Here is a 134,898-nt window from a genome sequence, read left to right as displayed (position 1 = left end):
TCAGGTCACCTGCCCCCATATCAGACTTGCTCTTCTACTGTTCCCTCAGTGTACTTCTATTTTTTCTACATATCACTTAGGAGCTTCATTCTCTCTATACAAGTGTGGTATAGGAGACATAGATGTATGTGTATATGTGTACCTTGCACTGTAATGCTTATTCTTGAAAGTAAGGACTATGTTGTAGCCATCTGGATATTCCCAGAGCCCAGCACAGTGCCTGGCACATAGTAGATACTCAATAAACATATGTTAAGCTAAACTAAATGGTGTTTGAACTTTTGAAGCAGCCAACAGAAATAGATTTTGGTGATTGGTACATGCCTATTGAGAGTAGATATCTTGCCTTTGTTATTTTTTAGAGCGGATGGTAGCTAAATTAAGGTAATCTGCATATAGGCTTATGAACTCTTTGTTCCTGGACTAGGCCAAAGGCAGTGAAAATGATCTAGATTTGGAGGAGGTTCATATTTGTTGGTTTTGGAGCTAAAGGCTTTTCTGAGTTTAAAGCAAGATTACCCAACTGGCTTGATCTTCTGCGATTATATAGAAGTATCATATTATTTCAAAAACAATCTTGACCAAACTATTTAGACACAGCTAAATAGTTTGATCAAAAATCCAATTAGATGTATCAGTGCTTGTTTGAAAAAAAATGTGATTCTGCAGAAATGGGATAAGGTTACAAGAAATCTCACTTTTTCTTTTTAAGTATGAAAAGTGAGTTGACTCCCCTTCAAAAATGTCCATTTCATAAAAGGTAATGAAAAGCTGATGAACTATTCAAGATTAAAAAGGAGACCAAAAGGAAATGACAATAAAGGCAATAAATGATGGTCTTGGATGGAATGCTAAGTGGGAGGAAAATGTTACTATAAAGGACTCTCCTGGGAAAACTGGTAAAATTTGAATGTGGATTGTATATTAGATAAAAGATTGCATCAAGCTGAAACTTCTTGAGATTCATTTTGTTTATATAAGAGAAGATTACACATTCCAAATATTTTAGAGGTGAAGGGTTATGCTCTCTGCAAATTATACCAAATGATTTAGAAACGTGAATAAATGAGTGTATGAATATATGGTGTGTGTGTGTGTGTGTGTGTGTGTGTGTGTGAAGAGAAAGAGAATGATAAAGCAAATATGGCACAATGTTGGGAAGAAATACATATAAATATAACACATAGAAGTTTGCTATTCAATGGATAAGTGTTGTATATTCAGAAAACTAAATAGAATGAACAAACTATAATTAAGTACAAAAATATGTGTAAATATCATAAATAAAATATTGAGTAAAAGAAACTAGACATAAAAAATATGATATATGGGATGCGTGGATGGCACAGTCAGTTGAGCTTCTGACTCTTGGTTTTGGCTCAGGTTGTTTTGTTTTGTTTTGTTTTGTTTTGTTTTGTTTTGTTTTTTTTGGCTCAGGTCTTCATGCGATCGAGCCCCACATCAAGCTCCATGCTCAGCAGAGTCTACTTGAGATGCTCTTTCCCTTCCCTCTGCCCTCCCACCTGTGCTTTCTTTCTCTCCAATAAAAAAATAAATCTTAAGTATATATATATATATATATATATATGTATATATATATATACACACACACACATATATATATAATGTATGATTCCATTTATATAAATACATTTATATTGTTAGAAGTCAAGATAGTGGCTACCCTTTGGGGTAGAGGAGCAGCAATTGGAGAGGTCTTCTTGAGAGTGGTAATGTCTTATTTCCTGATCAAAGTTCTGGTTATATGGGAGTGTTGAATTTGTGAAAATTCAATCATGTACATGTCTGTATGTATGTTATACATCAATTAAAAATGTCAATACCAAGTGTATTGATGATCTATTTCTGCCCAACAAATTACTCCAAAACTTGGCAGTCTAAAACATTATCTCACACTACTTCTGAGGATCAGGATCTGGACGTATCTTAGCTCAGTGGTTCTTGTTCAAAGTCTTCCACAAGGTTGCAATGAAGATGTCAGCTAGGGCTGGGTAGCTGCAGTCATCTGAAGGCTTGACCGGGGCCAGGAGATCTGCTTGCACAATGGCTCCTTTACACGGCGTTGGCTAAAAGCTTCAATTATTCACTTGTTGTTGGCAAGAGGCCTTAATTCCTTATCATATTAACCTCTTCCGATGGCTGCTTGAGTATCATCACAAGATAGCTACCTTCCCTAGGGCAAGTGATCCAAGAGAGAGCAAGAAGGAAGCCATAATGCGTTTTCATTCTGACATAGTGTCAAAAGTCACACTCTATGGGATGCCTGGGTGGTTCAGTCAGTTAAGCATCTGCTTTTGGCTCAGGTCATGATCTCGGGATCCTGGGATCCTGGGATCCAGCCCCGCATTGGGCTCCCGCCTCAGCAGGGGAGTCTGCTTCTCCCTCTGCCCCTCCTCCTGCTCATGCTCACTCTCTAGCTCTCTCTCTCTTAAATAAATAAAATCTTTTTTAAAAAGTCACACTCCACTGTCTTCAATTTGTTAGAAGCAAATCACTGAGTCCAGCTCACACCTGTGAAGGGAGACGTAGCAAAACATTTGTAGATGCATTTTAAAACCACCACGCCAAGCTTATCTGGAAATTATATTAAAAGATTTGGACTGATAATCTACATATTTAAAAAAAGACCAGTGTATTAATGCATGGGAAGTGGGTAATTTAGTAATAACTAATTATATGCATTTGCTAAGTTATATATATATTACATATATATATATACACACACACACATATACACACACACATGTCAGTCATAGATCTAAGTGCTTTACCCATATCCTTTTATGTGATCCTCACCACTGCATTTTGATGTAGGATTCCCCTGCCCCTGCCCGTTTTACAGAAGATGAAATTAAGGCTGAGTGAGGTATTGGGCTTGCCCAAGGTTACACAGCTAGTTGTGGTTATGGCACTATTTTTCAGTATTCTGGTTTTCCCATATAGCCTCATATTTTAAATTACCAACATAGAATTTTAGTTGAGGTAAAATCATTCTTTCAACATTAGAAAAAGAAATCTGAATTCTGAATCATTTATAAATGATGAAAAACTTGAACACAACGTTTTATTTGTTTAGAAAGTGTTGTTGCACCTCACGGACTTCAGGAGGAGAGACAATGTCAATGAACAAAACAAGCTTCTCTTTAACAAGAATAGTGGTACTAGTTCAGAAATATTTTAAACTAGTACAATTAGGAACAGGATAATATATATTTTTTAATATTTTATGTATTTATTCATGAGAGACACACAGAGAGAGGCAGAGACTCAGGCAGAGGAAGAAGCAGGCTCCCTGTGGGGAGCCTGATGCAGGACTGGATCCTGGGATCCCAGGATCACCACCTGATCTGAAGGCAGACACTCAACCACTGAGCCACCCAGGCATCCCAGAAACAGGACAATATTAAAATTAATTTCAATTCTCTGCATCAGAATCTCAATCTATGAGATTGAAGAGATTGATACAAATCAGAAACTTTGTATTTGAAACAAAAACTAGAGCTGCCAGAAATCAAAGGAAAAACATCACATTTAACCCAAGAAACAAAAATATTGGCTAAAAAATATCTCCTGGTTACACTTGTGCTGAGCCCAGCACAATGTATAGACTTGTCAAATCACTATGCAGTACACTGGAAACTCATGTAACATTGTGTGTCAACTATTCCTTTAAAAAGTTAAAATCACACTTGACATAACACTGGGTGTTTGTTATGCTATATGTTGGCAAATTGAACTCCAATAAAAAAAATTTTCTAAGTTAAAATCGGGAGGCCTGGGTGGCTTAGCGGTTTAGAGCCGCTTTCAGCTTGGGGCCTGACCCTGGGGTCGCGGGATCAAGTCCCACTTGGACTCCCTGCAGGGAGCCTGCTTCTCCCTCTGCCTGTGTCTCTGCCTCTCTGTTTCTTGAATAAATAAATAAAATCTTTGAAAAAAAAAAGTTAAAATCAAGAGATGAATTTATTTGAATAAGGAAGAGTCAGATAACTATATTTGAAGTTAGATTTATAACTTCATATCCTCACATTCTCTTAGAAGTATCATACCAGAAAGGGCTTTTTCAGCAGCTAGGAAAATTTGCACAAAAAATACACTTAAGACTTAACAGTGACACCTTTATATATTTTCGTAAAGAGATTACTATTCTTAAAAAGAGCAAATAATTTTATTTTCAATGATTTATGATCACATTTTAATTTGTACTAGTGTTTAGTGTGTACTTTAAAATAATTTTATTAATTTTATATCCTAGTGGGATCCCTGGGTGGCGCAGCGGTTTGGCGCCTGCCTTTGGCCCAGGGCGCGATCCTGGAGACCCAGGATCGAATCCCACGTCGGGCTCCCGGTGCATGGAGCCTGCTTCTCCCTCTGCCTGTGTCTCTGCCTCTCTCTCTCTCTCTGTGTGACTATCATAAATAAATAAAAAAAAATTTAAAAAACAAATTTTATATCCTAGTAATTTGTATTAAAATAATGTATATTTAATAGTCATGTTTCTTAAACTTACATTTTTACATTTAGTTATGTGCATATGTATTTTTTTTTCTTAAAGATTTTACTCATTTATTCATGAGAGACACAGAGAGAGACACACAGGCAGAGGGAGAAGCAGGCCCCATGCAGGGAGCCTGACTCGGGACTTGATTCGGGGTCTCCAGGATCGCGCCCCGGGCTGAAGGCGGTGCTAAACCACTGAGCCACCCGGGCTGCCCTGTATATGTCTTTCAATGGTATTCAGAAACTACTTTTTATTTATTTATTTTTTTAAATTTTTATTTATTTATGGTAGTCACACAGAGAGAGAGAGAGAGAGAGAGAGAGAGAGAGAGGCAGAGACATAGGCAGAGGGAGAAGCAGGTTCCATGCAGGGAGCCCGACTTGGGATTCAGATCCTGGGTCTCCAGGATCACGCCCTAGGCCAAAGGCAGGCGCTAAACTGCTGCGCCACCCAGGGATCCCCAGAAACTACTTTTTAAAATGATGAGCAGGGATCCTGGGTGGCCTAGTGGTTGAAGGTCTGCCTTCAGCTCAGGACGTGATCCTGGGGCCCTGTGATCAAGTCCTGCATCTAGTTCCCTGTACAGAGCCTGCTTCTCTCTCTGCCTATGTCCCTGCCTCTCTCTCTCTGTCTCTCATGGATAAATAAATAAAATCTTTTTAAAAAGAATTTTAAAAATGTTAAGCATTTTGCTGTAAAATAAATGGTTGTTTTATGTAAAATAAATACTGAAATACCAGTGAAGTCATTTTGCTCTGATCTGTTAACTCCTAACAGTGAGTAATTATTGACACTGATTTGAGCTCACTCAGAATAGCTTCAATTTTACATTTCATCTAAACCAGGGTTTCTCAACTACTGACTAAATGTACTATTGACCTTCTTTGCCAGATAATTCTTTGTCGGTGGTGATAGGGACTTTCTTCTTTATCGTAGAATGGATAACAGGATCCTTGGCCTCTGTCCCTTAGTTGCCAGTAGTAGCACCCTCCTTGATTCCCCTCCACCTACACAGATGTTCCCTCATGGCAAAATTGCCCCCTGTTGAGAACTATTGATCTAAATTATACCGCCCCTGGCTGTATAGAAAAAATACTACACTTGGAATCAAGATGAGTTTGAATGCTATTTTACCAGTTGTGTATAAATGTTTATAAGCACACATTTCAAAATAATACAGAAGTTACCTGGCTATTTGGCCTCTGTCTCTGTCCATTTCCCCTCCTCTGATCTGATATTCCAACCACAGCACAAGTATCTCTAATCCCTCATTGTCATTAGTCACTCCTCTGCATTTGTGTCTCTCAATCGGGAACATGGTTCCCTATGTTTTCCTCCTGGCCAACTCTGACTCCTTCTTTAAAACAGAGATGTTCTTATCTTTCTTTTCCATTTTTACATTTCTTTTTTGCTTTACTTTCTAAAAGATCTTCTCAATTTTAGATGGCAACCATTCTCCTGAATTTTTTTTTCTGTGATTATATTTTGTATTTCTAAGCACTTCGTTTTCCAAATATCCTTTGTTATAGTTTCTTCCTCTTGTGTGTTAGATGAAAAATCTGCTCTGTAAAGATATGGTATTAATCATTACTAATGTGTCCTATAACCATACATTACATATAATTATACATAATAAAAATATTATTATATACCAGTATCTGTGGATCTTTTCTCTTAGGCTGGTCACGACCTGAGCCAAAGGCAGACGCTCAACCGCTGAGCCAACCAGGCGTCCCCTGAAGCCAGTTCCAAAGAGCTTCTCCATCCTGGTTATCTCACTTGGTTATTTAAAGACCTTGCTGTGATAGAGTGTTTGATTACTGATAACCCATAAAGAGCTTTGGGATTTCCCACAAACAAAGCACCACCTAAGGCTCCTCTTTTCAGTTGTTAAGAAGGCTATAGAGTAGATTTCAAGGAGGCAATGTTGTGTAATGAAATAATATGGGACTTAAGCAATACAAAAATCTGGCTTCAGATCCCATTTTCATAAGCAAAGAACTTATCTCAAACTCAGTTTTCTTACCTGCAAAATGGGAACACATAATATCTACTTCAAATGGGATTAAATTAACACCTGAGGAAGAGCAGGACAGGATGGTGTACGACAGTCTTCCTTTCCCTTTCCTTATGCCCTCTTTCTCTAAGAGTTGATTGAGGAGGACAAAAACCACCGAACAGATACCATTAAGCTAATATTTGAGTAGAATTGGGCCCGAGACATCCTTGCTGACATCCTCACTTTGACCTTGTTTGCTTTAAACCTGCTGATGAGATAAGAGGTGTCCGGCCATGACCCCACCTGCCAAGCTGTAGAGGAGCTGATTTCTGCTACTCCAGAAAGGAGGCTGCTGCTCAGTTATTCGCAGCTGAAGCACAAAGCTGCTTATCAGGTCTGTGTAGGCTTTGTTGGGCTACAATAAAAGAGACTTTACTCAGTGCTCAATTGTTAACTGATCCCTTCTGATACAGCTTGGTCAAGGTGGAAATGTTATTGGATTTCTCTCCTTTATTCCTTTATTCAGAAAGTGAAGAACCTACAACCAAACTCTGCACTAAGGAGTGGTGACTTTGATCTGTTCATCGCCCTTTTGAAGCCTTGGAAAGTTCCTGGGCTGTTGATCCCCACGAATAGCTTAGACTCTAACCCTTCGTTAGGAGAAGTCTTGCCTCAAAAAGAGAGAGCTTCACTCTCTCTTATGGTCTCTGTGTGTCTGAAGAAAGTCTTGTGATGGTTAAAACATTTTGGCTCATGCCCAAGAGAGAGCTCTGAAGACTTTATTTTCAGGGTTCTCTAAGCCTTGGGTTATCTGAGCAACCTTGGAGCAGGAGTGGGGAGAGACACAGTGTTTATCATTGTTTAGTCTGCTCCAAACAAGGTTCCAAAAACTGAAAGCCTACAATTCTAAAGCCACTGATGAATGCGGAGAGAAAAAAAAAAAAAAAACTTGAAACCAAAGGATTATAGTTTAATATGAAGATGATTTAAAATCTGACAACTGAAAAAAAAATAAAAAATAAAATAAAAACTGACAACTGTATATTAAAATAAAAGCACTTGGGGATCCCTGGGTGGCTCAGCGGTTTGGTGCCTGCCTTTGGCCCAGAGCGCAATCCTGGGGTCCCGGGATCAAGTCCCGCATCGGGCATGGAGCCTGCTTTCTCCCTCTGCCTGTGTCTCTGCCTCTCTCTCTCTGTGTGTCTATCAAAAATAAATAAATAAATAAATAAATAAATAAATAAATAAATAAATAAATCTTTAAAAAATAAATAAAATAAAAGTGCTTATAGAGCCCTGGAAATTATTTAAAATTAAAAAGAAGTAAATAGAATATTAATGCACAAAGTGTAATGTTAGTATATCAAGAGTCTTACCAGAGCTGTGAGGGTAGGGTCTATAAGTTTGGTTTAGGGAGCTCAGAAATCATTCTACTGTTAACCATCACAGCCAACACCGTATGTAGACAATACACCAGCAAAAAGTTCCAAATGAATGAATCAAATATTCATTTCTATTGATATGAGCTTCCATAACAGGCACACCACAAAGGAAGCTTTGGGTTACAAAATGCAGAAGATTTTGCTAATAAGGACACTTACTCTCTTATAACAAAAGATCAGATGTGGTCAGTGTAGTTAATTTATCAATGGTCCTGGGTCTTTTCCATCTCTCTTCTCTGCCATCTTCAGCATGTTGATGTTATAGATGTCATCCTCTCTGCTTGGCTCCACTCATGGTCACTATGTGCAGCATGTCACAGGTATGTTTAGAACAGAAATAAATTCTCACCTAAATAGACAGTATGTGCATATAAAGCCTTTATTTAAATCATGAGCGAGGGAACTGGTAAAGAATACAAAAAGCTGGTGTTTTCAAGGAAGAAATCTGCATATCAATAAATGAACAAAATACTAGGTTGGTTACAAACTGATTAACGTTCCACAGGGCAAAAAAATAATGCCTTTCGGGTTAGTTTCTTCAAGGCTATACGTGAGGAACAACTTATCAGTTTCCACATGTCAATGCTACAAAACTGTAAACTGTGCTTTTACCATTAGTGGATTGTTAGCCAAATATGACAACAGTTATGCTTCCAAGAGCACCAGATGAAGGTCATGTAGGATTATTAGAAAAACTCCAGCATTATCTTTTTTAGTATTCTATTTTTTAAAGAGAATGATCATAATTTTGTTTTTTTTTAAGTTAAGGATATAAAAAAAATTAAAAAATAAAGTTAAGGATAAATTGGGACGCCTGGGTGGCTCAGTGGTTGAGCGTCTGCCTTTGGCCCAGGGCATGATCCTGGAGTCCCGGGATCGAGTCCCACATCAGGCTCCCTGCTTGGAGCCTGCTTCTCCCTCTGCCTCCGTCTCTGCCTCTCCCTGTGTGTGTCTCTCATGAATAAATAAATAAATAAAATCTTTTAAAAAATAGTTAAGGATAAATTTATCTTTTAGATACAAATTATGCTATATGTTTTTTTTTAATTTTTTATTTATTTATGATAGTCACAGAGAGAGAGGGAGAGGCAGAGACACAGGCGGAGGGAGAAGCAGGCTCCCTGCACCGGGAGCCTGATGTGGGATTCGATCCCGGGTCTCCAGGATCGCGCCCTGGGCCAAAGGCAGGTGCCAAACCACTGCGCCACCCAGGGATCCCTATGCTATATGTTTTAACCAAGGGAAATGATGGCAGCTTAATTGGCTTAGACCAGCTGGGCTGTTCTCCCCGCCCCCAAAACCAAGGTTGAAACCATTAATGGGATGGCGAGATGGAAATCAATATAGTGAATGGGCAACCAGATTTTTAAAAAATGAAATAGGGATCCTGGGTGGCTCAGTGGTTTAGCGCCTGCCTTCAGCCCAGGGTGTGATCCTGGAGTCCCAGGATCGAGTCCCACATCGGGCTCCCTGCATGGGGCCTGCTTCTCCCTCTGCCTGTGTCTCTGCCTCTCTCTCTCTCTCTCTCTCTCTCTCTCTCTCTCTCTGTATTTAATGAATAAATAAATAAAATCTTTAAAAAATAAATAAAAAATGAAATAGAATGTAACATCAGAATGTATCAAACATAATAAGGTCACATCAGTTTTGGCCTAAGTGTGTGTCAGGCTATAAAATATAGTTAGAAAATGGGTATAAAATGTGGGTAGTGGTTAAAAAGTTTGAAAAACACTGACTTAGGCCATTTGAGACTCATTCAGGGGCTGAAAAGGGATCCCTATAAAACACAACTGTTTCGAGAAGAGTGCTTAAAATCACGTTTTGTCCTCAAGGAGGGAGCTGGGGAAAAAATTATTGGGTAGACAACCAACAGGAGACTGGTCAAGTGGTGCTCAATCCTGTCCTTCTCATCCTCAGATCACACGAGCTAAGAAGCCTTCTACAGTCTTGGCTGCTATGTGATGTTAAGTGACCCACCCCCTTGCTTCATCACCTCAAGCTTAAGATGGCCCACATATCATAAAATGTATCCTTTATTTCCTCTTGTGACACAAGTTTTCTCCCAAATATCTATGTTCCTTTACTGACATAATAATTGAAATCTGATCTGGGCACATGGCCATCCAGCTAAGAACTCCATTTCCCCAGCTAGGGAATGAACATGATAGAGCTAGGTATGATCATGTGACTAAGTGTTGGTCCATCCAAAGCACATAGAAGTGATGCTTGCAAATTCAGGGTCATACCCTTAAATCACTGGGGGTGACCTCCTTTTCTTTCCCTCATTCTGCTGCCTGGTCTCCTACCCATTTGGGACTGTAGGTACAAAGGCAACAGTTTAGGTTGATGAAGCCACAAAATAGCAAGTGTCCAGGTCCTTGACACGTGCTTTCCTACCAGCCCTGGATTATTACACAAACAAGAAAGTAAACTTCTTTCTTCTTTATTCCACTGGTTTTGAGTCCCTGTTATGGCGGCATAGCTTGTATCCTATCTAATATCCTTTTCTTATATATGATTAGTAGAAAATGGAAGTTTGAAGGGCAGAGGTACATAGAGATGTGGCACATCTGTTTTTAAGGTGTGTGGACTTAAACCATACTCTCAGACAGTAACTGTTTGCCTTCATGTCTGGGCTCAAAAACCCAGCAGGCTGAGGATTAGATAGAAGGTCAGAGAAAAATAGTTCTTGCCCATGATGATTGCAGCTTAGATTAAATCGTATAATTTTTTTCAATATTTCATTTTTTAAAAGTAATCTCTACACCCAACATGGGGCTTGAATTCATGACCCCAAAATCAAGAGTCTCATGCTCTATCAACTGAGTCAGCCAGACACCCCATTTGAAAAAATTTTAAGTAAAAAAAAAAAAAGGTCAAATATTAGCCATTTCAGGGATCCCCGGGTGGCTCAGCGGTTTAGTGCCGCCTTCAACCCAGGGCATGATCCTGGAGACCCAGTATCGAGTCCCACATCGGGCTCCCTGCATGGAGCCTGCTTCTCCCTCTGCCTGTGTCTCTGCCTCTCTCTCTCTCTCTCTGTGTGACTATCATAAATAAATAAAAATTAAAAAAAAAACAAATATTAGCCATTTCGTAAGTTTAAGTCTAACAGAATTAGTGCTAGATTTTACAGGTATGGAGTTCTGGAATTCACAAATGGCAACAACTCTTCTTTCTAAAAAGCCTAGGTCAAAAGCTAAACCCCCATGGCAGAGGGCCCTAATGTATACACTGTATCAGGAGCCTCCACAATGTCATCAACCTGCCTTTGGGTTGTGATCAGAGATTCTGACAAAACCTTGAGAAATACCCTGAATCTAGTGGGATGACTTATAACTATCTTAAAACAGACGAAGTGGGACGCCTGGGTGGCTCAGTGGTTGAGCGTCTGCTTTCGGCTCAGGACGTGATCCCAGGGTGCTGGGATTGAGTCCTACATCGGGCTCCTCGTGGGGAGCCTGCATCTCCCTCTGCCTGTGTCTCTGCCTCTCTCTCTCTCTATGCCTCTCACGAATAAAAATAAAAAAACAGACAAAGTGAAGTCAGTGAGTAATGGCAGTTAGCTATAGTTCTGTTGAGGTGTAGACTTCGAGAGGAGGCAAAATAATTAGCTGATGATATGACTTAAGCCCATATATGTGAGCTACAAGATCAACCTCTTTTTATGACGCTGTGTCCCACTGCAGAAAATAGAGTATTGCAGACAATAATCTCTTTTCCTTTCCCCCAGTCAGTATGACAGTATGGAAGTATGGCAGATGGCCATCCCGTAGGTTACATGTTACAGGCCCCATGGTTTTATGAACACTGGTTCTCCTGGCCTCGATTCCAAATTCTTGGAAGAGAAACTAATTGGCCTAGTATAGCCAAGTATAGCAGATGCTCCTGGGGCTCTGCCATGCTGTGGACAGTTCCTATAAGCCCTAATGGCTCCCACCTCAAAGCCCAGCCTAGCCATTTCTGCCTCAAGACAAAACCTCCATCACTCTCAGTCAGCTTGCACACATGCGCAGACTGGCTGTGCAAAGTGGGTGTGGGAGAGTTATCTCCCCCAGCAGCAACGCCAACTTATGGCAGGAGTCAGCCCAGCCTTCTGACTTTTAGAAGATAATTCTGTGGGGCATTCTATATGGTTTTTCCTACGGTTCCCAATGGAATTGAGCTCTTATTACCACAGTGGTAATCAGCCCCATAACATTACTGGTTTTCCTTCCTTCCTTGCCTCTCTCTGTCTCTCTTACTTTGGCTAGGATTACCTCCCACATGAACTACCTGCACCCAAATCCTTGCCTCTCAGGCTATGCTTTTGGGGGAACACAAACCTAGCTAGCTACTCAGTATGTGTCAGATGATCACTCCCAGACCAATCATCTTTGGGAGGGCAGAAACAGGGCTGTCCCGAGCCACCCCAGGGTGTGAGGGTGGGGCGAGGGAAGAAACTGTCAGAATTTCCCCCAAGGAATGGCCAAAGGTGCTCCATACACTAACCCACTGTTTGGCTGAACTTTTGCATAGAGGTGAGTCAAAGTGTTTCCCACAGGTACGGTTAGAATTTTCGTTTAATTAATTTTTTTTTTCTGAGTACTTCATAATTGCTCTGGGAATAGAATAACACTCCCTCCACCCATTTTATTCTTTCAGTGATATCTTGGAAAGTTACTGATTTTAAAATATCTGTCTCATACCTAAACTCTCTACTGAACTCTCACTAATTCTAAACATTGCCCCTACTCTGGTTCAGGCCACCATTATTTCTTGCCTGGATTATAGCAACAGCCTCCCACCTGGTCTCCCTTCTTCCAATTTCATGCTTCCCTGATCTGTTCTCCACTCTGAAGCCAGAGTGACCTTCCCAGCATGCAAACCTGATCATCTCACTCCCCTGCGTAAAGCTATCTCTCCTCTCTTGTTATATTTATGTTGAAATTCTCAATACTGCTGTGCCCTCCACCATCTGAGCTAATTTGGCCCCTGCTAGCTCTCCAGCTTCACTTCCTGCAGACTGCTTTTTATACCCCAAGATCCAGATGCCCAGAGCTTTTTAAAAGCTCATCTCAAGGACCTCGGTCCCTCTCCTATCTATCTATCTCTATCCTCTCCTATCTATCGCCTTTGTCCTGCTGATTCTTCTACCTGGAATACCATCTCCCTCCCCTCTGTCCTGTCTCCCTTGGCCTTCACCTAGCCAACAGCCATTCACCCTTCCAGGTTTTGACCGAAGAATACGTGTCCGCCCAGACTCGGGGCACCTGAGCCACATATACAGATCTACTGCCCTGCAAGTCACGGCTGCATGCATCATCCAGCTGCTTCCTATGTTTATTAACAAGCCCCAGGGGCCCCTCAGCAGCTGCGCTCCTGAGTTCTCACCTGTGAGAACAGATGATGACATCCCGACACAACTTACTTCATTCCTAGGTCAAAGTAACTTTACGACTGAAACCTTTTGAAGTCGTATCGAACCCACACACACAAAACCACACAGTTGTAGGCGCTGCACCGGGTGCTGGGGACCCAGCACAAGGCGGAGGTGGTCCCCGGGTTCCCAGCACATTTATCTGCGCGCGTGTGAACAGCGGATCGCCCGAGGGTGAGCCGGCGGCTGGAGGGGCCGGGGAGGCGGGGGGCTGGAGGGGCTGGAGGGGGCCGGGGAGGCGGGGGGGGGGGGGAGCTGGAGTGGCCGGGGGGGGGGGCCTGGAGGGGTTGGAGGGGGCCGGGGAGGCGGGGGGGGGCTGGAGGGGCCGGAGAGGCTGGAGGGGCCGGGGAGGCGGGGGGGGAGCTGGGGTGGCCGGGGGGGGGGCCTGGAGGGGTTGGAGGGGGCCGGGGAGGCGGGGGGGGGCTGGAGGGGGCCGGGGAGGCGGGGGGGGGCTGGAGGGGCTGGAGGGGGCCGGGGAGGCGGGGGGCTGGGGGGGCCGGGGAGGCGGGGGGGAGCTGGAGTGGCCGGGGGGGGGCTGGAGGGGCTGGAGGGGCTGGAGGGGGCCGGGGAGGCGAGGGGGGGCTGGAGGGGCCGGGGAGGCGGGGGGGGGCTGGAGGGGCCGGGGAGGCGGGGGGCTGGAGGGGCTGGAGGGGCCGGGGAGGCGGGGGGGGGTGCTGGAGGGGCCGGGGAGGCGGGGGGGGGGAGCTGGAGTGGCGGGGGGGGGGGGGCTGGAGGGGCCGCGGGCGCCACAGCACGTGCCTCTACCTCGGGGCGGGGAGGCCCAGGGAGGTTTTACAGAAAGGGCCGCGGAGCTAAACCCGGAGAAGGACCGGCAGGAAATACGGGCGCGGTCAGCTCGCGGACCCCGCAGCCCCGCGCCGCCGCGCGCCCGCCCCGCCCCGCAGGGAGGCCCCGCCCCTCGCCCCGCCCGCCCTGCGCGATGACGTCAGCACGCCCGCGCGCGCGCCGGCGGGGGGAGCAGTGGGAGTCGCTGGCCGGGAAGGGCTGAGGCTCCCGTAACCCCGGCTGGGCGGGGGAGGGGGGCGGGGCCGGAGCCCCCTGCGAGCGCGGGGTCGTGGTCCCGGCCCGGAGCGGGAGCCCCGGACGCGCTCGGCACCGCTGCTTCCGCCAGCAGGTCCCGCCCGGCCCGGCCCTGCCATGGAGTTTCCGGACCTCGGGGCGCACTGTTCCGAGCCGAGCTGTCAGCGCCTGGGTGAGGGGCGGAGCGCGCGGGGCCGGGGCGGGGCCGGGGGCGGCGGGGCGGCGGGGCGGCGGGGGCTCGGGGGCCGGGAGCGCGGGGAGAGGCGGGGGGAGGCGCTGGGGGCGGTGGCCGCGGGGGCGTGGCTAAGGCGCGCGGGGCCTCGGACCCGGTGCAGTTTGTTGCAAACCCGGCGGCGTTTTCCCTTCCTCTGAGGGGGCACGACGTCGAGGTCCCGCTGGACCTGCAACCCGACCCGCTCCCTGCAGATTTTCTGCCGCTCAAGTGCGACGCCTGCTCCGGCATCTTCTGCGCAGACCATGTGGCCTACGCCCAGCATCACTGTGGATCCGCGTACCAAAAGGTGAGGGGGCGGGTGGAGGTGCTTGCGGCCACTCTGGAGTCCCTCGGCCTCCCATTTCCTCTCCTTTGTGTTTCTGAGGCTCGGTGCTGGGAGCACTGTTTCCTAGTGCGTTTGTAGGGGGCACATCCGGGTTCTCTCAGGGAGGAGCCTGGAAGGATTTCAGGGCTGGGAGCGGGCCACAGCCTCAGCCCTGCTCCTTAACCCTAGGACATCCAGGTACCTGTATGCCCGCTCTGTAATGTGCCTGTGCCTGTGGCCAGAGGGGAGCCCCCCGACCGCGCTGTCGGGGAGCACATTGACCGAGACTGCCGCTCAGATCCAGCCCAGCAAAAACGTAAGGTAAGCACTGGAGGGGTTAGCCATGACCCAGCCTGGGCCACGGATGCTTGCAAGCCCCAACAGCTGTTATGATGGCGCTGGAGATGCGGGCCCAGGTCTCAGCAGAGAGAAACCTTCCCTCTCCGCCTCAGATCTTCACCAATAAGTGTGAACGCGCTGGCTGCCGGCAGCGAGAAATGATGAAACTGACCTGTGAGCGCTGCGGCCGGAACTTCTGCATCAAGCACCGGCACCCACTGGACCATGATTGTTCTGGGCAGAGTCACCCAACCAGCCGGGCAGGGTAATTGCAACCAAGTCCAGTACTTGCCTTTCGGATCACCCCATCCTTTTGGAACTGACTCAGCATCTATCTATCATTACCAGTTGGGGAGCTTCAAACCTGTTGCCTTTGGCCAGAGGAGTCTTTTAGCTTCCTATTCAAGTGCCTATTTTTCCAGACTGTTTGGAGGAACTTCCCTCCTGACTTCCTGGGTAAGGCCTGGGAGGAGCATGCAAGCTGGCTGTTCTTGGAGGCATGCCAAGAGTGTCTCTTCCCTACAGACTTGCTGCCATCTCCAGAGCACAAGGTCTAGCTTCTTCTACGAGCACCGTCCCCAGCCCAAGTCGGACCTTGCCTTCGTCTACCTCTCCCAGCAGGTAGGCCTGCCTGTTTCTTCTCTCCCTCTTTTCCCTTTGCGTCTCTGACCTGAGTCTCTTGAATGTCTGCCGTAGAGCAACCACCCAGTCTCCATCCCGGACAGCCCCTCCAGCGATTGCCCTGCAGAATGGCTTGGTGAGTTGGGCGGAGGCTGGGCAGACAGAAGCAAACCCACGTGGAGAATAAAGTGCAAGGCGACTGGTCTTCTTTTTCTTTCTCGCAGAGTGAGGACGAGGCTCTGCAACGAGCCCTGGAACTGTCACTGGCAGAGACCAAACCCCAGGTCCCAAGGTACCTACCCGAGTGAAAGATGGTGGGATGTGGGCAGTGGTTCAGTTTGGAAGGAGGGCCGTGGGACCACTCCAACCCCGTGTAGGATAATAATTAGGAACCCGGGCTCAAAAGTAAACTGATTAACTCTATGACCTTTGACAAGTTCTTTAACCCTTGAGGGTTTTCTGTAAAATGGGACTGTGCTACTACCTACCCCATAGGGCTGTGTGAAGACTCAGAGAATACTCACATGCTCAGCACCAGGAGGATGCCTAACAGATCAGAGGCTCATGTTTTAGATATTGTTGTCCTCCAACTTGCACCTCCCTCTCAGTTCTCAGGAGGAAGAGGACTTAGCATTAGCACAGGCGCTGTCAGCCAGTGAGGCAGAGTACCGGCAGCAGCAGGTATGAGGGCTGGGGGAGCTGAAGTCCTGCCCTGGGAGGAGGAAGCCCGGGGGCTTTCTTCACGTGGTAGAGTGTTTTGGAATGGTGGTCATCTTCCCGTTTTTGTCGTGACTCCAGCCCACGCGGAGCTCTGAAGTGAGGACCGGCTCTCATTTCCTTGACATCGTGCCCTGTCTTCCCTTCCTTCCCCTTTCCTTGCTCCAGGCCCAAAGCCGCAGCTTGAAGCCGTCCAACTGCAGCCTGTGCTAGGGCCCTGGGCTTGGGGAGGGAGGCTCAACTGAGGAGGACTGTGGCCCCCACACCTCTAGGGTACACAGAGAGAGGAGGCTGGGAGCAGCCAGGAGTGAAGACGAGCAAGCCACCTCCAGGGAGCAGCAGGAGCAGCAGCTTGTGGAGCGGAGCCTACAGACGGCCCTGCTGGCCTCTCCAGCTGCATGGGAGAGAGCAGTTACAACCGTCGGTGGTTGGGCCCCGGGAGAGTGCTGGCCAGGCCCCATGCAGGGCAGCCCCCTGCATCGTGTCATCCCCCTTTACGCTGGGGCTGCCCCCATCTCTAGGGGCAAGGGGGTCCTGGAAGGAATAAAGGATCTTGGCAGTCAACAAGACCTCCGAGTGTGTTTCTTTCTCCTGTCAGACTGAAAGCAGAGGAGCTCCCCTGACCTAAGGGTAGGGGCCCCCCGCAATACCCCACACCAGTCACAAGGATCCGAGCACAATCCACACTTTTTTATTTCCCCCAAAAAGTGCTTCTCTGGAAGGTTCTTTTCCCTCCTATAGCTAGCACCATACCCCAACACTGGCTTGAAATATACCAGGAAAAGGGCTACATCTTCTTCCCCACTGAATTATCCCTTGGGAGGGACGTGGCCACAGCCTTGGTCACCATGTCTCAGTCCAGGGGTTTGGTGTCTTCAGAGACTTCTTCCTGTCCCCGCTGCTGCAGCTGCCACATGTCAGCATACATGCCACCTCGGGACAACAGAGCCTCGTGCCTGGGGCAAGGAGGAAAGTGTGAGTCCCGACTCCCCAGTTCACCCCAAGAGTGCTCACCGCCAGCCCACAGAGGTGAGAGGGATCCTCAAGGGAAAGCCCTTTCAGAAACCCCTGGGATTTCCTTTCTCTCAGGCCCCCAATTTGGAGACCCTGCCGTGTTCATCCAGCTGTGTTCCTTACCGTCCTCTCTCCACGATCCAGCCGTCCTTAAAGACAAGGATCTGGTCAGCATCAACCACGGTTGAGAGCCTGAGAGATCAGAGCTGAGTTACGCACCACACAACACAAGCGGGCCCCCCGCTGCCCTCAGCCCAGTCCTGTACCTGTGGGCTACTACGATGGTGGTGCGGTTGGCACAGACTTTGGCCAGAGAAGCCTGGATGGCCCTCTCGTTTGACGTATCCAGTGCTGATGTTGCCTACAGAGAGGATCTGGGTAAACCTGCCCCCACCACCCAAAATCCAAGTAGAAGGAGGATACAAGCTGCTAGCTGAGACCTCAGGAATCAAAAGAACCTTCTCTGTGTTTGAGAACCCTAAGGTGTTTTTATGAAGCAGGGACTCACAGTATCTCTCCACAATGGAAAGCCATCCAGAAGGAATGGCCCGGGAGTGGGCAAGGGAGGAAGAGGGGAGCAGGCTGCCCAGGGCCCTCACCTCATCCAACAGAATGATGTCTGGAGCCTTGAGAATGGTGCGAGCAATGGCGACACGCTGCTTCTCCCCACCACTCAACTTCAGTCCCCGCTCGCCCACCTGCGTCTCATAACCTGTGAATATTGCCCACCTCTCTCAAGTCACACGCAATACATGGGGTTTCCGTGACCACATGAGCAGGAATGGATGGAACAGAGCTCGGAGGGAACAATGGGATTAAACCAGGCAGGGGAGGGACTCTCTCTCCCGGGAGGCTCACCTTCAGGGAAATTCATAATGGCCTCATGGATGCCTGCAGCCTGAGCAGCAGCCATCACCTCCTCGTCCCCGGCTGTAATGCAGCCGTAGCGGATATTGTTGGCGATGGTGTCATTGAAGAGGACGGTGTCTTGGGGCACGACTCCAATGTGAGACCGGAGGGAGATCTGGGTCACCTGGGGCCAGAAGACCATATGCTCAGGCTGTGAGACTGCCCCACCCTCACCCCCAAGCCTGGGAGGTAGGACGAGCTGGAGGGGGAAGCACAAGGGATGAGTACAGGAACCCTGTCACCACCATCCCAAATCCTAGCTGTTGAGGGCAAATCACTCGACCTCCCTAAGTCTTTTTCCCCACCTATAAAGAGAAAAGATGCTTTTTATGCTCATGACTACTTTACTTGGGTACGTTACATGGTGCCAGGAAGGCTGAGGTCTCCTGCTGCAGCTTTTTGCAGGGGTGACATCTCCTCTCCCTGGAGAGTAGCCAGCACTTCACAAACTGCCATTCTTTCACACACAGGCCCCTAAATTACAATCTTCTCCCAAGCAACCGCACCTGAGAGATGTCCTGCCCATCTATCCGGATGCAGCCAGAGCTGATGTCATAGAAGCGAAACAGCAGGCGCAATACTGTGCTCTTCCCCGCTCCAGATGGGCCCACCTGTTGCATTGGAAACAAAGGGAGAACACTTTCAGGCCTGCTGGCTTTTAAGGCTTGCTCTCCAAAAAGCCACCAACGTCCAAGGAGGCTGCTACATTCAATCCTGTGGCCTGTCGTGACGGGATTCTGACTCCACAGCCTCAGTCACAAACTTCCATGAATACTGGGCTAGGGAAACTCAAGGAGTCGGGGCCGAGTGCCTGGGTCTTCTCTCACCAGGGCCACTGTCTGTCCAGGCATGACGGTGAAGGACACATCCTGCAGGGTTTCCCGCCTGGAAGGAAGGGTGAGCACGGTCAGCAGGCTTGCTGCGCTCCCAGTGACTCCTTCTATCGGGAGAGCTGCTACTGGGCCCTGCTCCTCCCCTGCTCAAGCTCTCTTCCTAGGCAGTGGTGGGTGGAAAGGCAGGGATGGGGTGTGGGGATACTTGTGGGGATACATACTTATCCACGTATATGTGGATGATGCAAAAGGGCGCTGTGAGGTGTCAAAAGCGGGGCCTTACCCATTCGCATAGCTGAAGTGCACGTTCTCAAACTCAATCTGGCCCCTCTGGAAGCGCAGGGGCCCTGCTCCAGGGAGGTCCTTCACCTAGGAGAGTACCACCCATGGTTGCTGCCATCATAGGTCTGGGGTTCTCCAGACACCAGGAGCAACCTCGCAGACTGCCGCTTCCCACCCTGCCCCCAACTCCCCTCACTTCACTTACTTCTGGCTTCTCTTTCAGCAGATCAAACATGTTCTCCATGTCAATGAAGTTTGTCTGGATCATCCTGCAAGAACAGTGCTGGCTGGGGCTCCTCTGAGGAGCTGGGGAAATAACCGTGCATCCCGGACAGGTGAGGGGCAGAGATCAGGTTACCTGTAGTAGGTGCCAAACCAGTTGAGGGGCATGTACAGCTGGATGATGTAGGTGCCAAACAGCACGAAGTCCCCGACCTGTGGAAATCCAACGAGGAGTACGGAGTCACCAGCCACCAACAGGCTGTCCCCCTGCCCACTTCCCACCCAGACACCTGGGGGCCTGGATGTAGGCCTTGGGCCCCTCTTCCGTCCCCAGCACCATTTCTTCACCTGTAGCTTCTGCTCGCTGACAAAGTATGCACAAAGCAGGGAGCCAGCAAGGAGCCCAAGTCCAATCACCAGGTTCTGGGTCTGATTTAGTAAAACCAGTGAAGCACTTGACTTCCACTCCAAATCCTGGGGCAATAATAATAAGGGGGTGTAAGTGGAATGTCATGTATACAGGCTCACCAAATCCAAACCTGGACCCAGGTATCTTCAACCTTGATTTTTCAGCCCAAACCATACTCCTCTTGGCCCTGGCAATTCCACAAGGCTAGGCCACTGCTCTCAACAGGCATCAAACCAGCATCCTCACCTGATATTTGGTGATGGCCTCTCGATAGCGGTTCACTTCGTAACCTTCCGCATTGTAATACTTCACCTGGCCAAGTCAAATCACCGGTGTTAAGACACGGTTGCAGCATGAATGCCTGCATCATTTCCTCCAGCCTTCCCAATGCCTCCTTCCTCATCGTATTTTTATCTATTTTTTTTAAGTCTTATTTTTATTTAAGTCGTCTCTACACCCAACCTGGGGCTCCAGCTCACAATCCTGAGATCAGGAGTTGCACACTCTTCCAACTGAGCCAGCCAGGTGCCCTGCCTTCCTCATTTTAAACAGCACCCCCACCCCCAGCTTCCTGGTGGCCCCACTGCTCCACATCCCTGTGTCTCACACTACTGCCACCAAGGCCTTCACTACCGTCTCGAAGTTTAGCAAAGAGTCCACAGCTCGTGCCCGGGTAGCATTCTCCTGTGTGTTCATAGCACGTCGAAACTTCGTTCTCCATTCAGTGACCACAATGGTCATGACTACAGAGTAATAGGTTGGGGAAGAAGGAGAAGAAGAGATCAAGACATCACTCCCAACACCAGAGACCACAGGGGGAGGTCTGCTACCTAACACATACACATGAACCCTGAGCTACAGACCAGGGACCTAGATCCCAAAGGGAAAGAGCCCTAAGCTCCCTGAGGGAAGGGGCTGTGCCCAAGATATCTTTGCAGCCTGCACCAAGCCCTGTGTGTGAAAATGCTGTTGGCGACCAAACGAAGGCGAGCTGCATCTGGTTACAGAAAATGAGGTTTCTCTTTGATGTGCACCCCACAGCAGGCCCCCAATGTGACCAAGATGCCCTTCCCTGGCCCTCTATCCAGGTTCAGCTAAGGCTTCCCTGGCAGAGGAGGAGGCCAAGCCATCATGTTGGGGAGCAGCAGGAGCTTATTCAAGTCCACCAATGGACAGCCTCTCCTAGCTGGGCCACTGAGTAGGGGCAGGGCTCATACCCAAGGCAGTCCCTACCACAATTCAGGGAGACACTCCCACCAAGCAGCACTCACTGAGGTAAAGACTCATGCACAGGAACACAATGAGGCCAAACCAGGCATTGAAGAACATGCTGAAGTAGATGATGCCAATGGTGATGTCAGCAAGTGTGGGGATGATGTTGAACACCAGGTAGCTAGGAATGCAAGTCAAGCAACAAAGGACAGTTTAGGGGCTTGGGGCCAGAAACTCTGCCCCCAAGAGTCTCATGTGGTATTTTGTTTTTCAGTGACGGGAGACCAGAATCAAGCTAAATGCCCCCTCAAGAGGTGGATGGCCAAATAAATTGTAGCATGCCCCAAGTACAGAATGCTCTGGGCCAATTATAATGAACGAGGAGGATCTTCACGGAGGATAAAGAATAGATCTCCATAATATTTTGTTAATAAGGCACTTCCAGAACAATACCTATGTCATGATCTCATGTGTTTTAGGAAAACCCTGCCCAATAACATATTAGTGCTGTGAGTCTGCACGCATAACGTATGTAAAAATGCCAAGAGCAGAACTCAACATCCTAGATGGAGTGGGAACCTCTGGAGAAAGGAGTCGAATTTATGAAGTACTTCTTCCATTTTATTCGTCTTATTATGAAAGCACGTATGTTACTCTCAAAAAAAAAAAAAAGGATTAAAAAAATAAAAGGATTAGAAAAAAGAATAGAGACGTAGCTGAAGTAGGGTGCTGTTTCCTGCCAGCCCCTTCATTCTTGTTTCTCCAGCTCCACCCTCCCACACTCCATTTCCACTGGCCTGGCACCTGAGCAGCCCTGTGACACTGGATGTGCCCCGGTCCACGATCCGCAGCACCTCCCCTGTGCGGCGCCCCAGGTGCCAGCGCAGAGAGAGCTCGTGCAGGTGGGAGAAGAGGCGCAGCTCCACCTGCCGTGATGTGAACTGCTGTACCCGGATCCACAGGAACGTGCGCAGGTTGCTCACAAAGCCTAGGGGAAGCCAGGGTGGACCTCAGTAGAACTTAGGGGCCAGATGATATCAGCCCAGTACCAAGACATGAAAGGTCTGAGATCACCAAGGGGCCAGGGGAGGGATGCTTGGGGAGAAGTGGAGGAGAGCCCAACGCCAACCAGGGTGACAGCAGAGTCCTATCATACCTGTACTGCCAGTGCCACCCCCCTGGAGGAACTTGAGGGCAACATAGGTGGTAACAATCCAGGCCAGAGAGTTCCAAGGTGCCTTCTCGGTCAGTGAGTTCACTACAGAGAAAATAAGTCAGAGCCCACTTTTGGCCCCAGGGATTCTTCAGGAGAAACTACTCCAGGCACCAGCCACAGCCTCTTTCTGATCATCCAGTTCCTAATGCTGTCCCACCTCCCTTAAGTTAGGGTCCCTACTCCTCATCCAGCCAATGAAGGACCACAGAGCTGAGCTGGCACCCCTTCTCCCTCACCTATGTTCCTATAGAATATGGGGACCAACACATTCAGTCCCCGTTCCAACCCCATGAGCCCCAGGCAGATGAGCACGACAAGCTGCAGAACTGGACTCCCTCGAGGCCACAGGTAGCCACTCAGCAGGCGGAGCTTCCTGCCAAGGTCTCGCCAGGTAGATCTTGGGGGTGCCTCTGTTGTCTGAACCTAGGATGGTGCAACACAGAGGAGGGGAGCTCAGAAATTGAACAGAAGTGCCCTAGTCGAACTCCTCTAGGGAAAACGTATGGGATTACAGCTCCCAGTGATCTCAGACTCACAAATGATCCCCTGATGAGGTCAGAAAGGCTTACATGGCACAAACTGAGATTTGGGAAAGAAGTACTACGGTGAGAAAATGTGAATGAAGACAGGCAATGAAATTCAGACAGACCCTGTGGTTCAGAAGTTCATGTATATACCTCGCTCCTCTCTACATCTTGATCGTCTTCATTAACCTTCAGGGCATAGGACTGGGGACGAAGTCCAGGGGCCCAGAGTCCCAGGATAAAAAGCCCTCCAGAAATCACATATCGCAGCACCCAGAGGCTAAACTGAACCTAGGATAAAACGTGTAGGGAGAGCATCAAAGAAGGCCAAAATGCCATTGCTACCGCTTACAACAGGGCTGGGATCTGGGGTAGGGCACACACCCAGGTCAGGGCCCCAGCATCAAGAAGGCTTTGAAAAAGTTTAGAGTGACTCAGCACAGACACACCCCACCAGCTGGCTATCAGCAACCAGGCCAGGCAGGCCTCCCCCTTCACCTCCTTAAAGGCATCCCAAAGTATGGAGCCAGTGTGGCCAGACACACCATCCTTCTAACCAGCCCTTGCCCCTCATGACTCTCCTGTCCCCAGGAGGTCCCTTACCTGCTGGCCCAAGTCTGCCCTTGCCCACCACCACTGTGGGCTGTTCCAAGACACGAGGGCCAAGTTCTCAGCTGTAAACGCCACAGTCCAGAGGAGCAGGAGACCCGCGCTGTGCCTGAACTCGATCCAGATGCCCATTGCTAGTTTCTGCCAGGCCTGGTTATGCTCCACCACGAGCAGCCCCAGGCCACAGGCGCTGGCCAGAGTCCCCAGGATGGAAGCCAGCAGTAGGTAGCCTGGCAGCGGGGCGCCCCCGGCAGTGCCCACCCGGCCGACCAGGCTGGCCAGGGGCAGCGCCACCTGAAGCGTGGCCAGAAGCAACTGCAGCACGTAGGGAGCGACAAGAGGGCCGGCGGTCCAAGAGCGCTCGTGGGCGCCAGTGGGCCGCTCGCGACGCTTGCAGGGAAGGGCCAGCACCAAGGCCAGAGCCCCCAGGCCCATGAGTACGGAGGGCACGAGCGTGAAGAAGAAGCAGGGGCTCAGGCCACCCTTCACCCAGGCCGGCCCCGCGGGCCCCTCGGCCTCGCAGTAGTTGCCCACAGTCACCATGGCGATGCGTGGCCGCCGGCCGGGGCGGCGGGCACCGCGGGGGCTGCGGGGGCGGGAACCCGGACCCGGGGCTCGGGGCGGGGCGCGGAGGCCGCGGGGTCTCGGGTCATGGACCCGAGGGGCGCCGAGCCGCGGGGGCCTGGCGCAGGGGCACGCGTGGGCCCGCCCACGCTCCCCGCTCCCCGCTCCGCGCACGCGCCGCCGCCGCCGCCGCCGCCGCCGCCGCCGCGCACTCACGCAGGGCACGCACGGCCTCCTCGCGCGTCCGTCCGCCCCCCGCTCGCCGCCCGGGACCCTCCGGCCGCGTCCGGGCCCAAGGAATGTGGAGCGTGCGGCCGGCGCGGCGCCGGCGCGGCAGCCCCGCCCACAGGGCGGCCCCAGCCCCTACCGGGGGCCCCCATTGGCCAGCCTCGCCGAGGGGGCGGGGCGCGGGGAGAGCGTGCACGCGGAAAAGGCAAAATACAGGGGCGGGGCCGGCCGGGTCACGTGCTCAGAGCGCGAAATCTGACCGCACGTCCGACCCGAGACCTTGACCTCCGCGGCGCCGGCGCTGGGAGGTGGTCCCGGCCGCTGGCCCCGCTCGCTGGCCCCGCTCGCTGGCCCGCCCGGCTTATCCGAGTGCCGGCGTAGGCCCACCTTCCCACCGCCCGGCCGGGCCCCCACCCCACTCCGCTCCTTCCCGGGATGCCAGCCGCGCGACACAACAAGCCCGGTCAAAGTCCCTTTTTTATTAAGGGTTATCAAGCTGTACACAGTTCCTACGCCTTCCGCTGTGAGCCCGGGCAGCGCCGCGTTCCACACCGCAGCGGACCGGGCGGGCGAGGGGTGGGGCGGAGTAGGAGCTGGGTCCCAGCATGCAGTGCGGCAGCTCAGCCGCGGGCGCAGGCCTCCGGCCGCCCCTCCAGCCCCGGGGGAACAGCGGGAGGCAGCCCAGAGCTCTCTTGCTGGGAGGTAGACAGCCGAGGGCACAACCAGCCCAGTCCGTCCTTTGTGCAGGCGGTTAAGGGGTACAATAAGCAGCAATGGAGGCCAGGACGGCCTCAGTCTCTCAGGGGCCCTGCTTCAAACTTGGAGAGGGCAGCAAAGAACTTCCATCCTGCTCCTGCCTTTTAGAAACCTTCCTTCGTAGTGTCAAAAGGTAGCATGAGAGGAGCTGGGAGCTAGGGTCTCCACACCAGTGCGAAGCAAAAGCTGAACAGAACGGGAGCAAGCGAACAGAACAGGAGTAAGCGGCATACATGCCTGTCATGTGCAGGAAGCAGGAGAGGTGAGCAGGCTGTAGCACTGGGAGAGAACTGGGGGTGAGGTAAGGGCCACAGCCTGAGCTACTCATCTGTTCGGGGTGGGGGAGGGAGGCTGCAGAGGTTGAGGGTCCGGGCCCAACCTCCCCACTCCACAGTTGGCACAGGTTCTCCCTGCTTGGCAGCTTCTGTGGTGGGCAGTCCTCTGGAGACTTGCAGGGGTGGGTGCAAAGGTGGCAGTACTGGGGCTGGACCGGGGACCAGTTTCTAGCACCACACTCTGAGCCAAGGGGGGTCCTGGGGATGAGGCTAGAGTCCTGTGTGCCTTGGTTCCTGGGCCCCCAATTTCTCTCCTGGGGCTGCGGCAAGCCCAGCGTTGGCACCTCCCTTGGCCAGGCACAGACACACAAACACCACACACGTGGAGCCAGGCAACAGTCAGAGGAGCCCTCCATGGCGGGCAGATGGGATGGCAGGGCAACCGTGGCCTCCATCCTGGGACATAGGGACCCTCCTCAGCCTTGTCTATACCTGTAGAGAGAAAAGGGTCAATAGTGGAGAACATCTTCAGCTATCTGCTTACCACCTTCCTGCAAAAAAACAAAACAAAACACACACACACACACACACACACACACACACACAAACCTTGGAGATAAATGAAGGGGAAAGCTTGATTCCAGGGGAGGAAAGTGAAGGGGAAAATTAAGCCCTGGATTCCAGAGTAGGGGAGGCAAAAAAGGGGAGTGTATTTTGGAGGGGAAGGGACAGTACCTCCATACGAGAGGCCTGCCTTCTTTCACAGGAGACTTTGATCTCAGCCTGGAAGTTACTACCTCTGGCAGCTGTTCTCCGGTCCTGGGGCCCTTACCTTGTGCACCTGAGGGGGAAGCTCATCCTCTGAGCCCTCCTCGGGCACCGGCTCTGGGTGCCTTGATGCTGACTGCCCATCTTCAGCCCACCCTCCAAGGGGCAGCCGGGAGAAGTGAGAGGGAGCCCGGGGTACCGTGCCAGGATCTAGAGACACAAGTGAACATGGTCTTAGAACGAACACAAACAGAAATGTGGAGCAAGGTTTTGGGGCTGTTCGGGGTGGGGGTAAGGGTTAGTTTCTTTGGGCTTGATCCCTCTGACTTCTTTCCTCCCCAAGAGGCCCCCCCAAAGAGCCACTGTACCCTGCTGTACCCCCCGTTGGATACCTGTGATACCCCCATAGCGCCTCTGGAAGCCCCCCTGCAGGGCGGTGGTCTCGGGTGCTCCAGGCCGGGGTGCAGCACAGGGATAGCTGGCAGAGCGGGGGATAGGTTGGGAGGCCCGGGAGCCCTCTCCCCCCTCTTCAGGGGCGCTCTCCCCACTCTCATCGCTCTCCCGGCGATGCCACACATGCCGCTCAGGCTCGGCCTGGGCTTGCTGTTTATGGAGCTGAGAAGTGTGGGGAGTGGAGGGTGACACTCATTAGTTAAGGCTAGGATATCTGAAACAGCTGCCCCCACTACGCTGTTCCAAATGTTCCCATTTCTGGCACCGCGCCCAGAATCACTGACCCAGAGTAACTATCATGTTAACAGTGTGTAAGACACATACGACATCTTATAGGTTAAACTCTCAGCAGATCCCTGGAACGAACCTGTTGCATAAGTTGTGATGGCACTCATTTTGCCTAGTCATTTGAGTCAAGAACAAGTTGGTGGTACATCTAAGTGCCAGGCACTCTTTCAAGGTGCCAGGAAGATAGCACTGAACAACAGAAAAAAAATCTCAGCCCTTGTATGGCTTGTATGCTGGAGGCGGAGGTGGTGGTGGGGGGATCAGAGACAATAAAATAAAAGAGGGAAAATGCAATAGATTAGTTAAATGCTACAGAGAAAAATAAAAGCAGGGAGAGTCGGGGGTGGCCAAGGGAGACTCTTTTGGTCAGGGTGGCCAGAGACCGTCTCATGGAACAGTTAAGAACAGACAGGTGATTAAAGGAGGGAGCCATAAGCATATCTCAGGGAAGTGGATTCTTGGCAAGGGAAATAGCAAATGTGTCAAGGCCCCGGATGACAATAAGCTTGCCTAAAAATGGATGGCAAAAGGGTATCTGCAGGAATGGAGCTTAGAGTAGGTGAATAACAGACAAGGGTTCCAGACCCATGTCTTGCTTTTCCTCGCCTAGAACCCTCTATTCTATTTGTCAGTGGCCAGCTTGACTCTGTGGCTCTGCCCCTTGCTGCCCACTCACCTGGTGCATATAGAGGGCGTGCAGGCTCATCTCGGTGGATGCGTACTCCGACAGCACCAGGCTCTGCAGCTGTCCTTCCCACACGCTGCTCCCGGAGCTGGCTGTCCTGGCATCCACCCTGTCACTCCCAGCACAGACAGACCGCAGCCGTCAACATTTCTAAGAGCCCCAAAGTTACTGGGGCGGGGAGGGGGGGGGTGGAACTGCCACGCCCTTCCACCGAGGCCCATCTCTACTCACCCAGAGCCTGTCATGGTGCTAGGAGCTCGGCCTGCGGGAACCTGACCGGGGTGCAGAGGGGAGAAGGAGCGCAGGGCAGAGGCGACTTCGGCCCTGTGCCTAGAACCCTGCAGGTCTCTGGGCAGTGGGGGGCCACGGCACGAGGAGCCAGCTACCACGTTTGCAATCAGGCTCAGTGGCTGTGAAAAAGGGGTGAGCTGAATTCCCAGGGCAGCAGGGAGGCCACAAGGCCCTGGGTGTCAGCACCCAAGGACACAGACTGAACTGACAGAAGGAAACCAACCAGGTAGCAAGGCCCTTCCACCCCAGGCCTGGCCCTCAGCTCACACTCTGCCCGTCACCTCCTAGTCCCCAAGGACACACCTCAGACTCAGACTGTAAGGACTGGATGGACGTAAAGAGGGCATTTTCAGGGAGCAGCCCCCCTTGGGCGAGGCCAGCGGCTGCTCCGTCCCGCTGAACCTGCTCCTTGAGGAAGCCGAGGAAGGCTGTGCTCTCACGGGGTGGCTGCCAGCCGGGGTTGGTGATGGCAAAGTGCATGAGTGACAGCTCTGTCTTCCCGTCCTCAGCTTGCTGGTACACTGAGGCTTCCGTCTGCCCGCCAGACAGCCACTGCACAAGGGAGGCTCCAGTGAGCAGGACCGTCCTCTGACAGAAACGCTTGTTGTACCTTTCCTGCCAGCAGGGAGGCCCTGCCCCTGGAGGACCGAGACAGCAATGCGCTGCTGTCTGTCTCTCGTCCGCAGCCCCAAGGCCCACCCCAGGCGGCGCAGTCGGCTCGCTGGGCTAGTTGCTTGGTTTGTGCCTTTCTCAAGGGCACTTGGCCAAAGGTGCAAGTTTAAGGCTAAAATCCAGCCGAAGCTCCTATTCACCAAGCAGTGTGTACCCTCGTGCATGGCTGCCCAGAGGCAGGGCTGCCTTTCTGCAAATTGTTGGCTCAGAGGGGTGTCTTTTTGCCAGCATCAGCTCTGGCCACCTGCCCCCGTACCCTCCTGGTACCTGGGGATGGCCGTGCTGGCGAACATCCATCTGAGCAAAGGAGCAGGTGTCTCCAACCCCTACAACCTCCACGGTGAAATTGCGGAAGAAGTCTATGATCTCCAGGGCCCGTGGGCGCAGGCAAAAGATGAGGATGAGGGGTGTGACAATGGGGCTCAGCAACTCCTCCAAGATAAACACCTATAAGGGAGGGGATCGAGGTCAGAGGGGAGCAGGAGGGCTCCCAGCCCTCACCACCGAGCCATCGGCCAGTCTCTAACAGGCCCTAACTCCAACTCCACTCACTGCCTTGTACTGGAAGAGCTGGGCAAACTCGTCCCGGGTCTGCGAGCGGTGGGCATTACCCTGCCAGTGGTCAGGCATGTAGTGGATGTGAGCGAGGATCACGCGGAGCAGCTGCTCGGGGCAGAACACCATGTGCTGGTCCGGGATAAAGGACCTGGGGGATCGGGGCCACGGTGAGAGACAAGCCTTTCCCAGGGACGCTGGTCCAGCTTGCTCCCGCCTGCTGCCCCAGCCCACCTGCACACGGTCACGGTGACCCCCAGGAGTGTGACGGTGGTGAGGACGTGTTCCACAGCCAACACGTCTTCGTCGTAGATGGTGAGGGCGATAAGCACAGCCAGGATGGAGCCGGCGAAGAAGGCGCCATTCTTGGCCAACAGCGTCAGCAGAGGTGATAAGAAGCAATTCATGTACTTGGAGGCGGGCTTGTAGCCCCGGTTGAGGCGGGACTGCAGCTCGTGCTCCAGTTCGTTGAAGTGGCGGAGGTAGCAGCGGCCGTAGAGTGACCAGCAACGTGCTCCCAGGGCCCCGGGCTCCCGCTTCAGCACCTCAGCGTAGCTGAAGAAGGCATAGAGGATCTGCCAGATGAGGATGAGGGGGCACAGCAGGAAGTTGGCAATGCCAATCCACAGGATGCGGTTGCTGAGGCGCTGGGCCAGCTCCAGCCGTTGCCCCCCACGTTTGTACTCGGCCTTGAGGCTCCATTCGTTGAGAAACAGGGAGCCAGGTCCCCAGAAGAGGATCAGCTCGAAGTTGTACTTGAGGCCACGGGTGAAGAAGACGGCCTCCCCAAGGCCCGGCAGGCGGAAGCGCAGAGGCAGGAGGGATTTGTTAACCAGGGCGACCATGTAGTTCTGGAAGCGGAGGATGCGGTGGTAGATGTCCAGCTCTGTCAGCTCACGCTTGTGGATGCAGATCTGGTGCTCCTTCTGGGTCTGCACGATCCGTGCTTGCACTTCCTGCCACGTGCAGTATGGAAGAGCGGACTGCAGGGCAGAGGAGGGACACGCTAGGCAAGGCTGGCTTGCAGCCTGGACTCCTCGCCCCGCATTAGCCCGCTGGAGCCTGTACGCAGATGCTCCTTGACCTGCCAGTGAGGCCCCACCCTTCCCCAGGCTGTGGTGCCAGCTGCCCAACTTCCCAGCCTCACCATGGGGATACGCAGAGCATGCAGGTAGAAGGAGTGGATCTCCCAGTAGCAGCAAATGTTATAGATGAACTTGATAAGCCGATGGATCCAGAATACCCCAGCGATGACCAGAATGGTGATAAGGGAGCCGTTTTCCTGAATCCTGGTGGGGGAAATAGCAGGGGAGGAGGGGTGGCCCTTGAGGAATCTTGGCAGACAGGACACTCCTGAAGGCTATGGCGGGGCTGAGCCTCGGTCTGTGTTCTAGGGGATGCGCTACTGCCTCACACCCCACTCCATTCCCTACCTGCTGGTGGAACTCTGGCGGGTGTCCTTTGACCTGCGGCCCTTACCTGGCACTACAGACCTGGGCAGGCAAAAAGGCGTCTGGCAGAGTGACCTTGACAGGCTCCGTGGGGTGAAGACTATGGTTCACCATCTTGTTGGCAAATAGGATGTCATAGTCCACACAGCTGACCAAGAAGGTGGTGAAGGCAACCACAAAAAGGAACTGCCTGAGGAATTGGGAAGAGGGGCCACAGCCCAAGAGTCAGAGGGGCACCAGTGAAATAGTGTGGGGCAGAGAGAAGAGTCTGAGGAAGCAGCAGAATGAGGTGAGAGAGCAACCCCCGGGGGACGTGCTGAGGCTGGAAAACTCCCCATGGGCTCTCTCCACTGCTCAGCCCCAGGGACCTTCTTAGGCCCAAACCAGCTCCTGCTTTTTCCTCCTAGCCTTGGGCATCACACAATTAGCCTGCGTTCCTCACCTCACCGCATGGTAATCTCTACCACCATTTACTAGAGTCGCTCCAAGATCTTGTGATTGTGGTCTGGCTTCCCAATCCCTGATTTCCTTTTGAGATAGTATTTAGAAGCCCGAAAGGGATTTACAGTCTTTAGTTATTGAGGGAGGGTTTCTCAATCCCTTCCCTTTTGGCAAGGTCTTGTGGCTTCTTCCTTTGAGAAAGCGCTCTGCCTTCCTAGGTATAACCAAAGCCGAACACACACTTTTCTTAAGTGGCGGGCATCTCTGAGACCTCCTGACTGAACCCTGTCCATCCCACGGGCGCTCTGATGAAATGGTCAAGTCTGAGCTCTCTTCAGAGAAGAGTGAGGATTTAGGAAGAATTCCTTAAAAGCGAGATAACAAATAAACAGGATTGTGAATTTGGATGCCACACCCAGTCCCTGAACTCTTAGGTGTGCAGGGTTTTGAGCAGAGGACTGAGCCGCACTGGCAGGAATGGCCAGGGCTGGCTGAGCTCAGGAAGAGGAAAAGGCTGACACACAGTGCTTCCCCACATCACCGTCCCCTCTTAGACTTACATGAGCTCAAAGACCTCCCCGATGAGCATGCAAGTGAAGCCATTCTTCTGGTGTAGATTATACACGTAGAATTGTCAAGAAAAATGTGGTTGATTAGAGAGACAGCAATTCGGGGCACAGACTTTGGGGAGTCACATACCTGAACTTAACTCCTGGCTCTAGGACTTTTCTAGCTGTGTGACTTTGGCCAATGTTACTCCCTCAACTTTCGTCTGCAGTGGTACTTTGGAGGTAATAGCGCCTGTCTCATGGTATTATTAGGTATGAGATAATGAGCGTGAAGTATTTTAACACAAAGCTGGCACAGAGTAAATCAAAAGATACTAATTATTATAGTTATTAGTGTCCCGTCAAAAAGAAAGATCCTCTTTAGAGAGGTTCCTTATAAAAACTGACACCACAAAGTGAAAGGCACGTAGCTCTTGGGAAACGTGAAGTATCATTATCTATAACGATCACCATTGCCCCAGCCTCTTTCAGCCTTCAGAAGAGTTCCCATCTCCCTTCCAGAGATTAGAATCAAAGCCACCCCAACTTCCCATCTGGGGCCCAGCTTAGAGAGGGGCTAACGGTCCCACAGCTCCAACACAGAGACACAAAGGATATTCGAGAGAAGAAGAGGTCAAGATTTTCGATGTGGTGCCAAGGTGCTGTGGGCGCAGGAGCAGAGAGGTCAGAGCCCTGAAGGAACACGAGCCCCCCTGCTCCCTCGGAGTTCCTCCACCGACCCTCTCCTCTCCATGCCCCGGCTCTGCTGTCATGTCCAAGAACTCACATTTACTCCCCTCAGGGACGTGCACCAATAGGTCCTCCTCCCCAGGGGGTGAATCACTATAGGAGGCCTCGAGGCGCTGGTACTCCGTGTCGAACTGCGCCATCACCACCGCCCCCTGTCCACGTTGTCCACCTAACGGTAAGGACAAAGAGATCCAATTCAGACTCTTGTGCTGCTTGTCTCCTGCCCTGCCTCGTAGACCAGAAAGAGTGAGAAAGGATCTCTGGGCTTGGTGTCTACTTCCAGTCTTTTCCACTCAGAGGCAGAGGAGTAGTTACCAAAGGAGAGCCGAGAGCTTGGGGCCTGGGAAGCCAGTCAATCCCAGAGCCTTTACTGAGTGCCTACTGAGGTCTTGCTGGTCTGAAGCCAGCCTCTGCCCCTTTGGTGCTGGTGGTGGGGGGGTGCTGTTTCACCTTCTATTTAGTGGAGATAAGGGGACTTCCCTCTGCCCTCCTGGAGAAACCCGGGTCTCCCAAGAGACTAGCAGTTTGGAAGCAGTCTGTAAACAAAGGTTTGAGATAAGCACATGGCCCTACCAGCTCCATGGACAGCGTCTGCTCCACACTCCAGCCCTTGATGCCCTGGCTCTGCAGCTGCTGGAGGAGAAGGTGTCAGGCCCCAGAGAGTGGGGAGTGGGGATAAAAGAAAGCCAGCCCTCCTGCCCACCCACCCTCCACTAAGAGGAGGCCAAGCACGGGGCAGGGAGGCTGCAGTGGGGGAGAGGCATGGGGGCTCGTGTACTTCCTCTGGTCTGTACTATACTGGGCCACTCATCCAACTCTAGGATCCCAAGAAGTGGCTTGTTGAACCTGTAAAGACTGAGTCAGTACAGGCCTGAGGTCAGACAGCTACCCTGGACTGTTTTCCCATCGCCCCACCTCATTCTCAGAAATTAGGCCTCACAGGGTCCTCAAAGCCCCCCGAAAGCCAACACCCAAGAAGAGTCTTTTCTGAGAAGACTTTTCTGTTCATCCTCTTCCCCTGGCTCCCTAGCACCAAAGGCCCAACAGGCAGGCGTAATTCCTGGACGGGAAACACTGACTGGGCCGGTGTGGACCCAGATCCTGGGCCAACTGTGGGGTCTGTAGGTCCCTGCAGCCAGGCGCGTCTAGGCGGCGCTCGGGGAACTCACCCGCCGGTGCAGACCCCGGGGGCCGTGGAACGCGGCCCGGCCTGGCCCCAGTGGGATTCCCTGGGTTAGTGGGAGCCCGGGGTCGGAAGGGCTGACGGCGCTCCGCTCGGGGCACTCACCACTCACGGGGGCAGTGTGGCCCCAGGGTCAAGGAGCCCCGCGGGCCGGGCGGGCTCGGGGGGCCTGCGGATGCTGGAAGACTCGAGCCAGCCCGACAGCCGACGGCCCGGGTGGGCTGGGTTGCCTCCCCACACCCAGCCAAGACCCAGCCCGGCGCGCCCCTGGGTCGCCCGGCGCCAGGCCGAGGGCTCGGCTCCCAACAGCGGACAACCTCGCGCGCGGCCCCGACGCCCGCGCGCCCCCGCCCGCGCGCCCCCGCCATCAAAACATTCCGGCCGCGCGCCTCCGCCCCTCCCGCGGCGCCCCCTGCCCCCCGTTACCCGCCGTGCGCTCGCTTAGGGCCCCGCGGGCGCCCTCCGTCAGGCCCGGCCCGGGCCCGGAGATTCCAGGAGTCGATCTCGCGTTTCACCTCAGGAACCGTGACCCGAGTGATTCCAGGGGCTCGGTCGGCTCCACTGGGTTCGTCCGGACCCGAAGCTCTAGGCCCGGCGCCTGCCACTCACTGTCACCCGCAGCCGGTCTGACCAATGAGCGGGAGGGGGCGGAGACACGGCGGCCCATTCCCGGCTTCGGGGGCGGGACTAAGGGTTCGCAGTGGGCTTCGCGCAGCCAGAGGACCAATAGTGCGCGGCCTTTGGGGCGGGGCCAAGGTGCGGGCGACGCCGCGTGTCCCCTCCGCGGCCCCGTAGTGACGAGATTGTTGTGGTGTTGCAGAAATCCGGGCTTGGAATCGTGGACGTCTGTGGCGCTCGGCTGCCCGGGACCTTTGGTGCAGCTTCTGGGGGCGGCGGCGAGTCCACGCGGTTTAGCCCTTGCTGGAGCTCGTCGCACGGGTAACGAGGAGCGGTCGAGGAGCTGGGGGAGCCTCAGCTCTCTCGGACTCGATGTGGGAGCCGGATGCTTCCCCCTTGAGAAACCGGGCTGGGGTCACGTATTAACCCCGAGAGCGGACTGGCTGCCCCGCGGCGTGGAGGAGGCCGAGGCAGGCCGCCGGGCGGTAGGATCGCGCCCTGGGGGGCTCCGTTCTTACCCCCCCACACACTCCCTTCTGCTCCAGGAGCTGCTCCCACATAATTTCTGCCCAGCCATGTCGCCGGTTTCAGCCGCAGCCCGGGTTCCTGCCTTGGTCTCCCTGTTTGACCTCAACGCGGATGCTCCGGTGTGTCAGGGCCTGAGCTTGGTGAGCCTCCCATCGGAGGCGGCTCCGGCCCAGGCTCTGCGGACTTCGTGTCCAGGTACCTGGGAAGGTTTGGGGAGGACCCACGAGGAACGGGACAGGCTCTTTAGAGCTTAGCGCTTGTCCAGGGAACACATTCTAATTGATAAATTCCCCGGTTTAAGAGCCCTTGTTGACATCTTCCTACTGATAAAATTTATCTAACATTCATTCCGTCTCTGGGTGAGACTGCCTGAAAAAAAATCCTTCAAAATTCCTATTGTCCAAATGTAACTGGATTCCGATCAAATCATTCGTTCTTGCTGAATGTAAAACTTTTTTTTTTTTTTTACAACCTTAATTTGTCTCTGGCTGTTTTTCCTAGACTTTTTTTTTTTTAAACAAACCACAGGGTAATTGGAAATGTGAGCTATGGGCAGCCCCGGTGGCTCAGCGGTTTAGCGCCGCCCTCAGCCCAGGGCCTGATCCCTGAGACCCGGGTCCCACGTCAGGCTCCTGCATGGAGCCTGCTTCTCCCTCTGCCTGTGTCTCTGCCCCCCCCCCCCCCACTCTCTGTGTCTCTCATGAATAAATAAAATCTTAAAAAAAAAAAAAAAAAGTAAATGTAAGCTAAAAACTGGGCATTTGGGAAGTGTTTTTTGCAGTTAAAAATTTTAACGTTTCTACAGGATTCCCTTAGCCCATCCCGTCAGACTGTTTGATAGATGTTGGTCTCACATCTTTTCAGAAGCATACTTCCCGTATAAAGTGATCACTGTGCCATTTATCTCATGATTCCTAGATTATAAATTCTTTTAAGGAAAGGATGTGCCACCTTTTTCATTTGTGTATCAGACACTGCATGTAATTTCTAGGTACTGCAGATTTGGACTCCCTTTCCACCTCTAATTACCCTCCCCTTATTTAGGTTCGGCAAGCCCAGAAAGAAAACTACCCCAGGGTCTCCTGGATATTTCAGAGAAGTTATTTTGTTCCACTTGTGACCAGACCTTCCAGAACCACCAGGAACAGGTAAAAGGCCAGGTGCTGAGCTAAATGGTAGAAGCAAAAAGTATAATGGTGGGTGAGGAGAGGCAGACATGTGATTTGTCTTTAATTAATAAAGGTCCATGTTTTGACTAAGGCAGTTGGCATTACCTGGTCATACTTCCTGGAGTTCTCTGGTCTTGAATACTTACTATTAAGGGCCAGGCTGGGGCATATTTCCACATCAGCCTCCTTCTTTGCCTCCTACCAGAGGGAACATTATAAACTTGACTGGCATCGGTTTAACCTAAAGCAGCGTCTCAAGGACAAGCCTCTCCTGTCTGCCCTGGATTTTGAAAAGCAGAGCTCCACAGGTGACGGCTGGTAGGAGACCTGTGTTGAGTAGGACATGGGGGTGGAGGAAGGCCCTAGTTTAGGAGCTGGAGGAAAGGTCAAAGATGGAACACCAAACCTGTGCACCTCATGTCGTTTTCAGGAGATCTTTCCAGCATCTCAGGATCAGAAGACTCAGACTCAGCCAGTGAGGAGGACTTGCAGATACCAGATGAGGAGAGGGCTGAATTTGAGAAGCCCAGCAGACCCCAAGGCTTCCACCCACACCGGGTTCTTTTCCAAAATGCCCAGGGCCAGTTTCTTTATGCCTATCGCTGTGTGCTAGGCCCTCGCCAGGCAAGTGGCAGCATAAGTTGTGTGGTCAACTGTGGCCTTTGAGCACTCAGCCTAGATCTCCCCTAAGCCCAGGCCATTTATTTCTCTTCTTCCTGTTGAATGTGGGTACCACAATGGACAGCAGTGTTGGACTGAATTGGCCTGAATCTGAGGTCAAGTGTAATGGAATTAAGTTCGGAAACAGACCAATATAGGTTTGAGTGGTTGTGCTACCACTTGATCGCGACTACAAGCCTCAAATGTCCTCATTTGTAAAGTGGAGACAAGCCTCAGGATGGTTGTATGAAATGAGATCATGCACGTGAGACACTTGGCACTGATTTCTTCCTCTCCGTGAATACAGTGGGCATGTTTGTGCTGTCGTCCAGGTACCACCAGAAGAACCAGAACTGCTGCTACAGAACCTGCAGAACGGAGGTCCCAGATCCTATGTGGTGCTCATGGCTGCAGCTGGGCACTTTGCTGGCGCCATTTTCCAAGGGTGAGAGGGTGCTGCATGGGGTAGAAGGATGGACTGGACCCCGTTAGCCTGGGAGTACGGGCTAATTTCCAGTACTGAGTCTGTGTTGTCTACAGAAGAGACGTGGTGACACACAAAACCTTTCACCGCTACACAGTGCGGGCCAAGCGGGGCACAGCCCAGGGAATTCGCGATGCCCGGGGTGGGGCTTCTCGGTCTGCCGGAGCCAACCTGAGGCGCTATAATGAAGCCACATTATACAAGGTAAGTTAGGCGTCTCAGATCTGGTGATCTGCTAATCTACTTTTTTCCCCCTCTCATCAAATGTTAGCATGGGGAGCTTGACCCCATTATTTCTGGGAAGGCAACAGTAGACTAGGAATGGATCCCCAAGAGTCTTCATCCTCTCATTCTTCCCTCGTATTATTTTCTATTTCACATTCCTTATACATCATCTTGTGGCCCATTTTTTTGGGTTTGGAGATTTAAAAATAGCAAGTGAAGATACACAGGGCTGAGTTACTCTCTTCCCTAGGATGTTCGTGACCTGCTGGCAGGGCCAGGCTGGGCTAAAGCACTGGAGGAGGCTGGGACAATACTGCTGCGTGCCCCCCGCTCTGGCCGGTCCCTGTTCTTCAGAGGCCATGGTGCACCCCTGCAACGAGGGGACCCCCGACTTTGGGATATCCCCCTCGCTACCCGCAGACCTACCTTCAGAGAGCTACAGCGTGTGTTCCATAAGCTGACCACCTTGCATGTCCATGGTGAGCCTTTGATCCAGACCCCCCAGACTCCCTAGATCTTCCTGTACCTTCCAGCCCAAGCCTTGGGTTCTCATTTGTACACCCAGACAGCATCTTCATTGAGACCTGAGCTGGCTTCTCCTCAGCTAAACTTGAGAAACATCTTTTGTTTTATGGCAGGAGAAGACCCCCGGGAGACAGCCAGGTTGGACTCACCTCAAGCACATAGGAAGACAATGAGAGTGGGGAAGAAGGCTCTCGAGGCAGAAAGAAAGGTCTCCAGTGATGAAAATGAGACACTTGGGCAGAATGAGGAATCTCCCAAACAGGGTTTGAGCACCATCTGGCAACTGTCAACTCTATCTGGGTGTCTATCCTGGAAATGCAGTGTCAAATCTCCTACTGTCACTTGCCTCTTTATAATGAGCCCTTACATAACACACATACCATTACACACATGCATAGAGCTGTTACGATAAGGGGCACCTGGTAGCAATTACTAAGATGGGTTTAATCACCTTTCCCAACTTCCTGTTCTCTTTTATTCACTGATGTATCCCCAGCACTTAGGAAATATGACATAAGTATGTGAAACAGAGGCTTGTGTGGCGCGAATCTCACATAATTGCCCTCTTACTGGATGCTGCAGTTTGGAGCTGAGCTGAGGCCTGCTTGGTTCTTAGCCTGCACGGCTGTCACAGCTCCCATGCTCTCCCCTGTTGTGTACCATCCTAAGGCTGCTCAAGGGGAGAGCCTAAGGACGTTTGTCCCTGCGTGGGTCCTTCTGGGCCTGTCTCCATCTGAGCTGAGAGCCTCATTTCTACATGGGATACTAATGGATTCAGCTCTTAATGTGCTACTTGATCTTTGGTGACAAAATACAAATACTTAATTTCATTTCAAGACAATCTGGATTCTCTTTTTATGTATTATTATACATCTGGGGCAGCCCACATCCTTCCACCCTCTGTGTATTTCTTTAGATGGACCTAACATTGTATTTTTCCCTAGGTTCAGGGTCGGAGGGAGAGGACAGCTTCCAGGTGGAGCTGGAGCTAGTAGAATTGACAGTAGGGACCCTGGATCTTCGTGAGTTTGAGGTATTGCCAAAGCGGAGAAGGAGAAAAAGGAATAAGAAGGAGAGAAGCCAGGACCTGGAAGCCGGGGTGCATGTGACTCTTCCCCAGCAACCTCAAGGAGATGAGGCCTTCTCACAGTCCGCCCAGGCACATGCAGCCCCTTTGGGGCCTTCCCTGGATGAGGCCAAGACCCCTGATCAGTCAGAGCTCTGGGACATGCTTCTGGCTGCTTGCAGAGCTGGAGATGTTGGGATATTGAAACTCCAGCTAGCTGCTGGCCCCACAGACCCTGGAGTTCTGTCTCTGCTCAGTGCCCCCTTGGGCTCCAATGGCTTCACCCTCCTGCATGCAGCAGCTGCAGCTGGGAGAGGCTCAGTGGTTCGCCTGCTGCTGGAGGCAGGTGCTGACCCCACTGTACAGTAAGTAGTGGTCCCCAAACCGAGCCCTTTGGGGTATAGAGAGGATCATCTGGAGGCTAACGTTGGTACTGGCTACTTGACAGTATTCCCCTTGATCTGTTTGGGTGAGGTTGGGAGATGGAAGAGGCGAGTTGAACCCACTTTGGGGGGTTTTCGCACCTAGGGACTCCCGGGCCCGGCCACCATATACGGTTGCAGCTGACAAGTCAACGCGTAATGAGTTCCGAAGGTTCATGGAGAAGAATCCAGATGCTTACGATTACAGCAAGGCTCAGGTCAGCTGGAAAAGGAAGCAGCAGTAGAGTAGGAAGGCAGCATTGATCCTGGCTAAGATCTTTTCCACTTTCTTATAGTTTTCCCAAGGACAGTTTGTATGGGTCTTACCTTACACCTCCCTGGAAATCCTCCAGGTGCCAGGGCCACTGACGCCAGAAATGGAGGCACGGCAGGCTATGCGGAAAAGGGAGCAGAAGGCTGCCCGGCGGCAAAGGGAGGAACAGCAGCGGAAGCAGCGGGAGCAGGAGGAGAGGGAGCAAGAAGAGCAGCGGCGCTTTGCCGCCCTCAGCGATCGTGAGAAGGTGAGGCTGGAGGTTCTCTCTTCCACAGCCCTGATTTTCTCAGAGGTCTGACCCCTTCCCAGCGTGCAGCTGTCACTTCTTAGGCACCCTGTCCACCTCTGAGGCCTTGTCCTTAATAAGACTTCTCTTCCCCTCAGAGAGCTCTGGCCGCAGAGCGCAGGCTGGCTGCCCAGCTGGGAGTGTCCACCCCGCAGACACCCGGTCCTGCAACCCTTTGTGCTCAGTAAGTACAGGGCCAGGTGTGGGCAAGTGGAATGAATGCTGCAGAGTCCTCCAAAAGGCTGTTGGGGAAAGGGGGGACTTGAGATGTTCTGAGAAAACCTCTGGAACAAAACCAGATATGGCCGGAGGAGCGGGGAAGAGCTTGGATTGGAAGTTTCTGGGGTACCTGTTCAGCCATCTATCTTCCTCTTGTCCAGGCGCTGCTGGAGTTGTGGGACATCCCTCCAAGGACTCATTCCCTTTCACTATCTTGACTTCTCTTTCTGCTCCACACGCTGCCTCCGGGATCACCGCTGCCAGGCCACCAAGCCCTCTTCCTGACCTCTTTACAGCTGCACCTGGGCCAACTCTGGGCCCTGAGAGGGTGCATTCACAGTAGCCCTAGGTTTCTTCTTTCCCGTGAAACCGGAGTATTTGGAAGATTAAGAAGGACACTCAGGAACCAGGGCAAAGATAGGGCCACAGAGGGGTGTGGAGCTGGTACTGTCTCTGGAACTTTAATTGTAATAAAGTTTGGCAAGGAAACTGCACTTGTATTGCATTCAGGCTGTGGCCTTTGGTTCCTGGCGGTCACCGTGGCCAGCACCAAGGGATCCTGCCCACTCCATGTCCCAGGTCCAAGGTTACCTTTCTTTCAGTGCCCACTTAACTCCATTGGTTCAGGGGCGCTTGACGTTTCAACTGAGAGGGAATAGACAAATGTCTTATGTGAAGTGCTATTAAGTATAGGCCTATCCACAAACTGGATTTGGGGCTGGAGAGGCACACTTTCTAGCTCCAGCAATGTAATTTTGTTGAGGCCTCCTCTAGAAAACAGCAGAGGTCGTGGCACATAGAGGGTCTGTTGTGGCCCTCGCTTTGTCCAGTACCGGCCCAAATTAAACCCATTGATCCAGACTTGGCCCTGAAGAAGAGAATAGAGAGTGGAAGAAAATGGTCAGCTCTCAAGGGGGTAAAATCACCCCCTTTTGGGTTTCTTTGTTTTTTTTTTTAAAGATTTATTTTAGAGAAAGAGAAAGCACGGGAGTGGGGGTAGGGGGCAGAGGGAGAGGGAAAGAGAGAATCCCAAACAGACTCCCCGTGCTGAGCATGGAGCCTGATGCGGGGCTCAATTGCACAACCCTGAGATCACAGCCCAAGCCGAAATCGAGAGTCAGATACTCAACTGACTGAGCCATCCAGGTGTCCCTCCTTTTGGGTTTCTAATCAGGAATAATTTCCGCTCCCCCTTCTAACGTTATTTTCTTCTCATCACCCTGACCCCAATGTCAGCAGTACCTTGGTCCATCCAGGTAGAAAGAGAAAAGTGTCCCCGCCTTCTCCAAAAATTGGAAACGTTGTGGAGTAGAAGGTGGGGCCAGAAGGAGCTTGAGGACGTGTACTTTTCATCAAGTGGAGGGGAAACCACCACTTTACGAGTTTATCAACATTCAGAGGGAACATCAGCCACTGGGTAAGGACCATTTGCCCCAGAACTGGTGGCTCTAGTAGGCCCTGTGAAGAAGGCAAATAAAAATTCATCATTTCTTAAGCTCTTATGGTGTAACTGTCCCTAATCAAGCCCTGGGATGCAACTAGTGGCCATGTCTAGATCCCCACAAGCGACTACTTTGCTGCCTAACTCCTAAGCACAGGGCTCTTGTTTGTCTTCCATTAGGCCCCTATTTTTCCAAGGGAGTTTGATGGACACGAATATGCGGGAGAAGGGACAGGCAAGGCTAGCTCACCTTGAAGTCACTGCTGTTAGATCCGAAACTGAGCCTCCCCATGTTCTCCAGTAAGATGTCCAATTTGGCCCCGCCTTTCCCCGTCAAAAATAGTTGGTGTTTCATGTTTCGTTCCAAGACACCGTGAAACACCTGTGGATAAGATGCACTCTGAGAGGAAGGGCTCTAGCTTGTGGCCATGACACAGGAAGCTACGTTAGCACACGTGTTTGGAGAGCAAAGAGAATGTAGCCCATCCTTCGTTACCCATGTATTCTGGAACCTTTGCCTCAAAATCTTCCTCATCCCAGCTTATCTGTGGCCCCTCCTGCAAACATGGGCAGATACGGGGTGCTGGGAGGAGAGGGGATGGGCTCACAGGGTAGCCCGGAATGAGGTCCTTACCCCATCTACCATTACATAGGCACGGTCGTGGACTCCATTGTTAGGCACCCAGAACTGCGTTGGCTCAGGAATGGGATGGGGCAGAAAAGTCCGGTACAACATAAAGCCGTGGTCCTGGGTGTAGAAGAGTTAAGTACTTAAGATGAAATGAGAGGAAGAGAGGATACTATGGGGAAGATGGGCAGCAGAGGGAACCTCTGGCTATGGCTGTTGGGGAAGGCTCCCGTGCCTCCAGGACATGGGATTGTCCCTTACCTGTTTGACAGCCTCAAAGGACAAGGGCAAGATTGAATGGATGGGCCCTTGGGGGCACAGGAAGTCTAAGAAAGCCAGCAAATCCCCATCCTGTTAGGATAAGGGGAAGGTGTTAGAATAAAAGGGAAGTCAGAATAGAGGGCCAGAAAGTCTGGGCCATTTAGAGAACAAAGGGGTAGGATCAGAGAAAAGATGATCCAGAGCTTACCAGATGCAGGGTCAAAGGTCCAAGCATCATCTTGGGGCTGGGGGGAGGTAAAGGTCCCAAGGGAATTTCCTGGAACTGAGCCCAAATTCTCTCAGGAGCCATAGGAAAACCACACAAACAACCCCTACTCCCAGACCCTACTAAGCACAGGGCTCTCAACCTGGGCTCCGGGGAAAGGCTTTAAGGGGTCATAAAGATCCTGTAATTTTGCAGATGCTTGTATGCGTCTTCCCAAATAGTCCCGTCTGGGTGGCTGGGAAGTGGTTCTGTAGGCTCCGCGGCCCAGACAACAACCAATGATTTATGGGATCCCATTACTAACAATTTAGGTACTCCCTTTCCCCAAATTGATAAAAGCCTTTGGCGCTTAATGAAGTAGTAGGGCACCTCACTGATGACGTTTCGAAGAGCAAAAAGCTTAGGTGTGAGGTCCCCTGCTTCAGATATTGGTGCATCGTAGTCATAGCTGGTAGTAATTGGAAGAAAGCGCCCCTTTTCATCAGCACCTGGGGTCAAACCAATTTCATTCATTCAGTGTCTTTCAAATGACAGGCACTAAGCAAAGAAATTCACAAAAAGAATTTTGCCATCAGAAGGGGCAGTGGTGGCCACATCCAGCTTTGAGACCTCCTAATCTACCCAGCCCTCGGATTCTAATTCCTTGATGCCTCCCTGCTTCCACCCCAGGGACCACCTGGACTCACCATTCCAGTATCCAAAGTTGGTACCTCCATGGAACATGTACCTGAAGGGGGGTAAGGTGGGGGGAAAGGGAAAAGCTGACCCACTGAATCACTTTCCTCCCCAACATCCCGTTTTGCCTTCATGTTGGCCCCCGTGTCTCCAGTTACATGTTCACACTGGCTCCCAGCTTCAGCATGTTCTCTAGGCCTCTGGTTACAGCCAAAACAGACCGTGTGGAGTGATTCTGGCCCCAGTAATCCAGCCAGCCTGTGTAATACTCAGAGTTCACCTAGAAAGCAGCCACAAGTGAGATGGGGACTGAGCTCGACCCATTCCCAACCCCAACTCCTGCTTTGATTGCCCTCCCCTCCAGCTCCTCACCAGTGGCCCATGGGGTTCATAGTTCCGAAGCAGGGCAAAGATTTTGGTCATGTTGTCAGCTGCAGAGAGGAGACAAAAGTGAAAGATAAACATAGAAGAGGTGCCCCTTCCCCAGACTCTACTCCACCCTCGTTCAGAAGACCTGGGCCAAAATCCACAGTGGTGTAGAGGCCCTGGAGGGAGCCACATCTGAGTCCTTCAGGCCCGTCTGTGGTGAAGAGCAAGATCCTGTCTCCTAGCAGCGCACGGAAAAGCCCAGCCAGGTGCTTCATGTAGTTGACGTCACAGGCTCTGTAGCTACCATATTCATTTTCCACCTGCCAGGAAAATGGAAAATGGAGCTCAGCCATGCAGTGGAGGTTAGGACCCCTGGCACCTCCTTCCTCTCACCCAGTCCCTTGTACCTGAATGCTAATGATGTTGCCCCCGTTGTGGTAGAGCCATGGATATAACTTGGGCAGTAAGACCGTGAACCAGGAGTCCACTGCAGCAAGAAAGTCTAAAGGAAGGAGCAGTGCTCTGCTCATTAGGACACCACTGCCTTTGCAGCCCCCACCCATAGCATCAAGGCCAGCAACTTCAGTGCTGCCTGAACCCTGGGCTACTGTTTGCAGCCCACTCGCCCACAAATGAACCTGAGCAGTGGTGACTGAGCCCTGAGCACTTGTGAATTTGCATGGCAAGGACATCTAAGCACAGGAAACCTTAAAGTTGTAAATTAAAAAATTTTTTAACGTAAGAAAAATGTTAAAAGCATCATAGGGAACTAATTAAGTAATCGATGTATACTTGAGAGAGCTGTGAAGTAGCATGGGAGTTCACAAAAATGCAGAATGATGACTTGCACCCTGATGGAACTGACAGTTCTGGTGATTTAAGTCATCCGTCAGAAGACCACTATATTCAGTATCGTGCCTTAAAATCTCAGCCCCTATTTGTGATTTTTGTTGATTCATCCTCAGGGTCTTCACACCTGTTATGACCTCCGCTTGACACTTTCTCTCCACCATCCTTCATCTGGCCATTCTCAGTACAGTTTTCAGATCTTAACTTCTATTTCACTTCCTCAAGAAAACCTCTGATAATCCTGATGAGGGTAGGTATCCCTGTTACATACTCTCATGTCACTTCTTACTTTTTTTCAAGCACATAACAAATTATCAGTATTTCTCTAAATGTCCCCCCACCCTTTAAAGGCTTTATTCATTTGACAGAGAGAGAGCACAAGCAGGGGGAGCAGCAAACGGAGAGGGAGAAGCTGACTCCTCACTAAGCATGGAACCTGATGCAGGACTCGTCCCAGGACCCCGGATCCTGACCTGAGCCAAAGGCAGACGTTTAACAGACTGAGCCATCCAGGTGCCCCTCTCTAAGTGTCTCCTGTCAGTCTCCCTCACCCAGTGAACAGGAACCTATTTGTCAGGTCCATCTGCCTCATCCCTATCCTTGAGGACAATGCCTAACATGTAGCAGACTCTCAAAAATGGATTCAATGGAAGATGTACTGGAGGGTATTTTTGCATTCTTAAAACGTTCAATTCCTTTCCATTTTGCATTCTGTACAAAGGGTGCCAGGTCTGACTGCCTCCTTCTATCCAAGCATATATTAAAGCTTATCCAACAAATATTTATGAGTGTTTAGCATGTACCCAGCAACATTCTAGGTGTTAGGGATACAGAATGGAACAAAATAGATAAAAACCTCTGCCCTTGTGGAATTTCCTTCCCAGTGAGGAAAGCAGGCAATAAATAAATAGCTAAAATACACAGTATGTTAATACCCAGGAGAAAAAATAAAGCAGGGAAGGATATAAAATGGCAGGAGAGCTTAAGTTTTAGAGGGCAGCCGAGGGAAGGCCTCTCTGAAAAGGTGATTCTGCAGGAAGATAGAGGGAGCACCAAGTGCAACGGCCTCAAAGTAGGAATGTGCCTGATAGGTTTGAAAAACAGCAATGAGGCCAGTGTGAACAATGAAGAAAAGAGTAGAGGTCAGGGAGGTGACTGGGTCCATTAGGTAGGGCCTGAGAGGCCATTTTAAGGAATCCATGGTTCATATTCTGAAGGAGAGGAGAACCTATTGCAGAGGTTTCCTATTTCAGAGTCGTTAGCTACTAGATAGGATTGAAAGCCATGGGAGGGACGCCTGGGTGGCTCAGAGGTTGAGCATCTGCCTTTGGCTCAGGGCGTGATCCCTGGTCCTGGGAAAGAGTGAGTCCTGAATTGGGCTCCCTGGGGGGAGCCTGCTTCTCTGCCCGCCTCTCTGCCTCTCTCTGTGTCTCTCATGAATAAATATATAAAATCTTAAAAAAAAAAAAAAAAGCAAGCGATGGGAATGGATGAGATTGTCTAAGGAGTGAACACATAGAAAAGAGAAGTGTCGGAGAACTGAGGCCTTCAGCACCCCACCCAGCATTTAGCAGAAAGAGAAAGGGCAGAGAACCAGCAAGAAACTAAGAAGGAGTGGTCAGCAAGGCTGGGATCCAGGGAAAGGAGCACAGACCACATAAAGGTGGTATCTGGAGAGCCAAGAGAAAAGTGTATGTGAAAGGATGGGGTGGACAGCCGGGCTGGATGCTCCTGACTGGCCAAGGAGGTGAGAGGCCTGGAAAGGAATTGTGGACTTGCAGTGAAGAGGTCGCTGCTTTCTTGGGAAAAGTGGACACTGCATGCCGGTGTGCCAGCACTACTTTGCCATTTCAAATGTATTTCAGAGCCAGCTGAGTTGGGGAATTGTTCTGAGGAGCATAGAGCTCTTCAGCGCCCTAAGAAGCCGGTTGGTCCCCAACAGATACAAAGCATTTTTACTAGAGTGATCTTTTTAAAAGATAAATCAGATAAGATCACTCCCTTGTTCTGATGACTTCCTATCTACACTTGAAGTAAAATCCAAACTCCTTAAAATATAGGGCATTTTAGAGCTTAATCTTGAGTTCTCATCTTTTCTCTCCTGATGCTCTTTCCCTCAGGCAATGTCTCAACAGCCATGGATCTAAATGCCATCTCTAGACTGATAAATCCCAAATTTATCTCTAGCTCAGAGCTCCCCGTGAGCGTCACATTCACACAGCCTGTGGCTTAACACCCTAACTTGTGTGTGATGACACAAATTTTACACAACCAGAACTGTCTTACCCCCAAAAAAGGTGGTCCTTTGCCACCCCTAGTCTCCTCCTACTTCCCTGTGTCAGTAAATGGCACCACCATGTTCATTGGAAACATGACTCCTTTCTTTCCAGACCCGATTCATGCTGGCCCCACCCTTCTCCTTCCCATCAGAATCTAACAAGGCCTGGTGATTTTTGATCTTCAACCTACATCTCAAAAGTGCTCTCTTCTTCCCATCTCCACCACCGTCACCTTAGTCCACGAGCCATCACCTCCTTCCTCAATCACAGACTGAGTCTCCCAATTAGTTTCTCTACCTCCATCCTTGCTTGGCCCCCTCCCTCCATTCTCCACATCCGGGCTAACGTAATCTGAAAACAAATCAAACCTGTCTGGTTAAGCTCTTTCAACGGCTTTCTACTGTGTTTAGGATAAAATGCCAACCCCTTACGGTGGCCTACAAGGTCCTGCATTAACAGTCCCTATCTATCTCCAATTTCACGTCACATTCCTCTCTCCCTTACCCACTATGGTCTGGCCGAGTTGGCCTCAACCATACCACTTCTTTCCCACCTCTGGGCTTTAGAATATGCTGTTCCCTCTACTTGGGTTGTTCTCACCTCATTCTTCATATGACCAAAGCTTTTCCTTCCCTAGAGTCAAGTGAAATGTCATCATCTCAGAAAAGCCTTTTCTGACCTCCTTACCCAAAACAGGCCTTCTCTGTTACTCATGGCCTCATGAGTATTGTTTTTTTCTTGTGTGGTATTTTTACAACTTGCAATAATCTTACAGGTTTTTTTTAAAAAACAAAACAAAACAAAACTGTTTCTTTCCCCATAAGCCCCACTACACAGGGACTGGGTCTGCCTGGTGTCAGTTTGTAGCATCTTGCTTGGCATGAAGGAAACACTCAAATATCTGCATGGATGATCTCCAGTTTGGGGAGAGTCTCTTCAGTTTTGAGCACCCAAATGACTCATTGTGTTCCTATCAGTTGCTTTTATTTTCTGTGTTGAAACCTTTGTCTCAGCTCACCTGGATCTGAGGTTCTCAGATTTATTTCAGGTTTTTGAAGCAACCAGGCTGGGAGACCCCCCTGCGACAAACATAAAGACAGCAGGTTTTGTTGTTTGGGAGTGGGGTGGAAGAGGTATGAAGGTAGAATATTGAGTATAGCACTGGAAGTGGCCCTACAGTGTGGGCAGATGGGGGGAGTGAAGGAACTGCACAGGAGTGGCTCTGGTTCTATCCCTTCTAACTCACCATCTCCCACTCTGCACAGATGTAAGGTCCTGGTCTCAGTATGACCAACAGGTTCGCTAGAGATGCCTCTTTCAGAAATGCAAAGAGGTCCCGGCTGCCATTAAAATTATAGACCCCAGGCTCTGGCTCATGGTAGTTCCAGGGCACGTAACTGAGAAAGAAAGAGGTTAACAGGGCCCAAGGCGGGAGGTGCTGGAGAGGCCTAAGGGCTCAGGCCTTGCAGGGAATCTCCAGGAAGCTGTTGGGAGGAGGTCCTGGCCCACCCTTTCCCACCCTTGGCCTGGAAGCCCTGGAGCTCTCATACCCAGCTAGTTGTCCTGTCCCAATCCCCTTCTGAGGGGGGTGGTAGGAAGAGTAAATCCCACCCTCCATGGCTCATCCTGAGCACTTCTTACAACTGTACAGTGTTGAGGCCACTCATTCGCATCTTGAAAAGCCGGTCTGCCCAAAGCACCCGTGGTACCCGAAAGTAGTGTAGGCTGCCAGACACGTAGCGGAACGGGGCCCCATCTAGAAGGAATCTGTCATTTATCCGATCCACTATGAACGACCGATTGTCTGCCTGCAAAGAGAGAGCCCGGGGTCAGCAGAGGCCTGGAACAGAGGGAGGGGTCAGAGTCTGCAGAGGAGATGGAACTAGCCCAGCCTGCTGTTCTGTTATTTTCACTTTCTCTCCCGGGCTGGATCTCATCCCGCCTCACCACGCCCAGCCTGCCAATTCAATCCTGTCATTTTACCTGGGGCAGCAGCAGGGACAGAAGTGGCAACAGCAGGACGGGAAGGCAGAGCCGCTTCCTGGGAGCCATGGCGCTAACAGGGCTCCTCTAGTCAGAGAGGGCGGTCCGGCTGTCACGTGGTGGATTCCTGGGAGGGAACCTCAGCGAGCAAGGGGGCGGAGACCACCTCAAGTCACCAGGCGATTAGCCTGGACTTGTCCACCCGCGCTACTCTACTAGTTTGTAAGGTCCTCTACATCTTGAATCCGCTTCATCAGCATCACCTGGGAGCTTGTTAGAAATGCAGAGTCTCAGGTCCTACCTCAGACCTATAGAATCAGAATTTGGATTTTAACAAGATTCCCAGGCGATCCTAAAGGCATTCAAGATTGAGAAGCACTGTGGTACTAAACTGAGCTCCCTGAGGGTGAAGAGTACCTTGTCCATCTTGCATCCTCAGCTTCTAGCACGGGGGTCGGTACATAGCAGGTTAAATCTAGATGAATGAATGTCAGACCAGGGGGCTAAAACAGGTGCAGAATCAATCTTCCCAGTGGTGTGAAAGTAGGGACCGAGTTATAAATGGGATTTTTTTTTTTCTCCTAGTGGCCCTGCTACAGCAAAAGAGACCACCTCAGCCATTCTGTCTTCTTTGGATGTCCCCCGCTCTTCAATTTATCCCTGCCTGCCTCCGCGAGAGCTGTCAGGAGCAACTACCTGGGGCCAAGGCTTGGGAATTTATGAATTTCCATGACTCCTGCCTTCACAGTCCCAAGCCTGGGATGTAAGGACCAGGATAAGAAAAATCGAATCATACTAAAAATAACAGCAACTTCTATTTATTGACACCGAGGGCTGTGTCAGATAGTGTGCTAAGCACTTTACATCTCACTTCATCTTCAACAAGCTCCGTGCAGTTGGTAATTATCACTCCCATTTTACCCATGAGGGAATTGAGAGGCAGAAATTTTAAATAGTCTGCTCAAGGTCACGCAGCTAGTTTAGCAGAGCTGGGAGCTGCAGCCTGGCCTCACCGTCCGGGCTCCTAACCTTAGGTACTGTTAGAGCGTGTTTACAACTGGGGAACCCGAGGCTCTGCGAGGTTAAGTCGTCCAAGGTCACGCAGCTAGTAAGCTCTTAACCACTGAAACTAGGGTAGTGGGATGCAGGCCGGAGCCCCGAAGGGTGTACCGATCGGCGCTGTGGGGGTCCAGGCCGCCGGCACCCGCCCGGCACCCGCCCCTCGGGGCTGGACTGCAGCTTCCTACCTCCGGCATTGGGAGACGGGGGCCTGGGGGCCTCGGGCCGAGCCCGGCTTTGCTCCCCTTGGGCGCGGGTGCCTGCGTCCTGCCCACTACTGAAGGCCTGTGTGGAACCCTCACCCGGGTCCCGGGACCCGCGCTCCCCCCGCCTTAGCCCGCCCCCGGCCTCTCAGCTCCGCGCCCCCACATCCTCCGGGTGCCCTGCGGTTGCTAGGATACCGCAGGCCGTTACGCCGGCGCGGCCTGATGACGTAGCCGCTCCTTCCGGTCCGCGGCGCTCGTCTCCGGCCGGAGCCAGGTCAGTGGGGAGTCGGGGCCGGCCCTCCCGGGGCTCTGCGCGCCGAGGCCGGGGCGGGCCCCGCCGGGTGGGCCCGGGCCTCGCCCCCACGCCCCGCGGCTGCTGAGGCGGCCCGACGGCCGATCTCGGGCGGGCTGGCGGCGAGGACGCGGCCTGGCCCGAGGCTCCAGGGCAGCCGAGCCGGCGTCGCCAAGGCTCGTTTCCTCTGCGTTCCGAGGCCCGGGCGCCAGCTCTGCACGTAGGCACTTCGGGGGTCGTGCCTGGGCCTGGCCCACGACCCTGCCGTCCTTTGCCTTCCAGCATGATCCGCGGGGCCCCCAGCGCGTCGCCTGGAAGAGCCCCCCCAGCCCGCACGCGGCCGTCGGCAGCCCGGACCGCCCCTGAGGAGGATGACTGAGACGCTATGGGCCACGCGCTGTGTGTCTGCTCCCGGGGAACCGTCCTCATTGACAACAAGCGCTACCTCTTCATCCAGAAACTGGGGGAGGGGTGAGTGTTTGGAAATCGCCTAGCTAGCCCCCGGGTTCTGGAGAGTGAAGGACAGCGGTCTGCACGTGATAGGGCCTCAGAAGGTTCATCCTTTTAAATTTTTTTTTTTTTTAATTTTTATTAATTTATGATAGTCACAGAGAGAGAGGCAGAGACACAGGCAGAGGCAGAAGCAGGCTCCATGCACCGGGAGCCTGATGTGGGATTCGATCCCGGGTCTCCAGGATCGCGCCCTGGGCCAAAGGCAGGCGCCAAACCACTGCGCCACCCAAGGATGAACCCAGGTTCATCCTTTTAAAGTAGCCTTTAGCTCCCCTGACAGAGCCCAGCAACCCGAATGCCAAGAAAGTGGATTCTGGAGCCAGGCCTCCTGGCTCCACCTTGTGTGACCTTAAGCCGTGGTTCTGTCATCTGCTTAATGGAGATAATCATCTTTTTTTTTTTTTTAAGATTTTATTTATTAGACACACACACACACACACACATGCACAGGCAGAGGGAGAAGCAGGCCCCATGCATGGAGCCCGATGCGGGACTCCATCCCTGCGGGACTCGATCCTGGGTCTCCAGGATCAGGCTCTGGGCTGAAGGCTGCGCTAAACCGCTGAGCCATCCGGGCTGCCCTGGAGATAATTATCTTTTGTCGCTGATGGAGTTGTGAGGATTAAATGAGATAGTGCATAGAAATCATCTCACCAGAAAAAAAAAAGAAAAGAAAAGAAATCATCTCACCCAGGGCCCGGTTCACAGCACTTGACAGATGTTGACTGTTACTTACTCATGTAACATTTCCGGAGCATTTGTCATGTGCAGAGCTGTGCATAATGACCAAGGTACCTCAAAGATTGCTGTGTTCCTACCCTTGAGCTCAAAGTGTAAAATCTTCAGACTTCTCCTGAAGCCACGTCTTGGGAGGGTTTCTGCTGACTGGGAAAGACACCCCCTCCCCTCCCCACCCAGGGAGTTCCTCTGGGTCCAAGCAGTGTGGGAGATGACCGTGGTCCTTCACTGACCCCTTTGGCCCACAGTGGGTTCAGCTATGTGGACCTAGTGGAGGGGTTACATGATGGACACTTCTACGCCCTGAAGCGGATCCTGTGTCACGAGCAGCAGGATCGGGAGGAAGCCCAACGAGAAGCAGACATGCATCGCCTCTTCCATCACCCCAACATCCTCCGCCTTGTGGCTTATTGTCTGAGGGAGCGGGGCACTAAACATGAGGCCTGGCTGCTGCTACCCTTCTTCAAGGTCAGAAAGTCTCCTGGCAATGGAGGGGCTTGCAACAGAGTCATCTACCGAGGGCTGTGTGAGTAGCCAAGCACGTTAGGAAGCAGAGACCATGTCCTGTGTTAGACCGCTTCAGATTTGGGGTTTAGGGGAACCCAAGTGGGACTGTGAGGTGTGTAGTGTGTGTGGTGAAAGAGCTGCTAGGCTGTGACACAGGGAAGGGATCAGGCTGAGGGAGCAGAGACCCAGAAAACCTGTCCAACCGTGGGGAAACTTGTGTTGCAGAGGGGTACGCTGTGGAACGAGATAGAAAGGCTGAAGGACAAAGGCAACTTCTTGACTGAAGATCAAATCCTTCAGCTGCTGCTGGGTATCTGCAGAGGCCTTGAGGCCATTCATGCCAGAGGTTATGCCCACAGGTCAGTGGGAGGGCCCAGTGTGCTTATGGGGCAGAAAGAAAGAGCCTCACCAAAAGGATTGAGTGGTCTCTGCTCTCCTCCCAAGGAACAGTCCCCATGATTCTTTTGCCCCCAGGGATTCTAGTCTCCCTGTCCAGGGATGTTCATGGGCCATTTATTTCCACTTTCCTGCAGGGACCTGAAGCCCACCAATATCTTGCTTGGAGATGAGGGGCAGCCAGTTTTAATGGACTTGGGTTCCATGAATCAAGCTTGCATCCATGTGGAAGGCTCCCGCCAGGCTCTGGCCCTGCAGGTAAAAGAGTGTCCAGGTTCCTTTGCCCTCCTGTTCCCCATCCTCAACCTTTCCTGTTGCATGCCCCAGTTTGGTCACATGACTATGACCTATGCCTCTCTTTTGAGCTATGGGGCCACTCTTCCAGGACTGGGCAGCCCAGCGATGCACCATCTCCTACCGCGCCCCAGAGCTCTTCTCCGTGCAGAGCCACTGTGTCATTGATGAGCGGACTGATGTCTGGGTGAGGAGCATGTGGGGGGGCACATGGATGGGGAGGAGTACCGCTCTGTACCTGCTGTGCAACAGAGGGGCAGGTCTTTGGTTTCGAGTGCATGGGGCCCCAGGAACCGCGTATGTCCCCATCCCCCTCGACTTCCTTCCTGGGAACCGTCACTGACACTGTACTCAATTGCTCAGGAAGTGGTATCATTCCTCCCTTTGAACAGAATGAGTACAGCTAAGTGTCAGGACTGAAGGCAGTGGCAAGCAGGGGGTGCAGAAGTCTCCAGCTAGCTGGTGGTTTCTCTGGACCCTGGTGGTGTCATGGGGCTGAGGTCAGCCTATTCTTATTAGCTTATGTAGTCACCTTTCACTACAGAGTCCAGAGGAAAGAGATCATTTCTCTTGGTCCCTTGTCAAGTAATAACCAAGTTATGTTCAGTCCCTAGGCTGCGTGCTGTACGCCATGATGTTTGGGGAAGGCCCATATGACATGGTGTTCCAGAAGGGTGACAGTGTGGCCCTCGCTGTGCAGAACCAACTCAGCATCCCGCAGAGCTCCAGGTGAGCAATAAAAGGGGTACGAAACACTTCAGACTCCTCCCTGGCATTAGTGGAGTTAGAACCATAGCATGGGGAATGAAGACCCTCCAGTCACCCTGCCCGCCTCCTTCCACAGGCATTCTTCAGCCTTGCGGCAGCTGCTGGCCTCAATGATGACTATAGACCCCCAGGAGCGCCCTCCCATCTCTCTCCTCCTCAGTCAGTTGGAGGCACTGCAACCCCCAGCTTCAGACCAACACACCACCCAAATCTAAACAGACCAGTGGCTACGTTGAGAGGTGGCCCTGTGCCTTGGAAGGAGGCTCTCATCCCTCATTAGAATCTCCACCCGGTGTCTCCAGGACTGCTCTCTTGGCATCGGGGGCAAGTGGATGGGAACCGACAGCTCAGTCTTATTTCTTTGTTTCTGCAACAACTGGACAGGGGACTGACTGGGTGTGGACGAGGGTAGGAGATGGGGAAGGGGAAATGGATGAATCTAGACAGGCTCTGAGCAGGACTGCTGAGCTTACATCATGGTCTGCCTTCACATCTGGGAGCAGGAGAATGTATAAATAGAAGAATAAAGTGAAAGCAGCTTGGTGTGGATCTTAAGTCTCATTGTTCCTGGAATGAGAGAGAAGAGGTGCCCGGGGCCCAGGGTCTGGTTGCCATTTCCAAGGGAACCGCTTGGGAAGAGGGACTGGCCTAATGAGGAATGGCATGACTTCGCCATTCTGCCTAAGGAGGCAGGTGTCCCTACCTTAGATCTGACTAGCTGGGAGGAGTCAGTTGTCCTAGCTTGTCTTAGTCAAAAACTTAAAGCTCTTCTGGATGGAGCTGGCTTCTCTGCTAAGAACTAGGACCAGGGCCCCCTAGAAGCACGTTGAATTTGTTCTTCCCTTCATTCCCAGGAGTGGGTAGCTGAGTCAAAGCAGCCCAGCCGGTTTGCCAGGCTAGGGCTTCTGGGTGGAGACACCTGAGGAAGCTTCCTGACAGCAACTTAACAGGTCTCTCCCAGCCTCGGCCTGGGGGCAAGGGGAGTGGAGGTGGCAGCCATTTGGCCCAGTCTCTCCCAGAGGGTTCTAGCTCACACACTGTTAATGATTAATGAGGCCAGTGTGGTGCAGCAGTATCCAGCTGCCACTTCCTGCCCTACTCTGCTGAGTAAACAGGGGCCCTGCCTTTGCCGGGCTTGAAACCTGTTCCCTAGGGAAGGGCACTGCGTCCCTGAATCACCAGGGAGGGGAACGCAGGGGCAGGGCTGGCATCACCTGCTCCTGAGATTGAAGCTTCCGCCCCGACTGCCCCCACCCCAGCAGTGTGCACCCCCACGTGCTGACGTCGATATGGGTCCTGGGGTGCCTATTAGCAATGCTGAAATCTTCCCCAGGGCCCGGCGGGAGGCTCCCCAGGCTAGCATGGAGGCTGAGGCCAGAAATAAAGAACAAACAGAGGGGAGACGACCTGACTTTTAATGGCACAGCCCTAGGCCCCAGCAATGCAGCGAGAGACAGCTGTGCGAAGCTGCTTGGAGGTGCGGCGACACAAACAACTTGAGGAGATTGCCCTCGTCCCCTCCCATCCCCCAAGCTCATGACTAGGCTCCATGCCCAGGAATTGTGGGCCTGCCCAGCCCCGCTCCCAAGCCCTCATCACGCACAGAGGTGCCCGGGCCAAGCTTCCAGAGTTGGTGAATGCAGAAGCAGCAGGAAGAAACGGGCTAGCAATCTAACTCAAATACAGAAACTGTGCTGGACTTAGACTCCCACTTGGAAAGGAAGTGAAAACTTGCATCTTTCAACAGCTTGTGGCTGGCCAGCCCAGGTCCGGGAGTCAGTCCTCATTTCCTCTCTCTACCATCCTGGGCGCCCCTGGGGTCTTACATCAAGGTCCCTGGGGCCACGTTTCCGGGCCTGGCAAGGACCCCTTGGCAGGTCTCACCTTCAGCCGTGGAAGGGAAAAGGGTCATGGGCAGCAACGAATGAGGGCAGCAGCAGAAGCAGCGGGCGGCAGCAGCACAAGCTCAAGCACTCACAGAGGGGACAAGAAACCGTGCAAGGAGACTGTTTATTTCGAAAGGATTTTGCAATAAACATAGTGCGTGGGCTCCAGGCAGCTGTTCTATTCTTCTCCCTCATCCTCGTCCTCATAGGAGTCGATGCCCACCTCCTCGTAATCCTTCTCCAGGGCAGCCATATCCTCCCGGGCCTCAGAGAACTCCCCCTCCTCCATGCCCTCGCCCACGTACCAGTGCACAAAGGCCCTCTTGGCGTACATCAGGTCGAACTTGTGGTCCAGGCGGGCCCAGGCCTCGGCGATGGCGGTCGTGTTGCTCAGCATGCACACGGCGCGCTGCACCTTGGCCAGGTCGCCCCCGGGCACCACGGTGGGTGGCTGGTAGTTGATCCCCACCTTGAAGCCCGTGGGGCACCAGTCCACAAACTGAATACTGCGCTTGGTCTTGATGGCGGCGATGGCGGCGTTGACGTCCTTGGGCACCACGTCGCCCCGGTACAGCAGGCAGCAGGCCATGTACTTGCCGTGGCGGGGATCGCACTTCACCATCTGGTTGGCGGGCTCGAAGCAGGCGTTGGTGATCTCCGCCACCGACAGCTGCTCGTGGTAGGCCTTCTCGGCGGAGATGACCGGCGCGTACGTGGCCAGCGGGAAGTGGATGCGAGGGTAGGGCACCAGGTTGGTCTGGAACTCCGTCAGGTCCACGTTGAGGGCCCCGTCGAAGCGCAGGGAAGCCGTGATGGAGGAGACGATTTGGCTGATGAGCCGGTTGAGGTTGGTGTAGGTGGGGCGCTCGATGTCCAGGTTGCGGCGGCAGATGTCGTAGATGGCCTCGTTGTCCACCATGAAGGCACAGTCCGAGTGCTCCAGGGTGGTGTGGGTGGTCAGGATGGAGTTGTAGGGCTCCACCACGGCTGTGGACACCTGGGGGGCGGGGTAGATGGAGAACTCCAGCTTGGACTTCTTGCCGTAGTCAACCGAGAGCCGCTCCATCAGGAGTGAGGTGAAGCCCGAGCCGGTGCCCCCTCCGAAGCTGTGGAACACCAGGAAGCCCTGAAGTCCCGTGCACTGGTCAGACTGAAAGGCAGAAAAGACAAAGAACAGTGTAGGCGAGGGGCCTGAGAAACCCTACCTTCTGGCTCCCCAAAAGCCTAAAATCTTTCAGGAGTCAGGGCAGGGACTAGAAAGCATCTCATAGCAGCAGCATGCTCTACAATACACAAAATTAGAGATGACCCCCTAAAGTGGATCCTGGGGGAAAAAAACAATGTTCCTGACCACGAACATCATCTCAGAAACTCCCTCCCTTCCATCCCAAGTTCTCACCAGCTTGCGGATCCGGTCCAGTACCGGGTCAATGATCTCCTTGCCAATGGTATAGTGACCACGGGCGTAGTTGTTAGCAGCATCCTCCTTCCCAGTGATGAGCTGCTCTGGGTGGAAGAGCTGCCGGTAGGGGCCATTTCGGATCTCATCTGGAAGGGCACAAACACGTCATGAGGGCACAAACCACGAGGCCGTGCACAGCAGGGATCTCCCTCCCCCAGTGGGGCAGCTGCGGTCAGACGTGGGGAAGAGCTCATCGCCTGCCAGCCTGTGATAGCAGCGTGTGAGAAACCCAGAGCAGCCTGCGGGTGAGCCTCCCTTCTTCGGCTTCAAACAGGGCAAAGCGTTTGCAGGGCCAGCAGAGCCCGGCCTGGCTGCCATCTCTCCAGAGAGAAGCTTAGAGTCGTTCTCTGCTCCCCTCAATTCCGCCCCATCTTCATCTCACCAATCACAGTGGGCTCCAGATCCACAAACACTGCCCGGGGCACATGCTTTCCAGCGCCGGTTTCACAGAAGAAGGTGGTAAAGGAGTCGTCCCCTCCACCGATGGTCTTGTCACTGGGCATCTGCCCATCAGGCTGGATCCCATGTTCCAGACAGTAGAGCTCCCAGCAGGCATTGCCCATCTGGACACCTGCCTGCCCCACGTGGACTGAGATGCATTCGCGCTGAAGGATAAAGAGAAGGGGACACGGCGTAAGCCCCACCTCTGCAGTCCTCCTCTCACGAGCCTCTCTTCCACCCTCTCCCCTAACCAGCTAGGATGATTCGGTTAGCAAAAGTGGAGGCCTGGGGCTGGGCAGAGGTCGAGAGAGGCTGGCAGCCTGCCCAGGCTCCCCTCCCCCCACCCTCCCGTAGGACTTAACCACTCCAGGCACCCAGTAGAGCAAAACAATCCCTTAGCCCATTTCTCTGTGGGGACCTTGTCAAGTAAGAGCTGTGGCTCCACATGACCCTGCCACACTCACGAGACACTCAGGGAGGACAGAGAGGGCAAGTGCATATGAAAGACAGGCAGACACTGCAGTAACAGACAAGGACAAGCGACTTCTCAGCTGTTTGCAGCTCTCTGCTCCCGAAGCCACCTTCCCCAGCCTGAGAAGGTTCAGGTTTCCCAGAGGCATGAGTTTATAGCTGAAAGCCCCCCAACTTAATTCTTTGAGGGTAAACAACTAGAATTTCGAAAAACCCTCTCCCCCTTTCTTTCCTGTGAGCTGCAGAGACGTCTCAGCCTTCCAGTCTGGCATCAGCGGACCACACTGGCCACCAGGATGCCCTCTCCCCCACCTCTAAATGCCATCTGGCTCTGGGGATCGATCCCAGCTGGCTCCTCTCCCCACCTCCACCCACGCACTCTGGGGTGTCTTCACCACCTTCTTCCATCGTGCAGCCCTCACGGAAATAGCAGAGAGTGCAGATGGCAGGCGGGCAATAGGGTTGTGGTGGGCACTGGGGCACTGGCTGCCTCGGGCTCATCCCTGCCAGTCGGAAATTAACCCCTAAAGAGCCAAAGTAGTGCGGCGCAGGGCCCGCGCAGCCTCCCTACCGAAATGGCGGGGTGACGGTTTCCAAACACCCAGAAAAGGAAGCGGAACCTGCGGTGGGGCCCCAGAGGTAACCCGCCTGGCCCCTGCGCAGGGGCCACCCTGCCCCCGGGCCCTGCATTCGCCCCCTTCTAGATTCTTTCCAGTTACGTCCCAGCGGAAAGCGAAGACTGGCTTTCGGCCCCCGTTCCCGGGCTATAAATACCAGCCCCCACACACCTCGTACCCCTCCCCCCAACCTGGCCGGCCCGCGCGCTCGCTCCGCGCCAGCTGTCTCTGCCCGTCCGTTCACTCGGCCGGGCTGGAGAGGGGCCGGCTCGCCTCCCGAGGCCGAACCCCATTCCCGCCACCCCTCCCGGCTCAGAAGCGGGGTGCTGAGTCACCGGTGGGGGGGTGGGTAGGAGGGATGCACGCACAGTCGGAGGAAAGGGGATGCTGGACCAAGTAGCGCGACCCCCTACCACCTTCCAGCGCTAAGCACGTGCTCGGTCAGGTCCTGGGAGCGCGGGTGGTGGTCGGGGTCGGGGAGGCCAGGGGCGGAGGGCCGCTCGGCGGGTCTCCCCCGCCCGCAGGCAGGACGGGGCGCGGGACCGCGCTCCCCTCAGGAGGCTCAGGGCACAAATGCTTGGAGGAGCGGGAGGCGACTGCCAGCAGGACTCCCCTCTGCGGGCGAGGAGTCCCCCTCCGCCCCACCTCCCTCCCCGGCCTCCAGAAGTGGACCGCGCGGCTCGGCCCAAGTCACCAGGAGGGAGTGGGGGCGGGGAACGCACCACCCCTCGCACCTCCTGGAGACCCGCAAGGTCGGGCGGGGGCGCGCGGCGTCCCAGGGGCGAGGCCCCGGGGCGCGGGGCGGCCAGGCGGGGGGCGCGATCCCGCGGGGCCGCACTCACCATGGTGCGTCCGGGCGGTGGGTCTCACGTGGAGTCCGGGCGACGGGTCTCGGTGAGAACTGCGCTAGCTGCAGTGCCGCACCGCTCTTATAGGCGGGGGGCGGGCCCGCGCGGCCCGGAGGCCCCGCCCCGGGTGGGCGGCCCCGAGGGTGGGGCCGGGCTGGGCCCCTCCCCCTGCCGGGTCCCGGTCTCTCACCTGTCTGACTGGGGCTGCGCGCAGCGACCCGGGCCTTAGCCCTTCGCTCCAGGTCTCGAGCCGGTGCGCTGGGCTCCGGATCTCCACCGCGGGGACGCAGGGCGCCGTGCCGGGGCGCCTCTCGCCCTCACCTGAGTCATGGGGGCGCCCGCGGCCCAGGTGTTCCGACTTAGGCCGGGTGCTGCAGAGGCTGTCCTTGCGAGGTGGCTGCAGCGGGCCTTCGCCCGTGCCCCCCTCCCCGCCTTGCCTGCCTGGAGGCTCCGGCCAGGCCCCGGAGAGCCCCTCGCCGCGGCCCGCGGCCTGCTGGTCCTCGGCGGGGACGGCTGGCCTTCGCCAATGCCTGTGGGCGGCCGCGGACCGGGAGCTGCACAGCCCGAGCCCCAGGGTGCCGAGCCCTGAGTGCCCGAGGGCGCCGAGCCCCGCAGCGCGTCCGCGAGGGCCGACCCCAGGCATCTGGCGCGGCTCGCCGCCGGCCCGCGGGTCACCGGCCCCGTCATCAGCGCCGTCACTATTAGCGAGCCCTCGCCCTCGCCCCCGCCCCCGCCACCGGCCCGCCGCCCCGCTGCCCCGCTGCCCCGCTGCCCCGCTGCCCCGCTGCCAGAGCCGCCGGAGCTCTGGACGGAGCCCTCGGGACCGGGATTCGCATCCCGACTGCCCTGCGACCTTGGACGGGTGACCTGACCTCCTTGAGTCCTTGGCATATTCATCGGTGAAAAGGAGATAATGATTCCACACTGAAAGCGTTGCCGGGAGGTATCCAAACGCGTGCTGACTCTGAAGAGGAAAAAAGAAAGTGGAGATTCCGATATCATAGCTGGTTTTGACTTTCCCATCTTCTCCGGCTCCCCCAGCCAGGGCGGGGATCTACCCCCCGCGCCTTGACGCTCTTAGGGCTCAGGTGGAGGCCTCTATGGCAGTTATTCCTTCCATGTTTCATGTCCACTTCCTGCAAGGACGGGCTTTTCCATCTTCTGCTTTCCCTTGCATGTCTTACATTTTCTGCCTCCCTTCGCTGGGGAAATCATCAGGAAGTGCCCCCTGTGCCCATCCACGTGCCCTGAAGAAACCTGTCTCCCAGGCTAGTCACTTGGAAAAGATTCACCTGCCTCTCCTACCACAGTGTTTCCTAGGGCCAGAGACTTCTGGCATGACAACCCAGGAGGCTGTAATAACTAGCGATGGCAACTTCCTATCAACAGAGTAGCTAATTGACACCTTACTTAGGCAAGGCATGGGAAGGAATACAGTGCAGTATGCCAAGGTCTCTCTTCTCGGTAGACTTGCCACATGGTTGGGAGAACAAGACTCATTTATAAAAATGGAAATTGTCAAGGGCATATTTTACTGTGAGGCTGCTTTGGGAAATGGGGTCATGATCTCTACAGAGAAGGACCCTTGGTAATTCCAGCACATACAGTCTCTTGCAGACCTTCCCAGGACCTCCTTTACCCTCATGGGGTAAGACACTCTTACCCCAGCAAAATGAGTCTGGCAAGAGACCTGAGCTCTCAGGTAAAACCCCAGACTCCTTTGACCTTCAGATTTAGGTCCTTCCTTTGTGAAACAGGGATAACTTCACATTGCGAGGACCAGATGAATTTAGGGATGTGCACAGACACGGCAAAAGTGCTGTGTAAGTGGCTCTCTGGATTCTCAGAGCATCTTATTCTTTTACTTCAGTGCGCTAGCGCACCACACTGCAGTTTTTGTGTGCACGTCCGTCTTATAAATTGCAAACTCATCCCAGGTAAGGATTGTGTCTTATTCATCTTTGTGTCCCTAGATCCTAGCATAGTGCTTAGCACATGGTAAGCATTTGGCAAATGTGTGTCAGAAGAATTGTTTCAGTTCAGAGATGAGAGTAAAATTAGGGTAGAACTCTAAGAAGCCAGAAATTGCAAATTGGCAGCCTGGAGGCCAGGTTCCCTCTCAGAATTGTTTTGTTTGACCCTCACAGTGTTAATCCCTATAGCCTGTAGAAAGAAAAATCAGGGACTACCTTTGTGTTAGAGCATCCCCAACCTGACCCCCATGTCAGGAGATTTACTAGAAGGACTCAGCATAAAGTTGTACCCCCAGCTAGGGTTTATTACAGAGGTAGGAAGGCTACACAGCTGGATCATAAGGGGGAAAGGCACAAGCAGAATCTGAAGGAATCTATGCTCTCTCCCTCCCGGGGGGATTCACAGCACACTCTGCCTCCAAAATGAAAATGCGGCAACATTTCCCTGCAAGTGTTTCTGCCCAAGAAAGCCCGTTAGAGACTCAGCACCCGAGGTTTATAGTGAAGGCTGGTCACATAGACACCTCTGCCTTGCACATACCCAAATTCCAGAGTCTAGGAGAAAAGCAGCTGTTCAGCATAAACCATATTCTTTTTTTTTAAAGATTTATTTATTTATTTATTTATTTATTTATTTATTTGAGAGAGATAACATGTGCGGAGGGACAGAGGGAAAGAATACCATGCAGGCTCTGTGCTGAGCACCACAGAGCCTGGCTTGGGGCTCAGTCTCACAACCCTGAGATCATGACCTGAGCCGAAATCAAGAGTTGGACACTTAATGACTGAGCCACCCAGGTGCCCCACAGCATAAACCATATTCTTTATACACACAGTCTAGGCACAACAAACCAGCCTGGTCTATTAACCATTGACTGGGAACACTTTAAGGGCCAAGACAAGGGCTTGTCTTACAAGTAGACCTTTCTAAGGAGTAGTCTCAACCTGTTGCGTTAACTCTTTCTGCATTGATATATAACAATCCAGATTTCTAGCTTGCCTTGAAGCGAATTGGAAGATCTGGCTATATGAGACCTGCATTCCCATTTAGCAACTGTGATAGGCAGAGTTATAGTCTGCATTTTAATACCTGGAATCTGTGACTGTTATCTTACATGCCAGGAGACTGCAGATATGATTAAGGTAGAGACCTTGAGGTCTACATTTTCTGGTGGGCCCAATATAATCACGAAGGTCCTTATAAGAGGAAGAGGGAGACAGGAACGTCAGAGTCAGGGAAGGAGAGGTCAGAAACAGAGGTCAAAGTGATGCGATTATTGGCTTTCAAGATAGAAGGAAGCCATGAGTCAAGGAATATGGGCAGCCTCTGGAAGATGGAAAAGGCAAGGGATAGATTCTCCTAGAATCTCTAGATTATTTGTACCTAAATAGGTTCTGGTATTAATTCCAGTGGGCGGTGGGGTAGGGATGGCTTCCCCATACACCACGGAACATTGTTCAGGCACCAGCAGGGTCTCTTAAGAATTCAACTCAATTCTGCCTCTACCTACCCAGAGATAGCATCAGATTCCATAGGTTGAGGGTATAGTCCTATAGGACTGCCTCTCCAGCACCCTTGCTGTTACCTGGTCCCCTGACAACTGGCTATAAATTAGAGGTTCCCATGATCTCCTCCTGGGTTTAATTAATTTTCTAGAGTGGCTGACAGAACTTGGAGAGACATTTCACTTACTGTATCATTGGTTTACTATAAAAAGATATAGGGACGCCCGAGTGGCTCAGCAGTTATGCGTCTGCCTTCGGCTTAGGGCATGATCCTAGAGTCCCAGGATCGGGTTCCACATCGGGCTCCCTGCATGGAGATTGCTTCTCCCTCTGCCTGTGTCTCTGTCTCTGTCTCTGTCTCTCTCTGTCTCTCAGGAATTTAAAAAAAAAAAAAGGATATAAATCAGGAATGGCCAGATGGAAGAGATGCAGAGAGCAAGGTATGGAGAAGGGACAAGGAGTTTGTAGGCCCTTTCTGGGCATCCCACTCTCCCAGTATTTGCACATGTTCACCAAACTGGAAATTCCGCAAACTCTATCTTTTTGGGTTTCTATGAGGGCTTCATTACATAGGCATGGTTGACCATTGACCATGTTTGCGCTCCATATCCTGCCCCTCTCCCCTCTCTGGAGTTAGAGGGGACTGAAGATTCCAACCCTCTAACACTTGGTTGGCTCCACTGACAACCAGCCCCCAATCTTAGGGTGATTTCCAAAAGTTACCTCATTAACATAACAAAACATATCTTCATCATTCTCAACCCTTATGGAATTCCAAGGGTTTTAGCAGCTGTGAGCCAGGAATCCTAGACAAAGACCAAATATATACCAGGAATATATTTTAGTCATCTGAATAACCAAATAAATATTTTTCTTATGAATCACAGTATTGCATTCCCCATAAGGCCTATTTTGGACTTTTGATCTCCAGAACTGTAAGATAATAACCCTGTGTGGTTTTAGGGCTACTAAGTTTGTAGCAATTTGTTACAACAGCAGTAGGAAACCAGTTTGGCAACAGATAGAGCTGGGTGATGGCTCCCTTCTTAGGATGGACAGCAAGCTGCTCCACATCACTCCATCTACCATTTACCATCATATACTCAATTGTAACATATTTACATTACTCTGGCCCCCTGTAGCAAGGAGTTTATAACCACCCCACCCCACTTGGAGTAGGACTTCGGGCAAGCAAGATGGAGAAGACAGGGGTGCAGGGAGAAATGTCCAAGGCATGTTAGTGGGAGACAGATTCTGACTCTGACTATGTGGGTGTGGGTGTGCACTCATGTACATGTGCACACGATTGTGAGTATGAATGCATCTCTTGAATTAGGGTCACAATGTCTGGGTGGGTGTACACTAACAATCCATATTACCAGATTGAAAACTTAGACATTCATATACATGGACATCATCTAGAAGATGATGCCAGGCACTTCCTCATTTTTCCAATTGAATCACCACTTAGTGTGTCTACCCTACAGGAGTGTCCAGTAGACCACTCTCTCTTTGGATCTCTCTCCCTCTTCCCCTTGCCCTTTGTTATCTCCCTCTTTTCTAACCCCTTCCCAGAGTCTCACCTTGTCTTGGAGCGCTGCAGCAAGGTCCTCAAAGTTTAAAATGTCTCCACTGATTCCATCTGGGCAAGGTGGAGTGGGGCCTTAGTACATATCCTTCCATTTCTTTAGACTGGATGGAGCATCTACCACCTGTCCTCCTCCTTACAGCACAATCGTTCCAAAGGGATATCTTCATGTCTTCTCTTCTCTTCACTGTTCATGCAGGCTTGGTTCATATGCTCTACTGAGATGTTCTTGCCAAAATCTCTAGTGACTTCCAACTGGCCAAAGCCAAAGGTCACGTTTCTACATCTTTCTCAGCTTCTCACCAATGTTAGAGATAGCTGATTCTTCCTGCCTCCTTGAAACACTTTCTTCTTGGCTTCAGTGACACATCCCTCTCTTGGTCCTGGCCATTCCTTCTTGGTGGTTTTTGATGGCTTACCCCTAATGAGTGTTTCCCAGGGCCTCTCTTTTTTTCATTTGTTTTTCTCCCTGAAGGAACAATTGAAGGTAAGTGATAAGTATATGGGGTTTTGTTACATTATCTCTACTTTTGGGTGTATTTTTATTTTTTGAAAGATTTTATTTATTTATTCACGAGAGACACAGAGAGAGACAGAGACACAGGCAGAAGGAGAAGCAGGCTCCCTCTGGGGAGCCCAATGTAGAACTCGATCCCAGGACACTGGGATCATGACCTGAGCCAAAGGCAGACACTCAACCACTGAGCCACGCAGGTGTCCCTGGGTATATTTTAAATGTCCTTAATAAAAAGTTACTGTAACATTTTAGGGTTATTCAAAAAGAGATAGAACTAGAGTGTATACATTCTCAAACCATAGAAAAAGAACAGGAAGAAATATCACCTATATGCTAATAATTTATATATTTGCTCAAATTTATATGTCCTTTTGGACTTCTTTGAATTTCAGACTCACATGCTTATTTTACTTTCTGACATTACCACTTGAAAGTCTGTTAGGCATCTCAAACATAACACATTCAAAGTATAACTCCCAATGTCCTACCCTCGTCCTGCTCCCTGCCCAAAATGCTTCTGTCCTAAGGCTTTCAAGTCTTCTACCCATGTGCTTAAGTTAAAAACCTAGAATCAAAAAAAAAAATAAAAATAAAAATAAAAAAATTAAAAAAATTAAAAAAAAAAAAACCTAGAATCATCCTACATTCCTCTTTCCCTTTCTCCTCCCTCTCTTTTTTAGTTAGAAATTTCTTGGTTGCAAATAATGGAAAGCCTAACAGAGGCTTAAACAATGAGGATATTTATTATCCTACAAGAAATCTGAGTGTAGGGAAGTTTCCAGGGTTGATTCAGTGATGTTACCAACAACTCCAGCATTTCCAGCTATCTGCTCTGACATCCTCAGTGGGCTGGTGATGTCTTTCCTTATGATCACCAGATGGCTTCAGCAGCTCCAAGTGTCATGTCCTCATTTACTAAGGCTGGGAAGGGGGATCTCCTCCCATAATCTCTTTTTACCAGGGAGAAAAACCTTGCCTTCAAGCACCCTTGCAGACTTCTCATGTGTGTCACTAATGCCTTGCTTCAACCAGTCATTGGAAGGAGCGAATGGAATTACCATGAGTGGTTTAGACTAATTTACACTCACACCTAGGTCTGGGGAAAGACCATCTTCCTTGAGCAAGTGGGAGGGTAAATAATTATACGAACCCAGGACCCTGAGTTTCAGCCAGCAAAAATGAAATAGAGTCAGGGGGCAGGTAAGGCTGTTGGGTAGATTTGCACACCCCACGTTAGCATGTCCTATAACTTTACTTTGAACCCAGCTACTTCCCACAATCCTTACCCCAGTCCAAGCCACCATCCCTCATTTCTGGATGCCTGAAGTAGCCTCCTAACTGGTTTCCTGCTTCTATTCTTGAACCCCTGGACCTGCTTAACCTTATAATGCATCCTCTACACAACAGCTGCAATAATTTGTCTAAAACACAAAGTAGGTAATGATGCTTGCTTAAACCTCCCATTGCCCCAGTGATGGAAGCCATTCTTCCCAGACTCTGTGTTCTCATCTTGTAGAGCTCTCCCCCACCCTCCTTGAACACACCATTGGCTTCATTTGTCCTCACTATTCTCCATTGTCCCCACTATTCTCTTGTCTGGAGCACTACGATCCACATCTTGTTATAGTTGACTCCTTGGCATTTGGTTTCAGTTAAAACATCAGCTAGCTTGTTTGCTTCCTTCCTTCCTTCCTTCCTTCCTTCCTTCCTTCCTTCCTTCCTTCCTTCCTTCCTTTCTTCAGACATCAGCTTCTTAGAGAGCTGTTCCCTCTCAATAGTAGCCCTCCTTATCTCTTTCTGCACCATTATGCTGGTTTATTTTCTTCATGTGTTTATTTCTAACTGAAATTGCCTAGTTTGTTTATTCATTATCCGTCTTCCCCATGAAAATGCATGCTCCTTATAAGCACAAGTCCACCACTGTATTCTCGGCACCTGGAACAGTACGTGGCATATAGGACACACCCGATAAATATTTGTTGAAGAAATTAAGGATTTCCTCTCATTTTATAACTGAGATATATTAATATGCTTTAAAAATCTCAGTCTCTTTACTTGATTGTACATAAGATCCTCCCCCGGCCTACCTTAAAGATAGTTTTCCTTTCCAGAATTGGTGATGTTTATGTTGTCTCTTCAGATACCGAACTTTGAAGGCCAGTAAGGAAGTTGAAGTGCTAGACAAGAGGTTTTGGGGGGACACTGGGCTCTCTGGGTCCCAAATCCTTCCATCTGTTAAACAATTCCTGAAGTCTATGGCTTTGTGGATCAACCAAGTGTAGGCTGGGCTTACGTACCTTTGAAGTGTTGGTTTGCTGTTTCTTCTCTCTGGGGATCTTGGCCTCTTAATTCCAGCTGGGAGAACAATGACTGTAGTCCACAGCCAAAACCAGAGTTAACCATCTTGATATTCTAGGTCACTCCCTGGCATCCTGTGTTGAGAAGGGCTCTGAAAAAGTCCCCACCTCAAAATAGCTTCCCCACCATTTGCCACAATGACTGAAATTCCATATTAGCAACTGCTTCATGGATAGGGTTGCTAAATAAAATTCCTTTATTTGCTAAATCTGGCTTTCCTATTCCTGGTCATGGTTGTTAATTGGAGAATGACTGGAGAGACGTAGTGTGGTTTCCAGGCAGCGTTAACGTCCATTTGAGGTTAGCGGTCATATATTTGAAGTCAGATCAGCCAGCCTGGTTCTGGGTTTTTCTGTAGCTACTGTTTAGCTGGGTCAGTACAGACAGAGTTGGTGACGATGAACCAGGGTTGTGGTTTAGTCGATGAGGATGCTAAAGCTGGAGGGAAGCAAGAGAATGATCATGACCCACCAAGGAATTTAAGATGGAAAGGAAGGAGATAAAGACACGGGAAGGGGGTGAGGGACAGTGAGAGCTCTGCCTTGTGGAAAGAGAAGCATGGAGCCTGAGTCCCAGATGAATTTTAATTCCACCACTAATGAACCCCCATGTGACCTTGGGCAAGACGCAAGAGGCTCCATTTCCTTTTCTTCCTCTGGGAGAATGGAGGCCCCACCTTGCCTACCTCACAAAGCTGTTGAGGGACTCAAAGGAGGTAAGGGGTGTAGTCACCTTAAGAGCCACAAAGTGGGGTACAAACGTGAGAGATTAACACTTGTATTTCACAAGTTTGCGTAAGGCCTTAGGGAGACTCCTGTGGGGAAATAAGGCCAAGCAAGGCTGGCAGCCACTTGCTTGGCATAGGGAGAGACCCTGAGGAGTAGCCCTGAACCCCTGCTCCTCATCTTGCTTTCCCTGTGGAGAACAACAGCAATTCTAGACTAAGCACTTACAGAAGTTTATCTTGTTTCATCCTCACCATATTTCCTCTCCCCATTCCACAGATGAGAAAACTGAGGTGGGAAAAGAAGTTAAATACCAGAGCTGGCACTGAGCCTGAGCTCTAGTTCCCTATGACCTATAATGTTCTGAGCTTCCACCCAGAAGACCCTGGGGCTTGATCTCTTGCCCTAGGACTCGTTATTTCTGGTTCAGTGCACTCTTCCTGGCACCACCCCCATTCCACTTCCAGTCCTCACCAACCCTAGGGCTGGCCTTGCAGCTAGAGCACAGGGGGTTTGACTTCTGAATCCTCTCCCACCTGCAAGAGACTGCTGAACCACCAGGAAATGGACTGAGGAGCAGACACTGTGTACCCAGGGGCCTGGGTACCTGTGTGGGGTGAGCAGCGGAGCCCCTCTTCTACCCACCCCACTTTGCTGCCCTGTTTGAGCCCAGGCCCAGCACTTGGTAACCAAGTCAACAAGCCTGCCCTCCTGGGGCCGTTTCTAACAACATTTTCCCAGCTGATAGTCGGCTGCAGAGTATAAGGAGGCAGGTGGGTCTCTCACAGACCCATATCTGCCTCTCATCAAACAGCAGACAGATAGACAGACAATCCTAGCCAGCCCCAAGCGAAGCAGCATGGTAAGCAGGGTTGGGGGCTTGGGCCTGTAAGTGAGGATCCTAGTGGCCCTAGGTGGGTGGTGTGAAGGACCCTTGGGGAGTCCAAGTGTTCCCGGGGCTGGTGTGTGGCCAGGTGAGGTGGGGAGAAGGAAAGACTTCCAGATGTGAGTGTGGCTCCCCAAGTGTATAGGTATGTGAGAACGCATGCAGAGGTGGAGGACAGGGTTATGGGAACCAGGATGAGGGTCTGAGCCTCTGCTCAGGAGCAGGGCTGCTGAGGGGCTCTGAATTTAGGGGTAGGGGGTATAGACTCAGCAAGACTGGAGCAGGAAGTGCTGGCACTTTACAAACCTGGCCCCACAGCAGATTTACTGTTGGCCTCTCATCTCACCTCCCAGCTGTAGGGACTCATCCTTACCACCCTGCCCAGCTGATGTGTCTGATTTGACCCCTTATTTCAACAGAGAGAGTGAGGAGGAAGGGGAGGGAAAGGGAAAGTGCTCCTGCTTATTGAAAGCTGGCTGTGTGGGGGGCTCATTTTATCTTTTGCCAGGCTCCCCATCAGGAGGGATAGAAGAGCTGTGAAGAGCATGGCTGGAGCCAAGCTGTTCTCACTCTGAATATCACTGGTTTACTCATGACCTTGAGCTCATTGCTTAATCTCTCTGAGGGTCAGTTTCCTCATGTGCAAAATGGTGGCATGAAAGTACCCACTTATAGGGTTGTCACGAAGATGAAATGGGATAACATTAGGTGGAGCGCTTAGCATAGGGTCCCTAATTAATGCTTTGCACAGGGGAACTAAGTGGCATAATGACAAAGCCCAACAGGTACAAGATCATACTATTTCTACATTCAAGAAAAGGGCACTAGAGACGCTGAAGAGAAATAATTTGTCTGAGGTCATAGGGGGATGGGCACTTGACCTTAAATCTATGTGATTCCAGGGGTTGAGTTCTTTGCCCTGCACCTGTTGCCCCACAGTAAGGGGTATCGTTTCTAGCATCTCAAGTATACCCAAGAGGTCAGAGACACCTTGTGTGGGCCTGCAGCAGTCACAGGGGCCAAGATGTTGTCTGGCTTTGTAGACAGAGCCTGGCCAGGCTTGGTTACAACAGCCGGTGCTGGGCTGTCAGTGGATTGGTAAACCCTGTTAGTCCTCCCTGTGAGATAGGGGGATTTCTGGAATCCTTTTGTCCCTAAACATCCCCAGCTTAACTCATTACCTTCTCTTTTTAATGACCGCAGAGGTTGGGGGATGGGAGTTGGGCAGGTGACCCAACATGTATGGTGCACCCAGTTTGTGTCATACAGTGAGCCAGGCAACTTGTAGGCATTTCTTCATTTAATCCCCCTAGGAGGGCAGCCCGGGTGGCTCAGAGGTTTAGCGCTGCCTTTAGCCCAGGGCCTGATCCTGGGGACCAGGGATCCAGTCCCACATCGGGCTCCCTGCATAGAGCCTGCTTCTCCCTCTGCCTGTGTTTCTGCCTCTGTGTGTGTGTGTGTGTGTGTGTTTCTCATGAATAAATAAATAATATCTTTTTAAAAAATCCTCCTAGGAATTCTGTGTGTGTGTGTGGGGGGGGACTCTTATTATTGCCCCAGTTCATGGGATGGTGGGAGGCCCACAGAGGGGTTAACGCTCTTGCCCAAGGCAAGTAGAGAAGTAACAACGATGCATGATTTAATCCCAGTCATCTCAAAATCCAAATCAAGGCCCTTGTGTCACATTTTTAAAAAGTCAGTCAAGTGTTAAATTTATGGAGAAAGCATCCTCGTTAAAAATTATGAAATATGGGCAGCCCGGGTGGTTCAGCGGTTTAGCTCTGCCTTCAGCCCACAGCATGATTCTGGGGACCTGAGATCAAGTCCCACGTTGGGCTTCCTGCATGGAGCCTGCTTCTCCCTCTGCCTGTGTCTCTGCCCCCCTCTCTCTTTGTGTCTCTCATGAATAAATAAATAAAATCTTTTAAAAAAATTATGAAATATTCCAGGCAGGAAAGTGTAAAGAACAATACAATAAACACCTGCTACCCAGCTTAAGAAATAGAATCTCTCTCCAACTGCATTCACCTCCCTCTTCTATCGAGAGAGCCATTGTTCCAAATTTAGGTGTTAATATTTTCTCTTGCTTTCTTTATTTTTGTAATATACACACTACAAGATTATTTAGTAAAATATAAATTTATCTCTAAATGATGCACAACATTGTTTTACGAGTTAAAGATTTTTATAAATGGTATCATATGGTATGATTCTTCCTTAATTTGCTTTTTTGTTTTTCTGGTAAGAACTTCCTGGTAAGATTCTTTCTTGTAACTCATCCATTTCTACTTCTGAATCATTCTTCATCCATTTTCTCCTGTGGAAGGACATTTAATTGGCTTCCGTTGCTATGGTGCTGTGACTGTTCTTGCACCTATTCTTGTTTACCTGTGTGAGAACTTCTCTAGAGCAAGAACATCATCAGCTTTCCTAGATATTGCCAAATTTTTCTCCAAAAGAGATCATCAATTTAGGCTTCTACCAACTATTTAAGGGATCCCATTTCTCCACATCCTCCACATGGTTAAGCCTTAAAGCTTGGGGAAACCTGATGGATGTGCTCATTTTGCTTTTAAGGCCTGTGGTAATTACTTCGCAAGCAGAGCAAGGAGGCAGAGTCTGGTACCCCGCCTACCACACTGTCACACACCTGTTAATGTGTGAAACTCTCCTGGCCCCCCACAGTGAGCCACCTGAAGCCAGGGACCATGCATTAGGTGCCATGTATCCCCAGTGTCAACACAGTGTCAGGAGCATAGCAGAGCCTCAAAATATTTGATGAAGCCAGAAGTCCAACCATCTTGATTCTCACGGGGCTCCCCAGGAGAAGGCATTGACCCTTCTGATTTCTGGGACCAAGAATTTTATGCCTGTCCTGCCTTAGGAGCCAAGCATTCTTTGACACCAGCCTTGAATCATGGGAGGAAGACCTTCTACCCAGCCCCACTCCACTCCACTGCAGAATTATGCACACCCAAGAGGGGGAAAAAACAGCATATCCCCCTCCATTCCAGGTCCACTCTTCCCTTCCTTGCTGGCATTTCTAAGCTGTAGCACGAATCTAGAGATATTCCTGCTTTCAAAACCTCTCCCTTGCCTCTGATCCCTGAAACCTGCCTTGGATCTTACTTTTCTCGCCAATGGCCCTTAATTTTTTTTTCTGAACACGGGTGGATTGACTATCATGCTCTTCCAGACTCATCTGACCCCTTCAACGCTCCTTAAGATGCTTAGTCACTGAGCAAAACTATAATCTTAGAACTTCCCACATCTGCTTCCTGACAGTTTGGGCCCAGCCCCCTGGAGCCACTGCCTGTGGATCTCTGAGGCCACCAGTCAATGCTTAGACACAGGAGAGGGGGCAAGTTGGGCAGGAACCTTTGGCCTCAGCCAGAGAGCCACTCAGGAAAGGATTGCAGGCAGGAACCGTGACCAGGCACGACAGTCTCCTCTCTGCTAAGAGTGTTCTCTGCACTTTGCCTGCTCAGCGTGAGTGCATTTCAGTCCATGTGGGGCAGGCCGGTGTGCAAATTGGCAATGCCTGCTGGGAGCTCTACTGTCTGGAACATGGGATCCAACCCGATGGACAGATGCCCAGTGACAAGACCATCGGTGGAGGGGACGACTCCTTCAACACCTTCTTTAGTGAAACTGGGGCTGGGAAACATGTGCCCCGGGCGGTGTTTGTGGATCTGGAGCCCACTGTGATTGGTGAGTGATGCTCAGTCTCTGCCACATGTGTCACCTTGTCCCAGGTACCACAGCAAGTCCTTCTCCATAACTAGAGCACTAGAATTTGTAGTTCCCATGTGCGGCAGCCCATTAAACCACAGATCTGGGACACCTGGGTGGCTCAGTGGTTGAGCGCCTGCCTTCAGCTCAGGGCATGATCCTGGTCTGGGGATCGGGTCCCACATCGGGCTCCCTGCATGGCGCTTGCTTCTCCCTATGTCTATGTCTCTGCCTCTTTCTCTTTGTCTCTCATGAATAAATAAATAAAATCTTAAAAACAAAACAAACATAGATCTGCTGCCACTCAGCTCCAGAGTCTCAGGGTTGCTCCATATCCCTTTCTTGTTTGTCGAAGAATACTAAGAGTCAAGGGCAATAGCATCAGCCCGAATGGGGCTCCCTAGGGTAGGACCTGGGGCCTGGTGACCGCCCCCCCTTCTGGGTAACCTGGGGAGCCAGGCTGCAAGGGCAGGGAGGCGTTTAAAACTCTGCCCATTGGGATCCCTGGGTGGCGCAGCAGTTTAGCGCCTGCCTTTGGCCCAGGGCGCGATCCTGGAGACCCGGGATCGAATCCCACGTCGGGCTCCCGGTGCATGGAGCCTGCTTCTCCCTCTGCCTGTGTCTCTGCCTCTCTCTCTCTCTGTGTGACTATCATAAAAAAATAAAAAAAAACAACTCTGCCCATTGCAGATGAGGTTCGGACAGGCACGTACCGCCAGCTCTTCCACCCAGAGCAGCTCATCACTGGCAAGGAAGATGCTGCCAATAACTACGCCCGAGGTCACTACACCATTGGAAAGGAGCTCATCGACCTCGTACTGGACCGAATTCGGAAGCTGGTGAGTGGTGGTGGCTGAGGGCTGGGAAAGGAGGAATCTGGATTCCTGTAGTGAAGAGATCTGGACACTATGCAGGAAGAGCAGCTTTAGCCCTTGGGAGAGCCTCCTGGATGAGTTTTATTTTATTTTTGGATGAGTTTTAAAGATGCAGGATCAGGACCAGTGAGGAGGGGCCCTACACATTGATCAGGGGAGGTAGAGTGTAAGCTCCAGCCTGGAGCTGGGTGTCCTCTTTACCTCCTATAGCAACTAGCCCGAGGCCTGGCAGAGTGGCCACCAGGGCAAACATGACCATGGGCTGCCTGGCCAAGCTATGGAGGTCCATATGCATTCCTAAAATAGGAATTGCAGGGATCTGGCAGAAATCCCAATGAAAAGCAGGGATCCAAATAATCCTGACCCAGGGTTCTATGATCAAAATTGGCCTCCACTGAGGATGGGGGATCAGGTTCCTGGGTTGTTGATCTCAGTACGGAAGCCCTCCAGAAACATGTGAAATTAAATCAGGGGTAAACAGGTATGGAGTTGGGTGGGGTTGGCAAGTTATGGTGACAAAAGTGACTATGTCACGAGATTCTAGAGAGCTGTTTTAGAGACCTCAGGTGGGTTTAAAGAGGAAGAGGAACAAGAGGAGAGAGAGTGGGCCCTTCCTATGAGGATCTGTTTTGTGCTCTTGGAAAAAAATCTTCCAAGGATTCAATGAAAGAAATGTTTGGGGAATTTGAAACAGCACGAGCTGGTTCTTTCCTTTTCATCAGCTCTGCTTCATATCCCACATTTCTCTTCACCGTCTACTTTCTAGGCTGACCAGTGCACGGGACTCCAAGGGTTCCTCATCTTCCACAGCTTCGGAGGGGGCACCGGCTCGGGCTTCACCTCACTCCTGATGGAGCGGCTCTCGGTTGACTACGGCAAGAAGTCCAAGCTGGAGTTCTCCATCTACCCCGCCCCCCAGGTGTCCACAGCCGTGGTGGAGCCCTACAACTCCATCCTGACCACCCACACCACCCTGGAGCACTCGGACTGTGCCTTCATGGTGGACAACGAGGCCATCTACGACATCTGCCGCCGCAACCTGGACATCGAGCGCCCCACCTACACCAACCTCAACCGGCTCATCAGCCAAATCGTCTCCTCCATCACGGCTTCCCTGCGCTTCGACGGGGCCCTCAACGTGGACCTGACGGAGTTCCAGACCAACCTGGTGCCCTACCCTCGCATCCACTTCCCGCTGGCCACGTACGCGCCGGTCATCTCCGCCGAGAAGGCCTACCACGAGCAGCTGTCGGTGGCGGAGATCACCAACGCCTGCTTCGAGCCCGCCAACCAGATGGTGAAGTGCGATCCCCGCCACGGCAAGTACATGGCCTGCTGCCTGCTGTACCGGGGCGACGTGGTGCCCAAGGACGTCAACGCCGCCATCGCCGCCATCAAGACCAAGCGCAGTATTCAGTTTGTGGACTGGTGCCCCACGGGCTTCAAGGTGGGGATCAACTACCAGCCACCCACCGTGGTGCCCGGGGGCGACCTGGCCAAGGTGCAGCGCGCCGTGTGCATGCTGAGCAACACGACCGCCATCGCCGAGGCCTGGGCCCGCCTGGACCACAAGTTCGACCTGATGTACGCCAAGAGGGCCTTTGTGCACTGGTACGTGGGCGAGGGCATGGAGGAGGGGGAGTTCTCTGAGGCCCGGGAGGATATGGCTGCCCTGGAGAAGGATTACGAGGAGGTGGGCATGGATAGCGTGGAGGGGGAGGGAGAAGAGGAGGGAGATGAATACTAGGGGAACCCCGTGTGCCTGTCCTAAATAAAGTGCTGTGGCCTTACCCCTCTCGCAAGTGTCTTTTGCTCTTGGGAAAATCTGCAGAGCAGGGCTTTCTGCTTCAAGAGAGATAGGAAGGCTGGGATCTTAACCTGGGTTCCCCAGAAACCAGATCTGGTTCCAGATTTTAGGAAAGAGTGAAGTTCCAAGAAGCACAATGGGGGAAGAAAAAAGAAGCACAATGGGGATCAAGGAGGTTAAAGCAGAGAAGGAGACAGAATTTACCCCGGAGAAGAATAAATGGCATCTCGGGATCAGCTCTTGGGTGAGGGGGCAGCAGAGGAGGGGACGGTGGGGAAATGTATGCACTGGCCCATTCCTCCATTGGTTAAGCCTTCCCCCCATGAAGCACGAATGCCCCTGCCCTTCTGTGTGGCACACGCTCGGGAGGCAGTGCCCACAGGGAAGCCCTGGGGCAGGACATGGGTGACGTTGGTCCCAGCCACACAGCGCTGCAAGGAGAGTCTAGTGAGGCCAGGAGGGTGTGCAGTGTGCCTTAGACAGAGCTGGTGCTCACTAGTCCTGTCCCACAAATCACAAGTTTGTCTCCTTCAGGCAGGAGGTTTGGGTATCGAGAGTCCAGAAGCTGGCATTAAGGCAGAACGGTGGCCCAGTGGCAGCAACAATGGGGAAACAGCTGGGGTGGGGGCTGACCTCCCTGTGATCTCCATCGATAGTCCCACTTTTTGATAACAGACAAGTGACCTTTATTTCAATTCCATGCCTCGGGCTATGCAAGCACAGCTCCAAGCCCCCACCTCCAACCAGACGGCTGGCCCTAAAATCCTTATATATGGATTTTCTGTAGCCTCTGGTGGCTGGAGGGATGATTTAACCATTAGAATAATTGAAACTAGGGCAATCCCTGCCTCCCACCGAAGAGATTCAATGCTCAGTGTTGCCCTCAGATCTGTCCTTTCTGCAGCTTCCCCTTTCCTCAGATTGGATGCTGGGAAGGCATCCGAAAGGTCAGCAACACCAGGAAGCTGCTAGCAACCCTAGGGCTGGAGGAGCCAAGCTCTGGTGATGTCAGAGCCTTTGAGCTGAGATGCCAGGTGGGAGCTGGAGCCGCAGTGGAGCTGCCCAGAGGTGGCAGGAGGAACCGAGGAGGGAGGGATATTTGGCAGGATCCAGAGCCACGGAGGTGACACAACCACTAAACCAGAGGTGCCCCCTGATTTAGAGAGAGGGGGAGAAAGACCCTGGCTTCTCCTTCCTTGCACCCTCAGTCTCTGGCTGGCGGCTCCCACTGTCTGAACCTAGGCAGGAGCTAGTTGGCAAGGGGGCCTAGCTACAAGGGGGTGCAGCGAGTGAGAGACAGAGCGGGCTGGGAAGGTGGGGGGTTGGAGCTCGGAGCAAACGCATACCCACACCAGGTCTAGCATTCAGGGCCTGTCTCAAACCAAACCGGAAACGGAGTGACTCCCGGTAGCATCACCTATCCCTGTCTTATCCAGATAATAACTCTGTAGTAAGCAGAGGATGCGGTGAAAGCAACAGATGGTGGGGGGTTTAGGGAAGAAAGTGGGCAGGCCCAGCACAGCAGCCTGCTCCTTCCACTTTGCAATTATTTGCCCAGGGAGAGCAAGTGTTCTCCACTTCTCTATGACATGTAAGCTTACGGGGGCAGCTCTGTCCCGAGGAGAGAGGCGCCTGTGGTTTTGTGTGTACGCGTGTGTGGCGGTGCTGGCGCGGGGAGTAATTTAACTCAGTGGCAGTATTTAGAAGCCCATTTTGGCTGAGGAGCTCAGCTATACCCTCACATCCACTTTTCTCCCTCACCAAAGGGCTTGACTTTCAAATCTCTGACTCCTGGGTCTTTCTCTCTCTCACCTGGTTTCAAACTTGGGAAGTGAAAATGGGTCATTTTGGGAGCCCTTCACATCCCAAGAAACATTGTCATTTATTGAGTCCCTACTATGTACTCGGCCCTGTACCCATATGACCTTGTTTAATCCTGAGGTGGGGGGGCCTTGGGTGGCTCAATTGTTTAAGCATCTGCCTTGGGTTCAGGTGATGATCCAGGGTCCTGGGGTCAAGTCGCACATTGGGGATCCCTGCTCAGGAGGGGGTCTGCTTCTCCTCCCTCTCCCCCTTCCTGCTGCTCATGCTCTCTCTCTCTCTCAAAATCTTAAAAAAAATCCTGATGTAAATACAGTTACACACACTGGACTGGAAGCCTCAGGAAACAAGGCTTACTCTATTCTCAGCACCTAGAATGTTGCTGGGTGAACAAATTAGGCAACATATGTGTTGAATGGTCATTGAATAGACTTGCTAAGTGAATGCCTATTCTACAGACGTGGAGACTGAGGTTTAGAGAAGTTATGGCACCTGCCCAAGGTTATTCAATTACAAATGGAGGAGGTGGGATTCAAACCCAGGTCAGCCTGGACAGAAGCTTATGGTGCTGTCCTCCCCTCCCTCAGCTGCCCTCCCCACTCCCGCCACAGCAGTTCCAGGCACGCCTCCAGATGCGGCTCAGAACCTGCCAGATCTCTAATGCCCAGACAGTGACTCAGGCACCTCAAAGGCAAGGAGGGGGTGATGTTTGACGCTCCTCTGCCTTGGCGCTGCGGTGAAGGGCACTAGGTGGGGCAGAGACACAGCCTCTGGGGCTGAACCAGGGCAGAAGCATCTTTGGGGCCAGGTTTGGGGGCTCTCCATGCCCTCTGGAAAGGGCCCCCAGCCCCAACATCTCATAGGAGGTGAGGTGAGGGCTTGGAAAAGCCCAGCAGGATGTGAGGTCTTTAACCAGCCAGGGTGGCTGGGCAGTAGAGAGGGAGCCAGGCATCCCCCCATCTATTGCACCAGCCCACCTGCCCTGGGCAGTTGAAATAGCATGAGCTGGTTCTTTCCTTTTCATCAGCTCTGCCTCATATCCCACATTATCTCCTCTCAGACCCTTCCAGGCCTCCCAGCTAGTAAGTCTGCTGGCAGGCACTGGCAGGCCTAAGTTGGACTGGGTGTGGGTGTGGGTGTGGGTGTGGGTGTGGGCATGGGTGTGGGAGGTGGCAACCCAGACCTCCACGGGACAGCCAGGAGCACCACCCAGCCTGGCTCCCGGGGACTCCCTCAGTGCAGGGCGCTTTCATCCCCGATGCTTCTAAAACCAGGGTACAATTACCTCCTGTAGGCAGACACAAGAGACATATTCCCAAAGTGGATTCCACCCAACACATTTATTCCTTCATCTCTGGGGTGTCAAGAACATGCCTGTCTCCAAAGCTACGTTCTCACCATTCCCTCCTTCTGGAACGCTGCCTCCCCCTGCTTGTCTCAATGTTGCCATTCCTTCCAGCTTAGGTCACAGCCACCCAGAACCATCCAGCCCTGGAAAGCTCCCCCTTCTAGATTCGCCCAGCACCTTACTGTCTAACACTCATTTGGAACTTGGCATGAACTACCTCATGGCGCTCAGCTTCTTGCCAGTATTTCTTCAACTAGAGTTTTAAAAAATCATATATATATATTTGAACAGTTATTATGTGAACATGCTTCCAAATGGAAAAGGTACAAAGAAGATTTACAAAGAGCAAAAAGAAGTTTGTAAGTGAAAATAAGTCCCCTTCTTTTGTTCCCCTCTTGACAGCCTCCACTATTAATTTGTTAGTGTTTCCTTCCAGAGACATCTACATATATATTAATGTGTATACAGTAGTCTCCCTTGATCCATGGGGGATATGTTCAAGACTCCAATGGATGCCTGAAACCATGGATGGTACCAGAACCCATATATACCATATTTTTGCTATACATGCATCCCTATGATAAAGTTTAACTTGTAAATCAGGCCCAGAGATTAACAATAACTAATAATAAAATAAAACAGGGCAGCCCGGTGGCTCAGCGGTTTAACGCCACCTTCAGCCCAGGGCCTGATCCTGGAGACCTGGTATTGAGTCCCATGTCGGGCTCCCTGCATGGAGCCTGCTCCCTCTGCCTGTGTCTCTGCCTCTCTCTCTCTCTCTCTTTCCCTCTCTCTGTCTCTCATGAATAAATAAAATCTTTTAAAAAATAAAATAAAGGGGAACCCTGGGTGGCGCAGCGGTTTGGCGCCTGCCTTTGGCCCAGGGCGCGATCCTGGAGACCCGGGATCAAATCCCACGTCGGGCTCCCGGTGCATGAGCCTGCTTCTCCCTCTGCCTATGTCTCTGCCTCTCTCTCTCTCTCTCTGTGACTATCATAAGTAAATAAATAAAAAATAATAAAAGATTTAAAAATAAAATAAAATAAAATAAAATAAAACGAGTCTAATAATATACCGTGACAAAAGTTATGTGAATGTGGTCTCTCAAAATATCTCATGTCGTACTCCCCTCCTTCTTATGACAATGGAAGATGCTGAAATACCTACATGATCAGATAAAGTGAGGTGGAGGTATTGTGATATGGTGCTTGGCTACTACTGACTTTCTGATGATACAAGAAGGAGGATCACCATTTTCCAGACTGTGGTCCACCTCGGGTAACTGAAACCATCCATAAGGTGGGCACACACGTTTAGATACATTTTATCTTACCCTCATTTTTTCATTTAACAAGAAATCTGGAAGACTGTCCCTATCAGTACATATAGACATGCCTCATTCTTGTTGGTAACAATGTATTATTCCATTGCATAGTGTATCATTGCTTATTTAACCAGTCCACTATTTTAAAAAACATTTATTTGAGAGAGAAAGAGAGTGTGAATGAGCACAAGTGGGGGGGGGGGCGCAGAGGGAGAGAGAGAAGCAGGCTCCCTGCTCCATCCCAGGACTCTGGGATCAGGATCTAAGCCAAAGGGCAGATGCTTAACCAACTGAGCCACCCAGGTGCCCCTAACCAGTCTACTATTAATGAGTATTTAGGTTGTTTCCAATCCTTTGCTTTGGAAACAAATTCTGGAACCCTTGTACATATTTCTTTGCACATACGTTCAACCATAAACTCTTAGGATCAGAACTGCTAGGTCAAAGACTATGCACCTTTAACTCTGACATGCCCCATACTGCTCTCCTACTACCAGTGTGCTAGCACGCCTATGCCCGGGGCCTTGCCCATACAGTGTATACAACTTGTTGATCTTTGTCAATCATCTGATAAGTGAAACAAAGGATTTTTATTGCAGCTTTCCTTTATAATTCTCTTGTTATAAGATCAAGCATCTTTTCATATGTCTAAAAGTCAGCATTTTCTCTTCTGTGAACTGTCTTGTCTGAGCCTTTTGACCATTTAAAAAACTGCTTTCTTTGTCTTTCCTTGCGAACAAAGGAAATTAACCCTTGGTTTGCTAGATGGCTCGATGTCATTTCCTTCAGGTGCCACTTGTCAATGTCCCAACTAGATTTTTATCTCTTTGAGTACAAGGGCTGGAACTTAAACCCCTTTGTATTCCTAATTCTTAATATAATATCACATACACCGTAGATGCTAGACAAATGTCTGTTGAGATAAGAGAAGGAGAAAGAGATTTGGAAAATTTTGGAGTGATCTACCTTATTTCTTCCTCTTATACCAAGGCCAGTCAGGGCTCTTGTAAACAGCAAATATTAGCTCTGGCAAATTAAAACAAAAAAGACACTCCCCCACCCCCACTCCAATACACACACATACATGCACAAATTAGAGACACTGGGTTGCATACAGAATTAATACGAGGGATGCCAAGTGAGACTCCACAAACAGATAGGGACCAAGGGAAGCTGAGCATTAAGCATCCTAGTCAAGGTCAGGGCGCAGGACAGTCTGCCTAAAAGAAGGGGGTTCCCTACAGAACAAGGGGCTGCAATGAGGCTCCCTCCCCACCAGGCACTGACATTTCTTCCTCCACACACTAGAGGCCACTGCTGGCTCCTATGTCACAACCACTCCAGAATTCTCAATATTTCTGTGGCTTGCTCCACATTCAAAGTCCCAGTTGGAGCTTTCAATTGGCAGGACGTATGGCTTTTGCCTGTACCCCCGGAGCTGAGACGTCTGGGACAGCAAGCGTCAGGGCTTTGTGACAGGTGGTGGCCTGCCTCCCAGCAAGGCCTACACAATGGGAATCGCCCAAACAGGCGGAAGTCTCCGACTGTGGGCAGCCAGGAAAAGTGGACAAATGCACACTTCCTTCTTTCCTCATGTGTGGCTCAATCTTTGGTGAAGCATTTCTGGGTCACCCAGCCAGAAAAACACTCTTCTGGACTCACATAGGCATGACTGCCTGGGCCAATCACGCTGCTGGAGAGGATATGTACGTACTAAGACCCAGACATAGTGTGTAGCACACCTTATCCGACTTTCAAGCAGCCCTAGGCATTTACCTGTATTTAGGTAGGAAAAACTGAGTCCTCAGAGGTTTTGCCAAGTCACGCAACAGTGTCAGGTTGCAGACCCAGTTCTGTCTGTTTTTAAAACCTTGGGATTTCCCAGTGGACTATACTGTTGGGCTGTTATCTTATCAAGTCGGAGCTCTGTGGACCAGGGACTAGGTCATATTCTTTTCACATCCTGCCTGCATCTACTATGTAGAATACGTTCAATTAATACTGGTGGTTTAGCCTGGATGGTATCAAGCAGGAGCCAATTCTGGAAAGTTCTCTAACTCTCCCAGGAGGCCTGAACCCAGGAGTCATTTTGAGATGGACGAGGTCTATGTGGGATCCCCCTGCGTGGAACACAACCACAAAAACCACAAAACCTTCCATCTGGGGGACTTCCTTTTCCTGTTTTCCTTTTATCCTTTAACCCCACCTCCCCACGATGTGTCAAAACCGTCAACAAGAGGTTCCAACCTGTTCGTTATTTGATCATCCAAAGGCTATTCCTGAACCCTACAACTGCCCCACGTACTCTTGTGCAAAAAAAAAAAAAAAAAAAAAAAAAAAAGGTGGGGGGGGGGACACAATGTCTGTCCCGTGGAATTGACAGTCTCAAGCGGGAGGCGAACGTCCATCAGAGGAAGAATCAAACAAGTAAGGGCTGACTCGCAGCCCAGCTGGGCCCGGCGGGTCTGACCTAGTCGGGGACTCGGGCGGCCTGTTGTCGGGACCTGGTGCGGGAGCGGAGATCTGAGGCGGAGGCTTCAGGCCGGGGAGGTCTGTGAGTCCGCGCGGCCACCGATCGCCCATCGCCCGTCGCCGACCGCCCACCGCCCAGTCCGCGCCCGGGGCAGCCGCCGAGGCACCGCGGGCGGCGGGCGCCTGAGTGCGGCCGAGCCCGCCCCCGCCCGTCCAGGGATGACGTAGCCGCGGCGCGAGCCCAAAATAGCCGGCCCCGCCCCCGCCTCCCGGCAGCCCGCGCGGCCCCGCAGCCCCGCCCCCGGCCTAGGCCGCCGGGCCGCCGCGGGCTCTGGTAGTTTCGGCGGCGCTGACGCAGGCCGCTGCGCACAGCCGGAGCCGCGCGGCCGGCGCCAGACGGTTCCGGCGGGGGGCAGGGGCGGGGCGCCCCGGCGGCGGAGGAGGTGCGGGCGGGGGGCCCGGGGCAGGCTGGGGGGCCCCGGCCGGGCCGCTGGAGGCCGGGGCTGACGGGGCGCCCCGGGGCCTGGGCGCCGAGCTCGCGGGGCCCGGCCTGCGGGGGCCTCGGCACGGGGGGCCGCCTCCCGGGGGGGGGGGGCTGCAGCCCCGGGCAGGGACCCTGGCCTTTGCCTGACGCCGCGTCCTGTCCCGCAGCGCCGGCGAGGCCCGTCTGGCTGACGAGTTGCCATGGCATCCTACTACGACATCCTGGACGTGCCGCGAAGTGCGTCCGCTGACGACATCAAGAAGGCGTAAGTGCCTGCACCGCGCATCAGGAAGCCTGTCGCCCCCGCACCCCAGCCCCCCCCCCCGGGGCCCTTCGGAGGCCTGGCCGAGGGAACTGGGTCCTTGGAAAGGATGGGGGGCTCCCTCTGTAGGGAGGAAGAAGACTCCTGGACGAGCAGGGGCGAGTCCTTAGCGCGAAGCCCTGCAGAGAGCTGCACTGTGGGTCCTTCTCGGTGGATCCCCCCTTCCCCTTCACTCCCATCCCCAGCCCAGGGTGGGGGCTTTCTCGGGATGCCTGCAAAAATGTCCAGGGCCTGGGACCAGGAGGGACCAGTGCCGGGTACGCCCCATGGCCACACGTATTTCCAACTTCTGCAGCCCCAGTGAACTCCGGGGTGGGGGGGGGGGGGGCGTTAGGGCTGGGGCTTCCTCGTGCTTCCTTTTTTTTTTTATTTTTTTTTTTTTTTTTTTTATTTATGACAGTCACAGATAGAGAGGCAGAGACACAGGCAGAGGGAGAAGCAGGCTCCATGCACCGGGAGCCCGATGTGGGATTCGATTCCGGGTCTCCAGGATCGCGCCCTGGGCCAAAGGCAGGCGCCAAACCGCTGCGCCACCCAGGGATCCCCTTCCTCATGCTTCCATATTCCTCTGCTACTACAAGTAGTCCTAGCACTGGCTGCAGAGGGAAGAGACAGGAGCCCCATTAACACACGCCGCAGAGGCAGCCCTGGCAGCTAGGGTGGATGGGATGCTGAGCGAGGAGAGGACAGTGGCAGGCTAATAGGCAAATGGGTCATTCTGTTTCATGGTGGGAGGTGCTTGCTTTTGTCCTCTGACCCACTCCTCTGAACCTACTTTTTGCAGATATCGCCGGAAGGCTCTTCAGTGGCACCCAGACAAGAACCCGGATAATAAAGAATTTGCTGAGAGGAAGTTCAAGGAGGTGGCCGAGGCATATGAAGTGCTGTCAGACAGTAAGGGCTGGGGGCAAGGCAGGGCAGCACCTATTCCCCCCTCCCCCCTCATTTCATGCCCTATCCTCCTCCTTCCCAAACAAAGCCAAGCTGCCACCTCCCATCTCCTCCAGGCCTGTTGTTTCCAGCCTGGGATTTCAGTGCCTCCTCCAACAGGGGACTCTGGGACCCTTTTTTTTTTTTTTTTTTTTTTTTTGCTGCAATTCAAGCAAGCACCTATTATGTGCAAAGCAGCCTTTTATTCTTCCCCTAATCCCCCATGCTCAGTGTCTGCTCCCCAGGATCTGGTATGGTAGTTGCAGCATGGTGAAGGGTCTTGACAAGGGGATGGCAGCAGGGCACATAACCTATATGAGCTGAACCTTCTCTGTGCCAAGCATTGGTGGGTATAATCTCCAGAAATCCTCACAGTCATCCTATGAGGCAGGATTTGTCATCCCCACTTTACAGGCAAGGAAACTGAGGCTGAGAGAGGTAAAGTAATTTGCTCAAGGTCACACAGCTGGAATATAAATCTGGGTCTGTTTTTTGTTTTGTTTTGTTTTAAAGATTTTATTTATTTGAGAGAGAAAGAGCAAGCAGGGGGAGGAGCAAAGGGGAGGGAAAAAAGGGGGAAAGAATCTGAAGTAGACCCCGGGCTGAGCACAGAGCTCAACTGGGGCATTGAGCTCACGACCCTGAGATCATGACCTGAGCAGAAATCAAGAGTCGGCTGCTTAACCAACTGAGCCACCCAGATGTCCCTCCAGGTCTCTTTTTATTCATTCGTTCAGAAAATATTCATTGATGTTTAGGGTGCTGGGCCCTTGCTGGGTACTGGAGAGCAATGGAGGACAAGCAGACACTGTCCTTGTCATGATGGGTTTATTACATTTTAGTCCAGGAAGCCCAGCATTAACCAAGGAAATACTTAGGAGTATTCTGAAGGAAGGTACAGGGTGATGTTGATAGGAAATAAGAGGCACCAGGTTTTGTTCTGGTGGTCACAGAAGGCCTCTGATCTTGACCTTTGACCCACATTAGAGGTGGTGATACTTAGGCTGAGCCCTGATTGATACCATGGTAATAATTAGCAGATATTTATTGAACACTTACTGTGTTATCAGACACTGCTAAGCAGCGCACATGGATTGTCTTATTTAATTCTTGCAATGATCCTGTGTGGTTGGTGCTGTTGTTGTGTCCATTCTACAGATGAGAGGGAGCCACTGTGCGAAGAGCTGGCACTGCTAAAATTTATAGCCCATGCCCCATGTGCACCCTGCTGTCCCCCTAGCATCAGTCACTGGGCAGTTCTCTGAGGGTCCTAGCCTGGAAGGGGAGGCCATCATCCCAGTGGGAGGGAGAAATGATCTGGTCTCTTTTTCCAGAGCATAAGCGGGAAATCTACGACCGTTATGGCCGGGAAGGGCTGACTGGGGCAGGTAGGTGGAGCGGCAGCAGGGCCCGGGGATAGAAGTGGGTCACGGAAGAGGGGGAGGGCAGATTAGGGCAACAGATGCTCTCTGGAGGCGTGCCTTTGGTGGGGTGTGCGGCTCAGGGCAGGATGTGTGCCCTGAGCCCCCTCTTCATCCTGTCCCTCTTCCAGGAACTGGCCCATCCCGGGCAGAACCTGGTGGCGGTGGGCCCGGCTTCACCTTCACCTTCCGCAGCCCCGAGGAGGTTTTCCGGGAGTTCTTTGGGAGTGGAGACCCTTTCGCAGAGCTCTTTGGTGAGTGGGCTCAGGACGCCTCCGACTGGCTGGACTCCTGCTCCAGGCCTGCTCTCCATCAGCCTGGATCCCCTGAGACAGAAGGCTGAGAGGGCAGCAGAATTCCACAGACCGAAGATTTTGTGGGGGTGGATCCAGGGACAGTGGGGACAGAACCTGACACAGGCCTGAACCCGTAGAGACTTGCCTTGTTCAATGACAGCAACAATGGTACATTGTTAGGCCTGCACAATAGGAGCCGTGAAAGCAAGACTCAGAGTGCCATGTGACAATCACAGTGACGTCACACATGACCGATACCATGTTTGTGGTGATTACTATGAACCCTGTGAGGTGGGTAGGGTTCTCCCCATGTACAGGTGAGAACACAAAGGTACTCTCAGTGTGCTTGGATTCCCCCAGCCCACGGGGGAGTCGGGCCTCGTAGCGGGGTAGGCCTGACTTCACACCACGCTTGCTGGCCTATGCTGAAGGAGCTAGCCGTCTTCCCTTCCCCCCTTCATTGGGTACCCTGGACAGAATTTACCAGTGATCTTTTTTATATGTAATATTAAAAAAACAAAACAAAACTTCAGAAACAAGTCCACAGTCAAAAAAGAAAAAAAAAAATTGGAAATGCTTAGCAGGTTATACTTCTAGACTGAAAGGCAGGGTTCACACATTTTGGCAGGGGGGCAGGTCTCTTTACTAGATTGTTATTCTGCTTGCTTGTTGCAGATGACCTGGGCCCCTTCTCAGAGCTTCAGAGCCGGGGTTCCCGACCCTCGGGCCCCTTCTTCACCTTCTCTTCCTCCTTTCCTGGGCACTCTGGTATGTGCTGTCCCTTTACGTTTTTTGGAAGCTCTGGGTCCTGGAACCCTGTTCCAAATGTTCTCTCCTGAGTATCTGGAGCCCTGCCTTGGGGCAGCTCTGCAGGGAGATGCTACAGAGGTTCCTGGGCGTATTGTGACTGCAGCATGCTGGGTCCAGCCTCCCTCTGACAACTTCTCTGCCTCTTCCTTTGTCTCCGTTCCAGATTTCTCCTCCTCCTCTTTCTCCTTCAGTCCTGGGGCTGGTGCTTTTCGCTCTGTTTCTACATCCACCACCTTTGTCCAAGGACACCGCATCACGACACGCAGGTGAGGGCTCCTCTGGGCTCATTCCAGGTGTAGGGGTGCAGGGGGGAGGCGGGGAGGGGGCGCTGCATACAGCTCCTTGTGGGCGGAGTCTGTCTCTGTCTCTGCGCCATCCCAGGGCATGGACAGGCACCTGTAGGATTCGTGTTCCATGAGTGAACCATGCCGTCCCCTGCAGAATCATGGAGAATGGGCAGGAACGGGTGGAAGTGGAAGAAGATGGACAGCTGAAGTCAGTCACAATCAATGGTGAGGAGCGGCTGTGTGCCCCGGTCCCTGGCAGGAAGCCCCAGCCCCTGAAGCCCCAGCCCCTGAAGCCCCCTCCACACTGTTCCTCTCTGAACTCCTTTGGGGCAGGGAAGGAGTGGCAGCCACCGGCCCCACTGCAGAATCAGAGGCGAGGATGCCAGGGACGGGGGCTGGGGCAGGGAAGTGAGGAGTCTCCGAGGGCCAGCTAATCACCATCTTCATCAGTGGGTGCCTGGTGTTTGCAGAGCACTTGACTGTTCTGAAAGCACTTGTGCACAGAACATGAGCTCTGTATGGAAACGGGCAGGGGAAGTGGGGCTGTTGGTATTTGCCCTATTTTTCACATGAGGAGACTGAACCTCCACATCATCAAATGGCCCTAACTCCCAGGTAGCATGAGGCTCAAGGCCTGGTCCTGCTTAGTAAGGTTTGTAAAGCTGGGAGTGACATCCAGGATGCAGGACTCCAGGGGCAGAACTCTTCCCACGGCGTCCCTTTGTAGGGCATGCTCAGCATGGTATGTCGTTCCCCCCCCCCCCCGTACCTGCCGGCTCTGGGAGCGCTGTGCGCCTAGTGCATTTCTTGGGCCGTCTTTGGTTATTAGAACAATTTGACAACATAGGTTCTCTCACTGTTTCCCTTTTATAGATGAGGAAAGGGAGGGCTAGGGAGGTTGAGTAGCTTGCCCAAGGAGACAACTTCATCCCTGCTGGAGCTTGGTACCTGCCCACGCTCATGACCACCGCGCTCGGTGCCAGAGTGCATGCATGCCAATTCCAAAGGAGGGGCTGTAAGTGCTCAGAGTTGCCATGCATGAGGCAGCCTGGCAGGAATCCCCTGGCCTGGTTGGAGGGCTTCATGGTGGCTGTGATTCCTGCAGGTGTCCCAGATGACCTGGCGCTGGGCTTGGAGCTGAGCCGTCGTGAGCAGCAACAGTCTGTCACCTCCAGGTCCGGGGGCACGCAGGTTCGGCAGACTCCTGCCTCCCACCCCTCTGACAGCGATCTCTCTGAGGATGATGAGGACCTGCAGCTCGCCATGGCCTACAGCCTGTCAGAGATGGAGGCAGCTGGGAAGAAACCGGCAGGTGGGCGGGGGGCGCAGCGTCGAAGGCAGGGGCGGCCCAAGGCCCAGGACCAAGAGCCCGGCCTGGGGGGGACCCCTGAGGCTGCAAGGGGGGATGCGGCCAAATCCAGCCCATCCCCAGAGGAGAAAGCCTCTCGCTGCCTCATCCTCTGATCAGCAGGCCCGAACCACCCTGATTCGGGGCGACCAGGGGTCCTGCTTGCTGTCGGGAGCAGAGGGGCAGGGCCTGAGTTGCAGGAGCCCTTCCTCCGCTCAGCACCCCCTCATAGATGCCCCTCCCATGTCCACTTGCACTTCAGTGCAGACTCGGGATCGCTCTGCTCAGCCCACAGTTGATAGGTCCCTGGTGAGGCCCAGGGTGGGGAGCCTCGGGCCGTGGGAGGGCCTCCCAGGAGCCAGGACGCAGGCACTCGTGCCAGACGGGGAGTTTCTCAAGGGCATTAGTGGCTTGGGTTGGGCCTTCTGTGCCCAGGTCTGCCACCTGTGTTGCTGATGACGTCAAGGAAGGAGGACTTGGCCTGGGGTTCTCTGAGCCGGATCCGCAGCTACACCAGGGAGTCTCCTGTGCTCCCGTCCAGCTGCAGATACCCCACCCTGGTTTCTGTGCAGCGTTGAGCTCTGACGTGTCTCTGTTGCTTCCCTTCTGGTGCTGCTGCTCCTCCCTCGCTCTCTTCTCTCTGCACTTCCCCGCGGGCTGCATCGCTTGCTTTCACTGCCATCTGGCTAGGACTCCCTTCTTCTTTCCCCAAGAAAGCCTCAGTGTGACCAGGAAGATGCTGTGGCTGATAGGGCCATAAGGTCTTCTGGGGAGGCTAGCTGGGTGGGGCGGGCGCCTCTCATCCAGATACGGAACCGGAGCCCACTCCTCCTCCCTTCCTCTTGCTGCCTCAGCCTGCCCCAGGCCTCGGGACTAGGCAGGTGAGGCCGGCTATCCCTGGAGAGGTGGGCTAAGGTCAGGGTGCCCCAGGAGGGAGGCCTAGGAGGGGGCTGTACCCCGTACTGTTTGACCATGCATCAGGGCTCACGGAGAGGCCACAGGGCTGCCCAGGTCTGCATGCTCGGCTCTGTCCTCCACGGCTTGCTGCTGACCCTCTCTCCTGTCACCCCGCCCCCGCTCTCTCCTCAGATGTGTTCTGAGCTGGATGGCCGGGATCCAGAGCCGCTGCACAGTTCCAACAGGACAGCGCCCTCCCCCGTGCGCTGGGAGGGGACCCTCCGTTCCTCTCCCTCACCTATGCTGAGTGTAGAGCTGGGCCTGGGTAGTGGGTGGGGGCCGGGTGGGAGGCATCTGTAGTCTTAGCCTGTGAACTCTTCCCTGGGTGTTTGGTGCTGTCTCTTGGGGACTACAAGTCCCAGAATGCAACACACCCTGCCTCATTTCTGATAGATGTTAGGGGAAGCGATGCGTGGTTGTGGAGCTGTGCATCTTGGGACATGTAGTTCCAGTCCAGGTTGACTTGTCATTTGCTGTGAACTGAGGACATCTTGTCATCTGATTTGACTGTGGCAGGGGTGGCAAGAATGTGGATGAAGGGGTAGTGGACCAAGCTTCGGTTCCCCTGACACCTGTTGCTAGCGCTGGGCTTAGAGCGTACAGATCAGAGCCCTGTGCCATCTGGGAGGCTCTCGTCCTGTGGTCAGTCCTGGGATCCGAGGACCGCCCGGTGGGATGGATGGGATCGGGTGTGGGCAGGCAGAGGGCTTGGAAGGGGAGGCGGCCAGTGTGAGAGAGTGTGTCTGTGTGTGTCTGTGTGTGTGGGCAAGAACACGCACATGCGCGTGGTCGGGATTGGTGTGTGACGGGTGCTCCAGGCATGTTGCTGCTTGTATGGCTTCTTTGGCCTCTGATCCTGCTGCCCATTCTTTTTCTCCAACACCACAAGTGAGCTGCCTCTCCTCCTCCCTGCCTGGGGAGCCCCGTGGCCAGGGAGGGGAGTGGTGGAGCCAGGGTGGTGCTAGCCCTGTGACGTTGCATCTCAGAGACCTATCAAAGCCAGCTGGGCTGAGCTCAGTCCGAGAGAGAAACACTGGAAGTCAATAAAGCTGTTTCGAGAGCTTGGTGGTGTGCTGTGTCCCCGTGTTCTTCCTTTCCAGGGTGGCCCCAGAGGGACCCTACGGGACCAGTGGGCAGCATCCACCCCCCATTGCCCAAACACCTGGTGGTCACAAGCCTTTCCAGATGACAGCAGAAGTCCCCCCTTTGACCAGGCTGCCCTCCCAAGTACATTGTTGAATCCGGAGAAATGCTCCGGTTCTGCCCACACACACGTCTTGTGGCCCCATGGTGGCTTTCCCCAGGCAGCGGTTCCCCTTAGCAGGGACCCACCGTCCACTACTCTGTCACACAGCTAGGACCAGACCAGATGGAGTTATGCCTCGACTACAAGCATGGGAATGCCAGGAAGTAGGGAATGCATGGTGAAAACTTGTAAAAACTCAGGCCCATACATGAGCCCTTCCCAAGGCTGGTGGCCTGTCTCCGAGGCCTGCCTTTCCCACGTGCAGTGGTCCAAGTCCACCCTGCCCAGAGCGCAGGCCCCAAACTCACCAGTACCTGGGGAAGAAAATGCCAGGGACCCCCTCACCCCTTTTCTGCAGACACCTTCGGAGAGCCACTGAGCCCCAACAGGCAACTTCCCATCATCAAGCAGAGCCCTGTGGCTCCCCAGCGACACTGCCATTCCAGGAGAAGCGCATGGCCTCCTCTTCAACAGCCAGAGGGCCTGTATTGTATTTTTCTCAAAGCAAGGAAGCAGCCTGCCCTGAAAGGCATTTCAAGCCTCTACCTTGAAAGAGAGACCCTGCTGGCAGTTTGTAAAATGACTCTTTTGCCCACTTTTAGGCTTTATGATGTCAAACACTGGCACTGAGCCTCAGCAGAACACAGTTGAGGTGTAGGGGGGCCTGTGATCTGCTCACAGGTCCCTTTGCTCCTTGTGCAGGGCAGATGGTACCTCCCCATTTTTCATGTGAGGGCACAGCCTTGGCAAGGTTAAGTAGTCCTAGGCGGCTCCAGGCCCAAGACTCTTTTTGCCTTGTTTCTACATCCACCATTTTTGTCCAAGGAAGCCTCCTGACATGCAGGCGAGGGCCCCTCTGGGGGGAATTGGGGGAGGGGGAAAGCGCCCCCTGCTCCCAGGTGGATGGATGCCTGTTGTGATGTCTCACAGGCCTGGTCTACAAGCTGCTGTTGGAGTCCAGCTAGTTTTGCTTGAGGGGTGCCAGGCACCTCACCTGCATGAGGTCCATTAGCCTGAGGCTGAAGGGCACGAAGCAGCTGGTCAAGAACTAAGAGGGGAGGCAGTAGAGAGATGAAGTGTGCCTGGTTCGAATCCAAACTCCACCGTATACAATCCGTGTTACCTAGGGAGAGAGTTCTTTGGGGCTAGTGACGGGCGTGCGTGAGCCCCTTGACAGCATGAGCCCCTTGAGAGCGCCGGCCTCAGGGGAAGCCAGCAGGGAGCGCCAACTGCCTCACCACCGGCTACCACTCCAGCCCAGGAGGGCCGGCCTCTGCAGCCTGGCTCACCGTCACCGCCTGCATCTCCCGGGGAGGGCAGCAGGGCCGGCCCCTCGCTGACACTGGAGATGGGTCTGGAAGCAGAGGCGATGCAAAAGTGGAGGAGTCCGGGTTGTAGCTGCACACACGACACACTAACTTTATTCACATTGATACAAAAGTAGATCTTTCTAGAAATGTTCTCTTGTGCCAGAGGGTGAGAGTGGAGTGGCACGGGGCGGGAGGGCAGGGGAGGAGGCCCGAGGGAGGCAGGGAGGGTGGGGGCGGAGTGGGGGCCACAGAGGCCGGGCAGCAGGCAGCAGGGGCTGGGCAAGCAGGAAGGCTCAGAAGAACAGGGGGCAGGGGCCAGGGAACTCAGGCAGGAGAAGGCTCCGGGGAGAATGCCCACGACGGTCCTCTGCTCCTGGCTGGCTGCCAGCTCCCGGTGGCACTTGCGGGGGCTCCAATGGGGGAGAGGCTGGGTAGGTCTGTCCCTTCCCACTCCCCTTTCCTTACACTTCTTGCGGACGACTGGCCGTGCCCAAGAGGGACCAAGGTGGTGGGGTTGGGGACCGAGGAGTGGGCACATGGACGGGTGCTCACACAGGCAAAGAGGGGGCAGAGGCTGGTCTGCCCACTGGGGGGCCCCAGGGCTCTCACTGGGGTAGGGCCTTGAGGATGGCGTTCACCTCCTCCGCCACAGCGGTCAAAGCAAATTCAAACTGGTCCTGGGAAGGGCAGGGGGAGGACGGTCACAAGAGGGCTGACCTCTGCTCCTGCCCCAGGGCAGCTTTTGGGAGGGGGAGCTGGGGAGGTCACTTGGGTGAGGGGAGTGTCCTCTTGGGGAAGGGGGGCAGTTGGGGGAGGCAGGCTGTTGCTGGCTTCCCCGGGGAGGGCTGGCGGCTAGGGGTGGGGCAGGAACAGTCACCTTAGAGCGGACAAGGCCGGGCCGTTGGTCACGGACATGCTCCAGGGTGGCAGCGATGTCAATCTCCTTTACGCCTGGAGGTTGGAGAGGGCACAGGGCTGCTCAGGGGGTGGCCGGGAGAGGAGAGGACCCAGGAAGCCTGGAGCGCCCTGGGGTGGGAGGCTGGGAGGACTGGGCAAAGCCTGGGGATGTGATGCGGGCCTGGGTGCGAGGGGTCTAATCGGGCTGGGCTGCGGGCGCTGCGGGGAAGGTCCTCACCTTTTGCCATGCGGTTCAGTACCATGTCAATGAGGATGTAAGTGCCAGTCCTCCCTGCACCGTCACTGAAACGGGAGATGAGGACAGGCTCACCCAGCAGAAAGGGGGAAGGGCAGAGGAGACGGGGAGGCTAGGCGGGGAGAGCGTGAGTGGGCTGAGGGGGCCGCAGTCCTATCCCCTGGGCCCCAGATATTGGGCCTTGAGTGGGGAGCCTGTGACCCTTGGGGGTGTCACTTGGGTAGTGGGCCAACCGAAAAGGAAAGCCCTGGCTGGGTCCTAAGGTGGAAGCCCTGGAGGGGATGGGAAGGGCCCTTTCCAGCCTCTGGCCAAGCTTTTGTTCAGCAAACGTTTGGTGTAAATGGCCAGGGGGTAAATATTCTCCACTTTGTGGGCTGCATGTTAGTGTCGCACATTCTTCTTTTTTTTTTTTCCTTCAGCCATTTAAAAATGTGAACAGCATTCTTAGCTCCCGGGTCATTAAAGAAACCAGATGGGATGTTGAACTTGGCCCATGGGCTGCAGTCGGCCAGCATCAAGGGCACAGGCGGGCAGCATGCACGGGAGATGTACCCCGGGGGGACGACCAGAGAGGGGGTGGGGACCGGGAATGCCCCACCTCAGGGCCCCGGGCCCCGGGCTGTCCTGTCCCCTTTCATCCGCACCCCTGCCCACAGCCCCTCCGCACGCACCTGCAGTGCACAATGATGGGGCAGGAGCGGCCCCGGTAGCACTTGTTCACTTTCCTGCAACAAGAAGCGGGTGTGAGGGTGGGGGGCACCAGCACACACCTGTGGGCCTCTCCTTCTTCCTTTGCTCCCCGAGTGCCCAGGGCAGAGGAGGGAAGAGGGCAGGAGCAATGAGGCAGGGCAGGGGGGCAAAGAACCAGAGATGGCGTGGGTGGCGCTGGGCTTGCCTTGTCACTTAAAGAGCTGGGGCCCAAGCTCTGCACCTTTAATACCTGACTTGGCCTCTTAAGGCCTCAGTTTTCTTGCCTGTAAAATGAGGGTGATAATAATAGTGACCTTCTTCGGTTTGACATACAGTAGGTGCTCAATAAATGCCAGTGCTATCAATGATAATAGACAATATTAATAGCCACCTCTGCTGGAAGTCCAAGGAGAATAGGCTTTCTGGTGACTTCCAGGGTGTCAATCTTGTCACATTCCTGCTCTGTCCCTTTGCTCTTCCTTAGAGCTGCCCAGGCTGTTCTCCTCCCCACCCAGGTCCCTTGTATTCCTCGCTACAGAGGACTACGGGTAGCCCTTGGCACAAAGTTCTGGCCAGGGGAGGACAACCTCTCAGCCCAGAATGTTATGCGGCTGTCTCCCTCGTCTCAGCACAGGGGCTCTGTGGTTGGGTCATATTTTGACTTGGGGTCTACTTGGACCTCCAACTCTTTACTGCTACCCTGACTTCTGCCCTGTCAGCAGGGAGCAGGGGATTTTTCCCTTCCTCAGTGGGCCCAGTCTAACCTGCCCTTGTCCCTTATGACTTTCCTGCTCTGAGAGTCACCTGCAGTGGGCCCGGACGAGGGAGGACCACCTTCGGGATTATTCGATTATTTCAGGGGAAGCTTGGAATTTAATGGTCTTCCAGTTCGATTCCCCCAGATTTTCAAGGGCCAGGTGACTCTGAATGGTTTTACAGGAGTCCACATGGTTGTCAAGCAAGTTGGCTCATGTGTTAGAGAGCTGGGGCCGAACAGAAGTCTCTGCAGTAGCTCCCAATCGTTTAATAATAAAGACGATGAATTGCATCTAGAATTCACTGAAGCTTTGCTGTGTGCCAGGCACTTACACTAGATTTTACAGAATTTTTCCCATTGACTCTCGTAACGACCCCCTCAAGTATGGGGCATCATCCTTGTTTCACAGGTAAGGAAACAGAGGGAGATCAAGGAACCTGTTCAGGGTCACTCTTAGCGCTTAGAGATTATTTTGCCTTCCTTCTGGTAGACCTTCAGCAAACCATATTTATTAAGCAGCAACTAATTTGTTCTGGGTGTCCAATGGCAACTGAGTTTACATAATTATGACCTAAAGCAAAGAAGTGTAACCTTTTAGCCCCCCTTGTGGTCTTAAAAACGGCCCATGCACTAATTCTATAAGCATTTTTTAAATGTGGAAAACAGGAAATAGCTCTATTACCCCTGGCATTGCTTTTGAGAAGCCTCAGAAACTATCCCCAGCTTCCGACTTGCCTGGCTGGCTCAGTCGGAAGAGCATGTGATCCCAGGGTCTTGAGTTTGAGCCCCACATTGACGGTAGAGATTACTTAAATAAATAAACTTGAGAGAGAGAGAGAGAGAAAGGAACTATCCCGAGCTCCCCACCCCAGCTCTGCTCCTCTGCTCTCTGCCCAGCATCTGGAGACCCCAGGCCAGCCTGGCAAGAGGCAGAGAAGCAGGAGGAGGCTGCAGTGTGGGCGACGGGGAGGCTGGGGATGCTGGAGGACTGGCCTGGTGGGGGTTCTGCTGTCAGAACAGGGCAAGTCCCCTAGTTAGCTTCCTGTCCCGACCCCCACCAGCCCCCACCGGCTCCACCGAGTCCCCAGGAATCCCGAGATCCTTCCACTACCTTTGATAGTGTTTTTGTCTCCTCGATTCCTCCCCCGCCTCCAGCCCTCCCAGCAGCCTTCAGGGGGCCCCTGGGCCCACATGTCCTGATTGGGTTGTCCTGTCCATGCAGCGGCCACGCCTGCCAATGATCACTTTTGTGACTATGCAACTGGAGAGAGAACACTAGCTGCAGATCACAAAAATGACACTGGCAGCCGTGAGAGGGAGAGAGAGAGAGGAGGGGAGGCGGTGGACAGAGTGGGGAGACGGACAGAGGGAGGGAGGGAGGGAGAGGCGGACAGAGGCAGAGGGGGCCAGGAGGTGCACAAGGAGGGGAGACGGTGTGTGGAACATGGGAGGGGTGCAGGGGGGCTGAAAGGGGGACAGACTCAGACACTGAGAGATGGAGATGAGGGGAGAGGCAGGGGCGGGCACAGAGGGAAAGCAAGGAAAGACAGACGGGGGTGGGGGGGTGGGGAGAGGGAACAGAGGCAAAGAAACGGCGAGGTGGGCAGGAGGGAGGGAGGGGCCGGGGCACAGCAGACACACAGAATGTGCTGGAGATCGCAAAGAGCAGCGCAGGAGGCGACGCCCGGGAGACACGGGAGCCGGGACCAGGTGGAGGGACAGAAGGCGGGGTCGGTGGAGGGAGCTTGCACTAAGGTGAGCCCTTCCTGGGGGGCGGGGGGGGGGCACGGCGGAGCCAGACGCGGGGGTTGGCAGGGCGAGAAACGGGGGGGGGGGGGGGGCACGGCCGGCAGAAGAGCAGAGCGAGGGCAGGACCGGAGCGGGGAGCGGGGAGCGGGGAGCGGGCCGGGGCGGGGCGGGGCGCGCGGCCAGCCTGAGCATCAGTCCGGGCTGGGGGGCAGGGGGGGGCGCCCGGGGGGGGGGGGGCGGGGGCGGGGTCAGAGGCGGAGGCTCGGGGTCAGGCCGGAGGGCCCGCCTCACAGGACCAGGGCCCGGGGAGGAGCTGGGGGGCCGGGGGGGGGGGGGAGGACCCCAGCCCGCGCGCGCCCTCCCCGCCGCCCTCACCTGCGGAAGTCCAGCAGCGGCCGCGTGGACGCGGGGGTGCCCTCTGCCGGCCAGCTGAGGAAGTGGAACTGCGTGAGCGTGCGCGTCTCCTGGGTCTGCACGTTCTTCAGGTAGAAGCTGCGCACCAGGAAGTCCTCGCACCAGATGTGCTCCGACACCAGGTTCACCTGCCGAGCAGCGGCCCGGGGCTGAGCTCACCTGGGCGCCCCGAGCGCCGCACGGCCTCTCCAGCCCTCCCAGCCTCCGGGCCGTGCACATTCCACTCCTCCAGGGAGCCTACCCGGCCGCCCCCCGCTGTCCCCCAGCCCCCTCGTCTGTGTCACTTATCTGCGGCTCAGGGCAACTGGTGCCTCCCCCCCCCCACAACTACTGTGGGCTTCTGGGGACCAGGGTCCCTCCTTCCTCTTCCTCACAGAGTCTAGCAAAGTGTCTGTGCGACACACACCATAAACCTTGATGAAATTCTGGTTTTGTTTTCTTTAACCATGAGCAACACCAATTAAAAAAAAAAAGCTTTAGGGCACCTGGGTGGCTCATTGGTTGAGCATCTGCCTTGGGCTCAGGCTGAGCATCTATCTGCCTTGGGCTCAGGGCGTGATCCCGGGGTCCTGGGGTGGGGCCCTGCATCAGACTCCCCGCAGGGAGCCTGCTTCTCCCCCTGCCTGTGTCTCTGCCTCTCCCTCTCCCTCTCTCTCTGTGTCTCTGTCTCTCATGAATAATTAAATAAAATCTTTAAAAAAGACTGCTGAGTGCCCACCTCATAATGAAAAAAACCCTATCCAGTGCTCACCGGGCGACAAGAAGCTTCTGCTGTGCTCTACAGTGGCTCTTGTTTCACGGAGGGGTAAAACCTTCCATGTGTCAGGAATCGGTTCCTCTTCCCTGGGCTTTGCCTCTGCCCAGTTCCCCCTGCCTATTGTCTCTCCTAATGAAAATGTTTGTTTCTATTCTTCATGTGACTGGTGGTTCTTTCTTTTCTTTCGCTTTTTTAAAGATATTTATTTGTTTATTCATGAGAGACACAGAGAGAGAGGCAGAGACACAGGCAAAGGGAGAAGCAGGCTCCCTGCAGGGAGCCTGTTGTGAGACTCGATCCCAGGACCCCAGGATCACGACCTGAGCCAAAGGCAGATGCTCAACCCCTGAACCACCCAGGCATGCCTGGTTCTTTCTTTCTTTGCTTTGGTCTTCAGGGAACTCAGAGCTAAGTGAGGCTCGATTAAAGTAGGTCCCAATGTTGGTCTTTGTTTTTACTTATCTCTCTGTCTCCTATACTCTCAGCTCTTAGCTTCTTACCTCAGTTTTGGTGGTTTTATAGTTTTATTTCTGTACCTTTCATCACAGGTCGCTAAAAATGCTCTCTGGCCCTGGACTGGACACACACACACGTAAATATATAATACACGTGTGCACATATGTATGTGTATATGCATGTACATCCATACGAGCATGAATGGACAGTTCACTGTCCACTTTCCCCATTTCCACTGTCCCCTGGCCGTGGGGTCTTGCTGACCTCATATACGTGGTAGAGGGAGGACCCCTCATCTGGCCAGTAGCGGTCACACTGCTTGACACCGTCCTCCACCAGTGGGGTCAGCATGACGATGACAGTGCAGCCACTCTCCCACACCATCTAAGGACAGAGACTCCATTCTAATCTGTCCAGCTGCTCTCAGAGACCACCGGTCCCTGGAGAAGCCTTCCTTCCAGGAACTCACCTGCCAGAAGTCTGCGATGGTATGGGACAGCGGGCCCTGTGTGGCTATGTAGGCTGGCATCCGAGGGTCGTGCTCAATCTGGGGCAGGGAAGACACACCATGAGCCCGAATGGGAAACGCTACTATGGAGAGGCGTGGTTGGAGGGAGCAGGCCAGGGCATGGAGGCTTGAGAAACCTCCATTTCACTGCCAGGATACCAGGCCCCATAATTCCAGGGCTTGGGGCAGAGGGTGGGCAGATGGTGACCATAAGGAAATGGGAGTTGTTTTTTTTTTTTTTTAGGAAATGGGAGTTTATGCAGGCAGGATAAAAATGGGGCAGGGGAGGGGGCCGGAGCCAGGGCCACTTACAATGGGGCTGGCATTGATGTAATCACTCCGAGAAGGGCTGCTCTCCACCTTCAGCTTGATGCGAGCGTGATCATCTGCACAGACCCCACACCCTACCTCAGAGGCCCCTCCGGTTACTGGGGCCCTGGAACCTGTGCCACTTGGCCTGAGCCAGGAGCCAGCCCTTCCCCCAAGGCCTCCAGAGCTCCCAGCAGAGATGGCTGGGCCCGGTGGGCCAAGCAGGACTCACTCACAGGGCAGGAAGTCCGGGTGGCGGTTCTTTTTGATGTTGCCCTCCCCCTGGGCGGTGGCACAGGTGTTCGGCTCTGCCTGGTAGGCGCAGAGGGCCTGCCACTCCTTGGCCAAGCGGTCCCGGTTCCGCAGGTGGTCCTCCATGTAGGCCTACAGGGATACCACGGCCTGGCTCTGGCCCACGCCACCCGCCTTGCCTCTTCGACCATCCTGTCCCTTCACCCGCTCCGGGCCCAGGCCGGGTCCTGACCAGAATCATGTGTCCCGTGGAGATGTCCATGTTGGCCTGGGCGGGCTCCTCGCACCAGGACGGCGTGCTGCTGTGGGAGCTGGGGCTGGCCTGCGCCGCATCACTAAACTGAGAGGACACGCTGCTCACCCGAGAAGGCTCCGGGGGACCCTCTGCCCGGCTGAACAGGGACTTTGCGGCCATGTGCTGGCGGCACAGGTCCTGCAGAAGAAAAATCAGGCAGGGTCCCAGGCCCCCTGAAGCCTTTCCTGCAGCATCCTGGGTTCCATTCTAGGCTCATCCTGATTGATTCCATATGAAACCCGTCTCCTCCGGGTTGGCTCTTCGGGCCTGGCCCTCATTCTTCTCAGGGCTGTCCCATCTGGGTGGTGCCTATGACAGCCTCAGACACTGGAGTGGAATCCCAGAGTTGTTGCACTGGGAAGAACTTTAGGAAGCACCTGCTCCCAATTCCCATCCATTCAAAATACCCACCCCCATATACCCCTGCTTGGGTTTCTGTAGCCCCGGCCTGGGTATTCCCAGGGACGGGTGCTCACTCCCCGTCCAACACCCCACCCTCACCCCATGTGACACCCAGACTCCCACACCCCTTCCATTACATCTCATCAGCAAGCTTTTGGGGCTGCACACCTGGTACTCAAAGGTAGTGTCACCATGGGCCCCCTCAGGGCCTAGCGCTGCCAGGCGCTCCTTGTCTCGCTGCCGTGCATGCTGCCGCACACACAAAGCCACTGCCAGAGCCACCAGCAGCCCGGCCACCCCTGCCAGGGCCACCAGGGTGAGTAGCACTGAGCGCATGGGAGAGGTGCTGTGGGCTGGCCGGGGAAGAACCGCAGCTGCCTCCTCCCTCTGTGGGAACAAGGCCAGCATCACCGCGGGGGGCAGTGGCTGGGGAGCCGAGGGGCTGTTCCTCAACCCTGTCCCCCCATGCCACACTCCCTGCTATGGTATCTCTAGGGCAAAGCTGGGAAGGCAAGGGCAGGGGGAAGGAGGAGGGGGAGGAGCCACTGGGGCCGTCTGGTGGCCAGAAAGAGAACTGCAAGGGGGGGGAGGCTGCTTTGGCAAAGCCCGGGGTGGAGGTGGGGGTGGGGGTGGGGGTGGGGGTCGGGGTCGGGGTGAGGGCGGGGCGGGCAACCAGGTCCATGAGGCTTCAGCTCCGCTTTCCCTGCCAAGTTTGCCCCCCCCCCCTCTTGTGGGCAATGTCCGCCCTCCGGGGTTCCGCTGATTCTTCAGTTAGCTCCTACCTGTCCCACTCCCGTCTGCAAGATCTGCAGCCCTGTCTGTGCTTCCAGTTCCGCCTTCACCAGGCCTGCAGGGAAGACATAGGTCAGACTCTCTCCGGCTCCGTGTGCTCTCCAGCCCATGTCCCGCTCTGCTAGGTGGCAGGCACAGCCCGGGTGTTGGGAACAGTTTAAGGGGAGGCATCAGCCACAGGCCTGGCTACGTCCTACTAGGGCTGGGGCTGGGACCAGGCGGTATTTACCAGCTTGTTGTGTCACATCAGCCAAAGACAGGTTCTGTTCATTGTGTCGGATGCGGAAGGTGAGGGCCGGTCCCACCACGCTGCCAAACAGGAGCTGCGTTACCGCCTCACCCACCACAGCCCCCAGATGGTGACGGAGGCCAGCTCGGGCCCTCTGCACAGGAGAGGACCAAACTGAGGCTGATCAGAGATGCCTTACAGGGATGTTTGAGGGCAATGCTGGATGAGGCCAGCATCCGGTGAGGGTGTGTGTGTGTGGTGGGGGTACCTTCAATTCAGCTGGGAGCATCTCTGACCCCACCTGGGCCACTTACCCAAGACTTTGTCTTCCCTTCCTTCCCTGAGCCCCTCTAGCCACCTCTCCCCTCGAGCTACCTTCTAGATCCTTGCTTCCCCAGCTGGATACCAGCCCCACCTGATGTTGATGAAGCTGCCCGAGGACACGTGCACATGCTCAGCTAGGATCTCCAGCAGCTTCACTCCTGCGGCCAGACTCAGGGGCCTGGAGGTGGGGAGCAGGGAAAGGAAAGAAAGTAGGGATCCTATTGGCCACTTTCTTGAAACAAGCTATCTCCAAGGGTGCAGAGGAGCCCACCCCCCGTCCACTCTACATCTGGATTTCTGCTATCTGCTTCTTGCCGGGAGGCCAGCCCACACAACACCCCCCACCCTGGGGGACTGAAGCCCTTACTTCTGGTCCGTGACAATGTAGCCATACTCCTCTGCTGATGACTGAGCTGAGGGCTGCCTCACCAGTGTGGGCTGGCTCTGGCCCAGTGGACTTTTCTTCTCCAGCAGGACAGGTGTGGCAAGGTGGCTAGCAGCTTTGGGAGGCTCAGAGGATCCAGAGCCCGGCACCTGCTGGGCTTTGCTGGCAGTGGGGCTGGCAGTGGGGTACCCAGGCAGGGAGGGTGTGGGGGGTGGAGGCTCTGCCGTGTTTCCACCCTGCACCTGCTCCTCCATTGTCTGCATAGAAGAGAGGACAGAGGTGTGGTCTCTGGACAGTATAGGGGATGGGAGGGATGGGGGTCCACACTGTAGGGACTCTGAAGTCCCTAAAGAGGACCCTGGGACTTGTTTCTTTCCACCCCCACCCCCACCCCTGGGCTCAGGGCAGCACTGGGCCCAGAGAGGTCACCCAGAAAAGTGATTTAGGTGGATGAATGAATGAATAAAGGACTGGATGAGTGCGACATGGTCAGTAATAATCCAGAAGATGGAGCTGGAGTGAGGAGAACCTCTGGAGGGAGGGCCGGTGGTGTTAGGAGACATGAACAGGCAGGTAATGGTTTTTAGACTTCTGTTTAGCTCCAAAATTTCAGAAGTCGAACATGTGAGAAAGAGAGCTCTTCAGGCTACAGGGAGTCAGAGCCTGCATGCTTGCAACTCCCCTCTTCACCTAGGGATCCTCAGGGTAGGGTCTGAAATGACTCTAGTGAAAAAAGCAGCAAATTGGAAATTCCAGCTTCTAGACCCAATTTGCCCTCAACTTGAGGTGAGATCTTAAGGCCACGGCTTGGAGTCTCTGGTCCCTGGTGCTCCCCACCCCCCACCCCAAATGAGGAAGGTTGGAGGATACAGATCAGGGTCCCAATGCTGAGGTTTAGATTTTGACAAGGGGGGTTTGCTGCTAGGGGCACCACGGGGCAGGGAGGTGTCACGAACTCACTTTCTTGACGTCAGCTCCAACATTTACAACCCCTCCTGTAGAGACAGGATAAACAAGATTCTGGGCAAAGGACCAAGGTGAAGGTCTACACAACATAGGCAGGAGAAAGGGCCAGAGGCCCTGGGCCTGATGTATCTTCTGTGGCCTCTTTTCCCTCTGTCCGTGACCTAGCCCTGTTTTTGGTGTCATCCTAAGCATGACCTCATGCCTGTTTGCTTCTACCTTATAATTGTTGTATCAGTTCCTTCCAGAGTTATTGGCTACACCTCTCAAAACTATTCTTTGTTCAGTCCTCCCTACCCATCAATTATTGGCTTCACTTGGCATTGGCCACTTCCTTCCTCAGAGGCTGTTATCAACCACCCACCTTCCTTGGTGCCTCCTGATCCCTGCCCATACCCCCTGTTGGCCTCTTCTTCCATTACTACCACCTTCCAGGTCTTTCCTGCTCTAACTCAGCTCACCACCCCACTCCCTTGCTTCCTGCCCTTGCCAGGCAATGACCCTGTGCTTGTGTCTCAAAAGAACTCCCTTCTCTGACCCTGACCCTGACCCTTCCCCTCTAGGCTGCTCCATGTGGTTTTGACAGGTGGGGCAAGAGGCCATCATGGAGCTGGTAGTTGCTGGTCTCTCGCCCTGGACACTCACCCAGATTTCGTCCTGCGCCCTTGGGCAGCAGCTGCAGCAGGGTTGAGAGGGTGGAGAGCTGCTCAGGGGTCAGCTGACGCAGCTCCACCCCATAGCCCGCCAGCACAGCTGCCAGTCTCTGCAGAGTCACGTCTGCTGGGAGCCAGACACAGAGCTTATGGCGAGATGGTGGTGGGGAGGTGGTGGTGGTGAGATAAACTTGTGGGATGCATTTGGGGGTGGGAGGGCACTAGTATACTTAAGAGCTTCTTCTCAAACACCAGGACACTGATGCCCTCCATCTTCCAGCCCTTGTCCACACTTTGGGGGAAAGGCCTTCTTAGGGCCAAGACCAAACTTCAGGCCCACTATGGACATTGCGACTCTCCAGCTGAGGAAGAGTTATATCACCTCCACTGCCCCACCACCCCGTATCCCCACTGCCTACCTAGAGCCTGGCATAGATCAGGCCGTCAGTAGATATTCGTTAAATGTAGGAATGACTTCAAAGACAAATTAACAAATGCATGGATAGTTTGGGAGGAGTCCCCGAAAGCAGCCCCCACGGAAGGATGCTGAGAACTCTGTTACCTGGCTGCTCTGCTGGAGAAGGAGGTTTCTCCCTGCGACCTTCTAGCCCTTCCTCCTCATAGCCCTCTGAGGAGTCCTTTGCCCGTCTGCTGCCTCCTTGGTCTGGCAGCCTTGGTGCCCTGGCCCTGCTAGGCACTGGCAGCTCCTGGGCTAGGTAGAGAAGCCCTGACTCCTGGAAAAGTTGACCAGGTGAAGGCCCTGGGGGGTCCCCGTAGGAGTGGTCAGAGTGAGCCCCAAACATGGCCTTGGAGGCAGTTCTGCTGAAGAGGGCAGAGGATTCGGCCTTGGGCAGGGGGCCGACACTGACCATCCCTGGGGAGCCCTCTGAGCCCCGGGAGCCATCGCGGGAGCCAAACTGTGGGGAAATCAGAGATCCAGGTCAGAGCAGATATCAGGGCTTGAGGGACAGACATTGGGCTGGGGCCAGTGTTTACAGCTCACCTGATGGAACAGGTAGGGCTGCAGCAGGGCAGGTTCATAACTCAGAGCAGGGTGGGGGGCCTGCGGGGGTAGCATTAGATGCTCCAAGAGAGGGTGCAGCAGCTCAGCCTGCAGGGGGGACAGTGGAGAGCCCACCCCAGCTCCACCCCCACCCACTGGAGGTTGAGGAAGCCGGTGCTGGGCAGCAGGGGTGGAGCCAGTAGGGAGGGCTTGTAGAAGCAGCTCCCCAGCAGGACCAGATCTTCTGGGCACCAAGCCAGATCTAGGGAAGAAAGCAAAGCATTGTGTGTATGTGTTGGTTGTGTGGGGCAGGAGTGTCCAGAGAACTACAAGAGGCAGAGATGGTGGACCAGCAGGCTTAGAAGCTTAGGGTAAGCCCAACCTCTTAAGAAATGAGGTAGCCTCAGGGGAAGAGAGAAGAGAATGGGGAAGGGCTAGAGGGCCAAGCCTGGGCATTGCCTCCCTGGTAAGCACACCTAGGTCCCTGAAACACCCAGGAGGTCAGGGAAATGTGAGACGAGGGATGGAGGAAAGAATGGGTGCAGGGGGAGGCAGTCAGGCACCTCTACAGACAAACTGTGGCTGTAGTATGCCCCATTCCCCCTGTACTCACATTCCGACACCTGGCTCTCCAAGTGTACGTTCAAGCATTCAGTTCAAACTTCAGTACTATGCCCCCCGACTCTGCTCTCCCACCCCACTCCGCCTTTTTCATCTTGGAATCATCATTTGAGCCCCATGGCCCTCGTTTGCTTTCCTCTCTGCTTGCAGGGTCTGAAGAGTGCCTTCAGGGGCCCTAACCACAGAAAGACCATGGTCTCTCCACATACACTTCCACATACTAATGAAATGGAACATTAAAAAATTTCAGTATGACAAGATTCTCATTTGTCCCATGGTCCTCATGGTCCTGAGCCTTGATGGCAGAGTAAATGGCATTTAGCAAACTACTGGTTGTTACTCCATTTATCCCTCAATTCCTCCTTTTTGTGTGTGAAACCAAATTCACTGTCAGCGTCACTTGCAGCTGGTAAGTGTTGATACAGCGACTGAGATAAAAGAGCAGTGAACATGTTTGACATGGCAAGGAGGAAAAGCATAAAAGCAAAGATTTAAGAAGCTTGTGATTTTCCCCCCATTTGTTAATTGTATATTGTTAATGTGCTATTAAAAATACCAGTGAAAAATACCAGTCACCAGCTGACTCCATTGATGCTTCTTTTAAATTATGAAATGTCCAAGTTTTTACAGTTTTTTTCTGTTTTGCTGGATCCCCAGGGGTGAGTTCAGCTAATGCTGAGCATGTGAACATGTCATGACCACTCCTGAACCTCTTTTACCTGTGCCTGAGGCTACTCACCTTGAAGGCCACTTCCCTCCCCCTTCCCTCTGTCCATCAGGATGGGACCCAGACCCACCAGCCTTGCTATGCTAGAGCTGTTAAGAAATGATGCCTACCTGTCCCTTGGACGGGGCTCTGGGGGGCGAAGCCTGGGGATGCGTTCCATCTCCTGGGAGATCACATATTGAGTGAGGTCATCGTGCCAGGACAATCCTGCCAGGGGATAGGATAGGGTGAGGTTGGCTCGGGACAGTCTGAGGACCCAGTAACATGGACGAGTGGAAATCAAAAACTGCACTCCCTACCCTGCAGTATATTGAGTTTGGCAGAGCAGAGGGGTGGTGGAGGTGGCCCGGGGACCTGGGGGTGATCTGAGCTATCCTTCCCACTCTCAGGTACAGATTTTGAAGTCAGACTGCCTCCACTAAGACTAAGTTTGAATCCTCTGCCATTTATTCATTGTGCAACTTTGGGCAAATTACCAAACCTGTCTGAGCCTCAATTCTCTCATCTGTAAAATAGGGGTTTATACCTCCTAAGATTGTGATAATTAAAATAACCCAATGTAACTTGGTAAGAACAGTACCTGTCACATAGTGAACTTTAAACAGCTGCTCTTATTATTAATTATTATTATTATCCTCATTATTATTCCTATTCTTTTTGTTGATGCCGAATCTTACTTATCTTCGTAAAGTGGGAATAATACATCCTCATGGAGCTATTGTGAAGATCAAGTGCAATCAGAGAAATAAAAGTGCTTAGAAAACTCTAAAGCTATACACATTTTAAACATTCACCACCACCACCACCAGCAGCAGCAGCAGCAGCATCAATCATCCTATGCTGAGGCAGATCTCCTGTTTGACTCTTTCCTTTCATGAAACTGTTCTCAGGCAAAGTCAGTTACCTATTCTAAAGGCATAATCTCCCACGCTCCACCTCCATTCCTTCTTCCTTGCTCCTAAGTTAATAGTCTGTACTGCTTCTAATTCACATTCTAAGATTGATTAGCATCCATACCTGCCTCCTTGCCTCTGAACATCAGATAACTCATCCTATCTAAGGCCAATTGCTACACTTGAGCACTGGATTTCATCCCTTGCTATCTACTTAAGAATATCTTCTCCACAACTTCCTCCTATTTCCTACATGATCATTCTCCTCTGTTCTCTACTGAATTATTCCCTTTAGCACTCAAACATGGAATACCTTTCATCTTATAAAGTTGCTGTATGACCCCACATTCCTCTTCAGTGATCACTCCATTTCTTTCCTTTTCTTTGCAGCAAGACTCCTTGAAAGTGTTATCTCTATCTACCAGCTGTATCCAATTCTTTTCCTCTCCTTCCCTCCTCTATTCAGGATTTTATTCCCACTCATTCTACCAAAACTATTTCAGTCAAAATCACCTATTCTATCAAAACTATTTTCATCAAAATCACCAGTAACTTCTGCATAGCTAACTAAAGCCAGTGGCCAATTCTCTGATCTCATCTTACTTCACCTACCATCATTATTTGACACTGTTGATCACTCCTTCCTCTATGGTACCTTCCACGTGGCTTCTAGGACACTGGACATTCTTGTTTTTCCTCCTACCTCATTGTCTCCCTCTTCTCAGTCTTCCTTGTTGGTTCCTCTCCTTGTCCTGATCCTTTTAATATTATAATTCTCTAGGCTTCTTCTTCATATACACCAAATCCTTTGGTTATCTCGCCTACCTTATGAGTTTACTTGCCATTAATATGCTAAAGAACTCCAAATTCATATCTCCACTCCAGAATCCTCCATCTCTTTTCAAAACCGAACTCATACTCTCAACTTCCACTCTACTTGAATAAACATCTTAAATTCAATATATTCAAAAATGAACACCTCCTCCTCCAAATTGATCCTTCTGTATAGTTAATGACATCTCCATTAATCAATTATTCAGGCAATAAAACGTGTTGTCATTCTTGACACTTCCCTTTCTTTCACAGCATTGTCCAATATTTCATGATAACATGCTTACTACCTGTAAAATACATATAGGATTCTCTTATTCCTTTCTACCTCCCTACAATCACCTGATCCATGCCACATTCATCTCTTACATGAGTTATTGTGGTAGCTTTTAATGACCTCCAGCTTCTACCCTTGACTCCCTTCCATCTATTCTCAACAGCAACAAGCTTGATCTTATTAAAGTAGAGGTGAGATTATGTATCCCTATGCTTAAAACATTGTCATGGGTTCCTCTTTGACCCAGAGTAAAGACAACATCCATCCATACATTCTCTTGTAGGTCCCTACAATGATCTGCATCCCTATCTCCCAATACCTATCTGCATCTTCCACTTTCCCTCTCTATCACTCCTCTACAGCCAGACCATAGAGGCGTTCTCCATGGTATTCTTCAAACTCATGCTCCTGCTTTAGTAAAGCCTTTTGTTCTAGCTCTTTGATCAGCTTGAAACACTGCCCCCAATAACCTCCTGGAAAACATCTCCACTTCCTTGATGTCTTTGTTCAAATTTCATAGTCTCAATAAGATCTACCTTGACCACTCAATTTGATACTGAAGCTTCTTACCCCACCATTTCTGACCCCTTTATCATGCTATGATATTTGCTTTTTCCATGGCATTTATCACCTTATAACATACTATATATTTTCTAATTTGTATATTGTATTCCCCTTATCTCCCAAAATGTAAGTCCCAGTAGACAGAGATCATTGTCTGTTTTATTCCCTGATACATCCCAAGCACCTAGAACTAAGCTTGCCACATAGTAAATACTCAACAAATAGTTGTTGAATGAGTGATTTGGATGAGTGGGGTATTCTGGCTGAGGACTCCAGAATTCATAATTGTGGAGCACTCAGACAGTTCCAGGGAACTTAGGAACTTAGGAATAGACTGGTCCTAAGGAGATGGACACTGGCATCTTTCAGTGGCTCCTTCTGTGGAAGCCTCTAGATTCCTCCAAAGAGTCCAAGTGTGAATAGCCCATCTCTATGGTTCCACCCCGACTCCTGTCTTGTCCCCTTCTCCAGCAAGGTCTGGAAGGTGAGGCTCTAGAAGTAGGTGTGATAAGAATGTTTCATGAAGAGAAATTCTCACTTCCCCACCCTTATCTAACCAAATTCCAGTGTCTCTCCTTCAGTGCAGCTAGACCTCACCTTGGGACATGAGCTGTCGGAGCACACTTTGTAAGCGCTGAAGAACTGGGGAGGTGACTTGCAAAAGGGGCCGGGCCTGCCCCACTCCCACCTGGCACTGTCCAAATAAGCCATCTAAGAGCACAAAAGTGGTGTCAGCAAGGAGCTTTCAAAGTCCAGGTTGCAAAAGGGCATTACTCTCTCCATCTCTATTGGCTTCAGAGAACTCTGTTCCTTCAAGCCATTCCTTCTTCACAAGCCTAGCACCCCTTCCCCCCTTCCAGGCCTCCCACACACACATCTTTCATGTTGTGTCCCCTGTCTTGTAAATGCTATGCCTGGTCTTCACTCACCCTGAATACAGACTTCAAGGTGAGAGCAGAGTCTGCGATCAAACAGACAGCCTGTAGAGGGAAAAGCAAGCAGAGGCTAAGACACCCACACACATAGAAGGGTAAGAGAATGGACAGGCTTGGAAAGGGGGAAACAGATGAGGCCCATTCTTTCATTCTCAGAAAGGCTTTAAGCTGGGAGGAGAGTAGGGAGGCCTAGAATTCTTAAGAGAAGGAAGCACAGGATCTGGCTTTGGATTTTAAGGATCTGAGAGTCTGGATCTTTTCCCTAAAAGCCTCAGTTGGCTTAACTGAGTGATGGGGAGAAGAAGCCTTGCAAGCGCAGGGGGTACTGAAGGATCGTATACTTCTATTGTCATAGAATTACTATGGGGGGGATTTTTGGCCAAATTCTCAGGAAAACGGGACTTTCCTCCCCAAATCTCCGAAAGCATTCTAACTATGATGGGCTGGGACTCCAACGAGATGGAAACCCAGGCACACCTTCCCTTCGTGTAGGAAAGGGGTAGGGGTGGGGTGTCTCGAAAGCAGCGCTCCCCACACCGGCCCTAGGTCAGTGGCCCGAGCCGCTGGCGCTGTCCGCGGTGCTGAAGCTCCGAGTCTGGCGCCGCCGAGGGCTAGCAGGCTCGGATGCAGTTAGGGGGGAGGGAAAGGTACTAGGGTCGGGAGTCCCCACGACACCTGACCCCTCCGCCGTTCTAGACTTCACTTACCACCCTACCAATCCACAGCGCCACAGGAAGTACCGCGCACTGTCTCCAAGCCAGGTGGGGAAGGAGGGCGTCAGACGGGGAGGCTGCGCCCCTTCCCCCACGCGCCCCACCCCCTCCCCCGGCCCGTGAGTCAGCGCTGACTGTCTCTGTCCGCTCAGATGTGAGTCAGCACCGGCCTGGCTGTGGGGAGGGGGCCCGGAAAGGACCCTTCCCTCTTCACCCTCCTTTGCCGCCGCCTCTAGCCGTCGTCCTCTTATTGGAGATGAGGTCGCAGCAATCTGCCTCTCGGGACTTAGAGGGAAACCCTGGCCCCTCCCTCGGTCTGATCCTCTCCTGGGAGCTGGGACCCCATGCTCAGTGGCCCCAACTCCTGCCCGAACGCCGGGGCTCCCTCTTCCTACCCCTACCTCCCACCCGCATCCCTCAGCGCCAATCACCACTTCTTTGGCGCCTCAGCGCCACTTGCTTCGCCCGTGGTCTTGCAGCCCGTCTCCAAACCCCTCCGTCCATAAGCACCCCCATTCCTCCTCCCAGACCCGCAGTCCTTCCCGAGCCTGCTTCTCCTCGGTCCCGCCCCCGTATTCCAGCCCCACCTCCAGGCCTACGCCCCTTTCCTCCCAGACGCCCTCTCGCCTTCCCCGTCTCCCAGCGCTTACCCCTGCCCGACTCCAGACACCTATTCCACCCGAGGATCCTACCTTCGTGACACCTCTCCCCACCCCCCACCGAGTTACGCTCCCGGCCCCATCCTCCACCCCCCACCCCACCCCCCGCGTTTCCTCCTGACCGTGGGCACTAATGGCGCTGCAGCCTCCCGGGCGGCTGCTCAGCAGCAGGAGGCAGAGGAGCAGCCGGAGCCCCCCGGAGCCCCCGGGACCCCCAGGCCGCCGCGGGCGCCGCATCCTTCCGGGCTCGGCGCGCTCGCTCCCCTGCCACAACCGCAGCGACGCCGGCCGGAGCCAGCCACAGGGGCCGAGGCGGGGCCTGCCGCTGCCCACCCACCGGCGAGGCGGGGTCTATACGCCCCTCTCGCGGCAACTCGGCCAACCCTGGGCGGGTGGTGACGACATCTCCACCCCCGGCTCTTACGCTTATTTGCGTCACACGTGGCGTAAGAGCTCTGTCTTACGGAGGTGCCTGCCCGCAGCTCTTCTCCCTCCACCAAAGAGTAGGCGCTGCAGTAGCCTTCCCCCTTGGCCCCACCCCCTTTGGACACACGGTACTCGCCAAGGACTGCCACCTCTGTCACCCAGTCCCAGGGTTGGAGGAAAGGGCTGCAGCTGGGCAGAGGCCAGGAAATAGGAGTCGGTTAGTATAGACCTAGGATGAACATGAAAGTGAGTAGAGGAGTTACTGTTACGCATCTCAATTAATGGTGAGATGGTGTCATCCTTAACAGCAGGATGGTCCCGCGTGTGTGCCTGGATTCCAAATCTAGCAATGCCACCTACTAGGAGTATAACTTTGGGGAAGTTGCTTAACTTCTCTGCACCCAAATCCCTAATCTGTAAAATAGATGTGCTGGGACACCTGGGTGGCTCAGTGATTGAGCGTCTGCCTTGGCCCAGGTCGCAATCCCAGGGTCCTGGGATGGAGTCCCACATCAGCCTCCGTCGGGGGAGCCTGCTTCTCTCTCTATCTATGTCTCTGCCTCTCTCTCTGTGTGTCTCTCATGAATAGATAAATAAAATCTAAAAAGAAAATAAAATAGATATGCTAATAATTCCTACCTCACAAGGTGGTTGTGGGGGATTACACGAGTTAAACTCATGTGGATCACATAGAACAAAGACTGCCCTGGCATATGCTAAACACATGATACATATTGGCTTTTGTTATTAGTCTTGACTCCTCTTTCAACCTCTCCTGCCTCAAGCCTATCAACAATCTTATGGTTTCTACCAGCAAATTATATCTCCCATCTGTCTATTTCTCTTTTCCTCCACTACTTTATCTAAACCATTGTGCTCTTTCATCATGAATATTGTAATTACAATCTAATTAGTTAGACTGTAATTGTCTAACTAATCTTTTGTTTTAACTCCTTTCACCCAGAAAGCTAAGAAGTGAGCATTCTAAAGTTCAAATTTGATCACTTTATTTTCTTGTTCTTCATTAAAAATTTTCCAAAATACAAGAAAAGATAGTGGTGCATACTAAATACTCATATATTCATCAACTAGACTTAACAGTTATTGCTGTTTTGCCAAATTCGCTTCTTTTTAAAACTCAATTATATATGTCATGTTTGCCTTATAAAAGTGTCAGTGTGCATCTCCAAGAAATAAGGATATTTGCCCACATAATCCAAATGCCATTGTGACTTCTAACAAAATTTACAGTAACTCTCTAATATCATTTAGTGCTTAGTTCATATTCAAATTCTCAAATTGTTTCCAAAAATGCCCTTTCCATCTGTTTTGTTTAAAATAGGAGTAAAAAAAAAAAATAGGAAAAAAAGGCCACCATTGCATGTGGTTATGTTTCTTAATTCTCTTTAAATTAACATAGACCCCCCACCCCATTTTTGACATTGTCTTGTTGAATAGATGAGGTTAGTTTTTCTTTACAATTCCCCACCTTCTAAAATTTTCTGATTATTTCCTCATGATAGGTTTCCCCGTATTTCCCCAGTATCTATCCTGTGTATCCCTGCATTTACTGTATGCTGGAAATTATTTTTTTAAGATTTTATTTATTTATTCATGAGAGACACAGAGAATGGCAGAGACACAGGCAGAGGGAGAAGCAGGCTCCCTGCATGGAGCCTGATGCGGGACTCCATCACTCCCTGGGCCGAAGGCAGGTGCTAAACCACTGAGCCACCTAGGGATCCCCTGTATGCTAGATGTTATATCTAAAGTCTTGATTGGATCAGGTTAAAATTTTTTTAAACAAAATGCTTTATAGGTGATGTTTATGTCTCCAAATGTGTCATTTCAGGAACTGCATAATGTCTGCCTGTCCTACTATTAGTGATGCTAAAGTTGATCACTTGTTTAAGGTAAAGACCAATCACTGTATGTAAACTTATGTTTCCCTCGTTTCCCTCTTATAACTAATATGTAATCCATGGGATGATATTTTGGCATTGTGAAAATATTTAGTTCCCATCAACTTTTCACCTAATGGATTTGCTGTTCCTTGATGGTTCTCCACTAAATTACTTCATTAGAGGGTCACAAAATAGTGATTTTTCTAATTCTATCATTCTTTTAACGTTTGTTAGCTAATTTTATTGTATAAAGATGAACTTTCTTCATCAACTAGGTTACTTACTCTGAAATACATTTCCACCTTGGAAAGGTAGCATACATTCTAATTTTTTTGGTTTTCATTTGCAGCATAATGAATTTAGGTATAGTAGTTACCTCCAACAGTGACAAAATTTTTTTAAAGATATTATTTATTCATGAGTTACACAGAGAGAGGCAGAGACATAGAGGGAGAAGCAGGCTCCCCGCAGGAAGCCTGATGTGGGACTCGATCCCAGGAGTATGGGATCACTCCCTGAGCCGAAGGCAGATGCTCAACCACTGAGCCACCCAGGCATCCCACAAATAAATCTTTTAAAAATATTTTAACGACTTTTCTTGTTTGAGCATTACTATGGAAGTGTGGATTTTCATGTATTCAATGTGCATCAATCAATTGCAGTAATTATTTTTTTAATATTCAAATTCCCTCAGAATAAGTCAGTGAACGCTCCTTTAAATTGGCTCTAGTGTTGGGATCCCTGGGTGGCTCAGTGGTTTAGGGCCTGCCTTCAGCCCAGGGCGTGATGCTGGAGACCTGGGATCGAGTCCCACCATTCAGCTCCCTGAATGGAGTCTGCTTCTCCCTCTCCCTCTGCCTGTGCCTCTGCCTCTCTCTGTCTCTCATGAATAAATAAATGTGATCTTTAAAAAAAAAAAAAACTGTGATTTATACTGAACTCTTGACTTTGTACTCATATCTCTTTATTCTTATACTGAAAACTTTGGTTTCTTTTTTTTTAACTTTGGTTTCTTATAATACTAATATAATCACATATATGTGTAATCCTATAATATACATACAATTATTTTCAAATAATGATACAAATATTACTCTACTAATAAAACAATAAAGACATTTAAGATGTGTGGTAGTTTATTTTGTCCTTGGAATATAATCCCTCAGAGTATAGCATTAAAATACTGCATTCAGGGATCCCTGGGTGGCGCAGTGGTTTGGCGCCTGCCTTTGGCCCAGGGCGCGATCCTGGAGACCCGGGATCGAATCCCACATCAGGCTCCCGGTGCATGGAGCCTGCTTCTCCCTCCGCCTGTGTCTCTGCCTCTCTCTTTCTCTCTGTGACTATCATAAATAAATTTAAAAAAAAATTTAAAAAAAAAATTTAAAATACTGCATTCTAAAGTTGTTTGACGGGCACTGAGGCGGACACTTGACGGGATGAGCACTGGGTGTTTTTCTGTATGTTGGTAAATTGAACACCAATAAAAATTAATTTAAAAAAAAAGGAAAAAAAATAAAGTTGTTTGAGGGGCAGCCCGGGTGGCTCGGCAGTTTAGCGCCGCCTTTGGCCCAGGGTGTGATCCTGGGGACCCCGGATCGAGTCCCACATCAGGCTCCCTGGATGGAGCCTGTTTCTCCCCCTGCCTGTGTCTCTGCCTCTCTATCTATGTGTCTCTCATGAATAAATTAAAAATCTTAAAAAGAAATAAAGTCATTTGAAATAGTTCTTTTGTTTGTGTAGGCATTTTTACCAATTTGATATATAACTCGGTTTGTCTGTTTTCAATGTTAGGTTGTTTTTTTTTTTTTTTACTTTATATATAATTTTATTTTTTGAATATGTAAAATACATATTTTTGAATATGTAAAATATTTACATTTTTCAAAAATCAAAACTATATAATAAAATATACTCAGGGAATTCTCTGCATCTTCCACGATTTCTCCTGCCATATTTTTAAAAAAGATTTACTTATTTATTTGAGAGAGAGAGAGCACAAGTGAGGGGAGAGGCAGAGGGAGAGGGAGGGAATCCTCAAGCAGACTCCCCACCTCGAGCGGACTCACCAAGCCCAATGTGAGTCTCAATCCCAAGACCCTGAAATCATAACCTGAGCCTAAACCAAGAGTTGGACACTCAACCGACTGAGCCACCCAGGTACCCCTCTCCTGCCATTTTTATCACTTCACTCATTTATTTTCTTTTAAAAAACTTTGTAAATTGAGAAATAAAAGAAACAGAAAAACACATAAAACAAAAATGAACAACTCAATACATTGTCACAAAGTGAACACTCATGTTACCCAGGTCAAGAAATAGAACATTTCTAGCACCCTAGAAACCTTTTTGTGTCCCCCTAGTCATTACTTCTTCCCAAAGGTAACCATTATTCATTCTTTTTTGACCATATTTCTTCACTTTTCTTTACAATTTTATAACCTAAAGATGCATGGGTAGGTTATGAAACTGTAAAGAAAAGTAAAAATACATAGACTTTGGATTATCTCCAGTCTTGGTTTATCATGAATAGTGTGACTATGTATAGCATGTACATGTTTCCTATTGCACATATGTGCCAGGAGGAGTAGACAGCCTGTAACAACCTTAAAGGCAGGAGAATGAGAGGAAAAACACCCAGCTCTTACTCCCCTCATTCCCTCCCTCTGAGCTCTCCTAGATATTCCCATTGTCCTAACTTAACCAGAATCCAGAGGAAGAGAGAGCTCATTGAAGTAGTCCAGACAGGTTAGCCTCTTGGGAGAGAAAATAGGGTAAAGTCAAGTAGAGAAGAAGATCCATCATTAAACTTACAGTATCTGGTTATCTGCTTTCGATCACCTTTTTCCCTCTTTCTCTCTCTCTCTCTTTTTTTTTTTTTTTTTTTAATTTATGATAGTCACGGAGAGAGAGAGGGAGAGGCAGAGACACAGGCAGAGGGAGAAGCAGGCTCCATGCACCAGGAGCCCGATGTGGGATTTGATCCCGGGTCTCCAGGATCGCGCCCCGGGCCAAAGGCAGGCGCCAAACCACTGCACCACCCAGGGATCCCTCTTTCTCTCTCTTTGAGAAACCATCTGTCAGTATAATGTTACTCTTTTGTAGGTAACCTGTCTTTGATTTTCAACAGTTTCACTAGGCTGTGATTAGAGAGACATTTCTTTACATTTATTCTCCTTGAGATTCAAAGAGCTTCTTGTATACATAGCTTGATGTCTTTCATCAATTTTGAGGTATTCTCAGACACTATCTACTTAAATATTGATTCTATCCCACTTTCTTGTTCCCTTCCTTCTGGAACTCCAAGTAAACTATATTAGACTGTCATATGGTATCTTTTATGGTTCTACCTTTTCTTTTGTATTTTCCATTCTTTTGTCTCTCTGTACTTTATTCTGGATGTTTTGTTTTGTTTGTTTTAAAGGTTATTTGTTTGAGAGAGAGAGCAGAGCATGTGAGAACAGGAATGGGAGGATAGGGGCAGAGGGAGAGGAAGAAGCAGGCTCCCTACTGAGCAGGGAGTCCACCAGGGGCTCCATCCCAGGACCCTGGGATCATGACCTGAGCCTCAGGCAGATGCCCCGAAGGCAGAGCCCCCCTACCCCTCCGGTTTCTACAGTTTTCTATTGAACCAGTACTACTGGGAAGGAGAATACAAAGAGCCTGGGTTAATTCCTTTGGTTCCAGTAATAACCTTTTTTTGCCCTCATTTTGTAACAGCAACTCAACTTCTTCCTGGTAATTAGAGTCAATCACTGTGGCTAATACAGTCTGTCTATTGGTTCAGTGATACTGTCTATTGGTTCAGTGGCATGAGGAACCCAAAGTGACCAGGTGGTAGTTTTCAGCTTCCAATTCAACTATGATGATGAGTATGGTATAAGCATTCTCTCTTGGGCACTAGCACCTGAAAACTCATCATTCAGGAGATGGGAAGATGGGAAGCAAAGATTCCTTCAGAGATTTTTGAGGTTTAATACTGAGGGAACCACTCTGACCTGTACCCTTTGGTTCCAAAACTCTTGCAGATGGGTAAAACAACCACTCTGTAAGTTCACTAATGGGGAGTAGTGTTGTCAGAAGTATTGTGGACAGAAAGGGCAAATCTATATCCAGAATATAATTCACTGCCTTTTTTCATGGGAAAAGAGGTTCGAAAGAAAAATTTGTCACTAGGTGTGCAATACTGGGAGATCAATATTATCCTCTGCGGCTGGCAAATTGGTATTCAGAGGTGGCTATTCAAATGGAGAATAGTTGGCCTAAAAGGGCACCGCCTCCCTTTAAAAGATCATTCATGAGGAGAGAAATCCACATGGGTAAGCCCATGTATAGCTTCATTTCCTGCCACTATATCCATTGATATGTGGGCCCATTAAGAAAGAACCCTGGTGGCTGGAGAAAGAGGATGATATCCACAGAATTGGTCATTTCGTAACCTGATCACTGATGAAGTTTTCTATAGTTTATGTCTTCTCATGGTTATTTACACAGGAAACCATGACTATCTTCACACTGTGTTCATCCCAAGTGATCCCTCTCAGACTTTCTTGCCACGGATTTTCTTATCTTGTTCTATTCAAATCCCAGACCAGCCAACCAACCTGTTAGTCATGAGTATTGTCAGTATAGACACATACCTCAATTCTTTTCTTCTTCCATCCCAGGTGGACCACCAGATCTACTAACAAAACTTCCCACAGAGGGGATTGCTCTTCACCAATGTAATCCACAGACACTTGTAAATTGTGCTGTAACATAGCATCCTTCCACTTCTAACTGATGCCCCCCATCTTTTTTTGTGCATACATTTCTACATTGGCTCTGTGCTTTACCTCCAGTCTGTTAGCTGATCATAGAGAATTCCCCCATAAGGCTATACTAAGATTGTGGGAAAGGCAGTGAAGCAAGAAAGCTACCTTCTCATGCAATTTATTCCATCCAGATCTTCTTGGGCCCAGTCTTGCATACACCATTTCCATTTAACTTCTAATATTATAGTTTAGTGGATCAGATAATACCCAGTGCATAATTACTGGTTGTTTCATGGCCAGGTGTTCAGTACACGACAGCCTTGTAGGAAACTAAGCTGCTCTTCAAATGGAGAATAGCTGATGGCCTAAAAGGGCACCACCTTCCTTTAAAATCCTAGGGATCTGCATAATAATAATCTTACTGGGGCTTGCCAGGGGATTCTTATGACATTATAGTGGGCTACAGACACTTCCAATGCTACTGAGACCACTGATCATAATTTTCAAGTGAAAAGACATCTTGCATTGCAATCTGGAATTCCTGCAGAATGTTTTCTTGCTTCAGGCCATACTAAAAGCCTGATGGGTTACTGTTAAATGGGTCAGAGTAGCACATTTAAATGTGTTTTATGTTGCCTCAAATGCCAAGGAGGCTCATTCTTCCATGGAGAGTAATGTCTCTTTTTTTATTGTGGTAGATGTCCAAGGTTAATTAATTTATCTTCCTTCAGAGAGAGGGCATCTCGACATACTACAGATAACTGGACCCCAGAAACTTCATTAATGTGGCAAGACTCTGGACTTTCTTGACATTCTTCTTCCATGCATGTGTCTTATGACATTTAAGGGTACATGCTCTCCTGCCCACCGTATCCAGTTGCTACAATATCATCAAAATAATGGACCAGTGTGATTTCCTGTTTCCTCTCACATCTTGGGTTGAGATCTGAAATGATAAGGGTCTTTGGCTTGTTTGGAGGGCTACTTATGCTTTTTGTGTTGATATGTGGTTTTGAGGATGTGTTTGTAACCTGTAATGAGCACTGGCTTCAGATAAGAATTAAACAAAAGCCTTATTTGCATTATCAGCAACCTCAGCACTATGAAATATATCTGGGAACTGACTGTCCTACAACCTGAGGGCTGTTGGATTTCTTTGAGTTCCTTTACCCTATCTCTTTGTGTGGAATCAAAGCTGAAGGGCACCCATAGGGTATTCTCATTGAAAGTTCAATCACTTATGAGCCAGCATATTTAAATATCACTGGTTACCTCCCAATATAATACTATAATCAAAGAAAGTATTTGTTCAGCTGTGTGCAAAAAGAGATAAAGAATAATAGTAGTACATATGAAGAAACATCCCAAGGACCAAATGGGACAGGAAAAGTCAATATCACCTCAAATGGAAAAATGTGGGGATTCATCCATGAATGTCTTTTAGGTATAGCCTTCCCCCCTTGGACCCATAAATTTTTATCCTTTCCTGGTAAGGGTGAGAATTAACCTATATATTCTAGATGGTGACACAACCTTTCTGACCTTGGCACTGTGACTATCTGCGGATTGCACCGTGTATCAGAAGCTACACTGGTGCCCATGGATATCATCTTTTACAAATTCATGAGTGTTATCTTTCAATGAAGAACTTGTTCCAATGTCTGTATTTATGAACTCTTTGGGTAGAGGGAAAAAGGAGCTTCCCTAGATTTTAAATTTATAATAAAGGCCTAATTAATTAATTAATTATTAAAAATATTTAATTTATTTATTCATGAGAGACACATAGAAAGAGGCAGAGACATAGGCAGAGGGAAAGCAGGCTCCCTCCGGGGACCCTGATGCAGGACTTAATCCCAGGACCCGGGTATCATGACGTGAGCCAAAGGCAGATGCTCAACCACTGAGCCACCCAGGTGTCCCTAAAGGCCTATGTAAAAAGAAAAACAACAACAACAAATAATGGACCAGTGTGATTTTCTGTGGGATATCAAAGTAAAAAATATCTTTTACAGAGAGCAGGAGGTTTGATATAATCTTGTTTCTTTTCTACTTTTTAAAAAATATGACTACTAATAATTATTTTTGAAATTTTTAAATTACATATATAATTATAAATTATATTTCTACTGAACAACACTGACTTAGGAAATCCTTTCTTTTCCATTCTTATCAGGGAAGATAGCTGGAAGAAGTTTGTGTTCACATGGCAGAGATACTAGTATATCCTAAAACTGTTTTACTTCAGTTGTAAGAGTTTATAGATATTATTTTTTTTAAGATTTATTTATTTATTTGAGAGAGAGAGAGAGAGAGAGAGAGAGCACAAGCAGGAGGGAGAGAAGCAGGTTCCCTGCTGAGCAGGGAGTCTGATGTGGGGCTCCATCTCAGGACCCCGAGATCACAACCTGAGCTAAAGGCAGACAGTTAACTGACTGAGCTACCCAGGCACCCCCAAGAGTCAGAGGCTTAACCAACTGAGCCACCCAGGTGCCCCTAAAGTTTATAGATATTCTTAATTTAATGTATCAAATGTACTATCTTTTCCTTTATTTTTTGTACTTTTGTTTCTTAAGAAATCTTTTCTAATCATTAGGACATGAAGTTATTCTTACACTATCTTCTATTTTTAAAAAAAGATTTTATTTATTTATTTGAGAGAGGGAGCATAAATGGGGTGGAGCGGCAGAGGGAGATGGAGGAGCAGACTCCCTGCTGAGCAGGGAGTCTGTCCTGAGGCTGGATTCCAGGAGCCCAGGATCTCAGGGCCCTAGGACCTTGGAATCATGACCTGAACTGAAGGCAGATGCTCAACTGACTGAGCCACCCAGGTGCTCCTCTTATACTATCTTCTAAATGCTTCATCTATAAAATTTTGCAGAGTAGGAGTTCAGAGAAGTGAAATAAAACCACCAATGACTTTAAACTACAGAATAAGTTTCATCATTTAATTCTTCACATTGGCCTATAATCCACCTGGATTCTATTGGTGTGTATGTTATAAGTTATGAACAAAGGTGGATTTTCCTTCTGTAAGGGTATTCAATTGTTTCTGGACTATTTGTTGAAAAGATTATCTTCTCTTTGCAGTGCTGCCTTTATTATAAAAAAAAAAAAAAGGGTCCTCATTGTTGTGGACCTATTTCTAGGCTCTTTGTTTCACAGATCTACCTTCTATCCTCACATTAATACCACAATTTTTTATTATTTATTTATTTATTTATTTTTTAATACCACACTTTTTAAATTACTACAGCTTCATACTGAGTATTGAAAGCAGGTAGAGCAAATCACCCCATTTTCTTCCTTTCAGAAACATCTTTTCTCCTATTCACTTTTTACATTTTTTTACTTTGAGAGGCTCATAGTTATTATTATTATTGAAGTATAACTTATAGCCAATAAAGTATGGAAACTTAGGTTTATAGCTACATGAACATTAGTATATGTACACAACTCCATAACCCCTTAAAGAAGTCAAATCCTGACACCTGCCCATTTGCTTACACCATTGAGTATCTAGTAAGTGTGAGAGTACTTGAGAAGTATAAAGCTCTGCAAATAGGATATTCTGGTGTTCAGCTGGGCTAAGCATCAGTGGTCAGATGACTCACTCCCTTTTAAGATTTTCAGCTACCAGGAGCAAACTAGCAAGAGCCATCAAAATATTTAATGTGTGTACACTTTGGTTACAGCAGTTTTCTGGTGATTCTTGGGAGCAAGAGGAGTGTGGGAGATGGCTGGCAAGGGTGGTAATGCTGGACAGGGAGCCCCTCATAAGACAGCAGGGGTCCAGGCTTGTCTGACATGGAAGGGTATGCGATAGACCACACAGTGCAGGTAGGTGTGGGTGAGAGAGCCTGCATTCCAGCTGTGGTCCTACTCTCACTTCCCCTGCTTCAGGTCATGGAGGGAAGATAAGACAAAAACCAGTCTCCTACTAGCACCGAAGAGCTGTGCTCTTTTCACTGTACCCTTGTTCTGGCCCACCCCTACTCTTTCACTTCAGGAGCTCTGGCCATATCCGAATCCCACCCATCTTGCCTCAAGACAAATCACAGAAAGAGTCTGCATGAAAGTTCACTTTAATGATCCAGATTAGGGTCATCCTAGAATTTGCCCTTCTGGAGGGCAAATGGGAGGGCACTGGCGCAGAGAGCCTTCACCAAGGTGGCGGCCCACAGTGGGGGGTGGCTCAAAGAAGCCCTAAAACAAGAAGAAACAAAGGACTGGAATCAGTATATGGGGAGGTGGCCCCTTCCTTACCTACTTTCCTTCACAAAAAGCTTCAATAAGAGCCTGATTTATGTAAACTACAGTGACTCAGCCCATCACCATTGTCTGTCCCCTTGGCTCCCACAAATAGTTCACCCTCCCTCCCATGCTTTTCCCTTGGGCTCTGGGCTGGAGAAGAATGGCAGCACCTTGTTTGCATTCACAGAAGCACCATGGCAACCATCCCTCACAAGTGGGTCTGTCACTTAGCTCTGAATGCCTTGACCCAGCAACCAATCCAGGCTTAGGAAGACCAGCTGCTATTTGATGGAGTGGAAACTGGTTTCCTAGGATAGCTGAGGGGATAGAAGCCCCCTGAGGTGCAGGTTTCTTGCCTCTCTCAGTTTTCATGCTTGCTCTATTCCCAGATGTTATACTCCGATATCATGAGGGGGGGCTTTTGGAATTATGCATCACATTATGACCTCTCCTTCCTTGAAACTTCCCAGTTAAGTTGTCAGTATGCTTAGAAAAAAATTCAACTTTTTACCATGATCCTATATGGTCATTCCTGGGCCTGCTTCTCTCTAGTCTAACCTCCTGCCACTGACTTTTCCACCTGTTCCTCTAATGTGAATGGCGTACTTGCCTCAGGGCATTTGTCACTGCAGTGCTCTCAGCCTAGGACGCCCATTAGTTACACTTTCCTCTGGCTGCCACCTTCTTGCAATTTACGTCTTAGTCCAAAAACAAACAAACAAACAAACAAACAAACAAACAAACACCCTTCATCAGTGTAGAGGAATCTGATGTTTGGACCAGCCCAATTATTACTGCAGCTCCTGAGAGGAAGGGCAGGAGCTGTGCAAGGGACAGGTCTAGGAAGCAGGAGATCTGGGTCCAATCTTGGCTCTGCCATGAACCTGCAGTGCAGCTCTGAGTAAGTCCCTTGATCAGCCCGGGCCCCAATGTCTCATTTATAAAGGCAGATAGGAGTGCTAGATGGGTGTTTTGGGTTCTTTAAAAATGATTGTATGTATTTATGTATGTATGTATGAATGTATGTATGTATTTGTTTATTTATTTATAGCTTGAGTTGGAGGGTGGGTAGAGGGAGATGGAGAATCTCAAGCAGACTTCGCACTGAGTAAGGAGTCCAACGCGGAGCTCAATCCCACAATCCTAAAATCATAGACTTGAACTGAAATGAAGAGTCAGATGCTTAACTGCCTGAGGTCACCCAGGTTCCCCCACCATGGGTGTTTTAATATGGATTCTGAAGAGTTCAAGCATCTCAAGGAGATAACCCAGAGCCTTGCCCAGGTCACTTCCCCAGGCCATGGAGTAGAGCAAGGAGGGGAGGGAGTGCTGAATATGAAGGCCTCTGGGCTACCTCTCCCATTTTTCCAAAGGAGCTTTGCTATCTCTTGCTATATGCAAAGGAGTATATGGAGGGAAAAAAAAAAAAAAAGGACTTTTAATTTAATTTTTTAATTTGGCAATTTTCAATTCCTATTTTTTAAAAAGATTTTATTTATTTATTCATGACAGACAGAGTGAGAGAGAGAGAGAGGCAGAGACGCAGGCAGAGGGAGAAGCAGGCTCCATGCAGGGAACCCGATGTGGGACTTGATCCTGGGTCTCCAGGATCACACCCCGGGCTGAAGGCGGCGCTAAACTGCTGCGCCACCGGGGCTGCCCTCAATTCCTATTTTTGACTCAATGTCTATGCACAATCTTTTAGATCATTTCATCCTTAGAGGCTTGGAGCATCTGCCCTCCCAATGTCTCACACTGATACCCACAGGTGTTTCTGTGAGGAAGGAGGGTGAGGATACCCTTTGATTGGAAAAGGAAAGAACTTTTCTTTAGTTTTTCTGTTCACACCTCAATATCCATTTCTTTCTTCATAGCTGCCTCTCTCATTTAAACAGGTTTTTGGTGGTTCCAACCTGTGAGAAAAAGTAAAACCTTTACCTTGACAGGGTTGGCCATCTCTCATTCAAGGGTCTTCAAATCCACTTTTGAGGTAAAGCACTGCTCCCTGTTCACTTTGGCCATTGGGCTCTGGGAAGGTGAAAGCCAGGAGTCAAGAGGAAGGCAGAAAAGGATGACAGGTTTCTGGAGGGGAAAGAAATAGGCCCCAAAGTTAGGGATTTACAATTCTTGAGAAGACTCATAAGTCTTACTTTAGGTAATAGGAGTCGAAGTTTCTCCTCTTGCTTGCTCCTAGAAGAGACAGGGATGACAGGTGGAAGCCAGATTTTCCAACACCCACCTCCTCTCCCTTTGTAGATATCACTAATGGCTAATTGAGCTATTTTTTGTGGATCCCAGACAGAACCCCTGAATCATTCTCATAGTTCTGTCAGCAGCTCTTACCTGCAGTTTTAATATCTGTTCCCTCCATGCTGTCTGTCTGCTAGACAGCATGGACCAACAATTGTCCTCACGTACATTACCTCAGTGGTTTTGGTGGGAAAGGCTGCCTGCCCATGCCTCAGACATGGATCTTGGGGGTGGAATCTGCCGATCTGCTCTATCTTCTGGGTCATCACATCCTGAGTGATGTCATCCTTCCAGAACAAAGCTGCAGGGTAAAAGGATGTGGTGAATTGTACTCGGGACACTCTGATTGGTCCACTCCAGGAACCAGAGTGAGACCAGCAGTCGCCATCTCCCTCAAGTAGATAAAAAATCGCAATTCGTACAGAGAACTAAATGAGCTCGTGTATAAAAGTTGCTTAGCATAATGCCTTAGCATAATAAACCTTCAACTAGGATTACATTCTGTTTGCTGATTTATTTGATGTGATTAGGGGTGTAAAGAGAGCTTAGAAAATTCTTAGGCAGTGATTTCCAGACTTTGTTGTGCATTAGAATTTCATTGTTAGAACATAAATTAGGGGCACCTGGGGGAGTTCAGTCAGTCAAGTGTCTGCCTTCAGCTCAGGTCATGATCTCAGGGTCCTGGGATGGAGCCCCAAGTTGGCTTCCTTCTCAGTGGCAAATCTGCTTTTCTCTCTCTCCCCTTGCCATGCTCATGCTGTCTTTCCCCATCTCAAATAAATAAATAAATAAATAAATAAATAAATAAAATCTTAAAACAAAAACAAAACAAAACAAAATCCCCACAAATTACTGTCCCCAGCCCCCAAATTTTTGATTCAGTAGGTCTGGGGTGCATCTCAAGAATGAGTATTTCTAACAAGTTCTCTGGTGCTGCTGGTGCTGCTGGTCCTGGGATGCACCTTGAGAAGCACTGCTCTAAGTCATTACACACATATTAGACCAGTAGTAGTAGCAGTCATATGAACTCCAGGTAGATTTCCGTTCCATGAAATTGTGCTCTAAGGAAGGGTCAGACACCTGTCTCCAAGGGACTTTTCACTCCCTTTCATTCCTCCTGTCCGCTTATCATGCCATTTGCTCTGCTTCCTACTCAGAGGCTGAAGGGTGTGTATGTGTGTTCTCCTGGCTGAGATCTTAAGGATTGCTGGCTATGGAAAAACTCAGATAGTACTAGGGATTGGGTCACATCAAAGAAATTGGATCCTGGCCCCTTCCCCTCTGCTGGATTCTTCCAGGGAGTTCAAGGACAAACCTACCCATCCAACTACACCCCCATTCAGTCATACTCCTTTCTCCATGAGGTGAGCATGATAGGAAAGTTTCAAGTAGAGATATCTGAGGAAGAAATCCCATCCTCAGATCAAACAGTCCCTCATTCTCCCCAAATTTTCTGATCAGGCCCCAGCTTCTCTTCCCTAGCCCTTACTCACCTTGGGGCACAATCTGCTGGAATACAACTTGTAAGTGCTGGAAGACTGGAGTGGCAAATCCTGGGAGGGACCAGAACTGTCCTACTCCCACTTGGCCCTGACCATCTACGAGGCAGAATGGTGGCATCAGCAAGGAGCTTGGCTAGAAGCCTTTCAAATCTCTTCCATTATCACCCCTGGGTTCCCTGATCTCTGTCCTTCCTCTCACAGACCACTTCCTCCTCTAAGTCTTCCTTCTTTTCATGTTTCCCTTCCCCCATCACCACCAGCCTCTGTTCTTCAGAACCCCATTCGCCTTTGATGCCAACTTCCAGATAAGAACCAAGCTTATGAGCAAAGAGCGGCCTGTGGAGGGTGAAGTAAGCAGAGACTCAGAAAGCTATACACATGGAATGGATAATTGAGTGAACAAATGGAGCACGGGAAGCAGGTGAACTGCATCCCAAAGGCTTAGAAGGCTGGAGGGGATTATAAAGGAGACCTAGAATCCTCAGAGGAAGTAAGTATTGGTATGCATAGGGTTTTTGTGTCTGGATCTTTGTCCTGAAAGCCACAGTTGACCTAATTGTGCATAGGGGAAGGACAGAGTGTGGGGGAGGATAATCCCTAATGCCATAACACCTTCATTATTCCAAAGAGATGGGGGTAAGGTTGGCAGAGAGTGCATTTTTGTTTGTTTACATAAATTAAATTTATGGAATTCATGGAATTACCATGAGCCATTATGGACAGGTGTTAAGCAAAGGGAATTGTCTTCTGAAATCAAATGGATTCTCATACCAATTTCCCGGCGGGCTTTCGGAAGAAGCAGAACCTCCAGCACCCTACTGAGAAAGAAAAGAGCTTCTTCTGGAAGGGGAGATTGCTAGGGAAGGCGTCGCTCCAGCAGGCTCTGTGGGACGCCCCAGGCGCGAGGCGCTGTCCGTGGTGCTGAGCGGGCGACCCAAGCCCGGCGTGGACGAGGATGCTGAGTCTGCGCAGTCGGGCTCTGGACGCTCCGACGCGAGCCCCGCGGGTCCACCCCGGAGGCTCGCGGTGCAGGCGGACGAAGGAGGATGGGCTCCTGCCCTCCTACTCTTTGACCCTAGCCTCAGCTTCCCCTTCTTGTCGGAGTGCGGACCGCAGATACCAGGCTCTGAGGGCTTCTGGGGAAACCCTAGCCCAGCGCGGCGCAGCTTTCTGTCTGGAGCCAGGACCCCGGAGCCCTGCGTCCCTGCACCTGTAGTCCAGAAACCCTGGTCCCTGCCTAGCCCTCAGCCCCGGGCATCTCTTCCTTGGCCCCTCGGCCGGCCTATGGCGGGCCTATGGCAGCACAGGCGGGGCTTACTTCCCTCTGCCCACGCGTTTCCCGTCCTCCTCCCGCATCCCCCATCTTCCCCTGAAGTCGCTTCTCTTAAGTCCAGATCCCATATGCGGAGCCCCACCTCAAGGCTGCGTCTCTTTCTACATTTCTTTCTTTCACGCCCCCCCCCCCCCCCGCCCGCCAACACACACATCCTTTTCCTCCTGGGTTCCTAACCTCAAGGCTTCCCGACCCACCTCTCTCAGGAGTGCTCTCTGGGTGCCCGCCCTCCCCCCACCCCGCCCCAGGTTCCTCCCGAACGTGACCACTGGTGTCGCTGCAGCCCCCTGGGCGGCTGTTCGGCAGCAGGAAGCAGAGCAGCAGCCAGAGCCCCCCGGAGCCCCGAGGCCGCAGCAGGTGCTGCATCCTCCCCAGCTCGGCGCGCTCGCCCCCCTCCTCAGTCGCAGAGAAAGGAGAGCGAGCAGCCGTAGGGCTAAGCGGGGCGGTAGCTTCGCACCCGCAGCGAGGCCTGGGTCTGCGCAACCCTCGGCAGCTTGGCCAATCGCGGTCGGTCCCTGTCCCAGCGGACGTGTAGCCCCCTCCTCCTTCCCTAACCGCGGGCAGAGCCATCCCAGCTCCCTCCCGGGCGTCCGCTTTTTTATGTAAACCAGGTCTATTTATTTTTTATTTTTTTAATTTTTATTTATTTATGATAGTCACAGAGAGAGAAAGAGAGAGGCAGAGACACAGGCAGAGGGAGAAGCAGGCTCCATGCACCGGGAGCCCGACGTGGGATTCGATCCCGGGTCTCCAGGATCGCGCCCTGGGCCAAAGGCAGGCGCCAAACCGCTGCGCCACCCAGGGATCCCTGTAAACCAGGTCTAAAGGACTACTGCTTTTTTTGTTTTTTTTTAAAGATTTTATTTATTTATTCATGAGACACACACACACACACACAGAGAGAGAGAGAGAGAGAGAGAGAGAGAGAGAGAGAGAGAGAGGCAGAGACACAGGCAGAGGGAGAAGCAGGCTCCATACAGGGAGCCCGACGTGGGACTCGATCCCAGGTCTCCAGGATCACGCTCAAGGCAGGCGCTCAACCGCCGAGCCACCCAGGGATTCCCAAGACTACTGCTTCTACTCCCAGCCCCAAAGTTGTACAAACCGATTGCACCTAAGATGCGGGTCCAAATTGTACCTACTTCATAAGTTTATTATAAGGATTAAATATGAATAGCGACTGGACAGGGGACACTTAATGTAATTGGTCTATTTTTATTATCCCTGATGCTTACTTTACCATCACCTCTTAAAAATCTTCAACATCCATGCGTTCAACCTGCAAAATCTAGCGCACATCCATCCTCTTCTCTCCACATCCACCGCCAGTGCCTTGGTTCAAACGCTGGTGCTCTGATAACTAGTTAACAAGCTAACTGATTTCTTGAGTCCATTCTTATTTAGTTATAAGCTAGTGTGTGAGCTTTCTAAACCATAGATTAGCATTTCAACATTTAAAGTTTTAAAAAACTACCCTTAACGTGGGGCTCAAACTCATGACATGGATATCAAGAGTCACATGCTCTATCAACTGAGCTAGCCAAGCACCTCTCCACATTTTTTTTTCCATTAAGCTTAACAAATTTATTGTGAACATTCTCGAATATTAAAAAAGAGGGCCACCTGGGTGCCTCAGTGATTGAGCATCTGCATTCGGCTGGAGTAGTGATCCTGGGGTCCTGGCATTGAGTCCCGCATCAGGTTCCCCACAGAGAGCCTGCTTCTCCCTCCACCTGTGTCTCTGCCTCTCTTTGCGTGTCTCTCATGAATAAATAAATACAATCTTTAACAAAAAATAAAATAAATAAAAAAGAAGAATCTAATGAACATTCATATACGTATCCCAGACTTAACAATTATTAGGATTTTTCAGAATTGCTTCTTTCTCTTGGAGTATTTAAAAGTAACTTACAGGGGCACCTGAGTGGCTCGGTGGTTGAGCGTCTGCCTTTGGCTCAGGTCGTGATTCCAGGGACCTGGGATCGAGTCCTGCATGTGGCTCCCTGCAGGGAGCCTGCTTCTCCCTCTGCCTGTGTCTCTGTGTTTCATGAATAAATAAAATCTTTTAAATAAATTTATAAATAAATAAATAAATAAATAAATAAATAAATAAATAAATAAATAAATGTAACTTACAGACATCATGACATTTCACTCCTAAGTAATTCAAGATGTATCTCTTAGAATTAACAATCGTTAGAATTATGTAGTTTCCTACATAACCACAATACCAGACACCTGTGGTAGGCTGAATAATGTCGCCTAAAGACGTCCATGTCAGAGTCCCTGGAATCTGTGAATATGTTATTTTATACGGTAAAAGGGACTTTGCAGTGTGATTAACCTTAGAAGGTGATTAACCTCAGGTGAGATTAGCCTGGATTTTCCAAGTATATGTGATACAATCACGAGGTTCTTTGTAAGAAAAGCAGGAGGGTCAGAGTCAGTAGTGGGAGAAGTGACATTGGAAGAGGTTGGAGAGATGTCAGGAAGAGGCCACAAGCCAAGGACTGCAAACAGCCTCTAGAAGCTGAAAAAGGCAAGAAAATGATTCTTTGTTTAAGACTCCAGAAGGAACGCAGCGCTGCTGACTTCTTGATTTTAGGCTTCTGACTTCCAGAACCATGAGATAACAAATTTGTAATGTTTTAAGCCACTAAGTATGAGGTGATTTATTATAGCAGCAATTGGAAAGGAACATAACATCTAAACATATTTATAATTTCCTAAGTTCCACAATTCTCTAGTCCTTCTGGTACAACTCCTTTATCAGATAAATGGTTTGTGAATATTTTCTCCAACTCTGAGCATTTCATTTTAATTTTCTTACTACTGTCTTTTGAAGAGCAAATATTTTAATTTTGAGGAAGTCCAATTTATTAGTTTTATTTTTTATGGCAAATGTTTTCTGTTTCTTAAAAATGTGTCATAACCCAGTTACAAATATTTTTCTCTTAGGCTTTCTTCAAAAGATTTAGTTACAGGGATCCCTGGGTGGCACAGCGGTTTGGCGCCTGCCTTTGGCCCAGGGCGCGATCCTGGAGACCCGGGATCGAATCCCACGTCGGGCTCCGGGTGCATGGAGCCTGCTTCTCCCTCTGCCTGTATCTCTGCCTTGTCTCTGCCTCTCTCTCTCTGTATGACTATCATAAATAAAAAAAAAAAAAAAAAAAAAAAAAAGATTTAGTTACACTGACCTCATCTCATTAGTCAGAAAGCATTTCCTCTTCGGTTATGTTCTGAAAGAAGTTTGTACGTGATTGGTATTACTTCTTTAAGCGTTTGGGCCTGGAGTTTCTCTGTGAGAGAGTTTTATTACAATTTCAATTTCTTCAGCTACTCAAGATATTCTATTTCTTTTCACGTCTATTTTGGAAACTTGAACTTTTCAAGAAATTTGTCTATAACATTTATCACATTTATTAGCATTAACATGCCCCATTATCCTCTTAATAGCTATAGAATTTAAAGCTTCACTTTTTAAATTCTTGATTGTGACCATTTGTACTTTTTCTTCTTTCTTTTTCTTTGTCAGTGTAGCTAGAGATTTATAAATTTTATTGGTCTTTTTAAAGAATTGATTTTTGGTTTTATTGGTTTTTCTCTATAGTTTGCCCATGTAATTGTTTTCCACTCATTATTATTTCACTTTATTTTCTTTCGGTCTCATTTTTTTTTCTTTTTCTAGCTTTCTAAGTTAATAGCTGAGATCAGTGATTTAAATCTTTTCTTTTCCAGAGTAAATGCATGTAAAGCTATATGTTTCCCTCTAAGTGTTACATTTTTGTGTTTTAATTATCAGGTGGTTAGTATTTTCTTTTTTTTTAATTATTATTTTTTTAAAGATTTTATTTATTTTTTTGTGAGAGACATGGAGAGAAAGAGAGAAAGAGGCAGAGACACAGGCAGAGGGAGAAGCAGGCTCCTTGCAGGGAGCCCGATATGGGACTCGATCCCAGGACCCCGGGATCACACCCTGGGCCAAAGGCAGCGCTAAACCGCTGAGCCACCCGGGATGCCGTGGTTAGTATTTTCTATCTTTTCTTGTAACTTCTTAGATCTATGGATCATTTGGAAGGATGTTGGTGTTGGAGTTTTTTTAAGTTTTTTTGTTATTTATGTTTAATATGGTCTGAGAATGAGCTTTGTATGACTTCAATTGTTTTGACTTTATTGATTTTGTTTCATGGCTCAGCATGTACTCTGTCTTGTGCATGTGAAAAGAATATGTATTTTGCAATTATTAGTTTTAGTGTCCTATGAACGTCAGGTAAGTTATGTTGGTTAATGTTCATTTTTTTTCATATCTGTATTGATTTTTGTTTGCTTGACCTATCTATCCATCATAACCAAAGTTACTTGTGGAATTGTCCATCTTTCCTTTAGGCTCTGTCAATTTTGCTTTGTGTTTTTTGAAACTTATTTGATGCATCTGCATTTAGGATTGCTATTCCCTCTTGAAGAATTGAGCCTTTTACCATTATGAGATATCCCTCTTTTATATATATATATATCCCTCTTTATCTCTGGTAATACTGCTTATCCTAAGCCTACTTTTTCTGATATTGAGATGGCCACAACAGCTGTCTGTTGGTAAGCATGTTCATGGACTTTTTCCATTATTTAACTTTCTAATTGTCTCTGTCATTATATTTTAAGTATATGTCTTGTAAACAAGATATAGTTTGTTTTTGTTTTTTTTTAAATCCAGACCAGCAATCTCTGCCTTCTCTCTCTTTTTTAAAAAGATTTTATTTATCTATTCATGAGACAGAGAGAGAGAGAGAGAGAGAGAGTGAGAGAGAGGCAGAGACACAGGCAGAGGGAGAAGCAGGTCCCATGTAGGAGCCTAAAGTGGGACTCGATCCTGGGACTCCAGGAACACGCCCTGGGCCAAAAGCAAGTGCTTAACTGCTGAGCCACCCAGGCATCCCACCTGCCTTCTAATTGGACTGTTTAGTTCCACATTATTGATTTGTTTGGGGTTAGTTCTGCCATCTTGTTATTTGTTTTACCCATTTTCCATTGTTTCTCCTTCTCTTTTCTTTTGGAATAATCAAGTAATTTTTAGTATTAAACTGTATTTATTGACTTTTTGGGTATATTCCTTCATGTTGTATTATTTTCAAGAGGTTACTCTATAAGATTTACAGTAGGCATCCTTAATCACAACTACTTTAACATTATTCCACATCGCTTAAAATGTATGAACCTTACAACAGTATAATTCATTTGTCTTTCCCATTGTGATATATTTTATTTTATTTCTACATATTTTGTAAATCACACAGCTTCTTATAATTTTTTTTTACTTCTTACATTTTTTTTTGCCTTAATAAGTCAGTAGACTTTTAAGGACATTAAGAAAAAATATTTATATTTATTCACATATTTACCATTTCTGGTATGTTCTTTATTCCTTCCTTAGAGTCCAGTTTCTATCTGGGATCATTATATTTCAGTTTAAAGAGCTTTCTTTGTCATTTCTTGTGCAGGTCTGCTGACCATGACCTCTCGTATTTTTATTCATTTTAGAAATATCTCCATTTCTCCTTCATTTAAAAAAGATGAGTTTACTATATATAGAATTTGAGGTATACCTTTTTTTCCTTCAGCATTTCAAGATATCATTCGGGGCTGCCTGGGTAGCTCAGCTGGTTGGGTGTCTGCCTTTAGCTCAGATCATGATCCTGAGGTCCCAGGATAGAGCCCCCTGCTCAGTGGGAAGTATGCTTCTCCCTTTCCCTCTGCCCCTCCCCCTGCTCCTCTCTCTCTCTCTCTCTCTCTCAAATAAATAAATTAAATCTTTAAAAAAAGATTTCATTCTATTGTCTTCTGGCTTCTATGATCTGAAAACAGCCTTTATTTTTACTATTGCCCCTCTGAAAAAAATGGGTCTTTTTTTCCCTCTGAGATGTCTTTTTCTCCCTAACTTTAGTATTTTCTTCTTTATGTTGGTTTTCAGCAAATTGATTATGGTGTGGCTAAATGTGTCCTTTTTGTATTTATCCTGAATAGGGTTTACTGAGCTTCTTAATCTGTAGGTTGATGTATTTTATCAATATTGGAAAATTTTTAGTTATCATCTCTTCAAACACTCTTTGCTTCCCATTGTGTCTCTCCTCTCCATCTGATGCTCCAGTTACATACATGTTACACTAGTTGCTCTTATTCTACAAATCTTAGGTTCTGTGTCTTGGTTTTTGAAAAAAAATATTTTATTTATTTGAGAGGGAGAGAGAGCACAAGCGGGAGGAGAAGGAAAAGAAGACCCTCCACTGAACAGGGAGCCTGATGTGGGGCTCCGATCAAGGACCCCATGATCATGACCTGAGCTTAAGGCAGATGCTTAACTGACTGAGCCACCCAGCCACCCCTGTATTCTGTTTTTGTTTCAATCTTTTTTCTTTCAGTGCTTCTATTTGGATAATTTCTGTCAATTCGATCATTATATCTGCTATATCCATCCTGTTATTAAACTCAACCAATAAATCTTCCATTTCAGATACTTTTTTCACTTACAAAATTTGAATTTTTTAAAATAATTTCCACTTCTTTGTTGATTCCTCAATCGTTTATCTTTTCTGGTAAATCTATTTAAGATATTTATAATAGCTGCCTTTTAAAATATTTTATTTGTTTATGAGAGAGAGAGAGAGAGAGGAAGGCAGAGACACAGGCAGAGGGAGAAGCAGGCTCCATGCAGGAGCCTGATGTGGGACTCAGTCCTGGGACTCCAGGATCATGCCCTAGGCTGAAGGCAGGCACTAAACTGCTGAGCCACCCAGGGATCTCCAATAGCTGCTTTTAATTCTGTGCTAACATCTGGCTCACCTCTAGGTCTGCTTCTATTGACGATTTTTCTCTTGATTACAGTTTACATTTTCCTACTTCTTTGCCAAGTAACATTTTGTTGTACGTTGGATATTTTGGATTGATGCATAGTAGAGATTCTGAATTATGTTATCTTCCTTTAAAGGGTGTTGAGTTTGTTCTGGCAAACAATTATTTTTTTTAAAGATTTTATTTATTTATTCATGAGAATACACAGAGCGGAGAGAGAGACAGAGGCGCAGAGACACAGGCAGAGGGAGAAGCAGGCTCCATGCAGCGAGCCCGACGTGGGACTCGATCCCAGGTCTCCAGGATCATGCCCCCGGCCATAGGTGGCACTAAACCGTTGAGCCATCGGGACTGCCCTCTGGCAAACAATTAACTTTTTGGCAGAAAACTTTGAAGCCTAGTTAAGACAGGAGTATTTTGGTTCTGCTCTTTTTTTAAAATAATTTTTTAAAGATTTTATTTATTCATTCATGAGAGACATAGAGAAAGAGGCAGAGACACAGGCAGAGGGAGAAGCAGGCTCCATGCAGGGAGCCTGATATGAGACTCGATCCCAGGACCCCAGGACCCCAGGATCCCAGGATCCTACCCTGGGCTGAAGGCACCAAACCGCTGAGCCACTGGGGCTGCCCTTGATTCTGCTCTTAATCCTAGGCTGTAACTGTCAGTCCTGGGACATTGTACTTATACCTAGGGTTTGGTCCTTTTGGGATTTCAATGAAAAACCCAAAGTGTTTACCAATACCTTCTAATTTTATGGGTCCTGAACCCCACACTTGGTCTCCTTAACACACTGTGAACTGAGAAGTGTCCTTAGGAGGAAAGCCTGTTAACTGTAGGACTCACCTGTGGACTTCCTTTTTTTTTTTTTCAAGGATTATAGTCCTTCTTGTTTTTCTTGCTTTTGGTTGGTCTCCATGCTTTCAGCTATGTTTATTATATATATATATATATATATATATATATATATATATATATATATATTCAATGTATATATATTCAATGTGTATGTATTCAATGTGTATATATTCAGTGTGTATATATATATACACACACATATATATATAAATGTATATATTCAATGTTAAAAGGAGACTAAAACAAGCTCATTTGTCACACCAAAACCTGGAGGTTTATCTAATTATCATTGGTTTGTGTTTTACACATTTGAAAATTATTTAGAGGTAATTTGAGGCCTAAGAGCAAATGAGTCTGAAACTGCTTTGAGAAGTCTAATGCTATAGGAAAGAGGAATGCACTAGCTTTTGGGTGGTTGAGCAGAGGTGGAAGTGGTTCTCTCTCCCTCCTAAGATTTCAAACTGCCAGGGAAATAGCAAAATAAAAACGTATGTATGTATTGACCCTGCACTTCTTTTTGATATTCATTGGAGGGCATCTCTATGCTGAGAGTAATAACCTCAGAAGACCAAGCAGGTTCTCAGGCCTATTGGACCTGGAGTTCTAAAGGAGGAAGTTCCAGGGATCCCTGGGTGGCTCAGTGGTTTGGGGCCTGCCTTTG

At 50.8% G+C, this 134,898-nt stretch overlaps 11 protein-coding genes across 30 annotated transcripts; 5 read left to right on the top strand and 6 right to left on the bottom strand.

Annotated features, from left to right (window-relative positions):
- Positions 1–14,383: 14,383 nt before the first annotated feature.
- Positions 14,384–17,205, top strand: ZFAND2B (zinc finger AN1-type containing 2B). 2 transcript variants are annotated; one of them, XM_072742637.1, is made up of 9 exons: positions 14,384–14,592; positions 14,847–14,941; positions 15,149–15,280; positions 15,412–15,563; positions 15,824–15,919; positions 15,995–16,055; positions 16,144–16,211; positions 16,528–16,600; positions 16,909–17,205. In XM_072742637.1, exons 1-9 carry the CDS (start codon positions 14,538–14,540, stop codon positions 16,945–16,947), a joined length of 771 nt encoding a protein of 256 aa, XP_072598738.1. In that variant the 5' UTR covers positions 14,384–14,537; the 3' UTR covers positions 16,948–17,205. The 2 variants fall into 2 exon arrangements, with proteins under 2 accessions (XP_072598738.1, XP_072598737.1); XM_072742636.1 differs by having other exon boundaries at positions 16,805–17,205.
- Positions 17,206–17,305: 100 nt separating this feature from the next.
- Positions 17,306–24,659, bottom strand: ABCB6 (ATP binding cassette subfamily B member 6 (LAN blood group)). The gene is made up of 19 exons (XM_026002119.2): positions 23,861–24,659; positions 23,411–23,548; positions 22,970–23,156; positions 22,674–22,775; positions 22,322–22,505; positions 21,577–21,698; positions 20,939–21,048; positions 20,552–20,617; positions 20,245–20,370; positions 20,033–20,109; positions 19,880–19,943; positions 19,676–19,761; positions 19,387–19,444; positions 19,066–19,170; positions 18,509–18,683; positions 18,250–18,362; positions 17,917–18,011; positions 17,774–17,842; positions 17,306–17,592 (listed from the first exon to the last, which is right to left on the bottom strand). Exons 1-19 carry the CDS (start codon positions 24,407–24,409, stop codon positions 17,490–17,492), a joined length of 2,529 nt encoding a protein of 842 aa, XP_025857904.2. The 5' UTR covers positions 24,410–24,659; the 3' UTR covers positions 17,306–17,489.
- A 458-nt stretch (positions 24,660–25,117) lies between these two features.
- ATG9A (autophagy related 9A) lies at positions 25,118–34,423 on the bottom strand. Of its 7 annotated transcripts, none has more exons than XM_026002109.2 (16): positions 34,201–34,423; positions 33,165–33,224; positions 32,629–32,760; positions 32,460–32,503; positions 31,854–31,918; positions 30,881–31,042; positions 30,549–30,690; positions 29,636–30,384; positions 29,399–29,552; positions 29,114–29,293; positions 28,478–28,726; positions 28,115–28,293; positions 27,875–27,992; positions 26,850–27,072; positions 26,522–26,667; positions 25,118–26,181 (listed from the first exon to the last, which is right to left on the bottom strand). In XM_026002109.2, the coding sequence occupies exons 3-16, from the start codon at positions 32,729–32,731 to the stop codon at positions 26,176–26,178; spliced, it is 2,520 nt and encodes an 839-aa protein (XP_025857894.1). In that variant the 5' UTR covers positions 32,732–32,760; positions 33,165–33,224; positions 34,201–34,423; the 3' UTR covers positions 25,118–26,175. The 7 variants fall into 7 exon arrangements, with proteins under 7 accessions (XP_025857894.1, XP_025857897.1, XP_025857895.1 ...); XM_026002112.2 differs by having other exon boundaries at positions 33,165–33,221; positions 34,201–34,402; XM_026002110.2 differs by having other exon boundaries at positions 33,165–33,446; positions 34,201–34,387.
- Positions 34,424–34,967: 544 nt separating this feature from the next.
- On the top strand, positions 34,968–40,744 carry ANKZF1 (ankyrin repeat and zinc finger peptidyl tRNA hydrolase 1). Its single transcript, XM_026002115.2, has 13 exons — positions 34,968–35,115; positions 35,965–36,068; positions 36,295–36,397; positions 36,520–36,713; positions 37,082–37,194; positions 37,290–37,437; positions 37,709–37,937; positions 38,097–38,246; positions 38,928–39,414; positions 39,578–39,689; positions 39,825–39,992; positions 40,130–40,215; positions 40,412–40,744. Exons 1-13 carry the CDS (start codon positions 34,968–34,970, stop codon positions 40,533–40,535), a joined length of 2,166 nt encoding a protein of 721 aa, XP_025857900.1. The 3' UTR covers positions 40,536–40,744.
- On the bottom strand, positions 40,687–50,371 carry GLB1L (galactosidase beta 1 like). Of its 4 annotated transcripts, XM_072742611.1 has the most exons (18): positions 50,209–50,313; positions 49,379–49,436; positions 48,962–49,269; positions 48,620–48,786; positions 48,225–48,375; positions 47,997–48,057; positions 44,258–44,352; positions 43,996–44,170; positions 43,854–43,912; positions 43,640–43,761; positions 43,493–43,533; positions 43,176–43,294; positions 42,789–42,863; positions 42,581–42,670; positions 42,326–42,439; positions 41,942–42,073; positions 41,493–41,708; positions 40,687–41,118 (listed from the first exon to the last, which is right to left on the bottom strand). In XM_072742611.1, exons 3-18 carry the CDS (start codon positions 49,028–49,030, stop codon positions 40,849–40,851), a joined length of 1,956 nt encoding a protein of 651 aa, XP_072598712.1. In that variant the 5' UTR covers positions 49,031–49,269; positions 49,379–49,436; positions 50,209–50,313; the 3' UTR covers positions 40,687–40,848. The 4 variants fall into 4 exon arrangements, with proteins under 4 accessions (XP_072598712.1, XP_072598713.1, XP_025857903.1 ...); XM_072742612.1 differs by lacking the exon at positions 49,379–49,436 and having other exon boundaries at positions 50,209–50,371; XM_026002118.2 differs by lacking the exon at positions 49,379–49,436 and having other exon boundaries at positions 48,962–49,088; positions 50,209–50,306.
- STK16 (serine/threonine kinase 16) lies at positions 44,816–54,283 on the top strand. 2 transcript variants are annotated; one of them, XM_072742614.1, is made up of 10 exons: positions 44,816–44,949; positions 45,068–45,212; positions 49,547–49,860; positions 50,801–50,989; positions 52,018–52,237; positions 52,502–52,635; positions 52,810–52,930; positions 53,058–53,153; positions 53,574–53,695; positions 53,811–54,283. In XM_072742614.1, the coding sequence occupies exons 4-10, from the start codon at positions 50,904–50,906 to the stop codon at positions 53,947–53,949; spliced, it is 918 nt and encodes a 305-aa protein (XP_072598715.1). In that variant the 5' UTR covers positions 44,816–44,949; positions 45,068–45,212; positions 49,547–49,860; positions 50,801–50,903; the 3' UTR covers positions 53,950–54,283. The 2 variants fall into 2 exon arrangements, with proteins under 2 accessions (XP_072598715.1, XP_025857891.1); XM_026002106.2 differs by lacking the exons at positions 44,816–44,949; positions 45,068–45,212; positions 49,547–49,860 and adding an exon at positions 50,428–50,500.
- An 847-nt stretch (positions 54,284–55,130) lies between these two features.
- Positions 55,131–59,588, bottom strand: LOC112922524 (tubulin alpha-4A chain). The gene is made up of 4 exons (XM_026002104.2): positions 59,454–59,588; positions 57,465–57,687; positions 57,020–57,168; positions 55,131–56,770 (listed from the first exon to the last, which is right to left on the bottom strand). Exons 1-4 carry the CDS (start codon positions 59,454–59,456, stop codon positions 55,799–55,801), a joined length of 1,347 nt encoding a protein of 448 aa, XP_025857889.1. The 5' UTR covers positions 59,457–59,588; the 3' UTR covers positions 55,131–55,798.
- Positions 59,518–64,605, bottom strand: LOC140595973 (uncharacterized). Its single transcript, XM_072742613.1, has 3 exons — positions 64,522–64,605; positions 63,662–63,744; positions 59,518–60,423 (listed from the first exon to the last, which is right to left on the bottom strand). The coding sequence occupies exons 2-3, from the start codon at positions 63,680–63,682 to the stop codon at positions 59,518–59,520; spliced, it is 927 nt and encodes a 308-aa protein (XP_072598714.1). The 5' UTR covers positions 63,683–63,744; positions 64,522–64,605.
- Positions 64,606–68,854: 4,249 nt separating this feature from the next.
- LOC112922521 (tubulin alpha-1B chain) lies at positions 68,855–75,409 on the top strand. The gene is made up of 4 exons (XM_026002103.2): positions 68,855–68,988; positions 72,501–72,723; positions 73,435–73,583; positions 74,386–75,409. Exons 1-4 carry the CDS (start codon positions 68,986–68,988, stop codon positions 75,364–75,366), a joined length of 1,356 nt encoding a protein of 451 aa, XP_025857888.1. The 5' UTR covers positions 68,855–68,985; the 3' UTR covers positions 75,367–75,409.
- Positions 75,410–82,669: 7,260 nt separating this feature from the next.
- Positions 82,670–90,311, top strand: DNAJB2 (DnaJ heat shock protein family (Hsp40) member B2). Of its 4 annotated transcripts, none has more exons than XR_011997991.1 (10): positions 82,670–82,834; positions 83,043–83,140; positions 83,982–84,091; positions 85,462–85,515; positions 85,680–85,802; positions 86,520–86,612; positions 86,818–86,920; positions 87,096–87,166; positions 88,047–89,170; positions 89,379–90,311. XR_011997991.1 is itself a non-coding variant. In XM_072742607.1 (10 exons), exons 2-10 carry the CDS (start codon positions 83,076–83,078, stop codon positions 89,387–89,389), a joined length of 837 nt encoding a protein of 278 aa, XP_072598708.1. In that variant the 5' UTR covers positions 82,670–82,834; positions 83,043–83,075; the 3' UTR covers positions 89,390–90,311. The 4 variants fall into 4 exon arrangements, 2 of the variants coding, with proteins under 2 accessions (XP_072598708.1, XP_072598709.1); XM_072742607.1 differs by having other exon boundaries at positions 88,047–88,253; XR_011997992.1 differs by lacking the exon at positions 86,520–86,612.
- Positions 90,312–91,884: 1,573 nt separating this feature from the next.
- On the bottom strand, positions 91,885–110,516 carry PTPRN (protein tyrosine phosphatase receptor type N). 6 transcript variants are annotated; one of them, XM_026002098.2, is made up of 23 exons: positions 110,236–110,516; positions 108,736–108,786; positions 108,404–108,517; positions 105,352–105,448; positions 103,894–104,155; positions 103,453–103,807; positions 102,883–103,017; positions 102,235–102,269; positions 101,257–101,531; positions 100,981–101,067; positions 100,566–100,645; positions 100,327–100,391; positions 99,713–99,931; positions 99,080–99,280; positions 98,832–98,979; positions 98,599–98,672; positions 98,248–98,325; positions 98,043–98,162; positions 96,527–96,693; positions 93,627–93,680; positions 92,938–93,002; positions 92,680–92,753; positions 91,885–92,479 (listed from the first exon to the last, which is right to left on the bottom strand). In XM_026002098.2, exons 1-23 carry the CDS (start codon positions 110,348–110,350, stop codon positions 92,408–92,410), a joined length of 2,943 nt encoding a protein of 980 aa, XP_025857883.1. In that variant the 5' UTR covers positions 110,351–110,516; the 3' UTR covers positions 91,885–92,407. The 6 variants fall into 6 exon arrangements, with proteins under 6 accessions (XP_025857883.1, XP_025857885.1, XP_072597934.1 ...); XM_026002100.2 differs by having other exon boundaries at positions 102,883–103,014; XM_072741833.1 differs by lacking the exon at positions 110,236–110,516 and adding an exon at positions 109,449–110,025 and having other exon boundaries at positions 102,883–103,014.
- Positions 110,517–134,898: the final 24,382 nt, after the last annotated feature.

The sequence above is a fragment of the Vulpes vulpes genome, chromosome 16 (genome assembly GCF_048418805.1).
Source record: "Vulpes vulpes isolate BD-2025 chromosome 16, VulVul3, whole genome shotgun sequence".
In the NCBI taxonomy this organism is placed as follows: Eukaryota; Metazoa; Chordata; class Mammalia; order Carnivora; family Canidae; genus Vulpes; species Vulpes vulpes.
Note: the sequence above shows the minus strand (reverse complement) of the source record. Positions and strands in the feature narration are given on the sequence as shown.

What these genes read in the sequence shown, in the direction of transcription:
- DNAJB2 (XM_072742607.1), top strand. Translation starts at nt 83,076, where the DNA reads ATGGCATCCTACTACGACATCCTGGACGTGCCGCGAAGTGCGTCCGCT. An exon ending in GCTGACGACATCAAGAAGGC is followed by an intron (nt 83,141 to 83,981) that starts GTAAGTGCCTGC and finishes TACTTTTTGCAG; the next exon opens with ATATCGCCGGAAGGCTCTTC. An exon ending in CTCCTTTCCTGGGCACTCTG is followed by an intron (nt 86,613 to 86,817) that starts GTATGTGCTGTC and finishes TCTCCGTTCCAG; the next exon opens with ATTTCTCCTCCTCCTCTTTC.
- LOC112922521 (XM_026002103.2), top strand. An exon ending in TCTGGAGCCCACTGTGATTG is followed by an intron (nt 72,724 to 73,434) that starts GTGAGTGATGCT and finishes TGCCCATTGCAG; the next exon opens with ATGAGGTTCGGACAGGCACG. An exon ending in TGGACCGAATTCGGAAGCTG is followed by an intron (nt 73,584 to 74,385) that starts GTGAGTGGTGGT and finishes TCTACTTTCTAG; the next exon opens with GCTGACCAGTGCACGGGACT.
- ABCB6 (XM_026002119.2), bottom strand. Translation starts at nt 24,409, where the DNA reads ATGGTGACTGTGGGCAACTACTGCGAGGCCGAGGGGCCCGCGGGGCCG. An exon ending in GTGCATGAGTCTTTACCTCA is followed by an intron (nt 21,049 to 21,576) that starts GTGAGTGCTGCT and finishes ATTACTCTGTAG; the next exon opens with TCATGACCATTGTGGTCACT. An exon ending in TGGATCGTGGAGAGAGGACG is followed by an intron (nt 17,593 to 17,773) that starts GTAAGGAACACA and finishes TCCTTGCCCCAG; the next exon opens with GCACGAGGCTCTGTTGTCCC.
- ZFAND2B (XM_072742636.1), top strand. Translation starts at nt 14,538, where the DNA reads ATGGAGTTTCCGGACCTCGGGGCGCACTGTTCCGAGCCGAGCTGTCAG. An exon ending in TTGCCCTGCAGAATGGCTTG is followed by an intron (nt 16,056 to 16,143) that starts GTGAGTTGGGCG and finishes TCTTTCTCGCAG; the next exon opens with AGTGAGGACGAGGCTCTGCA. An exon ending in CAGAGTACCGGCAGCAGCAG is followed by an intron (nt 16,601 to 16,804) that starts GTATGAGGGCTG and finishes TCCTTGCTCCAG; the next exon opens with GCCCAAAGCCGCAGCTTGAA.
- ATG9A (XM_026002109.2), bottom strand. Translation starts at nt 32,731, where the DNA reads ATGGCGCAGTTCGACACGGAGTACCAGCGCCTCGAGGCCTCCTATAGT. An exon ending in GCCCAGGTCTGTAGTGCCAG is followed by an intron (nt 30,691 to 30,880) that starts GTAAGGGCCGCA and finishes TTCCCCCACCAG; the next exon opens with GATTCAGGAAAACGGCTCCC. An exon ending in ATGCTCTGCGTATCCCCATG is followed by an intron (nt 30,385 to 30,548) that starts GTGAGGCTGGGA and finishes TCTGCCCTGCAG; the next exon opens with TCCGCTCTTCCATACTGCAC.
- LOC140595973 (XM_072742613.1), bottom strand. Translation starts at nt 63,682, where the DNA reads ATGTTTTGTTATGTTAATGAG. An exon ending in TGTTTTGTTATGTTAATGAG is followed by an intron (nt 60,424 to 63,661) that starts GTAACTTTTGGA and finishes TTTCCTCTTCAG; the next exon opens with AGTCAGCACGCGTTTGGATA.
- ANKZF1 (XM_026002115.2), top strand. Translation starts at nt 34,968, where the DNA reads ATGTCGCCGGTTTCAGCCGCAGCCCGGGTTCCTGCCTTGGTCTCCCTG. An exon ending in GCTGGCGCCATTTTCCAAGG is followed by an intron (nt 37,195 to 37,289) that starts GTGAGAGGGTGC and finishes TGTTGTCTACAG; the next exon opens with AAGAGACGTGGTGACACACA. An exon ending in GGTGCTGACCCCACTGTACA is followed by an intron (nt 39,415 to 39,577) that starts GTAAGTAGTGGT and finishes TTTCGCACCTAG; the next exon opens with GGACTCCCGGGCCCGGCCAC.
- PTPRN (XM_026002098.2), bottom strand. Translation starts at nt 110,350, where the DNA reads ATGCGGCGCCCGCGGCGGCCTGGGGGTCCCGGGGGCTCCGGGGGGCTC. An exon ending in CCTTGAAGTCTGTATTCAGG is followed by an intron (nt 108,518 to 108,735) that starts GTGAGTGAAGAC and finishes TTGTGCTCTTAG; the next exon opens with ATGGCTTATTTGGACAGTGC. An exon ending in CCCATCATTGTGCACTGCAG is followed by an intron (nt 93,003 to 93,626) that starts GTGCGTGCGGAG and finishes CTCCCGTTTCAG; the next exon opens with TGACGGTGCAGGGAGGACTG.
- GLB1L (XM_072742612.1), bottom strand. Translation starts at nt 49,030, where the DNA reads ATGGCTCCCAGGAAGCGGCTCTGCCTTCCCGTCCTGCTGTTGCCACTT. An exon ending in CCTTTGAGGCTGTCAAACAG is followed by an intron (nt 42,440 to 42,580) that starts GTAAGGGACAAT and finishes TTCTACACCCAG; the next exon opens with GACCACGGCTTTATGTTGTA. An exon ending in TTCTACCTGGATGGACCAAG is followed by an intron (nt 41,119 to 41,492) that starts GTACTGCTGACA and finishes TCTCTTCTTCAG; the next exon opens with GGCCAAGTCTGGATCAATGG.
- LOC112922524 (XM_026002104.2), bottom strand. An exon ending in TCTGGAGCCCACTGTGATTG is followed by an intron (nt 57,169 to 57,464) that starts GTGAGATGAAGA and finishes GTGCCCTTCCAG; the next exon opens with ATGAGATCCGAAATGGCCCC. An exon ending in TGGACCGGATCCGCAAGCTG is followed by an intron (nt 56,771 to 57,019) that starts GTGAGAACTTGG and finishes TCTGCCTTTCAG; the next exon opens with TCTGACCAGTGCACGGGACT.
- STK16 (XM_072742614.1), top strand. Translation starts at nt 50,904, where the DNA reads ATGGGCCACGCGCTGTGTGTCTGCTCCCGGGGAACCGTCCTCATTGAC. An exon ending in ATCCAGAAACTGGGGGAGGG is followed by an intron (nt 50,990 to 52,017) that starts GTGAGTGTTTGG and finishes TTTGGCCCACAG; the next exon opens with TGGGTTCAGCTATGTGGACC. An exon ending in GCCAGAGGTTATGCCCACAG is followed by an intron (nt 52,636 to 52,809) that starts GTCAGTGGGAGG and finishes ACTTTCCTGCAG; the next exon opens with GGACCTGAAGCCCACCAATA.